The following is a 144,179-nucleotide window of genomic DNA, read 5'->3' as shown; positions in this document are numbered from 1 at the left end:
AAAAGGGACTGTAGCCTTGTCTCAGATGAGATGTTGAACTTTTTATATTTGACTTAATGCTGGAATTAGTTAAGACTTTTGGCGACTTTTGAAAAGGCATGATTGTATTTTGCTCTGTGAGAAGGCCATGTGATTCTGGGGGCTCAGAATACTATGGCTTGGCTGTGCTTCCCTACTAAAACTCATGTGAATTATAAACCTGAATATTGGAGGTGGGGCCTGGTGGGAGGTGATTTAATCATGGACGAGAAGGGATTGGGGTGCAAAAAAAGGGGTGAGGAGGGTGCGGAGGAGCCCACTGGCAGGAGGAAGTGTGAGGGTGGTGTATAGTAGCAAGGAGTAGCCTTCTGCAAAGGCAGAGGCTCATGGAAAACCTCTGCTAGGGCAGTGCACCTTTGGCTTTGCAGGCTTCAGCCCCCATGGCTGCTCTCATGGGCTGGGCTAATGTTGGGCGCCTGTAGCCTGAGGATGTCAGCTGTTGGTGGGTTTATCAATCTGGGGTCTGGAGGATGGTGTCTTCTTGTGTTGGAGCCCCAAGCCCATATTTTCCTTCTGCACTGGCACAGTAAAGGTTTTCCAAGAGGCTCTGCCTCTGCAGGAGGCTTCTGTCTGGAAACAGTGGGCGGTAGTGTGGGTGGCGGATCCTTCACCAATGGTTAATCTTCTTGATGCTGATCTCTTGACAATGAGTTCTCATGAGATCTGTTGAATAACAGCCAGTGGCTCCTGTTTCTCTCTGTCTTGCTCCCACTCCTGCCACATAAAACATCTCATTGCCACTTCGCCTACTGGTTTGGTTAGGAGGCTTCCTGACTCCTCCGGGAAGCAGAAGCCATTACACTTCCTTTACAGCCTGCAGAAGCATGAGCCAATTAAACTGCTTTTAGAATAATATTACAGAAAATTGATACTGTAGAGTGGAGCTCTAAAATGCCCTCAAGGGTTTTTTTTACTAATTTCTTGGCTATTAGCAACTGGCTTCTTCTATATGCAAGTATCTGAAGCCTTCTTGAATGTTCCCCCTGAAAGTGGATTTTTCAGTTTTTTTCATCACATTGCGGGGCTGGGACAAAGATAGCTGAAAATGTAGAAGCAGGTTCAGAAGTGGGTAAGGGCCACAGGTCAGAGAGTTTAAAGGGCTTAGAAGACAGTCAAATGAAGGAAAGTCTGGACCATTGTAAACATGGTAAATAGTTGTGATTGACAGACTGAAGAATGTACAGTGAAGGACAGGCTTAGAAGGTCTCGGATGAAAATGAAGAACTTCCTGGGAAAGATTACTTTTGTTTTGCCCTGACAAAGAACATGGCTGCACGGTGCATCTGCCATGGAGATTTGTGAAACTTTGAACTTGAGGGTGATGATTCCGGTAGTATGTGGTAAAGCAAGCTTCTAAGCAGCAAAGCTCAAGAGGCATTTTACCCGCGTTGAACAGCCTGTACTCTTGTGTGTGACCAAAGAAATCACGTCAAGTTGAAACATATTTAAATGATAAGTGGAGCTCCAAAGTTTGGAAAATTTGCAGCCTGGCTGGCCCAGTGCTCCAAAAGAAAAGCTGATTTTCAGGAGGAAAATTCAAGAAGTCTTCAGAAATTTGCATAAAATGGAACCCAGTGCTAATAGCCCGACAAAAAGGGTAAGACCTTCAAGCCATTTCAGAGAACTTTGCAGCAGCCCTTGATGTCATTGGCCCTGGGACCTAGGAGAGAAGAATGATTTCCTGGGCCACCCCATGGCCTCACTGCTGTGTGCAGCCTCTGGTCACTGCTGTGTACAGGTACAACTTGGTTCACTGCTTCAGAGTGTGTAATTTTGGGGGGCAGGAACAGAAAAATATAATCTGTGTGTTTTCCTACTAAAACAGATGTCAATTGTAATATTTCATGTTGGTGGTTGGGCCTGGAGGCAGGTGATTTAATCATAGATGCCTAGGTTTGAGAGGTGAAAGGTGGGGGCAGTGTTCAGAGTTTGTAGCGGGGACATTCCTGGTTTATTTGGAGAGAGGGGTATTGTCTATTTTGAGGGGGTAGGGGTGGGAGACAGGTCATTCATGAATGCTTAGTACTATCTCCTTGATGCTGTTCTCATGATATTGAGTTCTCATTGAGATCTAGTTTTCCACAACGTGTGGCCCCCCCTTTCCTCTCTCTGTCTTGCTCTTACTTTGGCCATATGAGACATCTCTTTGCTCTTTGATATGATTGGGAGGCTTTCCGAGTCCTCAGAGATAGAACTCACTCTGCCTCCTTTACAGCCTGCAGAACTGTAAACCAATTAAACCTCTTTTCTTTTTTTTTTTTTTTTGGTTTTAGTTCATTGTTTGTTTTATTTTCACCTGAGTTAAAAATAAATATGAGCAACAGTGATGTCACAAAGGACAATATGGTCAACTATGCATGTCAGTTTACATTACATCTTGCAGGGCTACTTAGGTCTCATTCAAGCCACCCTGCTGGCATTAACCCTTTGCTTTCTACATTGATCAATGATTGCCTTTCTGTTACTTCTTTTTTTTTTAATTGTTTAAATTTATTTTTTAATTGCATTTTAGGTTTTGGGGTACATGTGCAGAACATGCAAGACAGTTGCATAGGTACACACATGGCAGTGTGTTTTGCTGCCTTCCTCCCTTTCACCCACATTTGACATTTCTTCGCAGGTTATCCTTCCCCAGCTCCACCCCGGCTGTCCCTCCCCTATTCCCTCCAATAGACCCCAGCGTTTAGTACTCCCCTCCCTGTGTCCATGTGTTCTCATTTTTCATCACCCGCCTATGAGTGAGAATACGTGGTATTTCATTTTCTGTTCTCGTGTCAGTTTGCTGAGAATGATGTTCTCCAGATTCATCCATGTCCCTACAAAGGACACGAATTCATCATTTTTTATTGCTGCATAATATTCCATGCTGTATATGTGCCACATTTTCCCAGTCCAGTCTATCATCGATGGGCATTTGGGTTGGTTCCAGGTCTTTGCTATTGTAAACAGTGCTGCAATGAACATTCGTGTACATGAGTCCTTATAGTAGAACGATTTATGGTCCTTTGGATATATACCCAGTAATGGGATTGCTGGGTCAAATGGAATTTCTATTTCTAAGACCTTGAGGAATCGCCACACCGTCTTCCACAATGGTTGAACTAATTTGCACTCCCACCAACAGTGTAAAAGTATTCCTATTTCTCCACATCCTCTCCAGCATCTGTTGTCTCCAGATTTTTTAATGATCACCATTCTAACTGGTGTGAGATGGTATCTCAATGTGGTTTTGATTTGCATCTCTCTGATGACCAGTGATGATGAACATTTTTTCATATGTTTGTTGGCCTCATGTATGTCTTCTTTTGTAAAGTGTCTGTTCATATCCTTTGCCCATTGTTGAATGGGCTTGTTTGTTTTTTTCCCGTAAATCTGTTTGAGTTCTTTGTAAATGCTAGATATCAGCCCGTTGTCAGAGGGGTAAACTGCAAAAATTCCTTCCCATTCTCTTGGTTGCTGATTCACTCTAGTGACTGTTTCTTTTACTGTGCAGAAGCTGTGGAGTGTGATTAGGTCCCATTTGTCTATTTTGGCTTTTGTTGCCAATGCTTTTGGTGTTTTGGTCATGAAGTCCTTGCCTACTCCTATGTCCTGAATGGTTTTGCCTAGATTTCCTTCTAGGGTTTTTATGGTGCCAGGTCTTATGTTTAAGTCTTTAATCCATCTGGAGTTAATTTTAGTGTAAGGTGTCAGGAAGGGGTCCAGTTTCTGCTTTCTGCACATGGCTAGCCAGTTTTCCCAACACCATTTATTAAATAGGGAATCCTTTCCCCATGGCTTGTTTTTGTCAGGTTTATCAAAGATTGTATGGTAGTAGGTAGGTTGTGTTGCCTCCAATGCCTCTGTTCTGTTCCGTTGGTCTATATCTCTGTTTTGGTACCAGTACCATGCTGTTTTGATTACTGTAGCCTTGTAGTTTAGTTTGAAGTCCGGTAGTGTGATGCCTCCCGCTGTGTTCTTTTTGCTTAGAATTGACTTGGCTATGTGGGCTCTCTTTTGGTTCCCATATGAAGTTCATGGTGTTTTTTTCCAGTTCTGTGAAGAAAGTCAATGGTAGGGGATAGTGTTGATTCTGTAAATTACTTTGGGCAGTATAGCCATTTTCACGATATTGATTCTTCCTCACCATGAACATGGAATGTTTCTCCATCTGTTTGTGTCCTCTCTGATTTCGTTGAGCAGTGGTTTGTAGTTTTCCTTGAAGAGGTCCCTTACGTTACTTGTAAGTTGTATTCCTAGGTATTTTATTCTTTTTGTAGCAATTGTGAATGGCAGTTCATTCTTGATTTGGCTCTCTTTAAGTCTGTTATTGGTGTATAGGAATGCTTGTGATTTTTGCACATTGATTTTATATTCTGAGACTTTTCTGAAGTTGCTTATCAGTTTCAGGATTTTTTGAGCTGAGGTAGTGGGGTCTTCTAGGTATACTATCATGTCGTCTGCAAATAGAGACAATTTGGCTTCCACCTTTCCTATTGGAATACGCTTTATTTCTTTTCCTTGCCTGATTTCTCTGGCTAGAACTTCCAGTACTATACTGAATAGGAGTGGTGAGAGAGGGCATCCTTGTCTAGTGCCAGATTTCAAAGGGAATGCTTCCAGTTTTTGCCCATTCAGTATGATATTGGCTGTTGGTTTGTTGTAATTAGCTTTTATTATTTTGAGATACGTTCCATCAATACCGAGTTTATTGAGGGTTTTTAGCATGAAGGGCTGTTGAATTTTGTCAAATGCCTTCTCTGCGTCAATTGAGATAATCATGTGGTTTTTGTTTTTGGTTCTGTTTATGTGGTGAATTACGTTTATAGACTTGTGTATGTTGAACCAGCCTTGCATCCCCGGGATGAATCCTACTTGATCATGATGGTTAAGTTTTTTTATGTGCTTTTGCAATCGGCTTGCCAGTATTTTATTGAAGATTTTTGCATCTATGTTCATCATGGGTATTGGCCTGAAGTTTTCTTTTCTTGTTGAGTCTTTCCCAGGTTTTGGTATCAGGATGATGTTGGTCTCATAAAATGATTTGGGAAGGATTTCCTCTTTTTGGATTATTTGGAATAGTTTCAGAAGGAATGGTACCAGCTCCTCTTCATGTGTCTGGTAGAATTCGGTTGTGAACCCATCTGGACCTGGGCTTTTATGTGTGGTAGGCTCTTAATTGCTGCCTTGACTTCAGACCTTGTTATTGGTCTATTCATAGTTTTGGCTTCCTCCTGGTTTAGGCTTGGGAGGACACAGGTGTCCAGGAATTTATCCATTTCTTCCAGGTTTACTAGTTTATGTGCATAGAGTTGTTTGTAATATTCTCTGATGATGGTTTGAATTTCTGTGGAATCTGTGGTGATTTCCCCTTTATCGTTTTTTATTGCATCTATTTGGTTGTTCTCTCTTTTCTTCTTTATCAGTCTGGCTAGTGGTCTATTTTGTTGATCTTTTCAAAAAACCAGCTCTTGGATTTATCGATTTTGTGAAGGGTTTTTCGTGTCTCTATCTCCTTCAGTTCTGCTCTGATCTTAGTTATTTCTTGTCTTCTGCTAGGTTTTGAGTCATTTTTGATCTTGCTCCTCTAGCTCTTTCCATTTTGACGATATGGTGTTGATTTTGGATCTCTCCACTCTTCTCATATGGGCACCTATTGCTGTATATTTTCCTCTGGAGACTGCTTTAAATGTGTCCCAGAGATTCTGGTATGTCGTGTCTTCGTTCTCATTGGTGTCAAAGAACTTCTTGATTTCTGCCTTCATTTCATTGTTTATCCAGTCAACATTCAAGAGCCAGTTGTTCAGTTTCCATGAAGCTGTGCGGTTCTGAGTTAGTTTCTGAATTCTGAGTTCTAACTTGATTGCACTATGGTCTGAGAGACTGTTTGTTTTGATTTCAGTTGTTTTGCATCTGCTGAGGAGTGCTTTACTTCCAATTATGTGGTCAATTTTAGAGTAGGTGTGATGTGGTGCTGAGAAGAATGTATATTCTGTGTATTTGGGGTGGAGAGTTCTGTAAATGTCTATCAGGTTTGCTTGCTCCAGGTCTGAGTTCAAGCCCTGGATATCCTTGTTGATTTTCTGTCTGGTTGATCTGTCCAATATTGACAGTGGAGTGTTAAAGTCTCCCACTATTATTGTGTGGGAGTCTAAGTCTCTTTGTAAGTCATTAAGAACTTGCCTTATGTATCTGGGTGCTCCTGTATTGGGTCCATATATATTTAGGATCATTAGCTCTTTTTGTTGTATCGATCCTTTTACCATTATGTAATGACCTTCTTTGTCTCTTTTGATCTTTGTTGCTTTAAAGTCTATTTTGTCAGAGATGAGAATTGCAACTCCTGCTTTTTTTTGCTCTCCATTTGCTTGGTAAATCTTCCTCCATCCCTTTATTTTGAGCCTTTGTGTATCCTTGCATGTGAGATGGGTTTCCTGGATACAGCACACCGATTGGTTTTGGTATTTTATCCAATTTGCCAGTCTGTGTCTTTTGATTGGTGCATTTAACCCATTTACATTTAGGGTTAATATTGCTATGTGTGAATTTGATAGTGCCATTTTGATGCTAGCTGGCTGTTTTGCCCATTAGTTGATGCGGATTCTTCATTTTGTTGATGCTCTTTAGCATTTGGTATGTTTTTGGAATGGCTGGTACTTGTTGTTCCTTTCTATGTATAGTGCCTCTTTCAGGAGCTCTTGTAAAGCAGGCCTGGTGGTGACAAAATCTCTGAGTACTTGCTTGTTTGCAAAGGATTTTATTTTTCCTTCACTTATGAAGCTCAGTTTGGCTGGATATGAAATTCTGGGTTGAAAGTTCTTTTCTTTAAGGATGTTGAATATTGGCCCCTACTCTCTTCTGGCTTGTAGAGTTTCTGCTGAGAGATCTGCTGTGAGTGTGATGGGCTTCCCTTTGTGGGTGACCCGACCTTTGTCTCTGGCTGCCCTTAGTATTTTCTCCTTCATTTCAACCCTGGTGAATCTGACGATTATGTGCCTTGGGGTTGCTCTTCTTGCAGAATGTCTTTGGGGTGTTCTCTGTATTTCCTGGACTTGAATATTGGCCTGGCTTGCTAGGTTGGGAAAATTTTCCTGAATAATATCCTGAAGAGTATTTTCCAGCTTGGATTCATTCTCTTCGTCACATTCTGGTACACCCATCAAACGTAGGTTAGGTCTCTTCACATAGTCCCACATTTCTTGGAGACTTTGTTCATTCCTTTTTGTGCTTTTTTCTCTAATCTTGGTTTCTCATTTTATTTCATTGAGTTGGTCTTCAACTTCTGATATTCTTTCTTCTGCTTGGTCAATTTGGCTGTTGAAACTTGTGCATGATTCACGAAGTTCTCGTGTTGTGTTTTTCAGCTCCTTCAATTCATTCATATTCCTCTCTAAGTTGTGCATTCTTGTTATCATTTCCTCGAATCCTTTTTCAAATCTTATTTCAAGGTTCTCAGTTTCTTTGCATTGATTTAGAACATGTTCTTTTAGCTCACAGAAGTTTCTCATTACCCACCTTCTGAAGTCTGCTTCCATCATTTCATCACACTGATTCTCCGTCCAGCTTTGTTCCCTTGCTGGTGAGGAGTTTTGGTCCTTTGTAGGGGGCGAGGTTCTTTGGTTTCAGGTGTTTTTCTCTTTTTTGTGCTGGTTTCTTCCCATCTTTGTGGATTTATCCACCTGTCGTCTGAGTAGTTGCTGACTTTCCGATTGGGTCTCTGAGTGGACGCCCAGATTGTTGATGATGAAGTATTTCTGTTACTTAGTTTTTCTTCTAACAGTCTAGCCCCTCTGCTGTATGACTGCTGAGGTCCACTCCAGGCCCTGCTTGTCTAGGGTACACCTGTAGCAGCTGCGGAACAGTGAGGGATGCTACCAGTTTCTTTTTCTGCTACCTTTGTCCCAGAATGATGCCCGCCAAATGTCAGTCTGATCAGTCCTTTTTGAGTTGATTTTTTGGTATACAGGGGTCAGGGATCTGCTTGAGGAGACAGTCTGTACTTTATAGGAGCTCAAGTGCTGAGCTGTGAGCTCTGTTGTTCATTCAGGGCTGTCAGGCAGGTACGTTTAAGTCTGCTGCTGCAGAACTCATAAAACCCCTTTTTTCCCTCAGATGCTCTGTCTCAGGGAGTTAGGGCTTTCTTTATGAGTATCTGTTGCACTGTCCTGCCCAGCTAGGAGGCAGTCTAGTCTCCTAGACTATTTGCCTTCCGAGGCTCTGCCCTGCTGCTGTGGGCTCCACCCTGCTGCCATGGGCTCCGCCCTGTTGCTGTGATTTTTGCCCTGCTGCTGAGTGTAATTCCCTGTAGTCCTGTTTATATGGGTGTAGTTAAACCTGCTGTTGTGATGGTGGCTTGCCTTGGTATTGGTGGAGTCTCTCTGTTATGGCGAGTTGCCTCAGCAACAGCAGGCTGCGTCAGCAATGGGAGTGTATCTCAGTAGGGGCGGAATGCCCTGGTAATGGCAGACGCCCCTCCCCCACCGACTGGCACCGTCCCGGGTTCAGCTGTGCCCGCAATGAAACTCTCAACCCCAAGCATTTCAAATCGCCATTTTGTTTGTCCCTGTGGGGGTGGGACCCGCCGAGACTGATCACCTGGCTCCCTGCCTCAGAGCCCTTTTTTTTTTTTAAGTTGAATAGTTGACTCTCTCCCAGGTGTTTCAGTTACCTGCTGATAGGGCACCAGGATCTGTGTGATTTCCCATGCAGCGACCCACTGCACCGGCTCAAAAGTCACTTCCTGGGAATCTCCTGGTCTTGCTCACTGTCCAAGTCCTGTTTAATCAGATGGATATGCTAATCTGCCCTCCCAAATCTCAGATTGCTGGTTTAACAGGGCACCCAGACTAGTGTGTTTTGTGCGGAGTGCCACTGCACTGCGGCACCAGCCAAAATGGCCGTGCCAGCCAAAACAGCTGTGCTGGCTTCCCGTGTCTCTCCTACACCTGGGAATTTCCCTGTTCTGTGGGCAACAAAGATTCATCAGGAAATGCGGCTCGCACTCACCCTCTGCACCTTGACTGAGAGCTGCAATCCTGAGTTGCTTCTACCATGCCATCTTCCTGGAATTCCCCCCTAAACCTCTTTTCTTTTTGATCATACAGAAAATTGGTACTGGGGAGTAGAGCTCTAAAATGCCTTCAAAGCCCTTTTTCCATTGTCTTGGATATTAGCACTCAGGTTTTGTTTTGTGCATATATTTGTAGCCTTCTTGAATCTTCCCCCGAATATGGACATTTTTCTTTTACCACATTGCCTGGCTTTGACAAAGATACCTTAAAATGTAGAATCAGGTTCAGAAGTGGGTGATGAAGTCAGAGTGTTTGGAAGGCTTAAAAGAAGACAGAAAGATAAAAGAGAGTTTTGACAATTGCAAAGACTCGTAAAATAGTTGTGATCAAAAGGCTTACAGAAGGATGAACAAGGAAGGCCAGGCTGAGGAGGTCTCAGATGGAAATCAGGAACTTACTGGGAACAGGAGCCAAGGTTACTTTTGCTTGGTTTTAGCAAACAAAGTGGCTGCATGGTGGCCCTGCCCTGCAGATCTGTGAACCTTTGAACCTGAGGGTGATGATTTAGGGTATGTCTGGTGGAATGAGCTTCTAAGCAGTGAAACTGAAGAGGTGTCCTGGCCGCGTCAAACAACCTGTGCTCTTATAGGTGACCAAAAAATGATTTGAAGTGGGAACTTATATTTAAATGAGAAGCAGAGCTTAAAAGTTTTGTAAATTTGCAGACTTTTTTCTCAAATTATGCATTTTGAGAAGCACCAAGGTTTAGGGGGACTGGGGCAGAATCATATGGTTTGGCTTCATGTCCCTGCCAAAACTGATGTCAAATTTTCATTTTTAATGATCAAGTGTGGACAGGTAGGTGTTGCTTGGGTCATGTGGATATGTTATTAATAAACTGTTTAGCAACGTCTCCTTGGTGTGTCTTTCCTGGAAGTGAGTAAATTTTTATGAGATCTGGTTGTTTATAAGTGCGTTGTGCCTTTCTTTTTTTGCTTTGCTTCTGTGTTTGGTATATGAGATGTCTCAGTCTTTTATTGCCCTCTTTTATGAGTTGAAGTTTTGTGAGGCCTCTCAGAGGCAAAACCTACTATTCTTTTTGTAGAGTCTACATAATTGTGAGGCAGTTAACACTTTTTTTCATAGGATAACAGTGTACATTGGTGCTGAGAAATGGAGCATTTGGCTAAAGACATCTGACAATGTGGGAACAGGTTTGGGTCTGGGCAATGGGCAGAGGCTAGAGTTTGGCATGCTCAGTAGGAGATGGGAATTTAAGGGGAAGTTGGACACATATTTGAAATTGTTTAAGTGGTTGTGACCAAAATGTTGACAGAAATACTGACAGTGAAGGCCAGGTTAAGTGGCCTCAAAGGGAATGAGGAAGTTAGTGGGAACTGAAACAAAGGTCACTTTGGGTTTGCCTTAGCCAAAAATGTGGCTGCTTGGTGCCCATTTTCTAGGGATCTTTAAACCTTTGAACCTAAGTGTGATGATTCAGGGCATCTAGCATCATCAATGTATAAGCAGTGAAGCATTAAAGAGGTGGTGTGTCTGCTTCTAATTGCCTGTCTTCATATGAGTGAGCATAAAAATGACCTAAAGTTTGAACTTAGATTTAAAGGGGAAACAGAGATGAAAAGTTTGGAATATATGTAGTCTGGCCATGTGGTGGAACAGAAAGCTCATTTTTAGGGGAGTAATTTTGGAAGACTGCAGAAACTGGCTTAAGTATAAAGGAACCAAGTGGTAGTAGCCAAGACAATGTGGGGAAAGGCCTCTAAGGCATTTCAGGGAGCTTTGAAGCATCTCCATTCATCACAGGCTCTGAGGCCTAGGAGGAAAGAATGGTTTCATGGGCCAGACCCAGGCCATCATATCCCTGCACAGCCTCAGGAGACTGCTTCTTGCATTTCGTCTGCTTTCTCTCCAGCTGTAGATATGTCTGAAAGGGGTCTAGGTGCAGCTCAGCTTACATCTTCAGAGGTATAAAGCCAGAAGCCTTAGTGCTCCCTATGTAGTTTTAAGCCTTCAGGTGTACCCAGTACAGGAGTGGAGGCTTGGAGTCTCCACCTAGTGCCTCTACCTAGATTTCAGAGGATGTATGCAAAAGACTGAGTGTGCAGGGGAGAGCCTGCTGCAGGGGTGGGCTGTCATGGTGAATTTCTGCTGGGGCCATGCAGAAGGAACATGTGGGGTTGAACCTCCCACTCAGAATTTCCACTGGGACACACCTAGTGATTCTGTGAGAAGGGGGCCACCATCCTCCAGATCCCAGAATGGTAGCTCCATGACAACCTGCACCCTGAAAGTGGAAAAGCCACTGGCACTTAATGCCTCTCAGCCTGTTAGAGTGGATGTGGTGGTGGAACCCTGCAAAGCCACAGGAGCAGAGCCCTTGGGAGCCCACTGCTCACAACAGTGTGCCCTCAGTTTGAGAGATGGAGTCAGATTACTTTGGAGCTTCAGCATTTTATGACTGCCCTGCTATGATTCAGCCTTCATGGGGCCTGTAGTCCTGGGTTTGTGTGTGTGTGTGTTTGTGTGTGTGTGTGCACATGATTTCAGGAAATTTTTTCCTTTTGGATTGGGAATGCTTAACCATGGCCTGTACCCTCACTATATCTTGGAAGTAACTAACTTATTTTTTATTTTACAGTCTCATAGCTGAATGGAGGTCTAGCCTGGTCTCATATGAGACTTTGAACTTTGGACCTTTGTGTTAATGCTGGAATGAGTTAAGACTTTGGGAGACTATTGGGAAGGCATGATTGTATTTTGTAATGTGAGAAGAATATGAGATTGAGGGGTCGGGGCAGAATAATATGGTTCGGCTGTTGCCTGAGCAGCAAGGTTCTGGTAAGTGGCAACCTGGTCAGTGGGAGCCTGGTCACTGGGGACCTGGTTAATGAAAACCTGGGCCAGTGGGCTGAAGAGTGAGATCCTGTGGAGCAGGGACCTAGTTGGTGAAAGCCTACTCAGCAGGGTTAGTCACTTGAGACATGGTCAGTGGGTACCTGGTCACTTTGGCCTTGCCAGTGAGGGCTTGGTCACAGGGGCCTGATCAGTGTGGGCCTTCTCAGCGGACCTAGCCAGTTGGTACTTGGTCAGTGAGGCCTATTTAATGGGGGTGTGGTCAGCAGAGGTGTGCTTTGAGAGGGTATCATTAGGGGGATCTAGTAGTGAAGGTCTGGGTGAGTGGGGACCTAGTGACAGCCAGTCATTTGGTGTCTGGTCAGTGGAAACCTGGGCTGCAGGGGCTTGGTCAGTGAAGACCTGGTCATATGGAGCATAGTGGTGGCCTTGTTAGCACAGGCTGGGTCACTAGTGACCAGGTCGAAAGGTGCTCTTCATTGGAGGCCTGGTCACAAGGTACCTAGTCAGCAGAGCCTGGTGGGCATGTCCTCATCAGTGAGGCCCTTGTCAGTGGAAACCCGATCAGGGCAGCCTGGGCAGTGGAATCTAATTAGTGGGGGCATGATTCCTGTCAGAATCTCTGAGCAAGATCTCCCAGGTCCATCCAAATGCCTGCTTTGTCCACTTTTGACTGGGCCATCCCAGCTGTCCACAGGGCACTCCATAATGTGCATTGCACCTGGCATCTCCCAGCATGCTCAGCAGCCCCCACTGACCAGGTCCCTGCTGACCAGGCCTCACTGAGCAGGTCCTTACTGATAAGGCCTCACTGATCAGGTTCCACCAGTCATGACCCTATTGCCTGATCAGGGAGGACTTGGTCAGTGGTGGCTTTTGAATCACTGGTCTAATCGGTGGTGACCTGGTCAGTGGGGATCTGAGCAGTGGGTGCCTGTTTAGTGGGGCCTGTTCCCTAGGGTCCAGGTCAGGGGCATCTGGTCACCTCCGGCCTGGTCAGCAGGAGCCTCGTCAGTAGCAGCCTGTTCCCTGGAGGCCTGGTCAGTGGGGCCTCATCTGTGGGGCCAGATAACAAGGCCTTGATTGCTGGAACCTGATCAGTGAGGCCTTATCAGTAAGGACCTGGTTAGTGAGGACTGGTCAGGAAGGTCCTGCTCAGTGAGGCCTGGTCAGCAGGGACCTGGTCAGTGGGGGCTGCTGAGCATGCTGGGAGATGCCAGGTGCAGTGTGCATTATGGAGGGCCCTGTGCACAGCTGGGATGGCCCAGTGGTGTCCAATAGCCCAGTCAAAAGTGGACAAAGCAGGCATTTGGATGGACCTGGGAGATCTTGCTCAAAGATTCTGACAGGACAGAGGTGAAGGAAGAGCCAGAGTGGCCAGAGAGATGGTCACAGTCTATGGGCTGGACAGAATGGAGGAAGTCAGGGAACAAGCAGGGTGGGCAGCTGGGGTGCAGAGAGAGGCAGGTGCATGCTGGGAGGTCAGACCCTGTGAGGGCTCTTGGGGTGCCAGGTGGGATGGGCTCCAGGTGCACCCTCATTACACTGGGCAGGTCTCAGCCCAGGCTTCCTAGACCCTGGCTGGGTGATGTGGTCACTCCCTGGGGGACTGCTGTCAGGCCTCGGCCACCCACCCTGGGCAGCACTGTCCCATCTCAGGACTGGACTTTCTCACAGCCTGCAGAGAGCACAGCCTCCAGCCCAGGAGGGGCAGCTGTATGCTGCAGCTCAACCTCTCCATGGACCTGGAGCATCCCCTGCCAGCCCTGTGCTTCCTCTTCTCCCAGGTCTTACTTTTCCAGTGTCAGTCAGCAGGGAGGCCCCATTTTCCCTTCCCTATGTCTCCTGGGCTGAAACTTGGGGTGGATTTGGACAGGGATGGTGCTTCCCTCAGGCCCACTTAGGGAGGGGACTGGCTCCCAGTCTGGCATAGGTCCTCAGCTCTGCCTTGGTTGCCTTAGAGTGAGATGGATTAGTCAGCACCCTGAAGGTGAAGGTCAGTGTCTCTGCTGTGTGGGAGGCTGGTCTAGGGATGGGGGACTTGGCAGGTTCTCCCAGGCTGTCAGGCCTGGGCAACACTGTTGTGTCTCAGGACTCAGAAAGTCCAGTCCTGAGATGGGATGGTGCTGCCCAGGATGGGTGACTGGGGCCTGACAGCAGTCCCCCAGAAAGTGATCACATCACCCAGCTGGGGTCCAGGGAGCCTGAGACCTCCCCAGTGCACTGAGGGTGCACCTGGAGCCCACTCCACCTGACACCCCCACAGCCCTCGCAGGGTCTAACCTCCCAGCATGCACCTGCCTCTCCCTGCACCCCAGCTGCCCACCCTGCCTATTCCCTGACTTCCTCCATTTTGTCCAGCAGGATGAGCTGAACAGGGGGACAGCCTGTGTGCACATTTGGTGGCAAGTAGGAGTGACACACCATCCCTGGGAGGCCCCTTGGTTTCTGCCAAACCCAATCCCAGAACTCTGTCCTAGAGGGGGTTTTCCACACCAAACCCAAGAACTGCAATTGTGGCTCAGGGTGTCCTGCTAGTGCCAGAACACTACTGGGAGGCTGGGACCTGACCAAAGCCCATGGTGCCTGTGGCCTGAGGATGGTGTGTCTTGGAGCCATAAGGCCAAGCCACGCTGACCATTGGCCAGAGGGGCTCAGCCCGTGTTTGTCCTTCCCTGGCTCCTTCTGGCTCAGCCTCATCAGGGCCCTGGAGCCCAAGACCCAGCATCCAAGGTCCCCTCCAGGAATCCTGGTGACTCAGCTTTATTGTGTTTCATCTGAGAGCAAAAATGTCAGATTGGATGCACAGAAAAATGGCTCCAAGAGCTTAATGACTAGAAGAAATCTAGGAGCAGCAAGAAGGTAATGTGTAGAGGGTGGGACTTCCATGACTAGTGTCTCCAGAGCCAAGGATACAGGCACCCAGTGCTATGGCCTGACACCACCTGCCTCTCAGATGGTAGGTGGCATACTGTCCTTACCCAGAGGACAGCAGGTCTGGTCACCACCTTTTCTACCTTTCCCTGAAAGCATCACATTGCTAGAAGAAAATCTCTTGCCAGGGCCTGGACCACATCTAGCTCAGGGGTTGAGGTTGTCTCTTGGTGACCTAAATTAAAAAATAGGTCCAGATCAGAGTTCCTGACACTGATCTCTCATCTGCTCTTTGAATCATGGGAGGAGAGGCCTGGTAGTAGGTAAAACTAACCTCTTTGAGGAACCACAGAGCCCAAGGCTGAAAACCTCCAGAATCCTCTGACACTGATTCTCCCCGGGGACCCCTTTGGCCTGTGTCACTGAGCACTCTTCCATCTGCAGATGTCTCAGCTGCTCTACAAGGGAGTCCCCTTTCAGATTTGGGGCTCGGCATGGTCACTCCTGCTGGATGTCTAAAATGTGGAAACCAAGGACCTAAGGAAATACCAGGTACAGCCTTTCCGTGCTCATCCAGAGCAGGACAAACAGGCCAGGCGGTGTCAGGAGTCCAGGCCTCCAGCTGGAGGGAACTTCAATCCTAGGCACAGATGGTAGGCACCACAGGTACGCTGGGCTTGGTACCACCCTCCCCCCAGTTTCAGAAAGAAGCCAAACAAGGAGCTTTCTGCAGAATAAAATCTACTTTCCTTCCGGAAGCACTGCTGACTATTTGGTGGTTGCAGTTTGTGGCAGTGAATCTTTTGTCTTTTCTGACGTTGTGTGTGCTGGGTTTTTCTTTTGGCCCTGCCCTACAGACCATAAAAGAGAACAGCAAGAGGTGCCCAGCAAACACCCACAGATGACCCTAGACATAAGCCACATTCTGAGAAACATGTCATCGTCTGGGAGGACTAAGGCATCAAGTTAGGCCATGGGGCTGGCAGATCCCAGGGCAGGTGGGGCAATCCATAGCCATGAGGGCTTCCCATGGGAATTGGAAGGTCCCAAGGCAGAGGGAGGGCTTCTACAGCAGGAGTCACAGAGCCACCAAGGGCTCTCCTGGCCCAGGGAGCAGTCAACAGTATGGACTAAACAACTGCAGGGCTCCAGGCTCTGGGCCAGGCTGGGGCATGTAAGGCTGGGAGCCAGCTCAGAGTGGGGGCAAAGAGATAATTGTGCTCAGAGGGCACCCGTTTCTGGCTGTAATGTGGTCCTGAGGTTCTGGCTGGGAAGTGCTGTCAGGGTTTCTTATGTGTTATGGAGCTGCTTCCACTCCCTGCAGGAATCCCAGTGAATATATTGCTGCCACCTTGGAGGTCAGTGCCCTCATAGTGTGACAACACCAGCAGATCTGCCTGTGTATGGACTTCCTCTACTACCTCACTCCTGGGGGCGAGGCTTCTGCAGGGCCTATGACTTGGAGCACAACTTTAGATATCATCCTGGAGCAGCACTGCACCCTCACTAGCCAGGCTGTTGATGACTTCCTCAAGGCCAAGGCCATGTTCAAGCTTTCGTACTTCATTGATGCATTTATGCTGAGCAAAGCATGCTTCTCTAGGCAGTTAATTCAGGAGGTAGAATGGAGCCTGAGATCAAGTGTCTTATCAAGGAACTTGAACTTGATCTGGAGGGCTCTAGGGAGCCATGGAAGGTTCTGGATAAAGGAGGGACATTCAGACACATTTTAGAGATGACTGTAGAAGGCTGCCTGGAAGGAGCGAACAAGGGCCAGGAGACCTGGGGGGATCTTATAGGGCAGGTCTGGAGATGGCAAGGGAGGGATCCTGCTTGGGAGAAAGGTCTTCAGGGACTGTCTCAGGTTACACTCAGGTGCCATCAAAGCTTGTGTGTTCAGAGGTCTTGCTTCCAGGATGAAAATGGGAAGAAGTTGTCAGATGAGGACATATAAATGGAGGCTGGCATCTTCATGAGTGTCGGTGGTGGTCTCGGTGTGGGACTACTGTGGGAACAGGGGTCTCTCCATCCAGGGACATGGTGGATGGACCCTACATCACTCCATTCTGCCCTTTCTTTCCCTGCTCCCATTCTTTCCAGGACCTCCGTGCATGGGCGCTGTTCATCCTCTGGTGCTGAAGCAGCTGAGAGACCCAAACTTGTCTGGCTGCCTCAGGATATGACAGCACAGCCAGTGACCTCTACTGGGCCCTGTACAACCTCACAAGACACCCAGACACTGGAAGTGCTGCCAGCATGTGGTGCAAGAGCCCCGAGGACCCACAATCCGGAAGACATTGAGTGGTGGGTGCAGGGCCTCATGGCCTGTTCCCCAGCCCCTCTCATTGGCTCTCCTCCAGTTAATGAAGGTGGAAAACGTTTTTGTCAATTCCGCCATTACTGCCTAGCAGGAAAAGGAGCAGAGCCCAGAAGCACGATCTGGTAACCAGCCTACCTAACAAGAAAGAATTTTTAGGCTCTGTGGACAGAAAGATCTGGGAGTCCATATCTATCATCCATGAACTTGCTGAGACATTAGTAAAATCAGGTTTTTTTTTCTGAACTGCATTTCTGCCATCTGTAAATTGAGGGGGAATTTATTCTATCCCATGAGGCTGCTTGGACAATTGGTGACAGTGTATGTAGAGTAGGTGCCACCCAGCAGGCATTTGGTGTCCAGAACACTTCTCTTCCCCCTTGATTTTCTGCCTAAATTTGCATTTTGTTCCCAAGACCTTCCTTCACTCCCCTTAATTTTTTTATTTCCCTGATTCCCACAGTGTAATCAAGGAAATTTTCTTGCCTTCTTTTTCCTAAGATGTTTCTTACTCCCAGTTGCATGAAAATGTACATTACAAGAAAAGAAAAATTAACACACATAGAGGTAAATATAATGTATACCATACTGACATCAGCTTTCAGAGAAAGACGTATTTTATTTAAAAAAATCAAAAAAAATAATAAGAAGAAAAAAGGGCTGGGCACAGTGGGTCACACCTATATCCCAGCATTTTGGGATGCTGAGGTGCACAGATCACTTGATTTCAGGAGTTTGAGACCAGACTGAGCAAGATGGCAAAACCGCATTTTACCAAAAACACAAAAAAATTAGCAAGGTGGTCCAAGGTATTCAGGAGGCTGAGGTGAGAGGATCCCTTGAGCCCTGAAGGGTTAGGTTGCAGCAAGCTGTGGTCATATTGCTGCACTCCAGCCTGGGTAACAGAATGAGACCTGATCTCAGAAAAAGACAGAGAGAGAGAGAGAAGATAAAATGGCTTGGCACAGTGGCTCACACCTATAACCTAGCATTTTTTTTGTGGCCTGGGTGGGTAGATCACTTGAGTTCAGGAGTTCGAAACTAGAATGAGAAACATGGTCAAGCCTCATCTCTATCAAAAATACAAAAACTTAGCCAGGCGTGGTGGTGTCCACCTTGGTCTCAGCTACTCAAGAGGCTCTGTGGGTGGGTCGTGTGAGCCCAGGAAGTTGACACTGCATCAAGCCATGAGCACACCACTCCACTCCAGCCTTGGTGACAGAGAGAGACCTGATCTCAGGGGAAAAAAAGAAAGAAAGGCAAGAAAAATGGGCTGGGCACAGTGGCTCACGCTTGTAACCCAGCACTTTGGGAGGCTGAGGTGGGCAGATCATTTGAGTTCACAAGTTTGAGACCAGACTTGGAAACATGGCAAACCCTGATCTCTACCAAAAATACAAAAAAAATCAGCCAGGTGTGGTGGTGTGCCCCTGTGGTCTCAGCTGTTCAAGAGGCCGAGGTGGGAGGATCGCTTGAGCCTAGGAGGTTGCGCCACAGCACTCCAGCCTGGGTAACAGAGTAGGACCTAATCTCAAACAAAACAAAAGAAACAAAAAGAAAAATGGACTGGGCACAGTGGCTCACACTTGTAACCCAGCATTCATGTATTTTTGGTAAAGATGAGGGTTTCCTTTTCCCTTTTTCCTTTCCTCTCTTTCCTCTTTCCTCTTTCCTTTCCTTTCCTCTTTCCTTTCCTTTGCTTTCCTTTCCTCTTTCTTTCTTTGTTTCTTTGTTTCTTCTTTCATTCCTTTCTCTCTTTCTTTCTCTTTATCTCTCTCTTTTTATTTCTCTCTCTCTCTTTTTTTTTAGATTAGGTTTCATTCTGTTACTTTCTGGAATGCAGTGGGGGGAACATGGCTTGCTGCAGCCTCAAACTCCTGGACTTAAGCTTTCCTCCACCTCAGCCTCTTAATTAGCTGGGACCCCATATGCACAATAACATGCCTGGATCATATTTTGTATTTTTGGGAGTGATGGGGTTTTGTCATGTTGCTCAGTATGGCCTTGAACTCCTGAATTCAAGTGGTCTGCCCACCTCTGCCTTTCAAAGTACTATGTTACAGGTGTGAGCCATCGTGCCCAGACATTTTTTTTCTGTTTCCTTTTATTTGTTTGTTTTGTTTTGACAGTAGGTCTCACTCTGTTACCCAGGCTGGAGTGCAGTGGCATGGCCACAGCTCCCAGTATCCCCAACCTCCTGGGCCCAAGCCATCCTCCCACCACAGCCTCTGGAATAGCTGAAACACAGCTGCACGTTTTTACCATTTCTGGTAGTGATGGGGTTTTGCCATGTTTCCCTGTCTGGTCTTGAACTTTCAAATCCAAGAATTCAAGTGATCTGCCCACTTTGGCCATCCGTCCTGCTGTGTTACAGGCAGGAGCCACTGTGCCCAGCTGTTTTTCCTTTTTCTTTTTCTTCCCTTTTTTTTTTTTAGGAGTATGTCTTACTCTCCTACCCAGGCTAGAGTTCAGTAGTGTGATCATGACTTGCTGCAGCCTCAACTTCCTGGGTTCTAGAATTTTCCCCCAGGCTGTTCTCATGATAGTGAGTTCTCAAAAGATCTGATGGTTTTATGATCGGCAGTATTTTTCTTCTCTCCCACTCTCCTGCTGCCTAGTGAAGAAGGGACTTGTTTCTCCGGTGCCCTGCACATAATTGTATGTTTTCTGAGACCTCCCCAGTCATGAGAATTGTGAGTAAATTAAACCTCATTTCTGTATAAATTACTCATTCTCTGGCAGTATCTTTGTAGTAGTGTGAAACAGACTAATACAGAAAATTAATACTGGGGGTTCGGGACACAGCTATGAACATAATTGAAAATGTGGAAGTGACTTTGGAACTGGGTAATAGGCAGACATTGAAGCAGTTTAGAGAGCTCGCAAAAGATAGAAAGATGTGGGAAAGTTTGGAACTTCCTAGAGACTTGTTGAATGCTTTTGACCAAAATGCTAATAGTAGTATGGATGATGAAGTCCAGGCTGAGGTGATCTCAGATGGAGATGAGAAACTTGTGTTTAAAATGGCAGCAGAACATAAAAGTTTGAAAAATTTGCAGCCTGATCATGAGGTAGAAAGTAAAACCCGTTTTTGGAAATAAATTGAAGTAACTGAAGAAATTTGCAAAAATAAAGAGGAGCTAAATGTCAATAGCCAAGACAATGGGGAAAGTGTCTTCAGGTCATGTCAAAGATCTGAGGAAGGTCTTTCCATTATCCTTTGCTTTGTGCCTTTTTATGTTTATCATGAAGATGTATCCAGCACAGTCCTTCCCCTTTTTTCTGTATTATGGCTACAGTTTTCTCACTGTTCTCTCTGTGCCATGTCATTTCACACAATACTTTGTAGGTTCTGATGAGACGTTTGGAATTTTTCAATATTAAAGAACTGTGTTCAACGTGGAAGCATGAGTTTGTTTACAGCTATGTACTTCCATATCAGTTTATTGAGATAAAAGGCACAGTGTCCTTCTTAGAGTGGACACTTCTCACAGTGTCCACAGGTAAGAAGATTAAATCAGGTAGCACTGTTTGGCTTGATTAAAAAAATGTTTTATTAGATTCTAAGACAAAGTGTAGCATAAACAAAATTTGTTAGAAAATATATCATAGAAATTAAATTTATAGGAGAGTTAATATTAAGGGATATTATTAAATGTAATTTTATGATATATTTATAGCACAACTTATGTTTTCTTTCAGAATCTTGTACTTTTGAGTGTGAATGTTGAATATTGCAAATAAAATGAGCTCTGTGAATTTAAAATTTGAAAGAATATTTCTATTTTATATTAATGCTACAATATTGACAGATTTTTCTATTATTGTATAAATATTTTTAGTGGGAGAGGTTCACAGTCTACAGTTGCCATTCCTAGTCACCTAACTGTAGCCAACCTTTTGGTCATTTCCTCTGAGAAAATTTTAGAGATTATGGCAGCTTTTGGAGTAAAATATTTGCTCAGTTATTTTTTTCATGTGAAGATGTTTATTGTGTTCACAGAGTGTCCAATCATGTGACAGGTAGCAACACTCGATTCTTAGTGTCTTACATTACATTGCCATCAGCAGCGGAAAATAAAGGTCCCCAAGCTGAAAGTCAAATTGTTAAAATATATTGGCTCCTCCCATGCTTTGCTGAACCCAGAATATGCTGGTAAATACCAGAGTTTTTACTGCTATTATTGACAAGTTAAATAACAAAAACAGCACAGAAAAATTGAGAAAAATGCATTGACACATTTTTTAGCTCTTTGTAATTTATAGATCTTTATAGTTTCTACATTATTATAAGTTAAAACAATTTGAACAGGCATATATATATATTCTATCTAGATGGTATTACTATCGTAATCACTTATAATTTTGAGCAACAATTTTCCATTTGGTTATTGCAAACTAATTATTTCTCTTCTAAATGTAAGTAGCAAATAGGGTTTCTATGACCATAAGCATACATTAAGCTGATCACTGAAATTACAATAAAATTCACAGGCTTTTACTAACATAAATTTTAATTTTTTCTAGCAGAAGTGAAGAAGCAAGTTGTTAAAATAACTTCAAAGAAACTACATATGTGGTCATTAAATATGATTTAAAACCACATTGTAAGTGATTGATTAGTGATTTGAATTTGTTCCACTTTGGTTGCTAAGAAAACAGTATCCTTTAATCATTCTATATGGAAAAGTACATTTTTTGGAGATAGAGTCTTGCTCTGTTGCCCAGGCTGGAGTGTAGTTGTGCAATATCAGCCTACTGCAACTTCTGCCTCCTGGGTTCAAGCATTCTCCTGCCTCAGCCTCCTGAGTATCTGAGATTACAGGCACATGCCACCACGCTCAGCTAGTTTTTGTATTTTTAGAAGAGACGGGGTTTCACAATGTTGGTCAAACTGTTCTCCAACTCCTGACCTCATGATCCACATGCCCTGGCCTCCAAAAGTGTTGGGATTACAGGTCTTGTGCACAATGAGCCATTGTGCCTGGCTGAAAAAGCCATCCTATATTACTGTTTTCAAAACTTTCAGAAACTTTAAACCAGTCAATGAATAATGCTGTAAATTCAGATCACAAATTTTAAATAAAATAATAGGCTTTTCTAGCTTATTTAGGACAGAGCTTAGCTTTGTTTCCCAGGACGGAGTGCAATGGTGTGACATCGGCTCACTGCAATCTCCACCTCCCAGGTTCAAGTATTGTCCTGCATCAGTTTCCCAAGTAGCTGGGATTACAGTCACCCACTACCACATCTGGACAATTTTTTTGTTTTTAGTAGAGATGGAGTTTCACTATGTTGGCCAACCAGGTCTTGAACTCCTGACCTCAAGTAATCCACCTGCCTGGGCCTCCCAAAGTGCTAGAATTATAGGTTTGAGCCACTGCACCCAGCCTCATTCTAGCTTTTAATATAAATTATATTTTTCCAAAGTACCATTAGTGACTCTTTTAAGTAATGAGAGGAATAAGGTTATTAGAAACCATTTACCAACCAAAGTATTTGTTTTAGGCTTTATTATGAGTACTTTGAACCAAAAATAAAGTTTTACATATTATCTAAGTGTCAAAAAAGTTGTTTTCAAATTCTGCTTTATTTCTACTAAATTAGAAAATTCAAAGCAAAAATGTTAAATAAAAAAATAAAAATAATTGCCTGAGGGTGACTGGGCTTAATGATCAATGTTAAAACTCGGTATCTGGTGGCCCCTGATTGCATCCTGGTTCTGCCTCTTATGGGCTGTGTGACCTGGAGACAGTTTCTTGACATCTTTGTCCTTGACTCTTCAGCTGTACAGTAAGCATGTTACTGCCTGAATCCTAGGGTTTTGGTAAAATTAAAGCAATTAACTCAACTAAAGGTATGAGAAGAGTGCCCAGCATATAGAGAAAGTACAGAAAATTATTAGTTCTGGTTATTTGTAAAGTGTTTTAGATCAGGACCAATAGTAAACCTGGGAACAACAAGGTGTCCACACCAGGGGGTTGTAATTTGTGTTCATTTTGATTGTCAGTTTGGGACTATAATATTCGATGGATATTTGTAATACTATCTTTGGCAGATTCGCATATATTCTCACATGGCATGAATATAAATACTAACGGAAGTTCCCTCATCTTGTACTGCTCTTTACCACTCTAGTACCACCAGATAATAAACACTTAAATGCTGAGTTTTTCTGTTTTAAAATTAGAGAAAGAGGCAAAGTGTTTTCTGATCTACTTGTTTAATAAATTAGTTTTGCCAACTAATTTTTTATGTTCACTTGATAAACTTAAAGGTAGTTTAAAGTATATGTTTATATAACTTTTATCTCTAAGTGAAAAAAGTCATTTATCTTGAGAGAATTTAAACAGTTGCTTTAGAGTCTGTCTTTTAAAGTATTACCTTTTCAAATAAAGCCGGGTGTGGCAGCTCATGCCCGTAATCCCAGCACCTTAGAAGGCTGAGGCAGGCAGATCAACTGAGGTCTGGAGTTCAAGACTAACCTGACCAACATGGAGAAACCCCATCTCTACAAAACATACAAAATTAGTCGGGCATGGTGGTGCATGCCTGTAATTCCAGCTACTTAGGAGGCTGAGACAGGTGAAACACTTGAACCCAGGAAGCGGGGGTAGCAGTGAGCCAAGATTGCACCATTGCACTCCAGCCTGGGCAACAAGAGTAAAACTTCTTCTCAAAAAAAAAAAAAAAAAAAAAAAAAGAAAAGAAAGAAGGAAAGAAAGTGAAAGAAATGAAATTATATTATTCTGAACAATAATAATTACCATATTTTATTACTGAGTGCTAGGTTCAAACTACTCATGATATCAAAGTTCACTTACCTACATCCCTAAGTAAGACAGCTGTGTGTAATAAAAATATATGTGCATTTTTCCTGAAATTATAATATATGAAGAAACATTTATTTCTCTTTCCCAATTTGTTAAATTTTCTTAGAAAAACATGTACTACTAGTATATTTGGTTGACAAATCAAAATTGTATACATTTGTGGGGTACAGTGTAATGTTTGGATATATGTATAAAGTATGGAATAATTAAGTCAAGTTAACTAACATATCACCTTACTTACCTACAATTGTTTTGCGGTGAGACATTAAAACTTACTGTTAGTTATTTTGAGATGTACAATACATTGTCACTGACTGTAGTCACCCTACTGTGCAATAGATCTCAAAATGTATTAATCCTGTCTGTAAAACTTTGCATTCTTTTATCAACAACAGTCTTTGGTAACCAATTATTCCACATTGTACTTTGTTATTTCAACTTTATTAGATTCCACATAAAAGTGGAATCATGCAGTAGTTTTCTTTGTGTATCTGGCTTATTTTACTTAGTAAGATATCTTCTAAATTTACACATATTTTTTCAATTGACATTGTCTTCCCCTTTTTAAGGCTGTATGGTATGTATTCTACTGTGTATGCTATTATTCTAAATGCATATACCAAATTTAGAATAAAATTATAATTTAAATACATATTCATCTATTGGTTGGAAAACGTGTAATGGAAAAATATTTGTGTGGCAACATGTATTAACATAATTCAGCATATAAATGTCTCATTAATAATAGCTAATTTGTACTGAGCACTAACCATAATACTATAGATGTGTTAATAAATTTTGTTTTCACGGTGATATGGTCTGGCTGTGTCCACACCCACATCTCATTATGAATTGTAGTTCCCATGATCTCTATGTGTCATGGGAGACACCTAATGGGAGGTAATTGTATCATGTGAGCAGTTACCCTCATTCTGTTCTCATGATACTGAGTGAGTTCACATAAGACCTGATGGGGTTTTTTGGTTTGTTTGTTCGTTTGTTTGTTTGTTTTGATGGAGTCTTGCCCTGTCACCCAGGCAGGAGTGCAATGGTGCAATCTTGGTGCAACTGCAACCTCCACCCTCTGCGTTCAAGTGGTTCTCCTGCCTCAACCTCCCGAATAGCTAAGACTATAGGTATGCCACCATTTCTGGCTACCTTTTTGTATCTTTAGTTGATACAAAAGGTTTCACCATGTTGGCCAGGCTGGTGTTGAATTCCCGATCTCCTGATCCACCCACCCTGGCCTCCCAAAGCGATGGGATTATAGGTGTGAGCCAGCATGCACAAAGGATGGGATGGTTTTATAAGAGGCTTCCCCCCTTTTGCTAAGCACCGTTTCTCTTCCTGCCACCATATAAAAAAGGACTTGTTTGTTCCTTCAATTTTGTTATGATTGTAAGTCTTCTTAGGCCTCCCAGCCATACTGAACTGTGAGTCAAATTAACCAATTTTTATTATAATTTACCTACTCTTGGGTGTGTCCTTCTGGCAGTGTGAGAATGGGCTAACACATACAGTAACATAATAACAAAGGCATTATCATTATCGTCAATTTACAAAGAAAGAAACAGAGCCAGAGAGAGAAAGAACTTGCTCACAATAGCAAAGCCAGTATTAAAACACAAACAACTTTGACTCCAGAGATAATACTCTTGAATACAACAATAAAAACACTTTGAAACAGATAACAAGTTACCTTTAATATGTTTTTTAAAATTTAACAAAAATTAAAAATGGATGCATTCATATTGTTATATATGTCTGCATGTGAATGTATAATATAAATGAGACATACTTAATATAAGCCAGAAAATGATAAAAATTATTTTGATGAACAAAATTAGAAAGCAGTTAAATTGTTATTTGCAGAAGATATCTTTGTTTACTTAGAACAAAAGCAACTGAAAGGCTATTTTTGAAATCTATTCAGCTAGGTGGACAAAATTCTAATATGACCCTCAGGATTCCCACTTCAGTGCACACTTGCTGTGTAAACCTTTTCTCTGGAGTGTGAGAGAATGTGTGACTGTGGTGGGACATTTTTTATGTAATTAGGTTATAATGTATTGGCTTCCTGTTTATCATAAGAGAGATTGTCTTGATTAGACCAAACTTAATCAGATGTGCTTTTAAGAGAAAAAGCACATCATAGAAAAACACCTCTGCTTCTCTGAAATTAATCAAACTTCTTGGTGAGTCATGTGGTAAGATGCTCATGGTGGCCACATGGCAAGGGTTATATTCGAATATTGTCTCAATTTCTTCTTTGAACATGTTGCTTTCGGTAGGGAGAATAGGAGTTTCTCATGATGAGAGAAAAAATAAGGGACCTCATTTATGCAACAAATAATCACCCCCTCATCTGGGAGAGTTTAAGAAAAAACAGAGATCAGAACATGACCACGACAATGGGAAGCAAAGGCAACTTGGTTGAAAGGGCTCCCTGGCATTATGAAGCCATGTCTACACAGCTCAAGTAAACGGTTGGCCTCTGGGATACCAATAGTCTACCAAAGAGGCTGATTTCATTCTCATCCTGATTAAATTAGCATTTCTGCAAGATTCTGGTTACTAAATTCTACATAATTGATTACAAAAATACCATGCAGACCAGTGAGTAGCCTCCTAGAATTGAACTTATCATGGAAAAAGCATCCCCAATTCTTTAAATTCCAACATTAGAAAATCTTGAAAAAATAATTTATTAATAACAATCTGACTTTCTAATTTTAGAAAATTCCACTATTCTGTAATAGGTTACTGAACTTTGAACACCTTAATATGAATATTTATTGAATGCATACATTGTTATGTAGATAACTTCTCTTTTACATTTATGCAATAAGACCAACAATTACAGAAAACATTTGAAATAAAAGTCATCAGAATCACATCTTTCAATGGATTGGTATAATTGTCCTGCTCTTTGAAATGGTCATGAAGCAAAGACAAGATTTTGGCTTTGCCCAATTTTTAAGTCTTTCACCTTTTGAAATGTAGTATTTTGGCTAAAAAAATTAGGAGGGAATATTTTTTAGGTGGTTGCCTAGAGTGTCTAAGAGAATATGTGAAGAATTTTGATCACTGGGCAAGGAAATGCATACAACATACACACATTGCACTTCTCTGATTTGCTTTAACATTGAAAGATTGGAAATTGCAAATCTAGTCCCTCAATTTAGGGTAAATTAAAAGTTTTATGTTTCAGCTTAGCAAGTTATTGCATGAAACTTATAGGCAACAGATGTGATTAGCTGAAAAAAACAAAATAGTATGACTAGATTCAGTAACTATCTAGTATGCAAATGATAGACCAATTAGATCAAGATCCTAATAACGTGTCAGTAGAAAGCATTCCTGTGCAATGTTGTGACCCTCCTCTGAACACCTTTTTCTGTCTCCTTACAGAGATACCAATTTTTCCCGAATGACCCAGCAGGAATACTGGGAAATAAGAATGTTCAGTGTTCAGGGTTGATTACCGGGAACAGAGTTCACACATTTCTTCTATATTATAAAAAATGTTATGAATCTTACTCTGTCTCAGAAAGACTTCTAGTAAAAAGGTTGTTTATGTATTTGTATTCATGAAAATTTTCAATCTGTTATTTAACTCAGAGACACTAAAATGTCAACCAAATTTCATAAAACATATTTGAATAGATCAAGTCTTTCTTAACTAAGAATTTTATTTCATCAGTAAATTTAGAGAAAAATAAGAAATGTGTGTACTGGGCATATTCCAGTGTTTGCCACATGGGAACAATTCAGACAAGTGCTCTTTGTCATCACTCTTAAAGTAGCAATAGCACCACATCCATTTCCTGGCAGCACCTGGCCTGTTTTTCACTGACATGAAGTGCAGAAGGCATTGAAGCAGTGAAGAAGGCTGCTATGAATGGAATACATATATGAAGTACAATTGATAATGAAAAGCATCATTTGATATTCTACAACTATAGATAAGACTATTAGTAGGTGATGAAAATATTTTTACTTAAATTGACAGAAAAACTTTATTCACAATATTTCTATTTCAAATAATTTTTTGCTCTTTATCTGCTGGCTTTTTATCCAATATTACTTGAGCTCAATAGGAATCAACAAAATGCATTTTAATTTTACTGCAAGAATTTTATTCATGCATATGTTTAATTTACTGAAAATATGTTGATATTCCATAAAAGATTTATACTTTCTTTTTATGGAGTCTTGCTTTGTTGCTAGGCTGGAGTGCAGTGGCACAATCTTGGCTCCCTGCAACCTCCACCTCCCTGGGTTCAACTGACTCTCCTGCCTCAGCCTCCCAAGTAGCTGGGACTACAGGCATGTGCCACCACGCCCAGCTACTTTTTGTATTTTTTAGTTGAGACCAGTTTCAAAATGTTGGCCAAGATGGTCTTGATTTCTTCATATTGTGATTTGCCCCCCTCGGCCTCCTAAAGTGCTGGGATTACAGACAGGGGCCACTGCACCCAGCTAAAGAGTTATACTTCTAGCCAGGTAGAAGTTTTCTTAACCACAAATAAACCAAAGGAAATAGTAGTGTAAGCAGAACATGTACTATTTTGCTATCATTAAAAAATCTGGAGACAACAGATGTTGGAGAGGATGTGGAGAAATAGGAAAACATTTACATTGTTGGTGGGAGTGTAAATTTGTTCAACCATCGTGGAAGACTGTGTGGAGATTCCTCAAGGACCTAGAAATAGAAATACCATTTGAGCCAGCAATCCCATTACTGGGTATATACCCAAAGAATTATACATTGTTCTATTATAAAGACACATGCACAAGTATGTTCATTGTGGTACTCTTTACAATATCAAAGACCTGGAACCAACCCAAATGTCCATCATCGACAGACTGGACTAGAAAAATGTGGCACACATACACCAGAGAATACTACACAGACATAAAAAATGATGAGTTCATGTCCTTCATAGGGACAAGGATGAATCTAGAAACCATCATTCTCTGCAAACTGACACAAGAGCAGAAAACAAAACACCGTATGTTATCACTTACAGGCAGATGTTGAATGATTAGAATATGTGGACACAGGGAGGGGAGCATCACACACTGCAGTCAGTGGTGGGGGGGGCTCGGGGAGAGACAGCGGGGGTGGGGAGGGTAAGGAGGGATAATGAGGGGAAAAATACCAGATATAGGTGATGTGGGGATGAAAGCAGCAAACCACCTTGCCTTGTATGTACCTATGCAACAATCCTGCACGATCCGCCCAGGTACCCCAGAACCTAAATTACAATTTAAAAAAAGTTGCATCTAGACCAAAAAACAAAAAAGAAAAGAAACCATGTAAGAGTGGGCATATTTATATCAGACAAAATATACTTCTAGAAAAAAAAATCTGTCCCAAGAGACAAAGAGGATCACTCTGTAATAATAAGAGGATAATTTGTCAAAAGGATATAACGATTAAAAATATATGCATCCAACTTTGGAGCACATCAATGTATCAACGTATGTAAAGAGAACTTTAGAAAAAACAGACAAATATGAAAATAGTAGAGGATTTTCTTACAATAGATTATTCAGACAGAAAGCTAAAAAGAAAATGATATGTTTGCATAGTGCTATAGAACAATTGCACCTACCAGATATATATATAGAATATTTCATGTAACAGTATGAGAATACACATTCTGGCTGGGCGTGGTGGCTCACGCCTGTAATCCAAGCACTTTGGAGGCCAAGGCGGGCGGATCACCTGAGGTCGGGAGTTCAAGACCAGCCTGACCAACACAGTGAAAACCCCTCTTAAAAAAAAAAAAAGAGAGAGAATACACATTCTTATCAAGCACAGATGGAACATTATCCATAATAGATCATATGTTGGGCCAAAATAAAACAAAGTCTTTTCCGATTTAAAAATATTAAAATTATATCCACTTTTTTTGTTTTTGTTTTGAGATGGAGTCTCACTCTATCACCCAGGCTGGAGTGCAAGGGCGAGATCTCAGCTCACTTCAACCTCCACCTCCCGGGTTCAAGCAATTCTCCTGCCTCTGCTTCCCAAGTAGCTAAAATTGTAGGCACACACCACCACACCAAGTTAATTTTGTACTTTTAGTAAAGACAAGGTTTCAACATGTTGGTTAGGCTTGTCTAAAACTCCTGACCTCAGGTAATCCACTTGCCTCATCCTCCCAAAGTGCTGGGATTACAGGCATGAGCTACCATGTCCCAGTGTTTCACCTTTTAAAATTACAATTTAATAAAACTACAAATCAATAGCCAAAGAGAAATTTGAAGCTCACAAATATGCGGACAGTAAACATGTTCCTGGACATCCAACAAGTCAAAGAGAAAAAGCAAAGGGAAATCAGAAAGCGTATTGAGAGAAAAGAAAATAGAAACACAGCATACAGTAACTCCTGGGATTCAAAAAAACCCCACAAAACAGTTCTAAAACAAGTTTATAGTGCCATATTTCTATATTAAAAAAAGAAAAAGATGTTAAATAAAAAAAGTAACTTTAATGCACAAAATATTTCAAAAAGGAAAACTAAATAATCTCAATGTTTGCATAATAAAGAAAATAATAGGCTGGGCACAGTGGCTCACACCTGTAATCTCAGCACTTTGGGAGTCCAAGGTGGGCAGATCACCTGAGGTTAGGATTTTGAGAACAGCCTGGCCAACTGGGTTTCACCATGTTTCACCCAGTCTACTAAAAATACAATAATTAGCCGGGTGTGGTGGCAGGTGCCTGTAATTTTAGCTACTGGGGAGACTGAGGCATAAGCTGCGATTACAGGCGAGAGACAGAGAGAGAGAGAGAGAGAAAGAGAGAGAGAGAGAGAAAAGAAAAAAAAGAAAGGAAGAAAGACAGAAATTTTTGCTTATCCAAATCCTCAAAAAATTTTCTCCTGGTTTTTCTTTAAAAGTTTTATGTCTTTAACATTTACATTTAGGTCTACCATCCATTCTGAGTTAATCTGTGTGTATAGAGTAAATGAAGTATCAAAGTTCACTTATTTCCACATGAAATTCCAGTTATTCCACCACAATTGGATGAAAAGACTATCCTTGTTGAATTAATGAATTTGAGTTAATTTGGCACTTTTGTGAAAAAACTGTTTGGTCACAAAGATGTGTGTCTATTCCTAATCAGTTCTGGTTTTTTGCTCTATATATCCATCCTGTGCCAAGACCACACTCTCTTGATTAGCTTTATAGTTAAGTCTTGAAATCAGCTGAAAATAAAGTCTTGCCGGGCGCGGTGGCTCACGCCTATAATCCCAGCACTTTGGGAGGCCGAGGTGGGTGGATCACGAGGTCAAGGGATCGAGACCATCCTGGTCAACAAGGTGAAACCCTGTCTCTACTAAAAATACAAAAACTAGCTGGGCATGGTGGCGCGCGTGCCTGTAATCCCAGCTACTTGGAAGGCTGAGGCAGGAAAATTGCTTGAACCCAGAAGGCAGAGGTTGGGGTGAGCCGAGATTGTGCCATTGCACTCCAGTCTGGGTAATAACAGCGAAACTCCATCTCAAAAAAAGAAAAGAAAAGAAAAGAAATTCTTTCTAACTTTCTCCTGTGAAAAAAATGTTCTGGCTGTTCCATGTCCTTTGAATGTATATATATAAATTTTTTTAACTGCTTGTCAAATTTTGCAAAAAAGCTTGTTAGGATATTGATTGGGATGATAAACCTGTAGTTCAATTTGTGCAGAATTCACATCTTAAAATTTTAAACTTCTAAATTATTAACATGGTATATTAACCTCAATTTATTTTTGGTCTTCTTTAATCTCTCTCAGCAGTGTTTTGAGGTTCTTAGGATACAGAACTTAAACTTATTTTGTTAAACTTATCCCTAATATTTTATGTTTTTGATATTATTGTGAATGGGACTTTTTTTTAGATAGAGTCTCACTCTGTTGCCCAGGCTGGAGTGCAGTGGCATGATCTCGGTTTACTGGGTTCAAGCAATTCTCCTGCCTCAGCCTCCCCAGTAGCTAGTATCACAGAAAACCACCACCACACCTGGATATTTTTGGTATTTTTAGTAGAGGTGGGGTTTCACCATGTTGGCCAGGCTGGTCTCAGACTCCTGACGTCATGATCCACTCACCTCAGCCTCCCAAAGTTCTGGGATCATAGGCATGAACCACCACACCAAGTCTGAACGGTACTGTTTTAAAAATTTTATTTTTCAGTTGTTCATTTTTGGCATTGTCGTTGTATTCTGTGACCTTTTTAAGGTCACTTGTTCATTCAAATACCTGCCACCGTGCCCAGCTAATTTTTGTATTTTTAGTAGAGACAGGGTTTCACCACGTTTGGCAGGCTGGTCTTGAACTCCTAACTTCAGGTGATTAACCCACTTGGCTTCCCAAAATGCTGCGATTACAGGCAAGAGCCACTTTGCCCAGTCATCACCTTTAAATTTAGAGAAAATGTTTCTGATTAGAAAATTCTTGGTATTTCTTTTCACTATTTTTTTCAACTTTTACTTTTGTTTCAGGAGTACATGTGCAGGTTTACTATCCAGGTAAGTTGAGTCTTGAGGGGTTTACTGTACGAATTGTTTCACCAACCAATTAATGAGCATAGTATCTGATACCTAGTTTTTTGATCCTCAAACTCCTCCCACACTCTACCCTCAAGTAGGCCCTGGTGTCTGTTGCTCTCTTCTTTCTGTCCATGTATACTCAGTGTTTAGCTCCCACTTATAAGCGAGAACACGCAGCATTTGATTTTCTGTTCTGCATTAGATTGCTTAGGATAATGGCCTCCAGCTCTATCCATGTTGCTGCAAAAGACAAGATCTCATTATTTTTAATGCAGTCTACCATTGCTGGTACTTAGGTTGATTCCATGTCTTTACTATTGTGAATAATGCTGTGATGGACATATGTATGTACAGGACTTTATGGTAGAAAGGTTCATATTCCTTTGGAAATACACCCACTGGATTGTTGGGTAAAATGCTAGTTCTGTTCTAAGTTCTTTGAGTAATCTCCAAATTGCTTTTCACAGTCAAAGGATTTCCTTTTCAATAAATATTGCTGGGATATCTGGCTATCCAATGCAGAAGATTGAAACTGGACCCTTTCTTTTACTGTATGCAAAAATCAACTTAAGATGGATTGAAGGCTTAAACCTAAAACCTAAGGGTTGATGGGGCTATAGAAACCCTTGAAGGAAACCTAGAAGATACCATTGTGGACATTGGTCCTGCAAACATTTCATGACAAAGATGCCAAAAGCAATGATAACAGAGACAAATATTGACAAATGGGACCTAATTAAACTGAAGAGCATCTACAAAGTGAAAGAAATTAAGAAAGTAAACAGACAACGTACAGAATTGGAGAAAATATTTGCAAACCATGCACCCATCAAAGGGCTAACATCTAGAATCTGTCAGGAACATAGGTCAAGTCTTACAATAGCTGTTATTCTAGAGCTAGTCTTTTTCCTGCTGCCAGGAAGGTGTCATCCATCTGTGGGCTCTCTTGTACCCCCCAAGTGTTCAATGAGTTTTCTCACTCAGGATCATCAGAACTTGCCCATTTTCCAGTTCTTTCTTACATCTAGAAATTGCTCGACTTAACACCTCTCCACTAACTGCTCTCCTCCTAGCTGAATGGGATTTTAGTCTTTTTATGCGCATCTTAACTGTCAGCTAGAAACTTAAATCTTTATGAAAAATTGCTACCTTTTTATCTGTGTAGCCTTCTCCTTTCCAGTTCTCTGCCCCCCCAAAATCTAGCTACCTAAGCCTCCATGAGCTCTGATCCCGCAATCTAGTGAGGCCACTGTGTTCTGTTTGGCTTCCTTTTCCTCTACAGTGATACTGAAAATATCTCCAGGTAGGAAGCTGGGCAGTCACAGGACACCTGTAATTTGTATCCTTCTCACATGGATCACAGCCCTGTGCTGTCTGTTGTCCAATTACAGAAAACGCTTAGTTTGCACATTTGTTTAGGTTCCATTTGTTAATAGTGGGAGGGAAAGTAACTTATTATGTTGGTTGGTGCAAACATAATTGACGTTTTTGCAATTACCTTTTTTTTCTTTTTTAAGGCAGAATCTTGCTCTGTTGCCAGGCTGCAGTGATCTCAGGTCACAGCAACTTCCACTTCCTGGGTTCAAGCAAATATCCTTCCTCAGCCTACCAAGTAGCTGGGATTATCTGCCATCACGTCGGGATAATTTTTGCATTTTTAATAAAGACAGGGTCTCAGCATGTTGGCCAGGCCGGTCTCAAACTCCTGACCTCTCAAGTGATCCACCTGTTTCGGCCTCCCAAAGTGCCGAGATTACAGGCATGAGCCACTGTGCCCTACCGCCATTACTTTCAATGGCAAAAACTGCAATTACTTTTGCACCAACCTAGTAACATAGAAGTAAAAATGGCTCCGTTTTCTTTTTAGTGGGCATGGTCCCTGTGTTCGGAATTTAGTGGGTATCTATTTTCTTTTAGTGCACCAAAGATGACACCAATGATTGTAAGTTGCACTAGCTTTTAAAATTTTTGTTGACAAGCTGTCTGTTAGGCAAATTGTTTCTTTCACAGGTGTATGTGTGTGTGAAGGAGAGGGAGCCCGGCTGCTTTGAATATTGTGTCTTTGGGTTTTAGAAATGTAATGATGACTGCTTTCATGTGGATTTTATTGCACATATCCTGCTTGGAGTTTAGAGAACTTCCTGAATCTGTAGCTTCATGTCTTTACTGGTTTTGAAAAATTCTCAGTCAGTATTACATCCACCCCACCCTTTCTCCCCTTTCCTTCTCAGACTTCAGTTACATGTTGGACTATTCACTGTGCTCTATTGCTCTCTTACTGTTTTTTCTCTATTACCACCTTTTCTTCTCCTCACACATTAGCAGGATATTTTTTTACTGACCTAGTTAATGTTCACGAATTTCTGCTGTGTCCAATTTGCTTTAAGCATATCTCTTGAGTGCATTGTATTTATTTACTTTTTGGTTTGTTCTAGAATCACTATTTTATTCAGTGTTAAAAATAAACAAATTTTGGCCAGGTGCTGTGGCTCACAACTGTAATCTCAAACTTTGAGAGGCCAAGGCAGGTGAATCATTTGAGGCCAGGAGTTTGAGACCACCTGGCCAACATGGTAAAACCCTGCCTCTACTAAAAATACAAAAAATTGGCTGGGCATGGTGGTGGGTGCTTGTAATCCCAGCTACTCAGGAGGCTGAGGCAGCAGAATCACTTGAACCTGGGAGGCCCCAGTTGCAGTGAGCAGAGATTGAGCCATTGCACTGCAGCCTGGGTGCTGTAGCACGATCTCAGTTCAAGCAATTCTCCTGCCTCAGCCTCCCGAGTAGCTGGGATTACAGGCACGCGCCACTATGCGCAGCTAATTTTTTGTATATTTAGTAGGGACGGCGTTTCACCATGTTGACCAGGATGGTCTAGATTCCTTGACCTCGTGATCCACCTGCCTCGGCCTCCCAAAGTGCTGGCATTACAGGCATGAGCCACCGCGCCCGGCTTATTATTATTATTATTATTTTTTGAGATGGAGTTTCACTCTAGTTTACCCATGCTGGAGGCCCAATCTGGGCTCACCGAAACCTCTGCCTCCTGGGTTCAGACAATTCTCCTGCCTCAGCCTCCTGAGCAGCTGGGAGTACAGGCATGCGCCACTATGCCCAGCTAATTTTTTTGATTTTTAGTAGAGACGAGGTTTTAGCATGTTGATCAGGATGATGTCGATCTCTTGACCTCGTGATCCACCCGCCTCGGCCTCCCAAAGTGGTGGGATTACAGGCCTGAGCCACCGCGCCCGGCTTTTTTTTTTTTCAGAGACCGAGTTTCACTCTTGTTTACCCAGGCCGGAATGCAATGGCCGGATCTCGGCTCACCGCAACCTCTGCCTCCTGAGTTCAGGAATTCTCCTGCCACAGCTTCTTGAGTAGCTAGGATTAAAGCTACGCATCACCATGCCCAGGTAATTTTTTGTATTTTTAATGCCCAGGTAATTTTTTGTATTTTTAGTAGAGATGGGGTTTCACCATGTTGACCAAGATGGTCTCAATCTCTTGACCTCGTGATCCACCCGCCTCGGCCTCCCAAAGTGCTGGGATTACAGGCTTGAGCCACTGCCCCCGGCCGGAAAATCCTGTTTGAAATCTGCGACTAGTGTGGGTGTTGTAAAATGACACATCACTGGACACAATCTTGCAGTTATGCTAAGGCTTCTCTCACGGACACCAGTGTTAAAACTTTGCAGCATCGGCCAGGCATGGTGGTTCACACCTGTACTCCCAGCTTTTTGGGAAGCCGAGGTGGGTGGATCACCTGAGGTCAGGAGTTTGAGACAAGCCTGGCCAACATGGCCAAACCCAGTCTCTACTAAAAACACAAAAAACTCATAGGGCGTGGTGGCCGGCACCTGTAATTGCAGTTACTTGGGAGGCTGAGGCACAAGAATTGCTTGAACCCGGGAGGTGGACGTTGCAATGAGGGAGATTGCACCATTGCACCTCAGACTGGGCAGGAATAGCGAAACCCCATTTCAATATTTTTAATATTTTGTCTTTGGGTTTTAGAAATGTAATGATGACTGCAATACATCATTACATTTCTAAATCATGTGGATTTTATTGCACATATCCTGCTTGGAGTTTAGAGAACTTCCTGAATATGTGGCTTCATGTCTTTATTGGTTTTGAAAAATTCTCAGCCAGTATTACATCCACCCCACCCTTTCTCCCCTTTCCTTCTCAGACTTCAGTTACATGTTGGACTATTCACTGTGCTCTATTGCTCTCTTACTGTTTTTTCTCTATTACCACCTTTTCTTCTCCTCACACATTAGCAGGATATTTTTTTACTGACCTAGTTAATGTTCACGAATTTCTGCTGTATCCAATTTGCTTTAAGCATATCTCTTGAGTGCATTTTACTTATTTACTTTTTAGTTGGTTCCAGAACCACTATTTTATTCTGTGTTAAAAATAAACAAATTTTGGCTGGACACTATGGATCACAAGTGTAATTTCATGTTTGGAAGGCTGAGGCAGGTGGATCATATGAGGCCAGCAGTTTGAGACCAGCCTGGCCATCATGATAAAACCCCTTACCTACTAAAAATACAAAAAAAAAAGGTTGGTCATGGTGGTGGGTGCCTGTAATCCCACCTATTTGGGAGGCTGAGGCTGGGGTATCACTTGTACTTGGGAGACAGCGGTTGCAGTCAGCCAAAATCGTGCCACTGCACTCCAGCCTGGGTGACAGGGTGAAACTCCATCTCAAAAATAAATAAAGTAAAATAAATCAAATAAAATATAAATAAACAAATTTTAACTGAATAGAGATCAAAGTAAAAATCATATATGAGACAATCAAAACAGAATGTATGTGTGTGAATTGGAGAAATAAGAGCAGTATATCTTCACCTTTCAGTTAAATGTTTTAATCAGAAAAGAAAACCAATATTTTTTAAAAAATCACTTATTTAGAAATATGGATGTAAATATGCCAAGAGGTAACTAACTAGCTGAATGGTGTAATCGTTGGGAAAAGGAACAGAGGAGGAGTAAACAGAGAACTCTGTTTTGCACAAGTGACCTTTTAGAACTGTTTGATGTTTATTTTTTAATTCTAATTCTGAGTGACAAATTGCATTTGACTTTTAACAATTATGGATCACTTTGATAAAAAAGTTAAATTATTTAATAAAAAAGAAATTAATTATGAACAAATAGACTAGTTATTCACTGGTGAATTTCTTTATCCAATTATTCATTTTCTTGAACATCTATTACAATTGTTTTAATGTCTATTTTTTATAACTCCAATATCTGGATTTCATGTATTTTATTGTCTGTTGTTTCTCTTTATTTTTACTTAATTTGGTTCCTTTTCCAGACATGCCTGTGGATTTTTGGTTAAATTCCACGTTATATTTTTAAAAATGATAGTGTTTATACATTTGTTCTCTCTTCTCAGAAAGGTTTAACTTTTCATCCAGCAGGCATTTGGGGTACATAAAGATCATTTTTGGCTAATCAGTTATTGAGATAATTTAAGACTGAACTTGATTCTCCAAAGGCTTTTGGTTTGCCCTTAATTTTTTTTTTTTTTTTGAGACTGAGTTTCGCTGTTGTTACCCAGACTAGAGTTCAATGGCACGATCTCGGCTCACTGCAACCTCTGCCTCCTGGGTTCAAGCAATTCTCCTGCCTCAGCCTCCCAAGCAGCTGGGACTACAGGCGCGCACCACCATGCCCAGCTAATTTTTGTATTTTTAGTAGAGACAGGGTTTCACCTTGTTGACCAGGATGACCTCGTGATCCACCTGCCTCGGCCTCCCAAAGTGCTGGGGTTATAGGCGTGAGCGACTGCGCCCGGCCTGGTTTTCTCTTAATCTTAATGCACATAATGTTTCAAGATTTTCAATGGAAACTCTGGGGTGTATATCAGTGCCCCTCCCCTAGAGAGGTTATAAAATCCAATTTCCCAAGAATTCTCCTTCACTTCTTAGCCTCCTACCTGCTACTTGGTTAGTTCCTTTCTTCCTTTTCCTTCCTTTCTTTCCCTCCTTCCCATCCTTCTTTCTTTCATTCTTACTTTCCTCTTCCTTCCTTCCTTTCTTTCTTTGTTCTTTCTTTCTTCCTATGTCTTTTTCCTTTCTTTCCTTTATTTTTTTCTTTTTCTTTTGTCTCTTTTTTTCTTTTCCTTCCTTCCATCCATCGTTTTCTTCTTTTATTTTGCTCCTTCTTTTCTCATTCTTCTTTCTCTTTCTTTTTTTTCTCTCTCTGTCTACCTCTCTCACACACACACACAAACACACACACCTTTTACCATATGCAGTTTCAAGACAAGTGAATGAATACTTTTGAAGGGAAAATGGAGAAGAACGGTGCCTCCATTTTTCCAAGGTTTCCTTTTTCTTCTATGCCTGTGATACTCTGAAGATCTCTAAGATGTTACTTCCTTTTGGCATGGTGGTCTAATGCTACTTGGAAATTAGCTAACATTTAAGCAGAAAGCTGGCAGAGAAAGTGTCATTTACTAAAATGCCTTTCCCTTCTTTAGTTTTCTGAGCCTATTCTTGAAGTCATAACTTTGATTCCAGTTGTTCGGCTGGATAATACATGTTTTTGAGAAAATTTTTTCAGACAAACAAAACAACCATTTACATTCTGACCTACTGCAGTAGGAAAGTAGCTTTCTTTTACTTTTATACAGAATATCCTAACTGAATATGTAATCCCTGGCTCAATGAGACCATTTTACCCTCTAAGAGTATTGGTTTCTTTTGTGTGTACATGATGTAGTGGTTTTGAAGCCAGGCTTGTTTTTTTTTCCCCCTTTGTTAATATGTTGGGTTTTTGTCTGGTCTGAATTTTAGATATTTAAAAAGACTATCAGCATATGTGTGAATATAATCTTTTTATTAAAACCCCTGTAACAGAATAAATCCTTAGCTGATTTCTTAAGGCAGTGACTGTGTTACTCTTTTTATGAGCCTATATCACACAGTTATAACTTTGAAACAAAGTTAATGCAGAAATTTTTTTCATTAAAAAAGAAGCTGATCTTAAAAATTCTTGTTATAGAACATTCATACTATATGCTTATATAGTATAATATATTGTAATTATATGTAAATATAAATATATAATTATTATAGTATTCTAGTTATAGAAATGCCATATATTCCTACAACATATCATATGTGCATAATACAAAAATTTAATATAGATTATATAAACTTGTTACAGAAATATGACATATAAATAGCATATATATAACATATAAATTATGTTTATATATAATTTATAAATTTATAGACATAAATTGTGCCATATATAATTTATATATGACTATGTTTATAAATTATATATTACATAAAACATATATTATTCATATTTATTTATATATAAATATTTATATAAATAATATATTATATAACATATGACATATATATCACATGTTATATAATATATATTATATGTACTATTATATTCATATATATTATATATTATATATAATAATGTATTATACATATTATACTACATAGTATATTTGTATTATGTACAATTGTGTAATATATATTACATAATACATACATAACATAGTATTATATAATGTGGTATAAATATATATTTATGTAAACTATATACTTATATATTTTATATTTTTATATATAAATATTTAATTTGGTTTCATTTTTTGGCTAATTTACATTTTTTAAAATTTTCTTTCAAACAAGTAAAAAGCCATTTATACTTCCTGTATGAAAGCCATTTATAAAAGACATTTATATAAATATTTGCATGCAGAAATAAAAATATATATTTATACACATAAATAAAACCATATATATTTATATACATAAATAAAAATATATAAGTATATAAAATATAAATACATAAGTTTATATATAATATTTATATGAAAATATTTGTAAAATACAAATATATAAGTATATAAATTTATATATAATGTATACTTATTCATAAAATACATAAATATAAAATATACATTTATATATAAATACAATATATAAAGAAATATATATCTATCTCCTCAATACTTATTCTCCAGAGTTAGTTAACAGAAAGCATTGGAATTATAGTCTGTGCAAACATGCTATGTGTACATGCATTCCATATACAAAGGTTTCTTTCTCAAAACTGGCACCATACATGTTATTTTGCCATTAAATTTTTTCACTTTACAACATATTTTTTGACATTTTCTAAGTCAGTAAATTAATTTTTTCTGGTTATTTATTGCTGCAAAACAAAGATTCATCCCAAAATGAAGTTAGTTAACACAATCATTTATGACTGCCTCTTGTAGTTCTGTGGACTGGGAGTTCAGATTTTGCACAGTGTGGTTGGCTGGTCTCTGCCCCACAGAATCTGTGGCCTCCTCTGGGAAGACTCTCACAGCAGGACTGGAATAGCTGTGGACAGGTCCCTCAAAGCCTGTCTTCCTCTTCCTGTCTCTCTTTTTCTCTTCGAAATCACACCTCTGCACTCCATCCGGGACAACAGAGTGGGACTCTGTCTCTAAATAAGTAAATAAATAAATGAAATTAAAAAATTTAAAAAGTAGATATTTCTTTATAGGCTCCTGAGAAGCTGCTGAGCGAGGCACAGCATCTTTAAATATGTAGAAGCTGGCCAGGCATGGTGGCTCACACCTGTAATCCCAGCACTATGGGAGGCCAAGGCAGGCAGATCACCTGAGATCAGGAATTTGAGACCAGCATGGCTAACATGGTGAAACCCCATTTCTACTAAAAATACAAAAAGTTAGCCAGGCGTGGTTGTAAATACCAGTAATCCCAGCTACTCCGGAGGCTGAGACAGGAGAATCCCTTGAACCCAGGAGGCGGAGGTTGTAGTGAGCCAAGATCGTGCAACTGCACTCCATCTTGGGCAACAGGAGTGAAACTTCATCTCAAAAAAAAAAGATATGCAGAAGTTCTCTTGGGTATGTCCTTAAATATGTCTGAGGCATCAACAAAGGATTGTACAGCCCCATTCTTGAGTTCAGCTTTCCCAGAGACCAGATTTTACTGCCATAGATTTGAAAGATTTTCCCTGGAGACACCACAGTGAGAAACAACAGTCCTTTCTCATCCAGCAAATTCTGGTTCCTTGCTATTCCACCTCAATTCTACTAAAAAACCGGAATAGCTGCTTCTTTAATTAATGTCTCTCTGCTTATCTTTGCTTATAGTCATCTTGAAAAATCCAGCTGGCCTTTTCTATTTCCCACTCGGAAATCGCTCTAGTCAGATCCATGAGGTCATTAGGTATCCTTACCATTGGTCATATTGATTTGTTGTTTTTTGAAATGGAATCTCACTCTGTCACCCATGCTGGAGTGGCTCACTGCAACCCCGGGTCTCCTGGGTTCAAGCGAGTCTCCTGCCTCAGCCTCCTGAGTAGCTGAGATTTAAGCATCTGCCACCAAGCTCAGGTAAGGTTTTGTAATGTTAGAGACATGGTTTTGCCATGTTGCCCAGGCTAGTCCCAAACTGCAGACCTCAAGTGATCTGCTCGTATTGGCCTCTCAAAGAGCTGGAATTCCAGGAATGAGCCAAGGAGCCCAGCCCACCATTGGTCATATTGTTACAGGCAGCAATTTTGCATACTGTTCTGCTGGGACCTGACTCAGGTGTCAGTCTTTCCGCCACCAAAAAGGGACAAGAAACTGGGGACCCAGGAAGGAGGGTGCTGTAAGGAAAGACTAGCGTGCTTCTGCCAGGTTTTTTTTGTCTTCTTTATTGGCACACCTTTGGGATTAGCAGAGAGGGACTGGCAAGCTCTAATCTGTCTATGGGACAGCCTGAGACCCACCCTGCTGCTCTGATTCTTTCTCATTTTTTTGCCAAGACAATCTTTGGTTGCACTGTGTGTATCATCAGCTCCCAGGAGGCAGACAGGTGGGGACTAGGAAAGGTGACTGCTCACTCCAAGCAAATATGTTCTCCTTGAAACCCGGGGCAGGGGAGACAAGGGATCTGTCTGTGTGTAGACTCAGCAGAGGTCCGCACATGGGCAGGCTGTGCACAGTCTGTGAATTTGTAGCTCACACCTGTGCCCAACCACCCTCTCCCTCACATCGGATCAATCTTATGACCTTGGAAGAAGTGGGGGTCACGCCACGTGTTCTCAGGCCCTGGAGGAGAGAGATCCGTGGTGGATGGGTGATGCCCCGAGGCTCCCCTGCCTCCCTGGATGTCGCAGGTGCGGTCACGCCGAATCCTCCCCCACTCCACTTTTTCACCATTGGCTGTTCACCTTGCTGCCCTGCCTTCCCTCTGGACTTATGTGTGATCATGGCCCTGGGGTGTGGGCACCTGGGATGAAGTAGCGAAGGCAGCAGGAGCTAGGGTGAGTTGTCCTGTGCCAAGGAGCATCAGTTTGCTGGAGTTAACATGGGCAGCTTCCTTGGGAAGGGAAGGAAGGAGCACCATCTGCCAAGCTCCCGCCCGCCCCCTCGCGTGTCTGCCTGTATGTGCCGTGCATGTGCGTGTAGGCGCGCGCGAGTGTGAGTGCGTGTGCACCGAGGCGCTCCTCAGGTTGCGCAGCTGGAAACCGAGGAGTAATAGGAGACGCGAAGGGTGGTGGTGGGTCCTCCCTGACCCTCGGAGGAGCCAGGGCGCAGGCGGCCGAGGTGAGCCCAGAAGCCCTGCTCCCGAACTGGGGCGTGGGCAGAGCGGAGATGGGGCTGCGGACGTCTGCAAGGGCCCCCTCGGAGAGGAGCTGAGAAGGAGGCGGGAGATGAAGGGAGTTTCTAGAGCCCGAAACTCCGTTCCGCCTAGGCCACCGGGCTCCTGGGCGGGACGAGGCAGTCGCGCCGGGGACTGATCTCGCAAAGCCGGCGAGAGAGGGAGGGGTAGAGGAGGGCGTGGTGCAGGGGGTGAGGGGCACGCCTCCCCAGAGGAGAGTAGAGGACAAGGTCAGGGAGCACGCACCCAGATAGCGCTTGGAGTCGACGAGGGGGCTCTAGCCGGCCTGCTCTCTCCCTGCGGGCCTCGTAGATAGCATCCCGCGCGATGCAGAAGCGACTTGGCTGCGACCCGGACACAGCTCGAAGTGAGTGCCACCGCCCGGTCATCCGCGTGCTCTCTCTGCTCCTCTTCAATCAGTCCTTGCTCTTCTCCAGGGTGCCCAACCCCCCTGGCTGTCTCAGGTCCCCGTGTTCGGAGTGGGCGGGTGATCAGCAGGCAGTGCCTCCCGTACCTGCAGGCTCCAGCACCGGACACCCATCCGGCGGGCTGGGGGCCGCCCTGGCCAACTTGCCCTCCGTGGAGCAGCAAAACACATGAAACAATGCTCAACATCACTAGTCGTTAGAGAAATGCAAATCAAAACTATATTGAGATACCATCTCATGCCAGTTAGAATGGGAATCATTAAAAAAGCTGGGGACAACAGATGCTGGAGACGATGTGAAGAAACAGGAACACTTTTACACTGTTGGTGGGAGTGTAAATTAGTTCAACCATTGTGGAAGACAGTGTGGCGATTCCTCAGGGATCTAGAAATAGAAATACCATTTGACCCAGCAACTCCATTACTGGGTATATAACCAAAGGATTATAAATCATTCTGTTATCAAGACACATGCATATGTATGTTCATTGTGGCACTGTTTACAATTGCAAAGACCTGGAACCAACGCAAATGCCCATCAATGAGAGACTGGATAAAGAAAATGCAGCACATATAAACCATGGAATACTATGCAGCCATAAAGAATGATGAGTTCATATCCTTCATAGGGACATGGATGAATCTGGAAACCATCATTCTCAGCAAACTGACATAAGAACAGAAAACCAAACACTGCATATTCTCACTCATAGGTGGGCCATGAGAACACATGGCCACATGGAGGGGAACATCACACACTGGAGTCTGTGGGGGGTGGGGGGGGACGAGAGGGATGGCAGGTGGTGGGGAGTTTGGGGAGGGATAACATTAGAAGAAATGCCTGAGTAGGTGATGGGAAGACGGAGGCAGCAAACCACCATGGCCTGTGTGTACCTATGCAACAATCCTGCAAGATCTGCACATGTACCCCAGAACTTAAAGTACAGTTAAAAAAAATGCTAATACTAGGTTCTATTCCTGGAGATTCCAACTTCATTGGTGTGATGTGGGACTCTCCAACAAATTTATAGTGTGAAGTCAAGGCTAAGAACTACTGTTGTGACTCTCCAACTTTAGAATGCATGCAAATTATGTGCAGCTCCTGTTAAGACAAACATCTTGGCTCTGGGGTGGGGTCTGCGATACCCCGTTTCTAGCACACATCTGCATGATGCCTGTGCGACTTGCTAGTCTGAGGAACCTGGTTTGAGCAGCAAGATTTTATAGCATAAACTTCTATTAGCAGCAAGATATTAGTCGTAAACTCATCGCAGCTGCTATTGTCCAAGTTGTGGCAATGCCAGTCAGGTCTAAGGACTCACTAGTGAGCCTACGTTGCCAGTGTTACCCCAAGCTGCAAGAAAGAGAAGTCACTTCTAACACTTCTGATACCAAATGCCTGGGTGGTTTTGGTTTTCACACCAAGCAATTCTCCAATTCTTTGTGGACACTCACCAGTGTTCTACAATTTAACTCAATTTTCACGCTAACCACTCAGAGGTAGCATAGACTCCACAGGTTAAATGCTCAGCCCCACAAGACTGCCTTCTACGTTAGACACCAATTACAAGTAGTAGGTCCCTGGGTTACCCACAGCTCCTGTCCAACTTGGCTGCAAGTTGGAGCCTCTCCTCAATTGGAATCATTTGCTATAATGGCTCACAGAACCAAGGAGGACACTTTGCTTGCGATTACTCGTTTATGATAAAGGATATAAGTGAACACCCAGTGAAGAGGTAAACAACCTGAGGTTCAGAAGAGTCCCAAGCATAGGAGCTTCTGTCTCGATGTAGTTGGGATGCACCACCCTCCTGGTACACAGATGCTTTCACCAACCCAGAAACCCTCCAAACCTCGTTGTTTAGGGGTTTTATGGAGGTTCCATTATGTGGATGTGATTGATTAAGTCACTGGCTATTGGCTATCAGTTCAATCTCCAGCCTCCTCTCCTCCCTCGAGGAAAGGGATACTGAAAGTTCCAGTTTTCTAATCATGCCTTAGTCTTTCTAGTGACTATCCTCCATCTTCAAGTTATCTAGAGACCCTCAGCCTCCAGTCTTCTCATTAGCATAAACTCAGGTGTGTTTGAAAGGAGCTTATTGTGAATAACAAAATATGTTCCCCTCACCCCAACACTCGTCAAATTACAGGAAACAGGACTAAGACCAAATATGTATGCCTTATTCTATCATATCACATAAATCCTTTCCCCTCTACAGTTTATCTGGTCTAGTGGTACTTGAAATCCCTGGACCAGCCGCATCAATGTCTCCTAGAAACTAATGAGAAATGCAGCTTCTTGGACCTTACCCCAGACCTAATAAATTAGACACTCTGGAGGTAGGGCACGGCAATCTGTTTTAATATCCAGGGGAAGCTGATACATGCTCAAATTTGAAAACCAGTGACCCAGTCTGTCTATTTGGGGTTCTGTCTTGCTCCCCTTTTCATCCATCTTGCCAACTATTCTAAATCAGTGATTCTACTTGATTGCCTATTTGACTTTCATAGGGAACCTTTATAACATGCTGTGCCCCTCCCAGAAGCTCTGGGAGTTGGGCCTCATTATGAAAACACTGTTGCAAAAGCTCCCCCAGGTGATTCTATTGTTCAATCGATGCTGAGAATTTTTTTCCAAATGATCCCCAGAAGATTCTTTGATATGGAATCTTTTCCTTTGGCCAATCTGTTTCTGAAATCTATCCACAAACACACTTTGCAAATTATCCAATGCCTCCCTCATCCCATATTGTTGACTGACTTCTAAATCCCCTTTTGCAGTGCTTTGGGTGAATATTACAGCTCAATTCCTTCCACCTTATTTGCTTAATCTAAGATTAGTATATCTTAGTAAGTAGAGTTTTCATATACAAATGTCTTGGCTGATTTCATGAAGGCCACATCCCATTAGATTTTACTTTGCATTCTCTATGAAGCCTCTTCTGTTCCCTCCTAATGCATACATCTTCCAAAAGCCCCACTGAGCCATCTTCCTCCATTTGCCATCACATTGCACAGCTTAATATTTTTTATTTATTTAAATGTTTGTCTTTCCTTTCTAGACTATAAGCCATTAGGGTGAAGGTAGACGTATTTCCTAGATCCAGGTTTTCAGCTTATCTAGAACATTGTGAATACTGTACCTTCCAAAGTTTTGTGGAACAGAAGATCAATATCCAGCGCTAACTGTCCCCACAATTATCATCAAATTGCTAGCCTCCAGGCACAGTGCCTTAATTTCTGCACTGGTCTTCTTGAGTTGTCTTATCTAGTATGTTTCTCCAGCCTATTCCCTTGGTCCAGAGAATGAGCTTCAATTTTCTTCCTGTCTCCTTCTCCAAGATCTCTCTGCATCCTCAAAACACCATGGTTGAGTTAGAATGAGTACCCTTGAGAAGAGACTAATTCTGGGGGTACATTCAGCAGTTATACTACTTTGTTAAACATTTCATGTGCACATACTGTTTTCAATCAACAAGCAGATAAGTCTTTAACTCTAGGTTTTTAAAATTAAAAAAATCATAGTTACTGTATTTTCTCTCTCCTTCCCCAAAAGAGTTCATTATGTATATTTCCACTACTATGATCTATACTCATCAATCAGGTTGTTAGATCTGAGAACTTAGGAGAGTATTTCTGTTTATTTTGACATGTAGAAATTCTGTTGAATCTGACCTGAAGAATTTTTCAAATATATCCTATTTTATTTAACTGATCATCTGCTTCTCAAAATATTATTTCTTGCAATTATGCCATTGGTCAGAAGAGGGCTATCTTTCTAGTTACTGAGATAGGACTAGAATCAGTTCCTTTTTCTCTAAGTAACGTGGTCTTTGCACAGCCTAGTAACCCGTGGGTAAAACAGACAAGACTTAAGGTCACCACTGGTCAGACCTCCCAGTGGTGCCTACAGGCTCCCAGTGAAATAGATTCTACCTTGAACAGCCAGGGGAAGCACTGAGGGTCTCGGTAAGTACAAAGGTGTTAAGACAAGCCTCTCTGAAACAGCTAGACTTGGTCCCACACCACAGTGAAGGTAGCCAGGTATTCAGAAACTGGACTAACCAGGCACAAAGAAAAAAACAAAAACAAAAACAAACAAAAAATTAACTTTTCCAAATCAGCAGCCAAAAGTCAATCTCTTTATTTTATTTCAAGTATAGCATTGTCTAAACTCAAATTGCTCTGCTAAATTGTGTCAACTAGCTTTCTAAGACCTGCAGTCTTTAATTACCTTAAGGAGAAAGTCTGGTGTCCAAGGAAAGTCTCATGACAAACTGGGTTTTGCTTTGGGGTGGGAGAAGGCCCAGGAATGAGACTGTCTTGGAGATCCCCTGCCAAGTCAAATATCTCTTCATTCTTCATGATGTTGGGACTGGTGATCCACATAATTAATATAAACTCACACAGAAGTGAACATGAAATGATTAAACAGGAAGCCTTTAACCAGGCAGCAGGCAGTGGGGAGGTGGGGGAGAAATTAATGGATAACAGAGTCTTAGAAACATAGGTGAGTAGTACATGGTATTTTTAAATGAACCTTTGTTTCTGATCTAAAATCAAATGGATTTTAAAACTTTTCTCTCCACAGCAGCCTGAACAAGGTGGTTTGGAGCAAGTGTTATGCCCGGAATATTTATACTCTGGCAGTTACAGCATAGTATATGTGATAACTATATTCCGTATATGAAATAGCAAATTCAAAAAGAACTGATAAGAAAAATAGTTGTTGAATAATTTGTACTTCTTAAAGACTAAATTTGGAGGAACAGCAATAGCTTGAGAGCCCACTATGTTTGGCCTTTAAACAGTAGATCTGTTGTGGTGGGCAGAGGGAGTGAAGGTGGGGTCTTTATTTATGAGTTGAATAGGGACCAGGCACCATGTGAACTGCTGGGAATATGTCATCTCATTTAACGCTAAATACATCTTATTTGAACTCTCTGATATCATACATTTTTTTTTCTTGCAGAACACACAGGGTTAACATATGGGCCCTATTCAGCAAGTGAAGTTCAAGATATGCACGTCCCATTTCCAACAGAGAAATGGCACAAAGAGAGGAGAAAACACACTAACTGCAGAATCTCTTGATGAAAGCCTCCTTGTACAGAGATGTTAAGATGAGGCTTGCTTGCTTTCTTAATGCTTTAAGTAGGGAATTAAGCTGAAAGAAAAAATAAAAATCTGCCCTGCAGTTTTCTGCATCAGGAAAATAAGTTGTGATAGGATGTCACTTTTGGCCCTTTCTCAAATGATCTGAGTTATAGGTGAATGCTACCGGGGACCACAGTTTGGGTTTCATTAGCAGTAAGTCTAGAACATCAAAGTTGAGGACCTCCCTATAGAGTTTGACTGTGGGCAGTGGGTGAACACCTAGGGACTACCATCACCAGCATAACAGCCAGCTCAGAAGTCTTTTCCTGCCCCAGAAAGGAAGAATCACACCTTTGGCAGAGGCTTGAAGGCAAGATGACTAATACTGTATTTATAGGAACCCCAAAAGAAACACCCCAAACCCTTTGGCTGTTGCCTGTTCATTGTCTGCTGAAATGCCTATTGCATCATTTTTTTTTTTTTTAAGTCAAGCAAGACCCAGCATATGGAGAGGAGACAGCTGGTAGTTTTGTGACTGTTATAAAACACAGCCTTTGATGGAAGGATTGATTGGTATCCCCACTTGTACAGGTAAGGAAAGAAGAATTAGAGGAGGTTGACTTTCTTCCTTGTCTATTACCACATTGAGTAAGTAGCAGAATCAGTTGAACTCAGTTTATTGTCAGGTATATGTTCTCTGCTCTTCCCTACCTTGTCATGAGGGTAGTATCAGTCATACAATTTGAGCTGCCCTCCACCAGAAATACAGAAACATACCACAACCAATGGAAAATCAGAAAGATGAAGAAAAAGGGACTAGTGATTCCCAGCTAACATCGTAAACATGGTAACAGTGTAAATACTGCATTTAGAGGGATACAGAACTTGTACTTCATTTTTTTCTCAAAATTTCAATCTTTTCCAGTGAATCTGAATTTTTAAAATTAAATATTAGTAAGGATGTATCCTGGAGCCCATTGAACTAAATTAATGTTTTCCTTCAAGATTCTAATGCATTTGCTGCAAATACTGATGATGAACCCATAAGTGGGGACTGAACAGAGCCTGAACCCCTTGGACTTAATGCTGATGAGAGGCCTGATGTTCCTTACTCTGCTTTCTTGGAGTAACACTGATAAAGGAAAGAGCCTAAGGGGAAATCCTACCAACATAACTCCAATTTTTTTATTTTTGCTTTCATGAAGACTTTCAACTCAGGACGTTAGATCTATTTTCCACAAACAAGTGCTTGTGTTTTCACATTCTCATTATATGGGAAAAGTGAAAAAAGAAACAGAAAATTACCACGATAAAATAAGAAAAGCAAAGTGTAAATTTTGAAAACTCTATGGAATATTTTTGGATGGATTGCATTTTGAAAGCTTATTATTTAAGCTCCAAAATTAAGTAAATTTTTTGTGGACTAAATATAATTTTATAACCATAGAAACAGTTTTAGAACTGTTTGAAAGGCTTGACAAGTTTGACCAAACTTCTTAAAACCATTCTGTCACCCAAAGGGCAGTGCAAAAGAATAGAGGGAAAAAGTGTGCTTCAAATGTTTCATTAAATAAGTGCAGGGGAGATTTCCAAGATGGCGCGGTAGGAACAATGCAGGATTGCAGCTCTCAGTGAAGGTGCAGAGGGTGAGTCCTAGCCGCATTTCCAGATGGATCTTTGTTGCCCACAGAATGGGGAAATTCCCAGGTGTAGGAGAGACACGGGACACCAGCACAGCCCTCTTGGCTTGCGTGGCCGTTTCAGCTGGCGCCACAGCACAGCGGCATACCGCACAAAATGCGCTGGTCTGGGTGCCCTGTTAAACTGGCAATCTGAGATTTGGGAGGGCAGATTAGCATATCCATCTGATTAAACGGGACTTGGACAGAGAGCCAGACCAGGAGATTCCCAGGAAGCGACATTTGAGCTGGTGCAGTGGGTCACTGCACGGGAAATCACACAGATCCTGGTGCCCTATCAGCAGGCGACTAAAACACCTGGGAGAGAGTCAACCGTTCAACTTAAAAAAAAAAAGAGAGAGAGAGAAAGGGCTCTGAGGCAGGGAGCCAGGTGATCAGGCTCGGCAGGTCCCACCCCCACAGGGACAAACAAAACAGCGATTCGAAACGCTTGGGGTTGAGAGTTTCACTGCGGACACAGCTGAATCCAGGACGGTGCATCCGCCACTAACAAGGCATTCTGCACCTACTGAGGTACACTCCCATTGCTGACACAGCCTGCCATTGCCAAGGCAACCCACCATAACAGAGAGACTCCGCCAACAGGGTAAAGCCCATGACAGTAGGGCAGAGCCCACAGCAACAGGGCAGAACCCACAGCAGCAGGGTGGAGCCCATGGCAGCAGGGCAAAGCCCACAGCAACAGGGCAGACCCCATGGTAACAGGGCGGAGCATCGGCAGGCAAATAGTGACTAGACTGCCTCCTAGCTGGACAGCACAGTGCAACGGATACTCATAGAGAAAGCCCTAACTCCCTGACAGAGCATCTGAGGGAAAATAAAAGGGGGATTTATAAGGTCTGCTGCAGCAGACCTAAATGCACCTGCCTAACAGCCCTGAATAAACAAGAGTTCACAGCTCAGCACTTGAGCTCCTATAAAGTACAGTCCGTCTCCTCAAGCAGCTCCCTGACCCTGTATATCCAAAGAGTCACCTCAAAAAAGACTGATCAGACTGACATTTAGCGGGCATCATTCTGGGACAAAGATAACAGAAGAAGAAACTGGTAGCATCCCTCACTGTTCCACAGCTGCTACAGGTGTATTCCAGAAGAGCAGGGCCTGGAGTGGACCTCAGCAGTCCTACAGCAGAGGGGCTAGACTGTTAGAAGGAAAACTAAGAAACAGAAATACTTCATCATCAACAATCTGGGCATCCACTCAGAGACCCATTCGAACAGTCAGCAACTTCTCAGACAACAGGTGGATAAATCCACAAAGATGGGAAGAAACCAGCACAAAAAGGAGGAAAACACCGGAAACCAAAACACCTCGCCTCCTACAAAAAAAACAAAACTCCTCACCAGCAAGGGAACAAAGCTGGATGGAGAATGAGTGTGATGAAATGACAGAATCAGACTTCAAAAGGTGGATAATGAGAAACTTCTGTGAGCTAAAAGAACATGTTCTAAATCAATGCAAAGAAACTAAGAACCTTGAAAAAAGATTGGAAAAAAGATTCGAGGAAATGATAACAAGAATGGATAACTTAGAGAGGAATTTGAATGAATTGAAAGAACTGAAAAACACAACCCAAGAACTTAGCAAAGCATGCACAAGTTTCAACAGCAGAATTGACCAAGCAGAAGAAAGAATATCAGAAGTCGAAGATCAACTCAATGAAATAAAATGATAAACCAAGATTAGAGAAAAAAGCACAAAAAGAAATGAATAAAGTCTCCAAGAAATGTGGGACTATGTGAAGAGACCTAACCTACATTTGATAGGTGTACCAGAATGTAATGAAGAGAATGAATCCAAGCTGAAAAATACTCTTCAGGATATTATTCAGGAAAATTTCCCAAACCTAGCAAGACAAGCCAACACTCAATTGCAGGAAATACAGAGAACACCCCAAAGATATTCTGCAAGAAGAGCAACCCCAAGGCACATAATTATCAGATTCACCAGGGTTGAAATGAAGGAGAAAATACTAACGGCAGCCAGAGAGAAAGGTAGGGTCACCCACAAAGGGAAGCCCATCAGACTCACAGAAGATCTCTTGGCAGAAACTCTACAAGCCAGAAGAGAGTGGGGGCCAATATTCAACATCCTTAAAGAAAAAACTTTCAACCTAGAATTTCATATCCAGCCAAACTGAGCTTCATAAGTGAAGAAAAAATAAAATCCTTTGTAAACAAGCAAGTACTCAGAGATTTTGTCACCACCAGGTCTGCTTTACAAGAGCTCCTGAAAGAGGCACTATAAATAGAAAGGAACAACCAGTACCAGCCATTCTAAAAACATAACAAATGCTAAAGAGCATCAACAAAATGAAGAATCCACATTAACTAATGGGCAAAACAGCCAGCTAGCATCAAAATGGCAGTATCAAATTCACACATAACAATATTAACCCTAAATGTAAATGGGCTAAATGCACCAATCAAAAGACACAGACTGGCAAATTGGATAAAAAAACAAAACCCATCGGTGTGCTGTATCCAGGAAACCCATCTCACATGCAAGGATACACAAAGGCTCAAAATAAAGGGATGGAGGAAGATTTACTGAGCAAATGGAGAGCAAAAAAAAGCAGGAGTTGCAATTCTCATCTCTGATAAAATAGACTTTAAAGCAACAAAGATCAAAAGAGACAAAGAAGGTCACTACATAATGGTAAAAAGATTGATACAACAAGAAGAGCTAATGATCCTAAATATATATGGACCCAATACAGGAGCACCCAGATACATAAGGCAAGTTCTTAATGACTTACAAAGAGACTTAGACTCCCACACAATAATAGTGGGAGACTTTAACACTCCACTGTCAATATTAGACAGATCAACCAGACAGAAAATCAACAAGGATATTTAGGGCTTGAACTCAGACCTGGAGCAAGCAAACCTGATAGACATTTACAGAACTCTCCACCCCAAATCCACAGAATATACATTCTTCTCAGCCCCATATCACACCTACTCTAAAATTGACCACATAATTGGAAGTAAAGCACTCCTCAGCAAATGCAAAACAACTGAAATCATAACAAACAGTCTCTCAGACCATAATGCAATCAAGTTAGAACTCAGAATTCAGAAACTATCTCAGAACCGCACAGCTTCATGGAAACTGAACAACTGGCTCTTGAATGTTGACTGGATAAACAATGAAATGAAGGCAGAAATAAAGAAGTTCTTTGACACCAATGAGAACGAAGACATGACATACCAGAATCTCTGGGACACATTTAAAGCAGTCTCCAGAGGAAAATATATAGTAATAAGTGCCCACATGAGAAGAGTAGAGAGATCCAAAATTGACACCCTATTTTGAAAATTGAAAAAGCTAGAGGAGAAAGATCAAAAAAACTCAAAACCTAGCAGAAGACAAGAAATAACTAAAATCAGAGCAGAAATGAAGGAGATAGAGACATGAAAAACCCTTCAAAAAATCAATAAATCCAAGAGCTGGTTTTTTGAAAGGATCAACAAAATAGACAGACCACTAGCCAGACTGATAAAAAAGAAAAGAGAGAACAACCAAATAGATGCAATAAAAAACGATAAAGGGGAAATCACCACAAATTCCACAGAAATTCAAACCATCATCAGAGAATACTACAAAGAACTGTATCCACATAAACTAGTAAAGCTGGAAAAAATGGATACATTTCTGGACACCCGTGTCCTCCCAAGCCTAAACCAGGAGGAAGCTGAAACTATGAATAGACCAATAACAAGGTCTGAAGTCGAGGCAGCAATTAAGAGCCTATCACACAAAAAAAGCCCAGGTCCAGATGGGTTCACAACCGAATTCTACCAGACACACAAAGAGGAGCTGGTACCATTCTTTCTGAAACTATTCCAAATAATCCAAAAAGAGGGAATACTTCCCAAATTATTTTATGAGACCAACATCATCTTGATACCAAAACCCAGCAGAGACTCAACAAGAAAAGAAAACTTCAGGCCAATATTCATGATGAACATAGATGCAAAAATCTTCAATAAAATACTGGCAAGCCAATTGCAACAGCACATCAAAAAACTTATCCGTCATGATCAAGTAGGATTCATCCCGGGGATGCAAGGCTGGTTCAACATACGCAAGTCTATAAACGTAATTCACCACATAAACAGAACCAAAAACAAAAACCACATGATTATCTCAATTGATGCAGAGAAGGCATTTGACAAAATTCAACAGCCCTTTATGCAAAAAACCCTCAATAAACTCGGTATCGATGGAACGTATCTCAAAGTAATAAAAGCTATTTATGACAAACCAACAGCCAATATCATACTGAATGGGCAAAAACTGGAAGCATTCCCTTTGAAATCTGGCATTAGACAAGGATGCCCTCTCTCACCACTCGTATTCAATATAGTACTGGAATTTCTAGCCAGAACAATCAGGCAAGAAAAAGAAATAAAGCATATTCAAATAGGAAAGGTGGAAGCCAAATTGTCTCTATTTGCAGATGACATGATAGTATACCTAGAAGACCCCATCGCCTCAGCCCAAAAACTCCTGAAACTGATAAGCAACTTCAGCAAAGTCTCAGGATATAAAATCAATGTGCAAAAATCACAAGCATTCCTATACACCAATAACAGACTTAAAGAAAGCCAAATCAAGAAGGAACTGCCATTCATAATTGCTGCAAAAAGAATAAAATACCTAGAAATACAACTTACAAGAAATGTAAGGGATCTCTTCAAGGAGAACTACAAACCACTGCTCAACAAAATAAGATAGGACACAAACAGATGGAGAAACATTCCATGTTCATGGTTAGGAAGAATCAATGTCGTGAAAATGGCTATACTGCCCAAAGTAATTTACAGAATCAATGCTATCCCCAAGAAGCTACCATTGACTTTCTTCACAGAACTAGAAAAAGCCACCATAAACTTCATATGGATCCAAAAGAGAGCCCGCATAGCCAAGTCAATTCTAAGCAAAAAGAACACAGTGGGAGGCATCACACTACCGGATTTCAAACTATACTACAAGGCTACAGTAATCAAAACAGCATGGTACTGGTACCAAAACAGAGATATAGACCAATGGAACAGAACAGAGGCCTTGGAGGCAACCCAACATATCTACAACCAAACAATCTTTGATAAACCTGAAAAAAGCAAGCAATGGGGAAAGGATTCCCTGTTTAATAAATGGTGTTGGGAAAACTGGCTAGCCATGTGCAGAAAGCAGAAACTGGACCCCTTCCTGATGCCTTACACTAAAATTAACTCCAGATGGATTAAAGACTTAAACATAAGACCTGGCACCATAAAAACCCTAGAAGAAAATCTGGGCAAAACCATTCAGGACATAGGAGTAGGCAAGGACTTCATGACCAAAACACCAAAAGCATTGGCAACAAAAGCCAAAATAGACAAATGGGACCTAATCACACTCCACAGCTTCTGCATGGCAAAAGAAACAGTCACTAGAGTGAATCGGCAACCAACAGAATGGGAAAAAATTTTTGCAGTTTACCCATCTGACAAAGGGCTGATATCCAGAATTTACAAAGAACTTAAACAGATTTATAGGAGAAAAACAAACAAGCCCATTCAAAAATGGGCAAAGGATATGAACAGACACTTTACAAAAGAAGACATACATGAGGCCAACAAACATATGAAAAAATGCTCATCATCACTGGTCATTAGAGAGATGCAAATCAAAACCACATTGAGATACCATCTCTCGCCAGTTAGAATGGTGATCATTAAAAAATCTGGAGACAACAGATGCTGGAGAATATGTGGAGAAAAAGGAACACTTTTACACTGTTGGTGGGAGTGTAAATTAGTGCAACCATTGTGGAAAACAGTGTGGCGATTCCTCAAGGCCTTAGAAATAGAAATTCCATTTGACCCAGCAATCCCATTACTGGGTATATATCCAAAGGACTATAAATCGGTCTACTATATGGACGCATGCACACGAATGTTCATTGCAGCACTGTTTACAATAGCAAAGACCTGGAACCAACCCAAATGCCCATCGATGATAGACTGGACTGGGAAAATGTGGCACATATACAGCATGGAATATTATGCAGCAATCAAAAATGATGAGTTCGTGTCGTTTGTAGGGACATGCATGAATCTGGAGAACATCATTCTCAGCAAACTGACACAAGAACAGAAAATGAAATACCACATATTGTCACTCATAGGTTGGTGAGGAAAAATGAGAACACATGGACACAGGGAAGGGGGTATTACACACTGAGGTCTATTTGGGGGAATAGGGGAGGGACAGTAGGGGATGGGGGAGCTGGGGAGGGATAGCCTGGGGAGAAATGCCAAATGTCGGTGAAGGGGAGGAAGGCAGCAAAACACACTGCCATGTGTGTACCTATGCAACTATCTTGCATGTTCTGCACATGTACCCCAAAACCTAAAATGCAATAAAAAAATAATAAAATAAAAATAAATAAATAACTGCAATTGGCAAAACCTTTAATCCACCTCACAATGCTAGGCACACCCTCCAAACATAGATGTTAAATAGGAAAAATATGGTGAGGCTTTGGTCATGCAACACATCTCTTTGCTTAGTTGGGTCATGTTTTAGATTTGGGCATAACAAGATTTGATTGTCTTTATGTACAGTGACAGCAATGTAATGAATGTTGTTTGAACTCTGAATTGTATAAATACGTAGACACATTGATTTGCGAAGAGAAAACAAAGCATGTGAAAATTGGCAAAATACCCATTTCGAGAATTACAGATACTCTTCTTAAAAAAAGAAAGAAAGAAAGAAAGAAAGAAAAAACTAGCACACAAATGGCAGACCACCCACAAAGTGCAACTAAAATCTGAACATGAACAAAATAAAATGTTCTCCAGTCAGTACAATTCCTAAATGTATTAACTTTAAAAAGCTCTTCATTTAATCCAATGACTTTAAAATATTTCATTGAAATACAGACTCCTTTTGTGTAATCAGTGGAAGCCCTCTCACATATATGAAATAAATTGAGATCATTAGAAAAGGCCAATAATACTGATAGTTGCTAGTATTTATGGGGCGCTTTCTATGGGTCAAACAGAAGTATTATACACGTTATCTTATGTCATCCTGTCATCAAACCTATAAAATAAATATTAAATGAAACATACACATTTATCAAATAAAGAAAGGCTAAGACACTAAATACATTGCATAAAGTCACAGAGCAAGATTCAAACCCAGGCCCATCCTAGTCTAAGACATGTGGCCTTTCACTACAATATGCGGACATTTAATAACTTTTTTTTCCTACAGTAGGTATGATTAGTTACTAACAACAAAAGAGAAACACATAACCTCAAAATAAGGACTCAATTTCTAGAAGAAAAGAATTCGATGACAAAATCTTCCCAGGAAACAAATAAGCAACTAAATTGGGCAAATGGGCACTCAATTTGAAAGAAACACAAAAAGGAAAATGTCCAATAATAATTCAAAATAAATCTGTCTTAAGCAATGAAGAAGTCATGAATAGAGTAATCTGAGTGTTTTTTCTCTGTAGAAGTAAAATGTCTATGTGGCACCAAAAAGCCTAATTAAATATGGGGAATGTTCTTTGCCCCCATTTTTCTCTGATGATCCTGGTTACCAATAATTATTCTTTTACACTTTGCTTTTCTACTTCACTTAATACCTGAATGACTTGTAGGCCACTTCGCTTTGTTTTGTTAGCTTCCTTTTATATGTTTAGGTATCTACAATGAGATTTAAGCTTCTCAAAGAAGGCAAGAATAAGTTATGTTTTTGTATGTTTATATGCCCTGCACATAATGTGCTCAACCAATTGTTGGTTTAATTCAGGCTGAGACTTCTGCCACTAAGATTACCTAGACACCAAATTTGACTAAATGGTAGCATAATGGCTACAGTTACCTTGGCAACCTTTGACAGCTTTTGCAATGCAATCTGTATTTTCAATGACAAGCATCCAATTCCTTGCAACAGACATCATCCTTTTGCCCTTTAGTAGGCAGACCACTGTATTTGCAAGCAACTGGTGCAGGGTGAAGCTTGTGATATATTTGAGGTATGTTTCTCAAAAGTTCTATTTCACTTTAATATCTGCCATGTAAGAATTCATCAAAGAACCTCTAAGCAGCACAACAGATTACATGATCTACTGCAAAATAGGAAAGACCATGACTAGAAAGAAGGGAATGGAGAAGAGCTTGAAAAACAATGCCATAAAGAGTAAATCGGATACACTAGAAAAAAGGACACAAACAGAGGAAGGATAAGGCAGAGTGAACCAAGCCTTTAAGATGTGTAAGTGCAAGTTAAGATTTAAGATGTTCTATAAATGTTTATTGAGTGACTGAAGGAACAAATGCATAATATCAGAGTTCCTACACTTCACTGCATTTGAGAGTAGATACATAATGACAGAATAGTAAAAGGGGATTGAAGGTTAGAGTTAAGAGGCCCTTAAGGGATACATTTAAGCTGAAACAACCAAGAATTCTTTGAGAGTGGTGCAGAAAACCTGAACATTGTGTTGTATTGCTGTTGAAAACTCCCAAGAAGTTTTGGCCAATGCTGGCAACCATGCAATGTATTAAAGAGTGATAGCCACATTGTGCCTCTCGGAATCATCCAGGTGGCTGGATTAAAAGGGGTTGTACCATTTAGTAAACTCTTTCACCAGCTGTCTCTATGTGTGAATTTTGAAGCTGCCAAACCAGACACAAATGGCACATTGGCCTCTATAGTCGCACAAGCCCAGTAAGCCACTATCGCAGATGTGCTATGTCCGAAAAATATTCACAGTGGCTAGAGGGCAGCTGACTTCCTCAGAGGACGCTGGGTACACCAGCTACTGGTGACAGCAATAGAATCAGATAGGGTCTGCCCTGCAGTTTTTAAATGCTGCCTGCTTTAAAAAGCAGAGCCTCCAAAGAATGCAGGAGCTAAAAAGTTTGCAAAGGAAATGCACTTGCAATATGCAAACCAGAGCAGCTGAGTATCCAACTGTGTAAAGAAACACAGAGGGCTCTTCTATTCCCTCAAACTGATATTACTCACCCGGGTTTTATAGAGTCAAAAGCATATGCTTAAATATAATTACTCAACAATTCAGACCAATTTCCACATCACAGCCACATAAATGGGATATTTCATTCCACCTAGGTGGTGACAATGTGACTTTTTTGCCTGGGTATTTCTGATGAGTCTTATAAAACAGTGGCTCAAGAGGCAACATTATGAAATTAATTTGAAAAACAAGCTACTTCATACATACACAATATATGTAACTCTCTGTATAAGTACATAAAACAAATCACCATCTAGAAAGAACATCACCAGTACAACTCAAATCTCTCCCCTATGGCTTCATGTTGGTAAACCCCAGGACAAGCTGCATAATTTGAGGGACCCAGTACAAAATGCAAGGTCCCTTGTTCAAAATTATTAAGGATTTCTAGACAGTGACAACACAACATGGAACCACACCCAGGGTCCTTCTAAACTCAGGGCTCTGTGTCACAGGTCACATTCCCATGAAATTGGTCTGGTAGTTTCCCCACTCAGTACTCAAACAGGGAGAATTACTCTGGATTTTCTAGATATAAATGCAATAGTTTTTGTCAGCTTTGCTCAATATATATTAATTAAATATCATGTGTTTGAAATTTATAAACACGCCATATGTCTGAAATCATGTTTTTGAGATTCATCCATGTTGCTCTATAAAGTTGTCATTAATATATTTTTATTGCTTATGTTATACCAATTAATGTACTATATGTTTAAACATTTTCCTACTGAAGAACATTCAGGTTGTATCCAGTTTTCATGTTTGTTTCTACAAGAAACAATGCCTTCAGGAAGATGTTTTCAAATGTCTACTGGGAGTCCATGTTTAGAGTTTCATATGTTGTAGGTATGTTTCTCCTAAACAGCAGAGAACTCTACTGGGTTTTCATCAAGTCTGACAGTCTGACTTGTTACTAGTGAAAATGGTTCATTTACATTTATGTGGTTATTGGTATATTTTGATTCATTTCCATCACCTTACTCTATGCTTTATATTTGTCCTCCTCTTTTTTTCTCCTATCTTAACTTTTCATTTCATTTTTTCTCTACTGCTTTAGTTGAATTCTTTCTTATTCTGTCCTTGGAATTTTAGCATATCTAAATATCAATGTCTCAGGGTAATCATCATATCTTAATTCTCTAATCAAATAATGCTGAAACTATAGAATGTTTTAACTTATGTCACCTTCCTACAAATTCATAAGCTAATGTCATTCAGTATTTTAGTTCTGTCTTATTATTTAGTCCTATAAAATAGACATTGATAATATTATTTTATACTGTCAGTAATTATTTAGCTTTATCTATATGTTTATCCATTTCTTGGCTCACATTTCTTCTTACATATCAGACATTCCTTCTAGAGTCATTTTTATTTCATCCAAACTATAGCTTTTAGAAGTTCCTTTAGTTAGCATCTTATGATAGTAAAATTGCAGTTTTGTTTAAAGACCTATTTGGTTCTGTTTCCCAAAATACAGTTTTACTGGCTAAACAACTTAAGATTTACAGATACTCCATCTCAACATAGCATTCAAGCTGTGGCATGGTGTTGCTATTAATCTAATTTTTTTTTCTTTCTAGAAAAGAGAATAATTTTTAAATTGTCTTTTTGTCTTTGGTATACCCCCTGTGCCACCACAATGTATATAGGTGTAGATTTCTTTTTATTATTTTGTTTGGAATAAATTTTGCCCACATCTCTGCTGATTCAAATCTATCATCAGTTCTGAAAACATCTCAGCCACTATACATCCAAATGTTGCCTCCTTATTCTCTCTGTTGTCTCAAATTTAAAATGTTAGATCTTCTCATTATAAGCCCTGTGTCTCTTACATTAATTTTCCATTGCCAGTCTCCTTTTTCTCTAAGCCTTATTCTGGTTTATTTCTTCACATTTATCTCCTTTTATTAGTTCTCTCTTTAGCCATGTCTACTTACTGTTAAATTATTCATGATTTTATTACAATAAATGCATTTTTTATTTTAAGGGTGTTATTGTCTTTTTAGAAGCCAAATGAGTCCAAAACTAAAAACTAAGAGTGATATATATCTATTTTTCCAATTTCAGCAGTTGACTATTGGCTCTTGTCTAAAAGGAAGCTTTCCAGGCCTGACTTGCTGAGGAATGGGACCAAGAGGCTAGTCTTTTTATTCTCATTTTAACCAATTAGCCAGGACCGTGTTAATTATCTCATGTTGATGACAGGTCTATTGCCTCAGACTATATCAATAAACGGCATAGAAAAGGAAAGCCCTTTGCATGTTGTTAGTGTGGTCCATGGTACTTTTGTTTCTGCTTTCACTTTGGGGCAGGTAACAAACTACTTAAAATTTAGCCAGTACTTAAATGAAAAGGGAGCAGATCCTCAGTGAAGTCTAGGCAAATACAAATGGGTGCTTGAAGATGTCAATGCAGATTAGAGGGCAATATAGAAATAATATAGCAAAGAAGTGAGGAGGAGGAAAAAGAAAAAAACTAAGGTAGGAATACAGATGGACTTCTTACTCAGTTCTAGTGGCCTGATGTCAGTGAATTTGTGATGGAGCTGTTAAAACCACCAACCACCAGCATAGACTTTTTTTTTCCCTGAGATGAAATCTCGTTCTGTCACCCAGGCTGGGTACAGTGGTGTGAACTTTGTTCAGTCTAACCTACTCCTCCCAGGTTCAAGCAATTCTCTTGCCTCAGCTTCCCAATTAGCTCAGACTACAGGTGCCCACAACCATGCCTGGCTTATTTTTGTATTTATAGTAGAGATGGAATTTCACCATGTTGACCAGGGTGGTCTTGAATTCCTGGCCTCAAGCAATCTGCCAACTTTCTTCAAAAACTTTCTATCCTCTTAGACTGTATGTCTGTGTGCAAGGGTCTCTCTCTCTCTCTCTCTGTGTATCCTATAATTTATTTTATACATATAGCATACATATTTTAAACCTAAACTATAGGACATAGTTGAGTATCATACTTGATATTTAATAATACTATAGGCTGTGAATGTGGTAGAGACACAGCTTGCCAATTACATTTTTAGCAGTCATACCAAAGAATGAATATTTCATCAGAAACCTAAAGGGATTACTTTTTGATTCTTTCATTGGAGAAAGAAGACTATCATCTGAAGAGGCAGCTTAAGGGGACGGTTTAGATGTAAAAATAATAAAATCAAGTTTATTATTTGTGATATAAATGAAAATTTTCTAAGTAGACTATGTTCTGACATAAAGAATTCCAGTTAAGACAGCAGATTGCAAGGCAAATACACAAACAGCTGCTGCAGCTTTGAAACTATTCTTAGTGCTCACTTGTTCACAAAAATGTTTAGATCAACTTTATTACTTTCAAACTTTCTGCAGACAAGAGGCGTGGATGTATTACAGGCCTGGGGAATGGCTTTAGAAACAATCAAAGGCTAACACAAAGCCAAGAAATTTTCAGGTGGTACAAGCCTCCACCTCATCAATGAAGTGTGCACTATAAACACTGTGATATTATTGAAGAACACATGGGCAACTAACCCATGAAACAAAATGAAAAACTTAAACCATAATAAAATCACTGCTCTCATACTGAAGCAGTCCCCAGAGAATCAATAAACAGTTTGGTTTCCAGAGGATATGAATCCTACTTGCCAAAGAGAATCTGAGGTACCAATTCTTCCTCAACGCTATTCTTTCTACTCCAGTTTCTGCCTGTCCAGAGTCCTTCCATCCTTCAATCCTGGATCAGCATCTAGCTCTCCAGAAAGCACTACTTCATTAGCTCCTTCCATTCCTCTAACACATAGGATGTATTGATCTTCATTTATGTTTTTACCTTTGAATTCTGTAGCATGTAATTTACATCACTATTTATACTTGTCATAAGATGATGCCATTTAGAAAATTTCATAGCAATCACAAGGCTTGCTGACTACCACATCATATTTGTGGTTTAACAATTCAATGATGCCAGTGAGAAAAATATTATTACTGTTACCTTATTATATGCTTGGCACATAGAAGACAGTTGGTAAATATGAGTTGACTAGGTGTCAATTTTTGACAAAGAAACAAAACCTCAAAGTTACTTTCAAGTTTACACAGTTAAGAAACAGCAAAACCATGTCTTAGCATACACCTTGATCTGGTTCCCAATCAAAGGTGCTTTCCATTACCAGGACTGCCTCTCACATTCTGCTTTGTTTTTACATGCTCACATATTCTCTTGCACATAGAAGCATAACACACTCAGATACATGCTCACACTCTCACAGTTACTCTTAGACACTTTCAAACACAGGCATATATATACACACACAGCACATGTGCACCCATACATTCACTTTCTCACATACTAACATACACACTCACACAAGTACACATTCACTCATTCACACATTCTCTCACATTCACACCGACAAGCACATACAGTCTCACACATTCTCACACTCTTACACACACAAGCACACACAGAGCTACCTACTAGATTGGAATATCTTACCTACCACATTGCGTTCCGCTGTGAACGACTAGCAAAAATTGGTTTTTAGTGCACCCACAGTGAAGCCTGCAAATAAATTGTTTATTGAATTTAAACAAAAGAAATATCTATTCAATAATAAATAAACATGCTTCACTATCCTGAGAAGTAATTTAAATAAATTACAATAAAGAAAAGTTTTTTCATTCTTTCTTAAAGCTCTCTTGTGCTCTACTGAGAAGGGGACTGATTGACTGAAATAAAAAAACAATAATTCAGAAAGAACTGGAAATAAAGATGTACATGAAGTAGAGGATTCTTCAACTGGAAATGCAGATGTACAGGAAATTTGATGATTTTTTTCTACACATTGTCTCCTATGCCCATCCGGGAGAATTCTAACCTCCTCCTCAGCCTAGTGCTCATACCTGCAGTCTGAACAGTTGGGGACAACCAAGGAAAGTGTCTTTACTTCCAAGAGGAGCAGACAAGTTGAGGAGGCAGCAGGGAGCTAACAGGACTGGAATGAGCTTCACGAACTCACAAATCTCTCAAGTCTCCAGCCTTCACACCCACAGCAAACCACCATCCCTGGGGTATTCCTGGGGCCACTTTGTGAGGTGTTACCTCTGCCTTCAGTGCCAATTGAGAGAGCAGGCGTCTGCATCTCCAGATATTAATAGCTTGAATGTTTGGTGACACATATTATATCTATATAAAAACACACCCATTGTAGCAGATCATGTTGGTTGTTTAATTTCTCCAGTTTCTATGACCATGTGCAATGAATATTGAACATTTTAGAAGTATAATTTGAAGGTCATCAGTTAAATCATTTAGCTTGAGTTATCACCATTCGTGAATTAGCTGGGGTGGGAGAGTGGAGATGGGTCATGAGTAGAACCGGGCGAAAAGGTGATGCCAAAGGAGCATTACCACCCTTGTCCAGAATCAGGGTTTTGATTAGTTGCCCTGGGTGAAAACCAACTGCTACCATGTGATTACATTTTCTAGGGCAAAATAAATCAATTAAAAATGTCTACAGAGGAGCCAAGTATTACAGTCTTTTCATCTGTTTCTACCAATTATTTCATCACTAGTGCTAGTGATTTTAGGAATATATAAACGAAAAGAATCCCAATACAATGTGTGTTATGTGCATGATGGATACACTAAAAGCCCAAACTTCACCACTGAACAATCTCTCCATGCAACAAAATTGCATTTGGACCCCTTAAATGTATATAAACATTTTTTTAAACTCTCAAGTTTTTATTATAATGTTTAATAAATATAGAATTCCTCTGTTAACATAAAAAACACTTTATGAATGATGGGAATGTACTGACAACAATTAACATCTTTCTGGACTGGCGCGGTGGCTCACGTCTGTTATCCCAGAACTTTGGGAGGCCAAGATGGGCGGATCACGAGGTCAGGAGATGAGGACCATCCTGGCCAACATGGTGAAATCCCATCTCTACTAAAAATACATCCACCTCAAAAAAAAAAAAAACCTTCAGAATTACAGGAAGAACATAAAAGTTGCTAAGATTGCAAGTTGATAGTAAACATGTTTCATATATGAAAGTTAAGCACTACTAATAAATATTATTGTTCCTAAAGTACTGTGGCTAATGCTTTATCTCAATTGGTCTTTACAACAGCTCATGAAATTATTCCCATTTTAAAGCTCATTTTTTTTGTATTTAAATTTTTAAAATTTCTAATTATCCCCATTTGAAGCTCAGGAAATTTGAGAGGCTTTCCTGAGGACATACAAGCTAGTATGTAACAGAAAACAGTCTAGATGCAAACCAGATCTTCTCATTTTAATTCAGGTGCCTCTGGGATCTGTTGGAGGCATGAATGGAGTCCATGTGTTTTGACCCAAGTCTGCTAGTCTTCACACAGTGACACAGACAACAAATTAAAAATATGAGCCCCAGGTCACTGGTGAAAATAATGACCAAGTTGGTTTTTCATGCACAACAGCCATTTAGTTAAAAAGAAATCACAAACCTACCTTATTTTAATCTCTTAAGTGTTAGAGAAAGTGAAAGTATAGGAATACTTTCTGGGCTAGATTTGAATTTAAGTATTTGTATACTTAAAGCAGAGTCTCACAATGGCAAAACTATTGAAATTTGGGGGCAGCTATTTCTCATAGGTGGGGGCGACAGAGACTGTCCTATGCATCTTGGGCTATTTTTTAACATCCTTGGCCTCTACTCACAAGATGGCAGTAGTGACAACCAAAAATGTGTCATTTTTGACAGACATTGTCTCCCTAAGAAGCAAAATTCACCCTTCCCCTTGTTGACAACCGTAGACTTAGAAGTATTATTTATTTTTTTCTGTACCTGAATGGAGTTCTGTTTAATCTTAATTACAAAATGTAACTAAGAAATGTTCCACACTTCCTTCAGATGAAGAAGAAATCCCCAGACTATTTGCCCACCAAGTGTGAGAGAATTGCCTGACCACATATTACCAAGAGCAACTATCCTGTAGTTGACAGTGACTTCTCTGACCTTCAGTTTTCTGCCACAGATGGGACATTCACCATAGATTGTATCCTGATAGCACAAAAGCATGCTGTGAGCAGTAACATACTGGGAAGAGGTTAAGGATTAGGGGGAATTTTGTCATTCCAATATTTTTAGGTAAGATATGACAGGTGTATAAAATGTGGTGCTAGAACCCAAGGGGCTTTGTGCCAGTGTGCAATCAGTAAGAAAGAAAACCAAAACCAGAAGAAAAAAAAAGTGGTGAACTCATATGATCAACTGATTTCCAACAAAAGTTCCAAAGTAATTCAATGGAGATATAAAAGTTTTCTTAACAGTGATGCTAGATCAACTGAATGTCCACATGAAAAGAAAATTACATTAAACATTAACTTTCACCATACAACTTTTACAAAAGTTAACCTGAAATGACCACAGATCTAAATGTGTAACCTAAAACTACAGAAGTTCTTAGAAGGACTTACAGGTGAAAATCTTCACAACTTTGGGGTAAGCAAAGATAGAAATATATATATATGAGATATTGGACTTCATCAAAATGTAAAATATTTTCTCTTTGGAAAGTACCATTAATTAAGTAAAAGGCAAGACATGCTGGGGATGCAATATATCTGGCATACGAGAATTTGTACCCAGAATACATAAAGAACTCTCACAACTAAAGAAGACAAACAACCCAATTTTTTAAATGAGTAAAAACAGTGAATGAACATTTCACAAAAGGAAAGATATATAAATGGTCAGTAAGCACATGAAAAGATGCTTCCCATCACCGGTCATCAAGAAAATGCAAACTAAAGCCACAGAGGGATAACACTGCACAGGCGTTAGGTCCGCTAACATGTAAAGTGTTGACCATACCAAGGATGAAGGTTGGCAAGGATGAAGAGGAATGAACACTCACACAGTGTCAATGGGATATGAAATGGGATAAACACTTTGGAAAATGGTTCAATCATTGCTGAAAATGATAAAATATACCTACCATATAATCCAGCCACTATGGCACAAACAAATGTGCCCATATTTGAATATGAAAATATTCATAGCAGCTTTTTTCATAACCAAATACTTTGGAAAACTCAAAATTAACATATATACATACAGTGGAATACTACTCAACAATAAAAAGAAAGGAACTATTAATATATGTAATAATATGGGTGAATCTAAAAATTATTATGTTAAGTAGAAGAGACCAGTCAAAAAAGAAAATATACTATATGATCCATTTGCATAAATTCTATAACACCAAAACCAGTTTGCAGTGATGGAAAACAGGTTAGTGTTTCCTGGGGTTGATGTGGAAGGAGACATGAATTTCAAAGAAGCGTGAGGAAATTTATACAATGACAGAGACGTTTACTAACTTAATTGTGATGACGACCTTAAGGGTGTGTGTCTATGTCAAAACTGTTTGAAATTTTACACCTTAAATATATGTGGTTTATTGTACTTCAATTATACCTCAACAAAATAAAAAGAAACAAGTTGTAGGAAAAGGAAAAGTTTTATGTACCTAATAGAAATTGTGGGTTGGGCCCTGGGTTTGGGGGTGTCCTGGTAACCACACAAGGAGGAACCGGTGCCATGCCTGGGGTCAGCCACAGTTTCCAGAGCTCAAGTCTCTTCCTGCCACAGCAGCCCTTGGAGGATCCTACAATGCACCCCGAGGAAATATCGCTGCTTCCTGGGGAACTGCGCTGTCTTCCCTGGAGGAGGACCCATGCCTCTTGCATCTGAGACAGAAAATCCAAGTCAGGCCCAAGGCTGCAGACAAGTTCTCATGCCTCAGTGCCCATTGGCTGAGAGCCTCACCTGGTCTGGCCAGTGGGCGAAAGGGGCCACGGGGTAACCAACGGCGTGGAGGTTTCGGTGCTGGTAGAAACGGTGGGGTCAGAGGCAAGGCCCACAGTGCGCCGCCAGCCGGAGCTTCCACGTGAGCAGGCACAGGAGGTTGAAGACCATGCTGAGCCTCAGTGCTGCCCAGCCCTGGCACCTGCTTCACATGGACCCTTCTCTGACCCCCAAAACCTCATGCTCCCCACTTGCCCTTGTTAGCCCGCTCTCCCAAGAATAGCCCCCTTGTCCCCTCCCCAGCCCCCTTCCATTTCTCATGGGGCCATCTGGGCCTCACCATTCCCACACGTGCCGATGTCAGGTTCACTGAAATACCTCAGATTTGTAATTGTTGATGTTTGAGTGTTCAGGAAGTATTTGCATCTCTGAAATCTTTTTTATATGTGTTTTGCTGACTTTTGTTTTTTTTATTTTAAAATTTTTGTTCTCTGAAATCTTTTTTATATGTGTTTTGCTGACTTTTGTTTTTTTTATTTTAAAATTTTTGTTGTAGCACCAAAGAAATGAAAACAGATCACCTCAAAGCCAAGCAAATGATTGGGTACTCCGGCCCCGACTCTTCTCTCAAGCCCAGTGAGGAGGCCAGGCGGAGGCAGGCAGGGAAGACGACTCAGGGATCGCGGGGCGGGGAGGTGGAGTCAAGAGGCCTGCTCTCACGCCGGTTGGGCCCTGGAACCGCACCAATTCTGGACAGTCCATTTTCTGCCACACCCCCAGCTGACAAGGGAGGCAGCAGAACACCTCCCCAACACTCAGCATTCCCAGCTTAGGGCACCAGCAGGCTGGGGTCCTCGCTGGCCTTACTGGAGGTTAAGCCGCCCCAGCTATGAGGAGATGCCCAGAACTCCACTGCTCCTCCTGGACCCTGGGTGGGAGCAGGTGGCTCTTCCTACCCGGAGGATGCAGGGCAGTACGCTGCGTTTTTCTGATCATCGGATCCTCTCCCTTTCCCCCCGACCACTTGCCTGGCTGCACCCTCAGAGCGAAACCTCACTGCCCTCAAAGACAGCATCAGGGTCTCAGCCAGAGCCCGATAAGGGGGTGCCAGCAGGTGCCCCCAGGAGTGGAGCCTTGGCCCAAGCAGAGCTTTCCCTGAAGGTGCCATCAGCCAGGGCATCTGTGTTCCCTCCCGGCTCCCCATCTTATGTGTATTTTTTTTTTTTTGAGGCGGAGTTTCGCGCTTGTTACCCAGGCTGGAGTGCAATGGCGCGATCTCGGCTCACCGCAACCTCCGCCTCCTGGGTTCGGGCAATTCTTCTGCCTCAGCCTCCTGAGTAGCTGGGATTACAGGCATGCGCCACCGTGCCCAGCTAATTTTTTTGTATTTTTAGTAGAGACGGGGTTTCACCGTGTTGACCAGGATGGTCTCGATCTCTTGACCCCGTGATCCACCCGCCTCGGCCTCCCAAAGTGTCTTATGTTTATTTTAACCAGGAAAAGTGTGATAGCACATGGGTAGCCTAGGCAGTGAATAAATACCTCAGATCTCCTCCTGCAACAAGTGTCTGTATATGTTGTGGTTATTTTTATCTTACATGTTCTTGAATGTTTGTTTTAATAAACCTCTACCTCTTCGCGCGCGCGCGCACACACACACACACACACACCTGTACTTAACTGTCAATAAGAAAAAAATTGTAAAGAAGTGTTGATTTGTATAGTTCTTGTATTAAGTGGGATTCATTGTAATGCCTCTGCATTTATTCTATTGCCTCAACTGTTACTTGAAGATGGCATAATATATAATTTATCCTGTGGTATCAGTGATAAAAATGATACCTTTCTGTAGGAGGGGTTTATCATAATATCCTGCTCCTTGAAGGCTTGCACTTCCAAAATTGTTTCCTTCTGCTGTGCCATCCATATATATATATTCCTATATATATACATAAAGGAAACTCGGTGTGACTCAAGGAAAACTCAGTGTGACTGTGGCTGTTCTCCATCTATTTTCCCTGCCTCTCTCCTGGCTATTCTGGTTGGTTTGATATTCTGGGTCTCACCAATTTCTCTTGATTTTTATGAGCATTTGGCTTTGTTTCCTGTTTTTAAATCCTATTTTATTGAAATTCTTTTTCTGTATACATTTTAAAAGGAATAGAACACTGTATTTTTAAATAAAGGTTTTTTTTCAGGCTTTTTCTCTTTTTATTTTTTAATGACCATTAAAAGACCACTTTTTTTTTGCTTTTTGTCTTTATTTTTAAAATCCTTGCCATCTACAAGGGATGCTCCTTTGTAGGGAAAAAAATACGAATCACAGAATTTTTTTCTTTTATGCCTAAAGAGTTATTGTTCCTGCTTAAAAAAAAATAACACTTCCATGAGAACCAAGGGCTTTTTTACATAGGACACGTACCGAAAAATCAGAAAACAGTAGCTAAGCCAAAAGAAGAACCTTCTGGGGATGAGGTGCCTTCCTTGTCTCCACAACAGCAGCCAGACTGGACCTCTGGACAACACAGTAAGTGTGACAATCACACTTCCTAGATCAGAACCAAGGGTAGGAGGCCAGCAGGCTCAGCCTACAAGCCCTAAGTAATCATCCACCAGGGAACCAAGAGCAAAAATGTCATTCTTGTCCACACGGGTCCCCACAATCTTTAAGTGGCTCTCATCGTTCTGCTGAATCACAATATCCTGGGGAGAGGAGGAACAGTATACAGATGCTCCTCAGTTTATGACAGGTTACATCACAATGACTCCACTGTAAGTCCAGGGGCATACTGAATGCACAGCCCTCACCCAGTTTTTTTTCTAATCATAATCACTTTATCATGGAGTAGCATACAGAAGCAAAACCAATTTTTAAGTAATGTACCACAGTTCTATAGATGGAAGTCATTTTTCTGGTCTGGTAGATGAAGCTTTGCAGGTCTTCATTTAATTTGCTTTAAGACTCGCCCTTTGGTCTCAATCGGGAGAGTAAATGCAGAAATGGCACATATAACACAGACAGATGAGAAAAGACCCAGGACCCCCAATATTGATGCACTCATAAGAACCTGGGATATAAACGGGGCCACCATTGCACCAGTGCGACACGGGGGGCCGCTGGTTCCCATCCCCAAAGTGCACATCATGGTGGGGTAGACCTCAGCTGTGTGAATGTGGATGGTGTTGAAGTTTGCAGACACCAGAGCCCTCAGCACAAAGGGGAAGCCAATCAGGCCGGCACTTGATGTGCAAATGTTAAGGAGAAGGAAGAATAAAGCCGTGCATCCCATGGTAATGGAAAGGCTCAGCTGTCTTTTCAGGAAATTGATGCCCGGGATATTTAAAGGATTCAGAGCAATTTCATTAACAATGCTGATGATTATGGTCTGATAGTCAGTGGGTGCAAACATGTGGCAGTGGCAGGGGCTCTGGCTCTCCTCTGAGTTCCCCTGAGTCACGACCACCTCAGAGTCTGACTTTGAACCGCAGACCAGGTCCTGCTCCAGCAGCTCAGCACTGCCCAAGATAACCCTGCAGTAGGCAAAGGAGATTCCAAGCCATATGACCCAGATCTGTAATGTGGTCCGTAAATATTTAGCATCCAAAAGGTCTGCAAACGTTCCTCTTTTTTTCCAGGACAGGCTCCACCAGCTTCCCCTCCGGCATGACCACGTGGTTCATCTTGGCGATGCACTCCAGAGTGGCCAGGGCAGCCAGAGTGTTCCCAGTGGAGACATTAAACTGGGCAGATTCAGGAATAAACTTGAAGGCCATGATGAGGATGATGCCTGGGATGGAGGCGACATGGATGAGCCAGCGCCACCCGATGGTGGGGATGATTACAGAGGCCAGGCCAATGATGAGCAGAGAGCCCATGAGCCAGAACATCTGAGACAAGGGTAATATATAGCCTTGGTATTTTGTGGGCAAAAATCGTCTTTATGATTAACCCTTGTGAGTGGCCGGACATGCCACAACCCAGCATCGTCTGCAGGAAGACAAACCAGATGTATGAAGAAGCAAATGAGGTCAGCATGGAGACACAGGAATGAGATGAGCAGAATCTTCCAGCAGCTGTATCTGTCAGCCAGGAGGCCAAAGAGGATACTGAAGACCATGTAGTCAAAAAACACCACCGTGGTTACTAATGCCACCTGCCAATTCTCCAGTTGCCACTCACAGCGGATGATGGGAGACACAATAGCTATCAACATGATCTCCATGGCCTCAACCACCTTAGTTTTCAAAGGAGGAAGCAGGAGTAGTGGTGTGGTCTCACAGACATTACCACTGCTGTGAAAACCTCTGGGTGAAGCTGTCATTATTCTGTCCTCAAAATTGCATATACACATGTCTTCGTCCATTTGTGCTGCTATCACAATATGCCCGATACCAGGCATTTTATGTGGAATCTAAATTTATTTTCTCACAGTTCTGCAGGCTGGGAGCTGAGATCAAAGTGCCAGGAGGTTCCGCTGCCCAGAGAGGGATGTTCCCTCCGCAACAGAGGAGCGACTGTGGTCACAGGAGAGAAACACAAAGAAGCTGTTTTTTCTTTGTTTTCTGAAAGAAAAATATATAAACAGATCTTCTACATTTATATTTTTAATTTTCCATTCAATCCACTTTTCGATATTGCCTTGCCTTTGAGCTCTTGCTACAGTCACCTTTGCTACTGCTTTAAGAGAGAATTTCCAGGTATTGACAAAGAATAGGACTGTTTTATTAAAAGCTTTATTTAACTTGAAAGTGGCTGTGGAAATTCTGTTAATACCACTTATCTGAGGAGTGCTGATACCTTGCTGACTCATGCCACTGGGCCCCACCACAGGCCTGGAGGGCAAAAGCTTGAAGGTCTCACCTCAGCTCACTGTACCCCAGAACTTCTGCTGCCCAGCCCCATTTCTATTTTATTCCATTTCTAAAGGGTAGTCAAAGCTGGCTTTAGTCCCCTGCACTGCTTCCAGAGTTCACCGGAGCTCTCCTGCATGGAGGTAATCACCATGACAGGCAATAGATCTCTACAACTTATTCCTCGCATCTAACTGGAATTTTGTGTTCTTTAACTAGCATCTCTCCAATCCTCTAACCCCCAGTCTCTTTTTCTACTCTCTTTTTCTATTTGTTCAACTTTTTGAGATTGTGTGGTATTTGTCTTTCTGTGCCTGACTTATTTTACTTAACGTTATGTCCTCCAGGTTCATCTGTGTTGTCTAAAGTGACCAGAATGATCTTTTTTAATAGTAGCCATCCTTACAGTTGTGAGGTAATATCTTTTTAATCAACAATAATGTATTGTACACCTAAAACTGTTAAGAGGACAGATATCATGTTAAGTGTTCTTACCACAACAAAAACGGAAAATAGAGGATGGGTCTGATGTTAAGTGCCCTTACCACAAATATATATATATATTTCGGAGAAAAATGACATGTAAATGAGCCCTTGCATGGAATTCTAAGCATCTTCAGGTGTTTTCTCTGCATTCTTTGCAGTGCTAAGAGAGTGCCTTTCACATACAGATGCTCAGTAGGCATTGGCTTCCACCCCTTTCTTTCCTTTTTTTTTTTTTTTTTGATGTTTAACACCTTTTCTTTTTTATTGCATTTTAGGTTTGGGGGTACATAAGCCCTCCATGTGAATTACTCATGCCTGCTGGAGGCTGCAGTTAAGCACAAATCTCCATCTAAAGAAACATTCAGGGAGAAAGAGTGGGTATATTAGAAAGAACAAGGGTTCAAGTCACATGGATCTTGATGAAAATCTTGACTTTGTCATACACCTGCTAGGTGACCTTGGCAAATAACCTCTCGGAGCCTCATCTTTTTTAAAAATTCAGGAAAATTGAGAATTGTTGTAAAGATTAGAGGAGATAACATATGTGAAGCCTCTTATATTAAATCAGTGTCCTGTCTGCTTCCTTCTTTTTGGTCTGGGGATGATAAAGTGATTTAGGTCTTCATGGTGCCACTTCCTGTGTCTCTAGATTGGGCACAATATCATTCAGTGTTCTGTGAATATCATCCAGATTGCACGTGCCTTTGCACAAGGTTTGCAGGGAGCTGATAACTAATTCCAAGGACAAACTAAAAGGGACCAAGGAATATTTGGTGATATGTTCCATGCCATTAATTCCTGCCTTTGCAATTTCAGCAGATCGGGTGACAGCTTCATACTAGTGAAAAATCCCACTGCTATAATATACCTGCAAATTTGTCATCAATTTTTTTTGAGATGGAGTTTTGCTGTTGTTGCTCAGGCTGGAGTGCAATGGCAGGATCTTGGCTCATTGCAACCTCCACCTCCCGGGTTCAAGCAATTCTCCTACCTCAGCCTCCATGTCATCAGATTCAATCCTTGTGTCCAGTACCTAAATGCCCATGAAATATGTAAACCAAAACAGCCCAGACAGCTACAACCGGGGAGGATATTAGTACAGTATAAAAACTAAGCAAATAATGAGTGATGGTGGATAATAAGCTACCTACACATTGCTCTGTCTCCTGCTCATGTTCCAGTTTGGTAGGGAAAAAAGTACTTAACCTATGCAGTAGGTGTCACTAGTTAATTGAAGTGTCTCCACTCACTGAGGTATAATCATGTTTTTTTTCCCCCTATGAAATCCTCCAGACTATACTTTTGAAATCCCTTTCTCCCCAATGAGTTTCAGACACGCTTAACAGCACTGAGGGAAGTAGAAAACTCCCTGTTTAAAGTTTCCTTTCTTGTTAGAGAATAAGTGTTAATAACTTTATTAAGCCTTATCCTGTGTAGCTGTTAGACATACCATGCTTACAGGCATGTGGTACGTTCTATGTTCTTGTACTTTAACCAGGATATCTGTGCTGGATGTACTCACAGGCATGTCCAGGCTCCCCATTGCTTTTACCTGAATAGAAAAGTTTTAAGTTGTGAACCAATCAGGTTTTAGTTTGGATTGTGAGGTCTGGCTCCAGCCAACAGAGATCAAACACAGCAGTAAGAACAACCCCAAATGCATAAGGACAAATATGTCTCCTTTCCTTTGTTCCTTGTACTCTTGTGGCAAAATGGCTAGTGAGAGCAGCCCAGAAAGTAAAACTTCCTTTGCTAAAAGATCTTTTGCCTCAGTGCTAATTTTTCTTTGCGGCACTTAGCATTTATTTTCAACAGCATCTTAACCCAAATTCCATAACTTTGTACTCACTTGCAGTTTTTAAGTCTCCTTTAGCTTCTTAAGGCATTTGTAAAATACCCCTCTTAAGTGCTCTCTAAATCCTGTCTTTCCCCTGCCCAAAGCTCAGACAGAGGCTGGGATTCTCTTGGAGACAGCGAAAGGAAGGACATCTGGTTAGTTTTCAGCCTGCCCTCTGCTTCCAGCTTCCCCAGACCATGTGACCAAGGGATGGGAAGGGACAGAGAGGAGGCTGGAAGTCTGTGGAACCTGATCCTTTTTTCATGGTTCCTACTGCTTCCCTAAGCAGGCTGACCTTTGGTTTCTTTTAAGGGCTATAGCACTTAAAGCAGGCACCGTTTTAGCTGTGTAGTTTGAAAAAGTTGTGTGCACTACAAAGAAAACCTACTTTTGTTGTTACTTTTGGACCCAGGAGAAATGGGAGTCCTTTTCAGAGAGCATGGGAGATACATGAGTCCTTTGCAGTCCTCTTGTCTGCCTCTGAGTGTGAAATGAGAGTGTGAAGCACTCTGGGAGGTGGCCAGGCACACAGCTAGGCACAGTGCAGAGCAGAGCTGCTGTCCTGGTGGTGTGGCCCCACTAGGGGCCATGTCTGAAAGAATTAATCACATTTCATATGCAAGCCTGCTTCCTGTTTGACTGTGCTGTTGTTTTTAATGAGAGCATCACCAACAATGCTTTAACCTGATAGCCCTGCCTAATTGTGTTCTATGTAATAATGCGTGGGCTCGAGGAGGAGGCAGGGTTGGGGGAGAAGGAGGGGAAATGGATGTGTGAATTAGGGAAAGGTGTCTCTTCCTTTGGAGCATGGATGGGTTCAAAGCCCTCCTCATACTACTATTTGGCTGGACACTACCAGTTATGCATCTAAATTGTGTGTGTGTGTGTGTGTGTGTGTGTGTCACCAGGGCTGAGCTGCACCTCCTTCTTTCTGTGGTAGCATGTTACTCAGAACCTTGGATAACCCCAGCACTCCTAAAAACACAATACACGTATATTATAAGAAACTTATCCTGATGATTGGTGAGAGGGTGATGATTTAAACCATCTCATTTCCCATTAACCACTGAGTCCAGCTCACCTTTGCTGAAGAGGGTTCTTGACTCTTGCTTTGTAGCAGGAACTCCTAAGTTCATCAAGCCTTTCAAGAGTTTCAGGCTGAAAGTCAAGATTTCTCAGGTTAGACCCAATGTTAAAATTTTAACTGGGCAAATTCTCATTAGAGACAAGGGGGCAAAGACTCTGCCAATGGAATCTAATGTCTTTTAATGTTGACTTCAATCCAGTAAAGCCCTTGTTAAGCCATTGAACTATAAACTTGGGCCTCAGGGAGGCAGTGCACACTCTGAAATTAGAGGTCAGGAGATTTAGATTTGATTTCCAGCCCTCTGCCAGTCAGTCAGCCACTCACATTCAAGTGGCAAGCCTTAGGTGAGTCACTTTCTGTCTCTGTTTCTCGATTTTTGCACAGGAATTTCTGTGGGCCTTAAGGCCCACTGGGAAATGATCCCTTTTTCAGCTCAGTGACTGGTTTGTTGAGTATACTTGTCAATCTGGACTTTAATACACCTATGATTTTGGATTACCTCTATTACCTCTGCTAGAAATTAACACAGAAAATTCACAGTTGATTGACAAGAATGAGAATCAGTTCTAAAGAATGAAAATGTAACCGAATCCTTTATTTTTTTTATTTTTATTTTTATTTTTTTTTTTGAGACGGAGTTTCGCTCTTGTTACCCAGGCTGGAGTGCAATGGCGCGATCTCGGCTCACCGCAACCTCTGTCCCCTGGGTTCAGGCAATTCTCCTGCCTCAGCCTCCTGAGTAGCTGGGATTACAGGCACACGCCACCATGCCCAGCTAATTTTTTGTAGTTTTTAGTAGAGACGGGGTTTTACCGTGTTGACCAGGATGGTCTCGATCTGCCGACCTCGTGATCCACCCGCCTCGGCCTCCCAAAGTGCTGGGACTACAGGCTTGAGCCACCGCACCCGGCCACCGAATCCTTTATTACTAAAAGAATGCTCAACTCAAGTGGACACCGATCACTCATTCTAACTTCATCAGCTATAGCACCTAGAGACAACTTTTTCAAAATAAGTTGAGAAATCCTGCTCTAAAACACAATTGTTCTCATTTTATGAAAAGTCAGTGTCAGGGGTGGGGTGGAAGGGAAATATTCTAGAACAGAGATGTCCAGGATAACTTTCCATAAAAATAAAAATGTTCTATATCTGTGCTGTCCAATATAGTAGCCATGAGTTACATGTGGCTACTAAGTACTTGAAATGTAGGTAGTGTGACTGAGGAACTCTAGATTCTTAATTTCAATTTAATTTTAAATAGCCACATGGGCTAGTGGCTACCACACTGTATAGTGCAGTTCTAGAATAAAGCTAACTAAAGAGAAATGATAACTAAATGCAATGTATGAAACTTGATTGCAACCAGGATGGAAAAAATAGCCATAAACGAAACCTTAAGAACAACAAGGACTAGGAAGTAAATAATATAGAGTATTTCTTCTAATTGTTCTGGTGTTTATTATCCTTATTTTTGGGAAATACTAAACTAGTAAAGGCGAAAACCTCATGTTCAGTGAGTGGAAATTGAAGGCGACTAAAGAAAACCTGACAACTAAATTCAACATGGAATTCTGAGTTGGATTCTGAAATAGGCTTTATTCAGATTTCATCAGGTTCTCAACAACATCCTTTGCTAATTTCTCAGATTTAATAATTATACTATGATTATGTAAGATGGTAGCTGTAGAGGAAGCTGGGTGAAGGGTATACAGGAATTCTCTCTACTATTTTTGCAGCTCTTCTGTGAGTCTAAAAATTATTTCAAAGCTGAAAGATAAAAAAAAAAAAACTTCCTTTAACTTTTAAGATAATTAACAGGAAAAGCCCAAAATTATTTCTATGCTGCCTATAATCTGTGCTCCACCTACCTCTGAGGCATGTTTTCTCCTCCTATTCTTACTCTCTGGTCTTGCAGGATTCCTTTTACTTGCCACAGGCCCTTTGCACATGACGAGCACCCCTACTTCTGTAGGCAATCACTTTACTCCCAGCTTTCAAGCTCAAAGCTCTCTCGCCGTAAATCCCATTGCACTCTTGACTCTTTCATTGCCTACGTCACTTTTTGTTACATACATTTACTCAGCTGATGACTGTGTCTTCCTTAAAAGATGATAAGCAAGCTCCCTGGGGGGAAGGCCACTGTACAAAAGTGAAGGCACACATCTCCACACCTGAATAAGCTTAGGGAAAAAACGCAAAAGTTGGTAGATATAGTCATATGACATAGTTTCTGACTCAGGCATTCAATATTAATGGAAGCAGCAGGATACAGTGGTTAACCAAAGAGACACATTCCCCGCTAGACATGCTGGGAAAATGAGTCATTCAATGAAAAGCAGCAACAATGGTGATGCCCATCAGAGATTATCATCCAGTGTGGGAGAGGAAGCCCCGATGGATTCCTGCTTGCTATTTTTATCTCTTGAAGCAGGAGTTCCTCATAGTCTTTTTCCTTCAAAAACTGACTGTCAAAGGCCAAGGGAACTCTTTCCACAAAGCTCCTCTTTCCAGCCTTTTGCAGATCAGACCTACAGATACCATCAGAGCAGAACAAGTGGTTCCCAGTCTCAAGGGGGAAACTTGCATTCCTGATTGAAGAAAGCCTGACCTTTTTGTTTTGGAGACAGAGTCTCACTTTGCCGCCCAGGCTGGAGTATATAGCATGATCTTGGCTCACTGCAACCTCCACCTCCAGGGTTCAAGGAATTCTGTCGCAGCCTCCCAAGTAGCTGGGATTTCAGGTGCCTGCCACCATGCCTGGCTAATTTTTTGTATTTTTAGTAGAGATGGGGTTTCAACATACTGGCCAGACTGGTCTCAAACTCCTGACGTCAGGTGATCTGCCCACCTCAGCCTCCCAAAGTGCTGAGATTCCAGGCAGAAACCACCATGTCTGGCCCAGGAAAACCTGATCTTCTAGGCCTCAGTTGGCCCAGGAATGATCCACTCAGATCACTGCCTCAAATCTCTCACAGAAGTTTGGCTATCTCCTTGCTAAGCCAGTCCTTTACTCAACAAATATTTTTCAAGGACCAACTACATGCCAGACATCTTCTAGAAGCTGGAACTAAAGAAATAGAGCAGACAATACATCTGCCCTCACAGAACTTACCATCTGTGTGTTGAACACATATTAGTAAAATATGAGAGTATTTTAGAAAAAGTGTGCCAAGAACAAAAAATAAGAATGAACTAAGAAAATATTGTACAAGAAAATAAAGAAAAAAACATAAGGATAGGTAATTATAAAGTGTACATGGGATTGTTTGTGGCCAGCAGTGTGGCAAGGCATGCATTTTTGATAGGGCAGCAAGGGAAGACCTCGTGACTTTGGAGTGAAAATGTGAAAGAAGCAAAGGAATTAGCCATGGGGGTGTCAGCAGGGAGGGCATTTGTGCGACAGAAAATGACAAACGCAAATGCCTGTGTCAGAATTGAGTCTGGCATTTTCAAGGGGCAGGAAAAGGCCACGTGGCTAGAGCTGATGCCCAACAGGGAGAAAACTAGGAGGCTGGTCCTGGTCTCATTCCTGATTGGTCACACATCCTTATCAGTCATGATGGCCTACTCATGAAAAAGAGGGCTTCTGTGAAGCTTTTTTTTTTCTTCATTCCCAGGATGGAGTCTCACTCTGTAGCCCAGGGTGGAGTGTAGTGGCACAATCTCAGTTCACTGCAACCTCCGCCTCCCAGGTTCAAGCAATTCTCCTGCCTCAGCCTCCTGAGTAGCTGGGATTACAGGCACACACCACTACACCTGCTTAGTTTTGTATATTTAATAGAGACGGGGTTTCACCACGTTGGTCAGGCTGGTTTTCAACTCCTGACCTCGTGATCTGCCTGCCTGCCTCAGCCTCCCAAAGTGTTGGGAACACAGGGATGAGCCACCATGTCCTGCCTGTGATGCTCTTAAAACAACTTCTCATCAAAGGCACAAAAGTAATGCACTGCCCTACTTCACTATTCTGGATTTTGTCATCACATAATAAGCAGGTGATCCATTATCCATACTTACTAGGCTCTACTGGAGTTCCACAGCCGGCACAGAAAAAATTCTGGGCTGTCACCACAAGGTCCCTCCTGAATACAAAAAAATGAAACTAGTCACGTTTCAGAGAAGGCTGATGGAACATTTTTTCACTAATTGGAAAAGAAACTGCCATTGTGATATTTTTCTCAACTAAGGGCGTTAATTTTGTCACTTTTCATTTGGGAAAGAAATAGATTTATTCAATACAATTTTCTAGTTGAAATCTCTGGGTCTTTTAAAGCTGTGACTAACTTTTTTTTCCCTGAGATAGGGTCTTGCTCTGTCACACAAGCTGCAGTGCACTGTTATGATCTTAGCTCACTACTGCCTCCAACTCCTTGGCTCGGCTCAAGCAATCCTCAGTCTCCTGTGTAGGTAGCTAGGACTACATGTGCACATCACCATACCCAGCTTTTTAGGCTTTTTTTCTTGCTCTGTTGCCCAGGTTGGAGTGCAGTGGCGCAATTTCAGCTCACCACAACCTCTGCCTCCCGGATTCAAGTGATTCTCCTATCTCAGCCTCCCAAGTAGCTGGGACTACAGACGTGTGCCACCATGTCTGGCTAATTTTTTTTCTTTTTTGTATTTTTTGTAGAGATGGGGTTTCCCTATATTAGCCAGGCTGGTTTTGAACTCCTGACCTTGTGATCCGCCCGCCTCAGCCTCCCAAAATGCTGGGATTACAGATGTGAGCCACTGTGCCTGGCTTTTTTTTTTTTTTTTTTTTTTTTGTAGAGACAGGGTCTGTCTATGTTGCTCACAATGGTCTCAAACTCCTGGCCTCAAGTCATCCTTGTAGCTCGGCCTCTCAAAGTGCTAGAATTAAAGTCATGAGTCACTGTGTTCAGTCTTAAAGTTAGAACTCTTTAAAAGCTTCTGCTAAAACCAAAACAGAAGTCAGTGTCACTAATAACTCCAAGAGGTTTTGTGATGTCTCAATGCCCATGCACAGGATTCCAGCTCCAGAGAGAACTAGAGACATGTTATATAAGGAAGACAGTTCAGAAAGGCTGTACACCAAAAGGTGATGCATTTGGGAAATTCACAAATGGATTTAAAGAAATTTAGATGAATAAGAGGTACTGTAAGACAAAGAAATCAAATCAAATATTTCTGGTAAGAGATATTCCATTCTATCGAGGAATTTTCTTTCTTTTTTTTGAGATGGAGTCTCACTCTGTCGCCCAGGCTGGAGTGCAGTAGTGCAATCTCAGCTCACTGCAACCTTTACCTCCCGGCTTCTAGCGGTTCTCCTGCCTCAGCCTCCCGAGTAGCTGGGACCACAGGCATGCACCAACATGCCCGACTAAGTTTTTTATTTGTAGTAAAGATGGGGTTCCGCCATGTTAGCCAGGCTGGTCTTGAACTCCTGACCTCAGGTATCTACCACATTGACCTCCCAAAGTGTTGGAATTGCAGGCATCGGCCACTGTGCCCAGGCTGAGGGATTTTTCTATTGAACTGTTTATGCCATAGTTTTACATATGACTTGGAAATACCAAGAAAGTTATAAAATTTGATTACAATTCAGGATTGGCAAAGACGGCCAAGGTAAAAATATGCCAAATCTCTGCTCAGGACCTAGGAAAACCCTAAAGAAAAGATACCCTAGGCTACGGAAAGTGACCCCTCACAATGCCTAGAGTGGGAGTTCTGACCAAGCAGCCCCAGAGACTTTCTTGGCAGTCTCTCAAAAGAAAAAAAAAAAGATATAATCTATAATGCATCTCCATGGGCACAGCCACCCTCTCTCCCTCCCTTGGGCACAGTCAACAACCCTCACCGGTCCTTTTGTAAGGCTTGGCGGTTTGCACGCCAAACTGAATACAAACCAAGAGGGATGGAAAAACTATACTTGGTTAAAATGTTTTGTGTATAATCTCTGCCTATAATCTGTCCTATACTCTCAGAACAAACTACACTTAAACTATTACTTTAAATATATAGGTTTATTTCCTTTCTTGTGTAATCTTAGTTGTTTAGTCTTTTAGAACTTTTGTTACTTCTTAGAGAACAAACATTTTAATTTACATTGTTACATTTCTTTTGTTTATTTTGAGATCTCAGTTTACTCTGTCTCCCAGGCTGGAGTGCAGTGGCATAATCTCAGCTCACTGCAACCTCTGCCTCCTGGGTTAAAGAGATTCTTGCACCTCAGCCTCCCTAGTAGCTGGGACATATAGGCCTGCACCACCATGCCTGGCTAATTTTTATATTTTTAGTAGAGAGGGGGTTCCACCATGTTGCCCAGGCTGACCTCAAACTCTTGACCTCAGGTGATCCCTGCCTCCCCAGCCTAGGCCTCCAAAAGTGCTGGGATTACAGGCATGAGCCATTGTGCCTGGCCTCTCTTACATTTTTTAACTGGAAGTGCTTTCCCTAAGACTAAATTTTCCATTTTTAGACATTTGTTCATTCATTTTATTTTTACACTGACTGTTCTGGAAGGTAAAGTGGTCCAGTCTTTTAAAATTATTGCAGGCTGGGCAAGGTGGTTTACACCTGTAATCCCAGCACTTTGGGAGGCCAAGGCAGGTGGATCACAAAGTCAGGAGTTCCAGACCAGCCTGGCCAACATGGTGAAATCCTGTCTGTACTAAAAATATAAAAATCAGCTGGGCATGGTGGCGTGTGCCTGTAATCCCAGCTACCCAGGAGGCTGAGGCAGGAGAATCACTTGAACCCAGAAGGCAGAGGTTGTGGTGAGCCAAGACCATGCCATTGCACTCCAGCCTGGGCAACAGGGAAAGAATATATCTCTAAATAAAGAAATAAAATAAAACAAAATTATTGTATATAATTTTTAAGTTTTGATATTAGCCACCTTAAAAAAGTCCGCTTTAAGTCCATTTAATATTGACTTGCTGCGTAATATTCACAATTAGCAATGCCTAGTTAAATTCTCAACTTGTCAAAACTTAGAGTCCCCAAAAGTCCATGGTAAACAAGAGGCCAAAAAAAAAAAAAAAAAAAAAAAAAAAAAAAAAAAGCTAAGCCAGAAAATACAGCCAACTTTCCTTCTCCTAAATCTAGTTTTCCTGTCTTCTTCAGCATCTATGTTATTTTCACCTACCGCCATACAGCAGGTGGGATCTGTCCCAATGTATTTCAAATGGATTAGAGGTCCCAGCAGCAGCCCATACTTACTTGAGTGGTAGATGAATATTAAATATGATTTGAAATCTAGGAGGAGCATAGTCTTCAGTCCCTCTGATCCTAGACTTAAATTTAAATTCCTGTACTATATTCATACTGGATTCAAAGTCTTTTCAGACACACTCTTCATTTATGACCTGCATAATACATAAAATGATTTAGAACAACTTAAACAAGCATATTTCAAAGAATTTAAATTAAAAGAACATCTAAATGTATTTCCAACATTAAAATTTACCATGAAAAATTAATAGTGTTTTCAACCAAACTGAAGGACACATCAAGAGCCCTCTACCTCTCTAAAGCCGTCTGCAAGAGAATTGCTTTAAACACCACCCAGATGAGGTCTTCTTAGTATTTTTAGTGCATTTATTTCCAGACTTAAGATTTACTGTAAGTAGGTCATTCTGACCTGGAGTGCATTTATGAATAGCAGAAGCCTCACTCCTCTTAGCCAACAGACTGACAGATACTATCATTATCAGTCTTCCCCAGAAACAGTGCTATGAAGATCATTCCCCTTGCTTATAAATTTTCAGTGCTTCCCCTCTCAACCACTGCATTTTCCTATTATTTAAAATCCAAACTTCTCGGTTGGGTGCAGTGGCTCACATCTGTAATCCCAGCACTTTGGAGGCCAAGGTGGGAGGATCCCTTGAAGTCAGGAGTTGGAGACCAGCCTGGCTAACATGGTGAAACCCCGTCTTACTAAAAATACAGAAGTTAGCCAGAAATTGCTTGAACCCAGGAGGCAAAGGTTACAGTAAGCCAAGCTCATGCCACTGCACTCCAGCCTGGGCAACAGAGTGAGACTCTGTCTCTATAAATAAATAAAATAAAATAAAATCCAAACTTCTTAAATTAGCTTTCTACATCCTCCACAATTTGGCCACTGTCATTCAAACCTTATTTCCATAAAGAACAACCTCTCACGCACAAACACTCACAAACAGGTATTACCCAACCACACCGAATCACTCTGCTCCAGAGCATAGCATGCCCCTCCACGTTTGCTGCAGCTACCCTTTGCCAAGAACACCCTCCCCCAACCTTTCTACCTGCCATAGTTCTGGCCAGTCCAATACTTAACTCAAGTTCTGCAATCGCCTTCCTAAGTTTCCCTGCTATTAAACACTCCCTCCTCTGCATGGTGAGGGCGTTTTCCCTACCCCGACTTTAGCCTTTGTCACAATGCTCTCTACCCCAGTGGGCTGTCACTCTGAGGGCATTGTGTTCCATGAGGGAACCAACATGTACTTTCCAATGAGGCAGCCTGGGCATGACTCCCGCTTCACGGCTTACCAGCCTTGCTGAAGGGCTGGGTCCACCACTTAAAAATAAAAATAAGGACAGCCTCTACCTAATAGGATACTTATGAGGACTAAAATGTGGACTGCTGACTGGGCACGGTGGCTCAGGCCTGTAATCCTAGCACTTTGGGAGGCCGAGGTGGGCAGATCACTTGAGGGTAAGAGTTGGAAACCAGTCTGGCAGGCATGGTAAAACCCTGTCTCTACTAAAAATATGAAAATATTAGCTGGGCATGGTGGCGGGTGCCTATAGTCCCAGCTACTCGGGAGGCTGAGGCAGAAGAATCACTTGAACCCAGGAGGCGAAGGTTGCAGTGAGCTGAGATTGTGCCACTACACTCCAGCCTTGAGTGACAGAGTGGACTCCATCTCAAAATAAAAAAAAAATCTGGACTGCTGAGCACAGTCTCTGGTACACTACAAGCATTCAATACATGCCAGTTTCCTCATTCATTTTGAGTCTCCCCTAATATCCAGTTACCATACAAGGAAACACAAATGTTTAAAGTGAACAGGGCAGGTAAAATGAGGATTTAGGAACTTTTGATTCCAGGTCAATTTCTTGTGATACTTACTATTGGGCCAGCTGCAGTCAGGGAACCTGCCAGCTGAGAATTAACTACTGACAGTATCCAGCACTTCTGGAACATGCGGTATAACTCTTTGGCTAATAGTTCAGGAGAATTGAAGTCTGGCTCATAAGTGACACTGAAAACGTAAGAGATGCAAAAACTGAAAAACTATATTCATGAGGAGTATGTTCAGAGTCTTCCTGAGGTTTTCAACTGTTCTTCTCATCCCCACAAATGCAGAAGAGGCCATGATATGAGATGATGCATCAATTACTCACCAGGTATCTTACTCAACATAGCTCTTCCATGTTCAATAAATAAAGCATCTTTTATTTATTGAGGGCACTAAGACTTGGATATGTGGTGACAGAGCACTGGCTTTAGGGTCAGAAGACCTGCATTCACGCCCTGCTTACACCCACAGCCTTCATGTCCTGAAGCACATTCTATATGAGTGTCACTTTTTATGTCTACAAAATGAGGTTTAAAAATACATAAATATATAGTCAAGCATGGTGGCTCATACCAATAATCCCAGCATTTTGAGAGGCCAAGGCAGGTGGATCACCTGAGGTCAAGAGTTCGAGACCAGCCTGGCCAACATGGTGACTAAAAATACAAAAATTAGCCCGGTGTGGTGGCAGGCACCTGTAATCCCAGCTATTGGGAAGGCTGAGGCAGGAGAATCGCTTGAACCTGGGAGGCAGAGGTTGCAGTGAGCTGAGATCAGGCCATTGCACTTCAACCTGGTTGACAAGAGCAAAACTCTGTCTCAAAAACAAAAGTTGATATATACACACATGCATATATATGATTTGCCCAGTCTAGTCTACTGAAATGAGGATTAAATGAAAATGCATATAAAAGACTTTTATATATTGTGAAACACCATAGAAACTTTGGGGGCGATTATTTCATTTCTAGGTGTAATCTCCTAGATTCATGGGAACAAATCATTGGAACTAGTTGAAGTGGGCCCAGAATGTCAGAGGCCGTGTTCACACTGCCTCAGAGGTGACAGCCCAAGAGTGTATGTGTGCCGTGCACAGAAGACAGATACCTCTTAGAGAAGCTGCAGGAACAGCTACAGGTTTCTGTGATGTCATTAAACTCTCCAAGCTCTGTGGGAAAATAAAAGAAAGAGTGGTAAGGTCTTTTAGTCTGTTTCATTTAATCGCAGTCCATTTTATAAAAAGAACACTAAAATCACTCCCTGCATCTCAGGAAGAGCCAATTATTCACCATCTCCATGCTTCAGGTTCTAAGAAATGAACAGAACAGATAATAAGAGTACAGGTAATAATGAAAGATGGGATTTCATTTGGAATTTCACTAAGATATAACCAAGAGGCCAAAGAGATATCTGACCATAATGAATATCTGCTGTTTCATTCAACTCTACAAGTGAGATGAGAGATTAGCTATCAAGACATCTGAAATAAGAACATCTTTATATCTATCTATCTATCTAAAGATGTTCTTTAGATATAGATAGATAGATAGATAGATAGATAGATAGACAGATAGATAGGTATCAGGGACATACCTGATTTTAGAAGTTTCTTTGAATGCCACTGTAATGTAGTATTGTATGTGATGCATGTCAGTATATATATATACAGACGGGACTAGGGAAGCAGCCAGTTATATTCAAATAGTTTCCAAATCTTACCTAAAATAACAAATTCATCAATGCCGCATTTGCAAATCTCTTTTGCCACATCATGGTAAGTAAATGTTTCTGTCACTGGGCTGACCTGTAACACAGCACAACCTAGACAAAGAAGAAAAGGAGGTTTTTACCAACGAGAAGAAAAAGAAAAACTGTACAACCTGCAACACCCAACTAAATAGAAACTGGGAAAGGAAGAGGGTAAACGTTTAAGTTAATTCAACATTTCAACATAAAGAATTAAAAACTTAGGGAACTAATTTTGTGTTCTTTTTGCATTCCCTATGATTAAGTGAAACAGACTGATAGTTTATGGGGGGGCTTATCATGGTATCAGCCTACCTTTAGGTATGTTTGAAAATTTCCATGATACAAAGTTTAAAAAGATGAAAGGAGGGGAAGCCATCTCAGCTTCACAGGGTGGTGAAGAGTATAGGAGACATAAACACTGTCCTGGATTAAACTACGTCCTCCCAAGACTCATGTCCACCCAGAACCTGTGGATGTGATCTTGTTTAGAAATAGAGCCTTGACAGAAGGCTCAAGGTGAGATGAAGCAATACTGGATTATTGTAAGCCATAAACCCAATAAGAACAGTGTCATAAAGAGGGAAATGTGGCTACAGAGACACAGGTACACAGAGAGAATGCCATGGGAAGACAGACTGGAGTGATGTGTCTACCAGCCAAGGAATGCTAATGATCACCAGCAACCACCAGAAGCTGGGAAAGAGGAATAGAGCAGATTCTCCCCGTCAGCCTCCAGAAGAAACCAACCCTTCCAATGACTTTGTTTCTAACTTTTGGACTCTACAACTGTGAAAAGATAAATTTCTGTTGTTTTTAAGCCACCCAGTTAGTAGGATTTCATGACGGCAGCCCTAGGAAACTAATACTAACATGTGTTTCAATCCCTAATACCATTTCTGGGGAGTTATCCTAAGCATATCATTAGAAAGAAAGAAGAAAGAAGAAGGAAGGCTTTCATCACAAAGGAGCTATTTGCAGCTCATTTAAAATATTAAAATATTGAAAGCATCTAAACGTTTAGTAATAGGAAATTGATTTTGCAAATCACATGATTAAATACTATCATTTAAAAATGTAAATCTGCCAGGGGCAGTGGCAGGCTCCTGTAGTCTCAGCTACTCAGGAGGCTGAGGTAGGAGAATCACTTGAGCCCAGGAGTTCAAGGCCAGCCTGGGCAACACAGCAAAACCTCATCTATACAAAAAATACAAAAACATTATTAGCCCAGCGTGGTGTCCCATGTCTGTAGTCTTAGCTGCTTGAAAGGCTGAGATGGGAGGATCACTTGAGCCTGGGAGGTGGAGGTTGCAGTGAGCTGAGATCACACCACTGCACTCCCACCTGGGTAACAGAGTGAGACCCTGTCTCAAAAAAAAAAAAAAGTGAAAACTGCAGCAACATGATTATTAATATTATTAGTACAATTAGTATTAATAATACTATTAACGCTGATAATAGTGTTAATAATCATACGATTAATTATATTATTTATATAATTTTTATATATAAATTTGTAAAACTGTCATTTGAATAAACATAGGAGAGAAACACAGAAAAATGAATATAGTTGTTTAGGGAAATAGTCTAGTGCATAGTTTACATAGAAGTTATGTGGGCTGGGCATAGTGGCTCATGCCTGTAATCCCAGTGCTTTGGGAGGCTGAGGCAGGCGAATCACGAGGTCAGGAGTTCAAGATCAGCCTTGTCAACATGGTGAAACCCCATCTCTACTAAAAATACAAAAAAAAATTAGCTGGGCATATTGGCAGGGGCACCTGTAATCCCAGGTACTTGGGAGGCTGAGGCAGGACAATCGCTTGAGTCCAGGAGGCGGAGGTTGCAGTGAGCCGAGACCGCACCATTGCACTCCAGCCTGGGTGACAGAGCAAGACTCCGTCTCAAAAAAAAAAGAGAAAAGTTATGTGAAAGTCTTTGCAGTAGACTGGCCTGATTTTAAGATAGAATCCATTCTAGCGGGGTCACCATGGACAATCACAACTTCCAGCTTCAGTTTCCTCATGGGTAGAATAGGGGTAATAGTGCCCATCTCTGTGTTTCTTTTGCCCATGATCAGTAACATACAATTTACATTGTGACTAAGTATAGACACAATAATATGTTTAACTGATTAAAAAAAAAAAAACTTCAGAAAGCATTGCTCACCCTCAGTGAGATGCATTCTGCTACTTTCTATCCTTGTTTTTTTTAATGTTCTCAGGACCAACCTGCAGTTTGAATAATACCAACCTATCTCATGGAAGAACATCTATTGCCACAAATGTCACAAGAGAAATACTTAATAAAAGATAAATATTTATATTTGGAGGATAGAAATATAAATTTTCATTTAACATATTCATATTTATTCATGTTTTCTTAAAGTTTCAGCTACCATCAATTTCCACCCAACCACTAAACAAATGTTTATTAAAATACCTATTTCAGACAAGGTATTATACTAAACACAAATATAAACAAGATAATCTCTCATCCATCTAAGAGATTAAAATCTTATGAAGGGCTGGGTGTGGTGGCTTGCCCCTGTTAATCCCAGCACTTTGGGAGGCTGTGGCAAGTGGATCACCTGAGGTTGGGAGTTCAAGACCAGCCTGACCAACATGGAGAAATCCCATCTCAACTAAAACTACAAAAATTAGCCAGACATGGTGGTGCATGCCTGTAATCCCAGCTACTTGGGAGGCTGAGGCAGGAGAATCGCTTGAACCTGGGAAAAGGAAGTTGCAGTGAGCTGAGATGGTGCCATTGCACTTCAATCTGAGCAACAAGAGTTAAACTCCATCTCAGCAACAACAACAACAAAAAGAAAAGTAGGATGAAGTCTAAGATTTAGAAAAAAAATAGAATTGGACAACTGAATAGAGCATAATCAATTTCGACTCAGATGGCAGAAATGGTGAGGATTACATAGATTACTCAAGACGTTTTTAGACAAAGGATTTAAAGACATAAATTAGTCCTCCTTTGTCTGCAGTTTCACTTTCCATGGTTTTAGTTACTTGCAGTTAAGTGGTCCAAAAATATTCAATGAGAAGTTCCAGAAATAAATAATTCTTAAGTTTTAAATTGTGCACCGTCCTGAGTAGGATGATGAAATCCCACACTATCTTGCCATGTCCCCTTTAGGACATGAATCACCATGTGTCCAGCATACCACACTGTACTAAATGCACTAAAATGCCCACTGGTCATTTAGTAACCCTTTTGGTTTGGTTACAGGAACAACAAAAAATGTGTAGTGTATTTAGGGTTTGGTATTATCTGAAGTTTCAGGCTTCTACTGGGAGTCTTGGATAAAGGGGATATTATAGAGGAGATATATGTGAAATACATAACATACAGCTTTCTCATATTTGCCCAACTTGCCTTCATAGCCACTGTATGAAAAAATGGAAGACCCAGATTCTTGCTTTATGTTGGTATCAAAAGTCACTTCAGAGTCAGGCTGATCACTCCCAAGTAACCCAAGGGCTGCTTCTTTACTCCAGCTCTCTGCTGTTGACTCAGAATGTTACACTTCATTTTCTCCATTGTTGATATAATCATATCTGCAACATAAAAGTGGGAATTTTCCTGCAGAAAAAGAAATCAATTAATATACAAGCATAATCAACTTTTTTCATGGAGGGCGTATTAGATTTGAAAAATCAAGAAGCTCTATTTAAGTGGAATTAAATTCATTTAACTGAGTTTTCATAGGTCACTTTATGACTTATAGCATACATTGTCCAGAAACATAGATTTGGCTTACTATAATCAACAGACAACTCAAGTTGGATTCTTTTTTTTTTCCAGAGATGGGGTTTCACCATGTTGGCCAGGATGGTCTTGATCTCCTGACCTCGTGATCTGTCCACCTCGGCCTCCCAAAGTGCTGGGATTACAGGCATGAGCCACCATGCCTGGCCCTCAAATTGGATTTCTTGTACAAAGCCCTAGGTTGGGGAAAGCCCAGTGGCAGACATCATTCATCAATCACAGAAAACTTTCCAGCTGAGCACAGGCACTGCCTTGGAACCCTTTATCTTAGTTTTTTTGGCAGTCTCTACCAATCAAATGCTGAAAGGAAACATATGTGATGTTTCATCAAATTGAAGTTTCCAGATTTAAATCAGAACAACACTATCTAAAGAATTAAGACTCTATGATTAAAAAGAAAGAAGACAGCATTCACCTTTTCTACATCAACAGGCAGCACAAATACCTCTGGTGAGAAGGAATTACAAGAAATTGGTTCTTCTACTGACTTGAACAGCACCTGCCAATAAAGCAAGTTATTAAAACTGGAGAAAAGGGAATTTAAAGATTATCTAAGAAAATAAAACAATTCTAGTGGCTTTTGAATAATGTAAAAAAATAAGCACAATTCTAGAATAAATTAAGATGACAAGAAAAGAAAGATCTTTCTGATGGCAGGCAGGTCTTGCAGACTGCTTTAGTGATGGTCATTTCTAGGAGAGGCTGTTGGAGTAACTGGGAGGTATCCTCAGAGAAGGCATGGGAGAACAACCAGAGTGGAGATGAATGAGGAAAAGAAGGTAGAAAGAGAACAGAGTCCTGGGAAATCCCAAGAGAGGCTGGGGAAGGGTGAGAAGCCACAGTCCAGAAGCAGGGCCCTAAGGATTATAAGATCACTTCTCTAACTCATTGTGATTGACCTTAAACTCCCTTTTTTTCCCCCCTTCTTTTGAGACAATATCTTGCTCTGTCACCCAGGCTAGAGTGTGGTGGTGTGATCACAGTTCACTGTGGCTTCAACCGCCGGGGCTCAAGCAATTCTTCCACCTCAGCATCCCTAGCAGCTGAGATACCTGTGCCACCATGCTGAGCTAATTTTCTAAATTTTTTTTTTTTGCAAAGATGGGGGTCTCATTAGGCTGGTCTCAAATTACTAGGTTAAAGCGATCCTTCTGCCTCAGCCTCCCAAAGTGCTAGGATTACAGGCATGAACCACTGCACTCAGGCCTAAACCTCCTGCCTAGAGAAACAAAATTCATCCAAAAAAGGTCGGCATTGCTTCTCCAAGATAGTATTCTTCCAGTCAAAACCAACAAACTGCAGAAGGTACATTCTGCTGACACATCCATTCCTGCACCCTTAGCCACTCCATTATTGGCAATGACCACCATCAAAACAAGCATTTTTTCTGTCATGTGATTCTTTCTGCAGCATTTAAAGCAAACATTTCTGGGTAAAGAGCTGAGTTGTCTCAACCTGCTAAATTAAAACAAAATGCTGCACATGGTGGTGGCACAGCTTTCAGCGTGACAGAGTTGCAAGCAGGGTCATTCAAATCCCTTGCTTCATGTTCAAGAAAGTAGCTGTTGCATGGAAAAACTTGGACTTCTTAGCTTCAAAAGCTAGGGGTTGGCAAGCTTTTTCTGTAAAGGGCTAGGTAGTATATATTGAAGGATCTGAGGGCCATGCAATATCTGCTGCAACCACTCTATTCTGCTACTGTATTGAGAAAGCATCTAAAACAAAAGGGAAATTCATTCATAAAAATAGGAAGCTGGCAGGATTTGGTACACAGGTCATAGTTTGCAGACCCTGAGTATAGAGGAAAGAGCACAGAGTTAGCCGGGCATCGTGGCAGGTGCCTGTAATCCCAAGTACTCAGGAGACTGAGACAGGAGAATCATTTCAACCGGGGCGGCAGAGGTTGCAGTGAGCCGAGATCACACCACTGCATTCCAGCCTGGGTGATTTAGAGTGAAACTCCAACTCAAAAAAAAAAAAAAAAAATAGAAAAGAAAGAAAGAAAAGAGAAAGAAAAAGAGCACAAAGAAGAATAGAACAGAGCGGATTCCCGTTCCAGCTGTCCATTCACCAGCTATGCTCTTGCATCAAAATTGTCTCAACCCTTAAATTGGGATAATTATGTATCAGGACATTAAGAAGATAAAGGAAGGTGAAAGTGCTTGTAAAAAACATGTAGTTCCCACAAAAGAAACTCTGGAATCCCTTCCTATAGCCTCAAGAAATGCTTACAGACACAGATAATCTTTCCTAAAGTATTTTCTGAAAAAAGAAAACCCTTTTGCTACCATCTGAGATGCAGCATTCATAGGAATATCCATGTCTTAGTGGCTGATGCCTGTTTTCCCTATTGCTGCCCCCACACTAGAGAAAGAACCAGATCACTCAGGGCTTCTTTTTCTTAATCTTAGAGAATGAATCCCCTTAACAAGTTTAAGAGATATTCTCAAAACATTTTGTGAGTGGTTTATAAAGGCACTGACAGGAACTCCTGGGAGTCCTTGTCTTTGAACAAAAGGGGTTGGGGTACCTGTTTTCTTTCTGAGAACATGACAAAGCTAAAGATAATTTTTAACTCTAGAACTACTTCCTATACCGTGATAGAACCAAAGTGGCTTCAGGTAGGTTTTGCTGGTCCCCAAAAATCATCTTCAGTTTATTATAACTTGTCACTATGATGGTGCTCTGTTGGGGAGAGGGCTTTCCTCTATGAGACAATCTATTAAGACTAATCTCTCACTTAGCCACTACTAAATTTGCAAGTTACTGTTAATTCTTAGAACTATCCAAGCAAGTGAGCAAAAAACTAGGAAAAAAAAAAAGAATGGCCACGCACGGTGGTTCACACCTGTAATGCCAGTACTTTGGGAGGCTAAGGCAGGTGGATCACAAGGTCAGGAGTTCAAGACTAGCCTAGCCAACATGGTGAAGCCCCGTCTCTACTAAAAATACAAAAATCAGCCTGGTGTGGTGGCGGGCACCTGTAGTCCCAGCTACTCAGGAGGCTGAGGCAGGAGAATTGCTTGAACCCGGGAGGCAGAGCTTGCAGTGAGCCGAGATTGCAGCACTGCACTCCAGTCCTGGTGACAAAGACTCCATCATTTAAAAACAAAAAAAAAAAAGCCTGTAATCCGTCTTGTCATTTTACTCAAACTTGGTCCTTTTCTGAAATTAACCATTGAAAGATTGTCTGAAATTTGTTCTTCTTAAGCTATGAATAAATGTGTTGAAGACTGTCATCATCTTTGATTGCTCACACATTTCCAAAAGAACAAATAAACCCCATATTTTAGGTAAGGGGGAAGATGAGCTCCTGCTAGTGAGAAAAAAATAGGCAGGCAGCAGGCAGACTGGTGGCTTTTTAAATTGATTTGAAAGAAAAAGCTTCATTGCCTATTTGTACTAGGGTTCTAATAGAAATGTAAATTAGTAATGACAAGTGTGACTGTAACATAAATATTTAAAAATGAAATAAACGTGCCACAGATTGTAACAATAATAGCTAACTTATTGACTCTTGAGTAGCACTTTGCATGGATTATCCAATTTTTAGGAATTTTAGGGTCTTAGGAATACGTACATTACTCCATAGCAGTGAGGGCCCTTATTTTAATAAGAAGAGATTTTGTATAGTCTTCGAGGGGAAGTGTAGTTATTGTTTTAAAATCTTACTATTTTCCCATCAGACACTGCAAAGGTAAATGTAACAAGTGAAGCGAGTTCATCACCTACTAGGTACTGGTGTGAAATGGAGCCCCGGTGACTGTCTAGAAACACCTCCAACCCACACGCTGACTTGAGAGTGCTTCCGATGCCCTCCCTTGTAGACAAGCAAATGAGCTCTAAGTTCCTGAAGGCAGACACCAGCTTAAAGATGGCACCTGACATTGATTATCAACTACGTTAAGCTAAAAAGATGAAAATTCCCTGCAGTCAAAGGAGAAAGCCAATACTTAATTTCACCTGTTATGACCACCCAGGTGGCTGGGCTGATGACAATCTTAAATGAGGTAATGCACTGGTGTCTGGTCAAAGTGGAAACAATGAACTTTTCTCCCATAGGGAAGACAATAAGGCAGGGTTTAGAGCAAGGCAAAGCAAGTGTGTGAAAAAAGAGGACTGAGGGAAGTCATCTACTAAAATTACCTTCATCAGCAGAAGATGTCAAGTGGGAAGGCTCAAAAAGATCACTGTCAATCTCAGGATATGAGGAGGTGTCCAAAATCCTAGGGCTCATAAGCAGAGACACCTGATCAGAGCATCCTGGGGGGACCACTTGTCCTTCTGTTGAGGACAGAAAGAAGTTGCTCCTCTTTTCACTCGAGCCATGGGGAGAGATGCTGCCAGTGGAGTCCGTAGTATCCTCTGACAATGTCGTCTCTGCCAGGGAGTCCCCAAGGAACAAAGGTGAAAGGCCTGAGGGAGAGGCAGCGTCCATCACAAAGTGGGTCCCACTGTTCCCCACTGCTGGCACCTGAGGTTGCAAGTCCTGCAGCTGTTTCTGCACATCTGGGGACTGATCCAGGAAGCTCTGTGCCTCATGAGCCTGACATCTAATTGGCAAGGAGGATGGTCAGTGTTCAGGAGTCTGGGCGAACCATCAGTAATGCCAGAGTGATCGCTGATCCCTTCCCAGGGGTCCACAGGAGAATCCTGCCCGACTGTAGACTGTGACACCATCTTTCCAGGTGTGGGGCTGGTGTGAATCCATTCAAAACAGATAGAGGGAGTTCCCCAATTGCTGTTGTACTACTTGATTTGGGCCCTGAACTCACCACATGGCCAGCTGGGGGTCTGGAGAGCTATTCTGCAATGAGCAAAGAATCATTCAAAATAAGTAAGAATTCTATTGTATCTTGGCTACAAATTATTTTGAGATGGCAAAACCCAAAACATTTAGAAGTCTATACTTGGCTCTACCCAAAATAGTAAAGTCCACTTGGATTTACAAGTCAAAAAATAAATAAATTAGCTATAAAACTGCAGCAAATCTAGAGAGGCTTGACATTGGGAGAGGATACATTTTTCAAAGCATAAAATTAAGAAATCACAAAGGAGATTTCTTACTGATAAATTACATAAAAATGTAAAACATCCATGCATCAGAATTATTTTAATACAATTAAATGTCAAATCCAAGATGGAAGTAAAAACACATTTGCATATTTTTACTCTATCACCTAGGCTGGAGTGCAGTGGTGCAATCTTGGCTCACTGCAACTTCCGCCTCCCGGGTTCAAGCTATTTTTGTGCCTCAACCTTCTGAGTAGCTGGAATTACAGGCACCCACCACCACACCTGGCTGATTTCTGTATTTTTAGTAGGGACAGGGTTTCCCTTTTTGGTCAGGCTGGTCTTGAACTCCTGACCTCAGGTGATCCACCTGCCTCAGCCTCCCAAAGTGCTGGGGTTACAGTTGTGAGCCACCATGCCCAGGCATTTCCATATGCTTTTATTTTCATTTAGTTGGTCTTTGTGTTTCAGTGAAGTAGGCAAAGTGGTACCTAAAACAGAGGAATGATCCATAGCACTAAAGATTTGGCTCATAACTTTTACCTTGCATACTTACAATATCAATATCAATGTATTCTCAGTTCACAATATTTCAATAATACAGTATGAACCTAGAATCCAAATGACCCACTCACTTCTAAGCTCAATTTTTAGCTTTACTGAAGAGGTAATGATTAAAATGTTGAGAGCTACACAAATAAGAAGCACTCTTGTCACTGTAATTACAGGCTAGAGAAATGTTTTGTTTTTCCTTTCTCCCACTGCCCTTTGCATTGTGAAGCTAAAAGCAACTTTCAACAGCAAAAGCAAGAGCCGGGGAAGGCCTAGAGATAGAAGGGTAGCCTATGCCACATTCACCCTGCACAGTAGTGAACATGAGACTCTGGAGTCAATTATAGGGCTGTAAATACCATCACTGTGTATGTAGACAATTCCCACATGTATCTCTCTATTTCTGATCTCCCAGCTAGCATGTCTTACTGCCTATTTGACATTTGTCCAGTGGGCATTGCAACCTGATACATCCAAAACAGTCATTCATTTCTCCCCAACCCTGCTCCTTCCCTGCTTTTCCCCCCAACATCCCACCCCAGTCACCCAAGCCTGAAACTTAGGAGTCATTTCTGATCCTGTCTTTCCTTAGCTCTCCACCTTCATTCAATCAGCAAGTTTATAGTGATAGCTGCCATCTTAGTCTGAGTAAACATCTTCTCACACCGGGACATGCAGCCAGAGCTTCCCAATGGGTTTCCCTGCTGTTACTCTTGCCCATTTATTTTATTTTATTCTGCTTTTTTGAGATGGAGTCTTGCTCTGTCACCCAGGCTAGAGTGCAGTGGTGCAACCTAGGCTCACTGCAACCTCCGCCTCCTGGGTTCAAGCAATTCGCTGCCTCAGCCTCCAGAGTAGCTGGGATTACAGGTGGTCGCCACCACACCCGGCAAATTTTTGTATTTTTAGTAGAGATGGGGTTCCACCATCTTAGCCAGAATGGTCTTAAACTCCTGACCTCGTGATCTGCCTACCTCAGCCTCCCAAAGTCCTGGGATTACAGGCGTGAGCCACCACACCAGGCCTGTAACACCATGTTTTAACCCCCAGAGGGGTGCACCATTCCTGGAGGTACTGCAATACCAGGTGAATGTGTGGAGTAGACGGAGCAAGCTCCTATTCCATATCCCTGCTCCAAAAATTCATTTAATATATTGTCCTCAGATAGAGGACATATCAGATATCAAACTGATAAGAATGGATACTACACTCGATCTTAGCCAAAAGGCCGAGAAGCCATTACTCTTGCCCATTTATAACCAACAGGTATTCAGACATATCTTTTATAAACCTAAATCAGATCATGTAGTTGCCCTAATCGAAATTCCCCAAAGGCTTCCCATCAAATCTGGAATAAAATCCAGACTCCTTACCTTGTCCTCAAGTCCTGACATGAGGCTGTCCCTGTGAACCTCTCTCACTTATGTTCATCCAGCCTCCATAAGCCCCAACCACTCTGAAAGCTCTTGAGCCCTGTAGGCTCCTTCTAACCCTAGGAGCGCTGTTCTATGTTTCCTCTTTCTGAAATGCTCCTCCCCTGGATGATCACACATCTGGCTCTTTCCTGTAGTGAATGCCTTGAGTTATAAATTACTTCCTCAAAGATATCTTTCCTAATCACCTTTCTTAATGTAGTTCCTCATCATTACCTCTCACATTGCCCAAAATATTTAGTTTTCATCACAAAGGTGCTTACTTCCTGCTATTTTTTAGTTCATCACTGCCATTCTTCTCCCACCCCCACCTAACTATAAGCTCCATGACAGAAGGGGCCTTGTCTGTTCCCTGCTGGGTAGCATGCCCCATACCTAGAGTTGCATACAGGGGTTCAGTACATGTTTATAGACTGAAAGAACAAATCCAACAAAATGGAGACAAAGCTAAAAGCTAGAGAAAAGGCTGGGTGCAGTGGCTCACTCCTCTAATCCCAGCACTTTGGGAGGCTGAGTAAGGTGGGTAACCTGAGGTCAGGAGTTCAGGACCAACGTGGCGAAACCCCGTCTCTCCTAAAAATACAAAAATTAGCTGGGTGTGGTGGCAGGTGCCTGTAATCCTAGCTACTCAGGAGGCTGAGGCAGGAGAATTGCTTGAACCCAGGAGGTGGAGGTTGCAGTGAGCCGAGATCATGGCATTGCACTCTAGCTGGGGTGACAGTAAGACTCAGTCTCAAAAAAAAAAAAAAAAGGAAGAAAGACTTAGAGAAAAGACTTCTGTGGCAGATACAACTGTTCTATTAAAAGAATTCACCTCTATTCTTGTGTGAGTTCAGAATTACTTATTATTCATACAAGAATAGAAGTGAATCCATGTTTCCTAAAACCATGAAATTGTTCTCACCCAATAATAAGATAAAAGTTCAGTAGACCAAAATAAGGTACATATGAAAACTGTTCTTGAGACTTTGAGTCTCAAGAGTTTTTGAGACTTCTCGATTTGTGGGCCCTATATTCTAGTTCATACCTTTTGGAGTAATGATTTATATGCACACACACACACACAAATATACACACACACAGTTGACCCTTGAACAGCATGGATTTGAAGTTCATGGGTCCACTAATACATGGATTTTCTTCCCCATCTGTCACCCTGAGACAGCAAAACTAACGCCTCTTTTCCTCCTCCTCTTTAGTCTACTCAACATGAGAGGATGAGAATGAAGACCTTTACAATGATCTATTTCCATCTAATGAACAATAAATATATTCTCTCTTCCTTATGGCTTTTTTTTTTTTTGAGACGGAGTTTCGCTCTTGTTACCCAGGCTGAGTACAATGGCGCAATCTCGGCTCACCGCAACCTCCGCCTCCTGGGTTCAGGCAATTCTCCTGCCTCAGCCTCCTGAGTAGCTGGGATTACAGGCACGCGCCACCATGCCCAGCTAATTTTTTGTATGTTTAGTAGAGACAGGGTTTCACCATATTGACCAGGATGGTCTCGATCTCTTGACCTCGTGATCCACCTGCCTCGGCCTCCCAAAGTGCTGGGATTACTGGTGTGAGCCACCGCGCCCGGCTGGCTTTCTTAATACATTTTCTTTTCTCTACTTTATTGTAAAAATGCAGTATATAGTATTCTACACTAACATACAACATATGTGTTAATCAACTGTTTATGCTATCGGTAAGGCTGTGGTTAACAGTAGGTTATAAGTCATGTTAAGTTTTGGGGAGTCAAAAGTTATGCACAGATTTTCAACTGTGCAGGGAGTTAGCGTCCCTAACCCCTGCATTGTTGAAGGGTCAATTGTATGTGTGTATATATCTTTTGTATATAACATATAATTGTTTCTGGATACATATATATATTTCTTTTGTATACAACACATATTAGTATATAAATGTACCTTTTGTATGTAACATACGTATATACACATATACATGCATCTTGAAAACACACAAAAAGCCACAAATCACCATTCATAAAATATCACAGAAGGCCAACTACAGTGGTTCATGCCTGTAATCCCAACACTTTGGGAGGCTGAGGTGGGTGGATCACCTGAGGTCAGGAGTTCAAGACCAACCTGACCAACATGGTGAAACCCTGTCTCTACCAAAAATACAAAATTAACTAGACGTGGTGGTGCATCCCTGTAATCCCAGGTACTTGGGAGGCTGAGGCAGAAGAATTGCTTAAACCTGGGAGGTGGAGGTTGTAGTGAGCCGAGATCATGCCATTACACTCCAGTCTGGATAACAAGAGTGAAGCTCCGTCTCCAAAAAAAAAAAAAAATATATATATATATATATCTATCTCACAGAGTACAGCTGGCTGTGTTAACTGCCAGAACTCACTAGCCCAAAATGCCTATCTTTCTTCTCCCGACCTCAAATCTCACCTTGTACACCAATTTCTCTTTGTCACACATCTTTTCTTCTCACTAATTCTGAATTTTATAATTACAAAAGGAAACCATGACTAGGTCTTTATAAACTGCCCAAACACAGAAGCCTAGAGTAAAGAGCAAACAGCTCTCATCACCGTAAGCCCCACAACCCTACTTTATTCTCAGAAATAACATGTTAACCATTCTATTCTTTCTAGACCTTTACCTATGAATTAGTGTACAGATTTCAGATACAAAGATACGTTTTCTTTTTTATATACATCCATGGGATCATACCGAAGATATTCTACAACTTACCTTCTTTTCCACTCAACAGTATGTCTTGAAGGTGTATCTGATTCTCCTAAACAGTCTTAGTATAAATACATCACATTTTACTTAGCCAGGCCCTCCTGATAGCAATTTATCTTTAGCTTTTTGCAAGTATAAAGTATCCAACAATGAATATCCTTGTTCATGTCATTTTCTGGTTGAATTTCTTTTTTAGGTCATTTCTCTTACTAGTTCCACTCAGTCTGAGTCCATAGTTCATGACAACCTCATTATTTCCAAGAGAATAAAACTATATAAGTAAGTTATGGTTTACTCTCTATTTTCTACACATATCCTTTGTGTGTTTGGTGGGGGAAGATGATTATAGATGTGAAACCATGTGAAAAATATGCAATATGGAATCTCAAATGGTAAAGTAGTAGTGATGCCAGTGGTTTTGTTGTTTAGAGATGGAGTCTCGCTCTGTCACCCAGGCTGGAGTGCAACGGCATGATCCCAGCTCACTGCAACCTCCGCTTCCTGGATTCAAGGGATTCTCAAGCCTCAGTCTCCCTAGCAGCTGGGATTACAGGTGGGAGCCACCACACCCAGTTAATTTTGGATTTTTAGTAGAGATGGGGTTTACCACGTTGACCAGGCTGGTCTCGAACTCCTGACATCAAGTAATCCACCCACTTCAGCCTCCTAAAGTGCTGGAATTACAGGCATAAGCCACCATGCCCGCCAGATCCCAGTGTTTTTTATAAACAGATTAAATTCAACAGTTCAAAGAGAATGATCTTATTTGCTGGCCTCCCATACACGGACTGACCTAAGTGCATTGAGCAAAAACCAAATTCCTCATAAAATGCAACTGTCAGAAGCAGATATTCACTTCATTTCCTTCTAAAAAAGTGTTGCTGCAGGCCGAGTGCAGTGGTTCACGCCTATAATCCCAGCACTTTGGGATGCCAAGGTGGGTGGATCACGAGGTCAAGAGATCGAGACCATCCTGATCAACAAGGTGAAACCCCATCTCTACTAAAAATACAAAAATTAGCTGGGCATGGTGGTGGGCGCCTGTAGTCCCAGCTACTTGGGAGGCTGAGGCAGGAGAATTGCTTGAACCCAGGAGGCGGAGGTTGCGGTGAGCCGAGATCGTGCCATTGGACTCCAGTCTGGGTAACAACAGTGAGACTCTGTCTCAAAATAAAAAAAAAAAGAAAAGTGTTGTTGCTTCACAAAAATAATCAACAGGTGCTGCTGCTTTGCCAGGTTACAAAATCAGAGCATTAAGAGCTAGAATAGGCCCATAATAGATTCTCAACCATGTCTAAGGTCACAGCTAGGCAGTGGCAGAGAGAGGACAAAAGGCCAGGTCGGACACTCACCAGGAATATGAGTTTCTCGAAGAGGCAGATTGACACAGAGGAAAGAGTAATGACTGGAAGCCATCAAAGTCCATGCAGTAGTGGCAGAAGGAGGTCACTATCCCCATTTTTATTTTATCTTTAAGGCAACAAATAATTTGTCAAGTGCTATGATGCCACTGCCAGGTATGTTACTTGTTGCCATATTGCTTGTTGTGTGTTAGTTTTTCAGTTAAGAAATATTCACTGAGCAACTACTACAAGTCTGGCATTGTTTTTGTTTTGGTAGCACTGGGGTAACAAAACAGCAGGGACTAAAATAAGCTTCCTGCCCTACAGCTTATGTTCTGGTGGAAGGGAGATAGTGTATAGACATACCACATATTCAGACATACATACATTCAAGTAGTGATAAGCAGAAGTAATACAATACTAAGCAATACTTAGCATCTTTTCAACATACTTTCCAACTGTCAAAAGGGGGTCCTTTGAATCAGAGATACTTAGGTACAAAAAATAAAATCAATTTCCAAAAACATTTAAAGGAAGAGAGATCAATCTCAAAGCTTACCATCATTCTTACTGAGATCTTCCAGCTAGGATTAAAGGATAAGCACAGGCCAGACTACTAGTTTACATAGAAGCTGTGGCAAAGGCCCTGGACAAACAAGACTTCAGGACTCCTCCAGCCAAGTCATTCTGACATCAGTCAGTGGCCCCATCGAGAATGATTGCATCACTAGAGCCACTGCAGAGACACAGTATTAACAGCAAAGATGTAACTTCTACCGGAGGGACAGATGCCTCAGTTGGGCATGAGCCACCGTGATGCCTACAGTGACCTCACAAAAATCTTTCACATCATAAGCAGCCAGCACCTTAAGAGCAAAGCAGCTTTAGCTCCCACTACGTGTAACGGTCTTCACGTTATTTCACAAATAGGTAAAAGTACGTCGGATTTAGCATTTAGGGTTTTCTGTTGCTCCAACATGAACTGCCTATTGAATATATAACTAGGGGCATCAGAGTAATGACACATCTTAAATCTTACCTTGTCAGTGAGGCCTCCCTGGTACGCTATAAAAACCAGTAATTGCCCCTCCCCCTCCCAAACAGTTCCTATCCCCCTTTTTAGCTCTATTTTTCTCTTTAGCACAAATCTCATTGTATTTAACATCAATGACTAGCACCGACCAGAATGTTAAATCTATGAAGGTACTTTTTTTTTTGAGACAGTTTCCATCTTGTTGCCCAGGCTGGAGTGCATGGTGCAATCTCGGGTCACTGAGACCTCTTCTTTCCAGGTTCAAGAGATTCTCCTGCCTCAGCCTCCCCAGTAGCAGGGATTATAGGTCCCTGCCACCACGCCTGGCTAATTTTTTATATTTTTAGTAGAGACTAAAGGGGTTTCACCATGTTCGCCAGGCTGGTCTTGAACTCCTGACCTCAGGTGATCCACCCGCCTCATCCTCCTGAAGTGCTAGCATTACAGGTGGGAGCCACCATGCCTGGCGGAGGGCAGTTTTTAAAAGAATGTATTTTGGACACTGCTTTATCCCCAGAACTCAGAACAGTGGTAATAATAGGTGCTCAATAAATATATTGTTTGTACTTATGAATGAAATCATGAACAAATTATCAAACAATACCTAGGTATGGTTACGTTGGTTATTTCTGTTACCCAAGAAAGGAATTCAGGAATAGAGTCACCTTTTAGGAGAAACTGGAAATCATGACGTAAAATGTTCATCAACCATTTCCTCAGAATAAAGGATATTATAGGATAGAAATTACAAATAAGAATCTAGAGCGAAAGGTAAAATTCATTTTTATCAATTTTATGGTAGGTTACTAAGCACACCGAGTAATAAACAAATGCTGAGTAGAGCATAAATAAATCTTTAACTGTAGCATGTAAGCTGTTTGGTTAACATAGTTCCCCAGAACTTCTTCCCTTCTTTTTCAGTACCCACTTTTCCTCATGCTATGACGTTAGGCATTATTCCCAAGGAGAATAATGGAGTCTAAAACTGTCACATAAAATAGAAACTATTAAGATGCTCAATAATTTGACTTAAAAGCTTCCAAAATAGCATCCAGGAATTGCAGTAGACTGCAATTCTCCTATTTCACCTATATGCTATGTTGTAATGAGAGCAGCAGAAAGGAAACAGTGCTATACTGCAATATGGCTGGGTGGTGTCACAAAGACTCCACTCCAGCTGATTTAGTCTTTGGCAATGACCATTAATTTAGTAGGTTTGTTGTCAGAAGAACACAAAGGAAGGACAGAAAGCAATCAAGAGAAATGGGTAAGAAGGGGAAGGCAAAATTCAAGGAAAATTGGATATTTTACCTAAAAGTTGCCCAAAATACCCAAATGACTAACTCCCTGTGGTCACTGCATACGACGCCCTTCCCAGTTTCATTTGGCAAAATAATAACTTGCAAAATTTCAGGTGTTATTATGCCAGTTTGAGAACTGAAATGGAGACCACGAGGGGACTTACCCAAAGTCTCACCATTAGTAATTAGCAGAAGTAGGACAAAAACAAAAGTCTGAACCTGATCCAAAGCTGTTTCCACTGGTATTCACATGTTCCATGTGGGCTGAAAGTAGCAGGATATTTTCAATTTCATTTGCAAAGTGATTTTAAGAACTTTCCCATCAGATATATCATAAAATACAGGATTAAGAACCACATAGGTATATTTTATTTCATGCCTCTGGAACAATTGTTCACAAATTTTATGATTACTCCTTCCTATTTATATTAAAAATTTGCACTATACATATCTAATATAAAAATATTAATTTATAAACATTACACATATACAGCTATTCTAATATACCAGGATACATACAGCATATGTAAAAATAGAATTTTGTTCTTTCCAATGAGTCATCTTACACTTAAAGGTAAATACCCTCCACTTTGGGGACCACTGATAAAGTAACATTCTACTTAAAAACCTTACACACAAAAAAATATAAAAACATAATTATACTCAACATAATTTGATAACTAAGACTGTGAAAAAATATTAATACAGAAATTTATTCAAAGTAAGGGTAGGTAGCTGCACTTGAATAATGGCTAGATTTCCATGTTTGGGCAAATAAAATGGAGAACCATATTGGAAAATGTTCTGATAGTTCCTCAAATAGTTAAATATACTAATTGATCTAATAATTCTACTCCCAGATATACACCCAAGAGAAATAAGAACACATATTCACTCAAAAACTTGTGCCAAATATTTCTAGCAGCACTATTCATAATAGCCAAAAAGTAGAAACAAAATGACCATCAACTGATGAATTAACAAAGTGTGCTATATCTGTACAATGAAATGTTATTCAGCCATAATTAGAAATGAAGTGCTAATTCATGCTATGACATGGGATGAGCACTGAAATCATTATGCTAAGTGAAAGAAGCCAGACACAAAAGACATTTCATACACACACACACACACACACACACACACACACACACAAAATGTCCAGAATAGGCAAATCCATCGAGAGAGAAAGTAGATTTGTGGTAGCTTAGGGTGGTGGGAAGGGAACAACTAAAGGGTACCAGGTTTGTTTTCAAGGTGATGAAAATGTTATAAAATCAACTGTGGTAATGATGGCATATATTTGTGAATACACTGAAAATCATTGACTTGTACACTTTCTTTCTCTCTTTTTTTTTTTTTGAGACATAGTTTTGCTCTTGTTGACCAGGCTGGAGTGCAATGGCATGATCTTGGTTCACCGTAACCCCTGCCTCCCGGGTTCAATAGATTCTCCTGCCTCAGCCCTCCGAGTAGCTGTGATTACAAGCATGTGCCACCATGCCTGGCTAATTTTGTATTTTTAGTAGAGATGGGATTTCTCCATGTTGGTCAGGCTAGTCTCAAACTCCTGACCTCAGGTGATCTGCCCACCTTCGCCTCTGTTGCTCAGGCTGGAGTGCAGTGGCATGATCACGGCTTACTGCAAGCTTGACCTCCTGGGCTCCAGTGATCCTACTGTCTCAGCCTTCACAGCAACTGGGACCACAGGTGTGCCACCACATCTGGGCAAATTTTTATTTTTGTAGAGGCGAGGCCTCACTATGTTGTTCAGTTTGGCCTCAAACTCCTGGTCTCAAGCAATCCTCCCAGTTCAGCCTCGAAAAGTGCTGGGATTATAGGCATGAGCCCCATGCCTGGCAAGACTTGTACACTTTAAATCAGTGAAGTGTTTGGCATGTAAATTCTATCTCACTCTCAGTAACAGTATTTTTTTTTAAATAAGAAATAGAAAATGCATGTCTCCCTTCAAAAAGATCTAGAACTAAAGGGAGCTATATTTCATGGGCTACAGGAATCAAAGGAGCACAAGCTACACATCAGGCTGTGAACAAAAATAGTAAAATGATAGGAGAAAGCTAAAAGGAGAAGTAGAGAGTATATAAAGGAAATACTGAATAAATGTGTCAAAAGTAGGTATGGATGCCAGGTGCGGTGGCTCAAGCCTGTAATCCCAGCACTTTGGGAGGCCGAGGCGGGTGGATCACGAGGTCAAGAGATCGAGACCATCCTGGTCAATATGGTGAAACCCCGTCTCTAAAAATACAAAAAATTAGCTGGGCATGGTGGTGAGCACCTGTAGTCCCAGCTACTCAGGAGGCTGAGGCAGGAGAATTGCTTGAACCCAGGAGGCAGAGGTTGCAGTGAGCCGAGATCACACCATTGCACTCCAGCCTGGGTAACAAGAGCGAAACTCACACACACACACACACACACACACACACACACACACACAAAGGTATGGAGAAGAAAGAGGAAGTAAAAGTGTAATTGTCATAGTAGAACTATCCAGAAAAGGAAAAGGAAAAAAAATCAAGGGCTGGTAAAGACAACAGATGACCACCAGCAATCGAACACCTACTGTCAGACCCTAGGCTGAGGAATCCAGACATCCACACCTATTTTTAAACCAGTGCGGCAAGAAGGTTCTAAGGTCGAGATTCACAGATAATAAACAAGGTCAAAAAAGTTAAATATTGGCTGGGTGCAGTGGCTCACACCTGGTATTCCAGCACTTTGGGAGGCCGAGGCAGGTGGATCACGAGGTCAAGAGATTGAGACTGTCCTTGCCAACATGGTGAAACCCCATCTATACTAAAAATACAAAAATTAGCTGGGCGTGGTGGCACATGCCTGGAGTCCCAGCTACTAGGGAGGCTGAGGCAGAAGAATCGCTTGAACCTGGGAGGCAGAGGTTGCAGGGAGCCGAGATCATACCACTGCACTTCAGCCTGGACAACAGAGTGAGACTGTCTCAAAAATTTAAAAAAAAGTTATGTATTGTGGTTATGTTTTAAGTGCCTATTTTTTAGAAATATATACTGAAGTATTTAGAAATAACTGTTAGAATGCCAATGGGGACAATAAATAGAAATAACAGGTAGAATTTCTTAAATCTGCTTTAAAATAATGCCAGTGGGCAACATGGATAAAGCACAACTGGCCATGCTGAATACTGCTGAAGCTGGGAGAAGGAGGTTATTCATTGTACTATTCTCTCCATGTCTAAGGTTGAAATTTTCCATTAAAAAATTCCTGTAAGTTTTCTAAAAGCCTTCAATTTGCTACACCTGTCCATGAGTCCCTTGGTGCCTATCTGACCTCTTTATCTGCTACCTGAACACCTCTACCCATACCCTCTAGTGGATCTTTATTCAAATGAAGACCTTTCCCATGACCTCCAAACTGAGACTCTGCCATCACCTTAGACAAAACCACGTCTCTACAGGTAACCGCTCTCCCCATGTACTGCCTATAGCCTTCTCTACAGCATTCATCTTCTGACATCTTCCTCTTCATCAATTCTTAACTAACGCTTATATTTTATATGACATTTACTTTGTGCCTGGCACAGTTGCAAATTTTCTACACACACATCATTTCCTTATGCCTTGATTAGCTCAGAATTCTTCAAGGTGTTTCAGATTATTACCAACCTAGCCCAGCCCCCAACAAAAATGAACTCTCTTGGTGTCTACATAGCCACATCCAACGGGCAGCTGGAGGATGGGGTGGGGTGAAGGCTATTAAAGGTATCTTGAATAAGAAACAGTCAATATATGAGCAAAACCCACAAGTCCAAGTGGCATTGTTTGGAAAAACAGAAAGCAAGAAAATTATCATCTTTATTTTTATTTTTTATTTTTTTAGAGACAGGGTCTCGTTATGTTGCCCAGGCTGGAGAGCAGTGGCTATTCAGAAGCACAATCCCACTACTGATCAGCATGGGAGTTTTGACCTGTTCCACTTCCGACCTGGTCCAGTTCACCTCACTTAGGCAAGTTGGTGGTCCCCTGCTCCTGGGAGGCCACCATATTGATGCCGAACTTAGTATGGACACCTGATCAGCATAGCACACTACAGCCCAGAACTCCGGGGCTCAAGTGATCCTCCCACCTCAGCATCAGGCGTAGCTGAGACTATAGGCACGTGCCACAGTGCCCAGTGAAAACGATCATCTTTAATTTCACAGTATAATAGAAGATACATGAAGTAAACAATGAATTGTTTCTGCCATACTAGACAAACAGCCAGCCTACCTGAGCCATTTTCAAATGACCAAGACCCAGGAGGCCCAGGCTAAACTAATCTAGCTCTAATTCTACAAGCACAGGAGTGAAGAGAAGATCTTTAAATCCTGTGGACTCAAGTATCTCTTCAGAATATTAATATTCACCCAGCATGGAGCAGATTGCCTCTACCTTGGCAATGCTACGTTAACATGTCTACCTCCCTGAGCCCAGATCACAATAAAATCAAGTCTAAACCAAGAGTGAGCTAACAAAAAGCCTCCAGATATTTATATAAAAGTCACGGGACAAATAAAATGATTTAACAATTTTATTAAATACTTTATTAAATATTTTTTTAAATACTTGTAAAATATGCATGTAGATAAGTGCAAGTCTCTTCACTTAACAAAGTGACTGTGCCAAAAACATCTAAGAATCATTTCCAAGTAAATACAGAGAGAATAGGGAAGTGTCATACAATTATTTTTGGAATTCAGCTCCTTTCTGATCAACTGTAGCTTGCGGGATTAAAAGAATGTAAAAGAGTGCCCGGAGGACTCAAGATGGTGCTGTGAGAACAACCCAGGATTGGAGCTCTCGTTGAATCCGCAAAGAGGTGAGTCGGAGTTGCATTTCCAGACTGATCTTTGTTGCCCACAGAACGGGGAAACTCCCAAGTATAAAAAAGACACGGGACGCCAGGCAGACTTACTGCCTGGCGAAGCCAGCAGCCAGGGCGGCGGCGGCCGGCCCTACCCAGCAATCCCCACAGGGCGCGCTTGTCTGGGTGCCCTGTTGAACCGGCAACCTGAGACTTGAGAGGGCTGGACTTGAGACTTAACGAGACTTGGACAGTAGGCCAGCCCAGGGGATTGCAGGGACAGAGCGTTTGGGGTACCCAGTGGGATGAAAAAAATCGCGATTTCAAACTATCCCGAGCAGATGGTCCAAGACGCTCTGTGGGGGAGGGGCGTCCACCACTACCGAGGCAACCCGCACCAACTGAGATACACGCCCACTGCTGACGCAGCCTGCCGTTGCCGAGGCAACACGCTACAACGAAGAGACTCCACCGCAGGGCGTGGCGGAGACCACAGCAGAGCCTGCAGGAACAGGGCGAATCACACAACAGCAGGGCGGAGACTCAGCAGGCAAACAGTGGCTAGTCTGCCTCCTAGCTGGGCAGGACACCTCAATGGACATCGAAAAATAAAGCCCGAACCCACCAACACAGAGCATTTGAGAAAAAAAGGGTTTTTTTAATGAGCTCTGTTGCAGCAGAATCAAACATAGCAGCCTAACAGCCCTGAATGAACAACAGAGCTCACAGCTCAGAAATTGAGCTCCTAAAAAGAACACACTGTCTCCTCAAGCGGCTCCCTGACCCCTCTATATCCAAAAGACTGACATTTGGCAGGCATCATCCTGGGACAAAGATAGCAGAAAAAGAAACGGGTAGCATCCCTCACTGTGCCACAGCTGCTAGAGGTGCACCCCAGACAAGCAGGGCCTGGAGTGGACCTCAGCAGTCGTACAGGGAAGGGGCTAGATTGGTAGAAGGAAAACCAAGTAACAGAAATACTTCATCATCAACAATCTGGGTGTCCACTCAGAGACCCAATCGAAAAGTCAGCAACTACGCAGACGACAAGTGGATAAACCCACAAAGATGGGAAGAAACCAGCAAAAAAAGGAGGAAAACACCTGAAACCAGAACACCTCGCCTCCTAGAAAGGACCAAAACTCCTCACCAGCAAGGGAACAAAGCTGGACGGAGAATAACTGTGACGAAATGACGGAATTAGACTTCAGAAGGTGGATAATTAGAAACTTTTGTGAGCTAAAAGAACATGTATTAAATCAATGCAAAGAAACTAAGGAACTTAAAAAAAGATACGAGGCAATGATAACAAGAATGGATAACTTAGAGAGGAATATGAATGAATTAAAGGAGCTGAAAAACACAATACGAGAACTTCGCAAAGCATGCACAAGTTTCAATAGCCGAATTGACCAAGCAGAAGAAAGAATATCTGAAGTCGAAGACCAACTCAATGAAATTAAACGAGAAACCAAGATTAGAGAAAAAAGCGCAAAAAGGAATGAACAAAGTCTCCAAGAAATGTGGGACTATGTGAAAAGACCTAATCTACGTTTGATAGGTGTACCAGAAGGGGACGAAGAGAATGAATCCAAGCTGGAAAATACTCTTCAGGACATCATCCAGGAAAACTTCCCCCACCTAGCAAGACAGGCCAACACTCAAATGCAGGAAATACAGAGAACACCACAAAGATATTCTGCAAGAAGAGCAACCCCAAGGCACATAATCGTCAGATTCAACAAGGTTGAAATAAAGGAGAAAATACTACGGGCAGCCAGAGAGAAAGGTCGAGTTACCCACAAAGGGAAGCCCATCAGACTCACAGCAGATCTCTCGGCAGAAACACTACAAGCCAGAAGAGAGTGGGGGCCAATATTCAACATTCTTAAAGAAAAGAACTTTCAACCCAGAATTTCATATCCAGCCAAACTGAGCTTCAGAAGTGAAGGAAAAATAAAATCCTTTGCGAACAAGCAAGTACTCAGAGATTTTGTCACCACCAGGCCTGCTTTACAAGAGCTCCTAAAAAAGGCACTACACATAGAAAGGAAGAACCAGTACCAGCCATTCCAAAATCACACTAATTGCTAAAGAGCATCAACATAATGAAGAATCTACAACAACTAACGGGCAAAACAGCCAGCTAGCATCAAAATGGCAGTAACAAATTCACACATAACAATATTAACCCTAAATGTAAATGGACTAAATGCACCAATCAAAAGACACAGACTGGCAAATTGGATAAAAATCCAAAACCCATCAGTGTGCTGTATCCAGGAAACCCATCTCACATGCAAGGATACACAAAGGCTCAAAATAAAGGGATGGAGGAAGATTTACCAAGCAAATGGAGAGCAAAAAAAAGCAGGAGTTGCAATTCTCATCTCTGATAAAATAGACTTTAAAGCAACAAAGATCAAAAGAGACAAAGAAGGCCATTACATACTGGTAAAAGGATCGATAAAACAAGAAGAGCTAACGATCCTAAACATATATGGACCCAATGCAGGAGCACCCAGATACATAAGGCAAGTTCTTAATGACTTACAAAGAGACTTAGACTCCCACACAATAATAGTGGGAGACGTTAACACTCCACTGTCAATATTAGACAGATCAACCAGACAGAAAATCAACAAGGATATCCAGGGCTTGAACTCAGACCTGGAGCAAGCAAACCTGATAGACATTTACAGAACTCTCCACTCCAAATCCACAGAATATACATTCTTCTCAGCACCACATCACACCTACTCAAAAACTGACCACATAATTGGAAGTAAAGCACTGCTCAACAAATGCAAAACAACTGAAATCATAACAAACAGCCTCTCAGACCATAGTGCAATCAAGTTAGAACTCAGAATACAGAAACCAACCCAGAACCGCACAGCTTCATGGAAACTGAACAACTGGCTCTTGAATGTTGACTGGGTAAACAATGAAATCAAGGCAGAAATAAAGAAGTTCTTCGAAACCAATGAGAACGAAGACACAACATGCCAGAACCTCTGGGACACATTTAAAGCAGTCTCTAGAGGAAAGTATATAGCAATAAGTGCCCATATGAGGAGAATGGAGAGATCCAAAATTGACACCCTATCGTCAAAATTGAAAGAGCTAGAGGAGCAAGATCAAAAAAACTCAAAACCCAGCAGAAGACAAGAAATAACTAAGATCAGAGCTGAACTGAAGGAGATTGAGACACGAAAAACCCTCCAAAAAATCAATAAATCCAAGAGCTGGTTTTTTGAAAAGATCAACAAAATAGACAGACCACTAGCCAGATTGATTAAAAAGAAAAGAGAGAACAACCAAATAGATGCAATAAAAAATGATAAAGGGGAAATCACCACAGACTCCACAGAAATTCAAACCATCATCAGAGAATATTACAAACAACTCTATGCACATAAACTAGTAAACCTGGAAGAAATGGATAAATTCCTGGACTCCTGTATCCTCCCAAGCCTAAACCAGGAGGAAGCTGAAACTATGAATAGACCAATAACAAGGTCAGAAGTCAAGGCAGCAATTAAGAGCCTACCACACACAAAACAGCCCAGGTCCAGACGGGTTCCCAGCCGAATTCTACCAGACACACAAAGAGGAGCTGGTACCATTCCTTCTAAAACTATTTCAAACAATCCAAAAAGAGGGAATACTTCCCAAATCATTTTACGAGACCAACATCATTCTGATACCAAAACCCGGCAGAGACCCAACAAGAAAAGAAAACTTCAGGCCAATATCCATGATGAACATAGATGCAAAAATCTTCAATAAAATATTGGCAAGCCGAATGCAACAGCAAATCAAAAAACTTATTCACCATGATCAAGTAGGATTCATCCCGGGGATGCAAGGCTGGTTCAACATACACAAGTCTATCAACGTAATTCACCACATAAACAGAACCAAAACCAAAGACCACATGATTATCTCAATTGACACAGAGAAGGCATTTGACAAAATTCAACAGCCCTTTATGCTAAAAATCCTCAATAAACTCGGTATCGATGAAACGTATCTCAAAGTAATAAAAGCTATTTATGACAAACCAACAGCCAATATCATACTGAATGGGCAAAAACTGGAAGCATTCCCTTTGAAATCTGGCACTAGACAAGGATGCCCTCTTTCACCACTCCTATTCAATATAGTTCTGGAAGTTCTAGCCAGAGCAATCAGGCAAGAAAAAGAAATAAAGGGTATTCAAATAGGAAAGGTGGAAGCCAAATTGTCTCTATTTGCAGATGACATGATAGTATACCTAGAAGACCCCATCACCTCAGCCCAAAAACTCCTGAAACTGATAAGCAACTTCAGCAAAGTCTCAGGATATAAAATCAATGTGCAAAAATCACAAGCATTCATCTACACCAATAACAGACTTAAAGAAAGCCAAATCAAGAACGAACTGCCATTCACAATTGCTACAAAAAGAATAAAATACCTTGGACTACAACTCACAAGGAACGTAAGGGACCTCTTCAAGGAGAACTACAAACCACTGCTCAATGAAATCAGAGAGGACACAAACAGGTGGAGAAACATTCCATGTTCATGGTTAGGAAGAATTAACATCGTGAAAATGGCTATACTGCCCAAAGTAATTTACAGAATCAATGCTATTCCCATCAAGCTACCATTGACTTTCTTCACAGAACTGGAAAAAACCACCATGAACTTCATATGGAACCAAAAGAGAGCCCGCATAGCCAAGTCAATTCTAAGCAAAAAGAACACAGCGGGGGGCATCACACTACCGGATTTCAAACTATACTACAAGGCTACAGTAATCAAAACAGCATGGTACTGGTACCAAAACTGAGATATAGACCAATGGAACAAAACAGAGGCACTGGAGGCAACACAACATATCTACAACTATACAATCTTTGATAAACCTGACAAAAACAAGCAAGGGGAAAAGGATTCCCTGTTTAACAAATGGTGTTGGGAAAACTGGCTAGCCATGTGCAGAAAGCAGAAACTGGATCCCTTCCTGACACCTTACACTAAAATTAACTCCAGATGGATTAAAGACTTAAACATAAGACCTGGCATGATAAAAACCCTAGACGGAAATCTAGGGAAAACCATCCAGGACATAGGAGTAGGCAAGGACTTTATGAACAAAACACCAAAAGCATTGGCAACAAAAGCCAAAATAGAGAAATGGGACCTAATGAAACTCCACAGCTTCTGCATGGCAAAAGAAACAGTCACTAGAGTGGATCGGCAACCAACAGAATGGGAAAAAATTTTTGCAGTTTACCCATCTGACAAAGGGCTGATATCCAGAATTTACAAAGAACTCAAACGGATTTACAGGAAAATAACAAACAAGCCCATTCAAAAGTGGGCAAAGTATATGAACAGACACTTTACGAAAGAAGACATATATGAGGCCAACAATCATATGAAAAAATGCTCATCGTCACTGGTCATCAGAGAGATGCAAATCAAAACCACATTGAGATACCGTCTCACGCTGTTAGAATGGCGATCATTAAAAAATCTGGAGACAACAGATGCTGGAGAGGATGTGGAGAAAAAGGAACACTTTTACACTGTTGGTGGGAGTGTAAATTAGTTCAACCATTGTGGAAGACAGTGTGGCGATTCCTCAAGGCCTTAGAAATAGAAATTCCATTTCACCCAGCAATACCATTACTGGGTATATATCCAAAAGACTATAAATCGTTCTACTATAAGGACACATGCACATGAATGTTCATTGCAGCACTGTTTACAATAGCAAAGACCTGGAATCAACCAAAATGCCCATTGATAATAGACTGGATTGGAAAAATGTGGCACATATACACCATGGAATATTATGCAGCAATCAGAAATGATGAGTTTGTGTCGTTTGTAGGGACGTGGATGAATCTGGAGAATGTCATCCTCAGCAAACTGACACAAGAACAGAAAATGAAACACCGCATATTCTCACTCATAGGCGGGTGATGAAAAATGAGAACACATGGACACAGAAAGGGGCGTACTAAACACTGGGGTCTATTGGGGGGAAAAGGGGAGGGCCAGTGGGAGGGGGTGGTGGGGAGGGATAGCCTGGGGAGAAATGCCAAATGTGGGTGAAGGGGAGAAGGAAAGAAAAGCACACTGCCATGTGTGTTCCTACGCAACTGTCTTGCATGCTTTGCTCATGTACCCCAAAACCTAAAATCCAATAAAAAATTAAAAAAAAAAAAAGAATGTAAAAGAGTTACTTACTCTATGATTGTACTTACTCTACAATTTTCTACAAATGTACTTACTGTACAATTTTTATCACCTAAAATCAACCAGTTAACAGCACCTGCTGACTATAGGTGCTTTTCAATGTTACCTATTGACAAAAAACTTTCAGGTCTAATTTACATTTACTTCTTTTAATAAATATAAAGCTAAGGATCATTGGAATGAATGCATTTTTTAAAGAATAATTTTTCAACATAAGTTTTGGAAAAATCACATTAAGTGTATAGTTTATTTTAACATCTATTCATTTTTCAGCCTACAGATAGCAAAAAGGCTTGAATCTGAAACTTTTATTTTTACAGAGAAATATTTTACTTTCACAGATCATACTTTATGCTCAGTAGAAACAAAGCATTCATTCAATGTAGAGTTATTATCACCATTTTATGCGTCAGAAAAGGAAGTAAAGTGATGATCACAAAGCCACTCAGCAGTATGCTCAAGTCCAAACCCTGGAACCTTGTCCAGAGCCCCTAGTGTCACCATCCATGTCATCTCCCTGTGTGGGACAGAACACAATGCTAAGTTAAAACACACACACAGGACCCAATTAAATATAATTTTTATGCCAATCTGAGAAAAATGACTTCATAGCTGTGTGATTTTGAGCAATACACTTAACCTCCCCATGAAGGATGGTATGAGAACAAACAGATTTGTAGCACGTGTATCAGTCTGGTACACAATGTCCTATGAAGGTTAACTTTATTATCACCATCACTATTATTGCAAAAAGACTTTCAGTTCAGAATAAGACAGCACAGTTAAAAAGATCTACTTTTATTTTCCAGCTTCTTAACTGAGTCATCTTTCAGCCCCTTTTAATTAAAAAGAAAAAACAATCAGAGATCAAATGGGGTATTGGGAGGATACACAATATGACTAACAGGCACTAATATTACTACACTTACAGTCTTTGGAAGGCGGGGCATACTTATCCAAGAACTGCCTAAATTTTTACAGTAACACACCCAACATGATAATCTTCCATATTAGAAATTCCATATTTCTCTCCATACTAGAAATAATCGTTCCATATTAGAAATATGGATCTGGACTAAGTAACAAGGGAAACGATTCAAATTTGCCAGTGCTGTTGTTTGTGTGTCTTCAGATGGGTGAGGAAGAAATGTGTCAGCAAGCAATGCACCCTTTCTTTAGTTTTTTACTTACTGTGCTCTAAAGATCATTCAAATAAAAATGTTTACTCTTGGATGCTTAACCTTGGTTCTGACAGAATGTTCCCTGTATCAAAAAATAAGAACTCAGCCAACAAACTTCTTGGAGTTAAATAATTGCATAAAGACTATGTCCAGTCATAGCTAAACCCCCTCCTGAACCCGAGACTATGATTCTCAATTTTCATCAAAGTTCCTACCATCTCCCACTTTGTACAGACCCTAAAGAAGTGAATGAAAAAGCCAAAGTTCCTGTCCTTTGCTGTCACTCAGTAATGAGCAGTTTCATGTGGCAATACAGAAACTGGGGTTTAAGAAACAGATGCATACTGACACTCTGGATCGGCAATCATGAAAACCCCAGCACTGCCCGCAAAGATGCCGTGTTAACTCCGCTCCAAACAAGGTTCTGCTGGCTGCTGTCATTGTCTGAGTGGGCAGCAATGTGGAGATACCGCCATAGGATACTTTACAGGCTTCAAAACACCTCCCTCCCTCCAAGCCATTTAACCTTCTAAACCACACAGTACGGTACAGCAGGAGCACTGTCCCCCTGAGGCAAGGAAACTGAAGTTCAGGGAAGTTTCTTGACGTGCCGAGATCTCCCCGCTACTTTGGCTCTAAGAAACTCAAGCTTATGGATTCTGTGTCCTCTTCACGCTCCCACCACATCTGCAATTCAAAGATCCTTCCAAATTCCATTGTAATAATCTAGCAAGGGCAGCTCTCGAGTATACCTTTCCCTCTGAGTCTTAATTTCCACTCAAGGCGAAATAACACTTCCTCTGAAAGTTCTCCACGCTCTACAAGCAGACAGCATCAAGTTCGCAGAGGATCCCTATCAGTCTCAGCCGGTGAACTTCACACGTGGCGGGTTGGGGGAACGCTCGCCTGACCACGTCCGGGGTGGGCGGGGAGGGAGTGTGGCGGGGGCGGCGACGCTGCGTAAGGCGCTCCCACCAAATAACACGCCGCAGTTTCACACTCTAGCCTAGCTCAGTAATGTAGCAAAATGTTTGTTTTTCTGCCATCAGATATCCACGACTTTGGGTGTATTGAGGACGATAACCGATTAAAGACACTGATCCCGGAACACTGCGCCTGGGAGGACGCAGGGCGCAGGCTCTGCAGTCACTGAGAGTCGCCCTGCGTAAAAGCGCCCTGAGGTCCCGCTTCTGCGCCCTTCCCGGCTCTAGCCCAACACAGGGTTCACCTCACTTCATAAAGTCAGCGAGGTAGAAATCCGCCATCCGGGAGGAGCCCTTTCCTACGGTTTCCAAAGGGTCCCCGACACCGCCCTAACCGACCCTAGATACCTGGGTGTCTTTACTGGGCACAAACCTCTCTGGCGCCCCTTCCACGCTCCCACCTCTCTGCGGCGCTCCCTTCCTGTTCTCCAACCACCCTCTCCGCCTCGCGCTGGTCCTCTCTCGCCCGCGACCCCGCCCGCCTCACTCGGGCGGTGGAAAGCTGCGCCGGGGAAACGTCACGTGTCGGGTCCTTGCTCGCTCGGCTCCGGGCAGCGTTCAGTGGCCACGGCGCTCCCCTTAGCAGCAGAAAGGGGAGAGAGGAGAGCGACCGAGGAGGGGGCAGCGACGCCCCGACGCCCCTCCCGTCCCACACGGGGGCCACCGTAGCCCTCAAGAAGCTCCTCAGGGAAGCGAAGCGCCACTCTAGCTGCAGGCGCCTAGACGCCGCCGAGACGGGAGGAACTCCGGCCATGCGCGCCCTACACCCGGGCTGCGGCGCCCCGGCCTCGGCCGGTCCTCTTAGAAATCCCTCCCTGGCCTCCCTTCCGGGCCAGACGCAACGAAGCTTTCGGGGGTCGAAGACCTGACAGCAATGAGTTCCCAACCCCACATGCCCCAAGCAGCAGTATTTCGCGTTCATACAATTGCCTGAAATAAAGAATGAGTCTGCCCTGAAATCGACCGTGAGCTACCGTTCTCTGACCTCTGCTGGCTGCTTCACTCAGAGTCGGAGTCCGACTCATTTAGGACTTCACTGTCCGCGTTAGTTCCGCCTTCACTGTCAAGCAACTCGTCACCACGTCTTTTGCAGCGAAGGTTTGGGATCCCATCACTAGTGTGCCGTGGGTAGTCCTGAGATCGTGGTGGTGCTAGAAGAACCTGCCAACCAATATGTTGTTTTCACGAATAGAAATTTGAGCAGTGGCCGGGCGCTGTGGCTCACGCCTGTAATTCCAGCACCCACTTGGGAAGCCGAGGCGGGCGGATCTCTTGAGGTCAGGAGTTCGAGACCAGCCTGGCCAACATGGTGAAAGCCCTTATCTACTAAAAATGTAAAAATTAGCCGAGCGCGGTGGTGTGTGCCTGTAATCTCAGCTACTCAGGAGGCTGAGGCAGGAGAATCTCTGGAACCTCGGAGGTGGCGAGATTGTGCCATTGCAGCCCAAAACCAAACCCATTGCATTTTCCTGGGTTCCCTGGCTTTGTCTTTTGTCACTTCCAGCATGGAGAAAAGGCACTGGTAATTTGGGCTTTACTTGCCTGGCACCTCTGGCATAGAGTGGTAGCGCTGTGTACTAGTTGCTGCCATTTTCAGATAAAATCTTGAATGAATATGACAAAAGTCAGATGAATACTAGCTGCTGATCACCCCGCTTCCCTGCTTACCTGCAAGAACTCTGGATATTTGGTATATTTAGAATTCCAAATACAGTATCTCAGGAATTCAGGTCAGTTGAAGAACTATTGGGAAGGGGTTACCTTAAATGAAAGAAAAAGGTGAGGCTGTGTTAACAGTTTTTGAGTATCAGCTCTGTGCCAGGTATGTTTTCTTATTATTTTCGGCAAGCCTATGAGCATCCCTGAGAATAACAAATCATTGTTCCCATTTCACAAGGGGGAATCTATGACTTAGAGAGCTTAAGTAACTTCCCCAAGGTCACAGAGCTAGTAAGTAGCACAGTTAGGCTTTGAAGGCAGGTGTACCTAACAACAAACCCTATGTTCAATTCTACCATACCACCAGCAAGATAGAAGATTAATGAACTAAAGGGACCAGGCAAGAGCGTGTTTCAGGGATATTTAAAGGGAAAGTGGAGTCAAGAGGAAGTTAAAGAATCTTGAAACGAGGAAATGCCATGCCAGTAAATCAGTGAGTCAAAAACCAAAAACAACTGGACTAGTTGTCAGTTGGGACATAGTCCAAGGCAAGAAAATCATTCTTATAGGGAGATTAGGCTATTCTGGACCAAGATTGTGGGCTTTCGTCATCCCCTCTGAAGCCACTCTGAAATCACCTTTATCAAAACTGCCATAAGGCAGGCCTAGACACTGTCACATGGACCTCCTACTAAATCTGAGTATAGACGCTCAACCTCTGGTCACAGATGCAGGAGGTCCACACTCTGAAAGAGTATATCTGGGACTAAGGAGGAACATTCAAGATGGGTTTTTCAAGTTAGGAATGCTCACTGGAAATCTGCTCTGTCCCCTCTGAGATCTGGAAGTAGAATTTTCCAAGCACTAAATGCTGAGGCGTGGGCTTTCCAAGAATTGTCTCATTGGTTAATTCTGAGAATGTCACTGATCATTACAAATGGAGCACCATGCAGGAAAAGGAAAGGCTGATTTGGGTTTTTTTCATGGGGAAGGTGAACTTCCAGATCACAGTACCTTCCAAGACACAGGGCTTGAAAGCAGTGAGTATCAGGGACGACTCACCATGTTAGCTAGCCCAGCTGGGCTCAGGCCCAGCACCCACTCATCACACACAAAGCTCCATTGTGGCCAGGGCAGCCTCATAGAAGACTAGCTGCCCGCCAAAACCCAGCCAGGCTTCACAAGAAGTGATTTGTGCTGTGAGCAGAGCTTTGACCCCGATTTTGAACTCATCTGACAGCAAAGGGGAAATCAGTCTCTATACAAAACAGGAAGGAAATGAGATGAACTGCATAAAAAGCTACCAGAGGGTGCCTAATGGCATCCTCACCACACAGAAGTCCCAGGAAGAAAGACTGATGATGTTGCATGGGAGAGAAGCCCAGACAAGCACCAGGGAGGAAAAGAACAGAGGGAAGCTGCATTTGGCCTAGCTGTTTCTCTTCCTCCTTGCCTGTCTGACTTAAACAGCCACTGTCTGCAAAAGGATAAATTTGTATGTATCTACTTACATGAGGAACCTAGAATAGACAAATTCATAGAAACAGAAAGTAGAATAGAAGTTGGCAGGGCATGACAAAATGGGGAATCAGGGGTTATTGCTTAATGGACACAGAGTTTTCTGTCTGGATGATGAAAAACTTCTGGAGAGAGATTGTAGTGATAGTTGCACAATGCTGTAAATGTACTTAATGCCATTGAATTGAACACTGAAAAATGGTTATCATAATACATTTTGTTATATTTTACCACAAATATATATATATACGTATATATTATTTATATATTTCACATATATATGTGAAATATATAAATGTATTATGATGTCATTCCTCTTTGGGGTAAAAGCCCAGGTGAAAGCAATCAGCTGAGAGGGCCCCTACACCTGAAAATTCTTCTCTTGAATTTTGGGGGTTTTTTTTGTCTTTTTATTTTTATTTGTATTTATTTATTTTTGAGATATCACTCTGTCACCCAGGCTAGAGTGCAGTGGCGTGATCTCAGCTTGCTGCAACCTCCGCCTCCCAGTTCAAGCAATTCTTGTGCCTCAGCCTCCTGGGTAGCTGGGATTATAGGCATGCAACACTACACCCAGCTATTTTTGTATTTGTAGTAGAGACAGGGTTTCACCATGTTGGCCAGGCTGGTCTTGAGCTACTGACCTAAGGTGATCTGCCTGCCTTGGCCTCCCAAAGTGCTAAGATTACAGGCGTGAGCCACCACACCCAGCCTTTTTGCTTTAAGAAAATTTTTTTTTGAGGCAGTGTCTTGCTCTGTTGCCCAGAGTGGAGTACAGTGGCATGATCATAACTCACTGCAGCCTTGACCTTCCAGGTTCAGGTGATCCTCCCACCTCAGCCTCCTGAGTTACTGGGACTACATGTGAATAGCACCACACCCAGCTAAATTGTTTATTTGTAGAAATGAGTGTTTGCCTATGTTTCTCAAGCTAGTCTCGAACCCCTGAGCTCAAACGATCCTCCCACCTCAGGATCTCTTGAGGTCAGGAGTTCCAGACCAGCCTGGCCAACATGGTGAAACTCCATCTCTACTAAAATACAAAAATTAGCTGGGAGTGGTGGTGGATACCTCAGGAGGCTGAGGCAGGAGAATCGCTTGAACCCGGGAGGCAGAGGCTGCAGTGAGCTGAGATGGCACCATTGCACTCCAGCCTGGGCAACAGAGCAAGAATCTGTCTCAATCAAATAAATAAATAAGTCTTAATCTATTTTGCTTTCCATTTAGGGGTTCCAGGGCCCAGCTTTTGGGTTGTTACAACCCCTTGTTTAGAAGGAAGAGTAGTTCTGCCATTTAACTCTTTGCTCCAGCTGGTGATAAGGAGCTGGGGGTTTGTGGTGGCATACTGAGAGCTGTGCTTCTAAAAGGGACTCTACCTTTGAGGACTAAGCTCTGATTTTTTTTTCATCTTGCCCAAATTCCTTTGTAAGAAGTCTGGGGAGTCATGCCCTACAAATCAGAAATTCTCCTCAGATGGGTTTTATTTAATCCTATATATATTGTGGCTTACTTTCCAATCTGACTGTGGTATAGCATCACGAGACAAGGAAGAAAATAAAAATATTTTACCCCAAAACATATTTCTTTACCATATTTTGAAATGTCCCTGCAAAGCCGTCCTTTGCGGGGGATAATCTGCATCTGCAAAGAATCTCTTTTAAAATGGCTAGATCATTTTCTTCCAGACCCTCCCAATCCTGAAGAAATGAACTCAGATCTGAATAGGAAACATTCGTCATCTATTGTCTCTAAGACACTATTAGGCTGCAAAAAGCTTTGGTCACCACAGTTTTTATCTTAACCTGAATATTTCCTTTCTCTGAATCCCACGTTTTTAGACAAATTTAACCAATTGTCAACCAGAAAATGTTTAAATTCACCTATAACCTGGAACCCACCCCCACCTCCCATCACTGCCAGCTTTGAATTGTCCTGCCTTTCTGCACCAAACCAAGTATTTATTTTTCTTTCTTTCTTTACTTTTTTTTTTTTTAATTATACTTAAGTTCTGGGATACATGTGCAGAACGTGCAGGTTTGTTACCAGGTATACACATGCCATGGTGGTTTGCTGCACCCATCAACCTGTCATGTACATTAGATATTTGTCCTAATGCTCTTGCTCCCCTAGCCCCCCACCACCCGACAGGCCCTGTGTGTGATGGTCTTCTCCCTGTGTCCATGTGTTCTCATTGTTCAGTTCCCACTTATAAGTGAGAACATGCCGTGTTTGGTTTTCTGTTCCTGTGTTAGTTTGCTGAGAATGTTGGTTTCCAGCTTCATCCATGTCCCTGCAAAGGACATGAACTCATCCTTTTCATGGCTGCATAGTATTCCATGGTGTATATATGCCACATTTTCTTTATCCAGTCTGTTTTTGATGGGCATTTGGGTTGGTTCCAACTCTTTGCTATTGCAAACAGTGCCACAATAAACATACATGTACATGTGTCTTTATAATACAATGATTTATAATCCTTTGGGTATATACCCAGTAATGGGATTGCTGCGTCAAATGGCATTTCTAGATCTAGATCCTTGAGGAATCGCTACACTGTCTTCCACAATCATTACACTAATTTACACTCCCAACAGTGTAAAAGTGTTCCTGATTCTCCACATCCTCTCCAGCATCTGTCATTTCCTGTTTTTTTAATGATCGCCATTCTAACTGACGTGAGACGGTATCTCAGTGTGGTTTTGATTTTCATTTATCTAATAACCAGTGATGATGAGCTTTTTTTCATATGTTTGTTGGCTGCATAAATGTCTTCTTTTGCGGAGTGTCAGCTGGGTGTGGTGGCTTATGCCTATAATCCCAGCACTTTGGGAGGCTGAGGCAGGCAGATCACAAGGTCAGGAGTTTGAGACCAGCCTGGCCAATATGGTGAAACTCTGTCTTTACTAAAAAACAAAAAAATTAGCTAGGTGTGATGGCACCTGCCTGTAATCCCAGCTACTTGGGAGGCTGAGGTAGGAGAATCGCTTGAACCCAGGAGATGGAGATTATGGTGAGCCGAGATCATGCCATTGAACTTCAGCCTGGGCCACAGAGCAAGACTCTGTCTCAAAAAAAAAAAAAAAAAAAAAAAGAGAGAGAGACATGTCTGTTCATATCCTTTGATCACTTTTTGATCGGGTTTTTTTTTTTCTTGCAAATTTATTTAAGTTCTTCATAGATTCTGGGTATTAGACCTTTGTCAGATGGAGATATCGCAAAATTTTTCTCCCATTCTGTAGATTGCCTGTTCACTCTGATGATAGTTTCTTTTGCTGCGTAGAAGCTCTTTAATGTAATGAGAGCCCATTTGTCAATTTTAGCTTTTATTGCCATTGCTTTTGGTGTTTTAGTCATGAAGTCTGGAGCTAGCTGCTATGGAGGATCAGATGTCTGTGTGAAGATGCTGGCAGCCCCTATCAATCCATCTGACATAAATATGATCCAAGGAAACTACAGCCTCCTTCCCAAACTGCCTGCTGTTGGAGGGAACGAAGGTGTTGCCCAGGTAGTAGTGGTGGGCAGCAGTGTGACCAGGCTGAAGCCAGGAGACTGGGTGATTCCAGCAAATGCTGGTTTGGGTACCTGGTGGACTGAGGTTGTGTTCAGCGAGGAAGCACTGATCCAAGTCCTGAGTGACATCCCTCTTGAGAACACTGCCATCCTGGCTGTCAGTCCCTGCACAGCCTATAGGATGTTTATGGACTTTAAGCAGGGTTTTATGGTTCCAGGTCTTATGTTTAAGTCTTTAATCCATCGAGTTAATTTTTCTGTAAGTTGTGAGGAAGGGATATCGTTTCAGCTTTCTACATATGGCTAGCCAGTTTTTCCAATACCATTTATTAAGTAAGGAATCCTTTCCCCATTGTTTGTTTTTGCCATGTTGATTAGGCTGGTCTGGAACTCCTGACCTCAGGTGATCTGCCCACCTTAGCCTCCCAAAGTGCTGGGATTACAGGCATGAGCCACCACGCCTGGCCCAGGAAGCTTTATTTCTATTTAGAGGCATTCAGAAGCTCTTTAGGCAGTCTAGGAAGCTTGTGACATTCTGGTCAACACTGCTGACAACGTACCATGTCCAACACTAAACGCTGAGCCTGTCTGAAGAAGAAAAGACAAGTAGAGTGAATCAATGAACAACACTTGGTCAGCTAAGAAGGGCTCCCAAGAGACCAGTTATTGTCTGGTGCTGGAGCTACTGTCACAACGTCAAACCAAGTGTAGATAAAAAGATCCCTTGAAAAATGCCATTAGTTGGAAGTTGCTGGCTTGAGAACCCTCCTGGGAAGAGATGTGCTTCTTGTATTGAGATGAGCCACACTCACTGGGACTGGGTGGGCTTGGGGACTTTAAAGAAAAAAGTTCATTATCCCTAATTAGTGTTGTATTTCTGTGGCTTTAAAGCAGTCCTATTTGTTGAACTGATAGAAAGCGTAAGAGTTGGCAACACATGGAACAAAAAGAAAGCCTGGCCGGTTTGCGTTGCTGCTCTAAGTTGAGCTTGGCTGGACTATGAGAAAGGAGTGAGCAGCAAAGTCTGGAGATGGGAATCTAAGACCACTTTAAGGAGCTGTAGACTTAATTCCTCGGGCAGCAGGAATGACTGAAGGGCTTTGAACAGTGGGGCATGATCAGGTTGGAAGCCTATGTTTGCATTTTCCTTCCTTGATGATATAATATTCCTTAAGGCAGTGCTTTCCAAACTTTGATGTGCATGGGAATTACCTGGAATCTTGGGAAAGTGCAGATTCTGACTTATTAAGTTTCAGGGGCTCCTGACAAGTCTCAGGAGCTTGTCCCAATGCTGCAACAAGCTCCTAGGTGATGACAGGGCTGCTGAGCCCTAGACTGCTCTCTGAATAGCAAAGTCCTAGACAGAATCATTTGTGAGCATCCCCCATTGGCTTTTTCAGAGCCTGCAAGAAAATGAGGGAGTAGCTGCAAGGCATAGTTAAAGCTCCTTTTCATGCTCAAATGACTACTTGTTTTCCTGGGGTGACCTAATTGCTCAGGTAGAGAGCACTGAGGCAATATCATTAGTCGTTCATTCTGAGCGCTTTGTGTTCTGGACCGTTACTCAGACTGTTCTTTCAGCTCAGAACTCTGTGTCTCATCTTGCTCTCCATGTGCTCAGTTACTAAACGGGCTTTGAAATTCCATTTGGCCAGGTCCTGTGGCTCATGCCTGTAATCCCAGCTACTTGGGAGGCTGAGAATCACTTGAACCCAGGAGGGAGAGGCTGCAGTAAGCCAAGATCGCATCACTGCACTCCAGCCTGGGCCAACAGAGCAAGACTTTGCCTCAAAAAAAGAAAAAAAAGAAATTCCATTCTCCTGCCATCTGCAGTGGGATTGTCTTCCCCATTTCTTGAGATTGACATCAAGCCAAGAATATCAGATTCTCCAAATGTGACCACTTTCCCTTTTTTCAAATAATCCTGGAATGTGAAGGGAGGTTGCAGTTTCATAAATTTGACTGTTTCTAATAATTTTCTTTTCTTTTTAGATTAAAATGACAAGATCTGAAAGAATATTTTAAATTGATGTTGCAGAGAGAGAAACATGGGACTCCTCTAGCCTTTGCTTTGGTCAACATAGCATAGATAGATCCACACACACACTCAACACGATCACACACACACATGGTCAACATGGCGTAGGTAGATACACACACACACACACACACACTCACTCACTCACACTTTTATAGTATAAGTGAAATGACAAATGTGAAGTACTTAGCACAGTGTCTAGCACACAGGAAGCATCTGAAGAAAATTGTTTTATCCCAAAATATACTTCTTTGACATATTTTGAGACGGCTGCTCAGACAGACAGCAAACCTGTCTTGTGGGGGAGATTTTCATCTGTAGAAAATCTGCGTTGATGCAACCAGGCCTTCCCTGGTCTAGATGTGGGAAAAGTGAACTGAGAGCCTGCCACCTTCAAACATGTGAAATAAACACTTACTATCTATTTTCTCTGAGGGCTGCTACCAGCGAGGTTTTATGTATGTGAACAAGACCACGTTTACCAGCCAGGGCTCCTCTTTTCTCTTTTTTTCTCTCTCATGTAACTTACCTTGCCACTATAACCTGGTTTATTACCAGAACCTGCTTCTGGCCATGCTCTAAGCCCACATGCTTTCGGTAACATTCTGTACTCCACTGGGGGTCAGGTAATCATGCTGTGAGTCTCCCAATGTACATATTAGTAAATTTGTAAGCATTTTCTGCAATTCATCTGCCTTTTGCAAGTTGATTTTTCAATGAAAGTTCAGAGGGCAAAGGGGAAGTTTTCTCTTGGCCTCTAGACATCCAATATATGGTAAGTATTATGATCAAAATACATACTTTAAGTGTGAATGCTGTGGCTCACACCTGTAATCTCAGCACTTTGGGAGGCCAAGGCCTCTTAAAGGAGGATCACTTGTGGCCAGGAGTTCTAGACCTGCCTGGGCAACACAGTGAGACTCTGTCTTTACAAAAAATTTAAAACATTAGTCAGACATGGTGGCATGCACCTGAGCACCCAGTTGTTTGAGAGGCTAAGGTGGGAGGATTGCTTATGCCCAGAAGTTCAAGGCTGCAGTGAGCCATGATCGAGCCACTGCACTCCAGCCCAGGCAACAGAGCAAGATCCTATTTAAAACAGAGAAAAAAAAATCAGAGATGATGTGAGAGTTAAATAACCCATGTAAAGCCCTTTAGGATAGTGCCTGGCACATGGTAGCTGTTGAATACATCATAGCTTTCATGCTGGTGATGATGATGGAGATAATGATGATAACGACAAGGAGAAGGAAGAGCTGAGGAGAGGATGGGAGGAGGAGAAGAAAGAGAAGAAGAAAAAGGGGGAGGGAGAAGAGAAGAAAGGGGAAGAAGAGGATGTGGTGGTTGGTGGGGAATCGAAGGGGAGAGGAATGTAAAGTTTGACTTAAATAGGGATAACAACGGTGGTGTGCTGATAAATGTTTAACAACTGGTCTTCAGCACACCACTGTATAAGTGGCAGGATAAGATTAGTTCCCAGAGTCTCCAAGGCCAGTTTTGGTGGTGACAGCATGAATGGGAGGTATGAGGAGGTATGGCAGGAAACCATGGAGCTTTGAGAAAACTAGTAAGATCAAAATATATTTAATTGTTTAATAGTTAAACAAAAAACCCTGAGATATCCGTATGATAACCTTGTTTGGAATTAAGACAGAAACAAGAAGTCAAACCACTGTAACTTGAAGCGTTCCTCTTCAAGAACCTCTCCATCTTCTTCAGTTTCTGTTTTTTCTTTTTCCTCCAGTCCATCATCTGAATTGCCTCCTTAAGATTGCTGGTCCTGAGAGTGGTGCCCGACCAAGGGCTCTCTGTGGGCCCCGCATCTTTGCTGAGCTTGCCCTGGTGTGAGCAGGCAGTCAGGCAATGATCAATTTCTCCTGGCAGAGTTACCTTTTGCTTATCTGTGCTCTTCTAAGCCTGTGGAAATTAGAAACTTCCCCCAAGCACTTTCTCTACAGGAAGGAGACTCAAAATATTTCTTTTCCTGTGGCCCACACCTGTGTCCTCAGCACTCATACTTCTCCAGGTTATATTTCTGTTAGTTGTGTCAAGACATTTTTTTTCTGTTCTCTAGTCATTGAAGCAGGTGAATTCAGTCTGAAATCTGAAAATCTTAGATCAAATGTTGGCTCCATTTTAAGTAATGTATTAAACTCAGATGAGCTTCCCTTCTGTCTTCTGTCAATAGAATTACCTTCCTATGATAAGACTTGGTGGAGGAATTAAGGAGGGAAGGAAGGAGGGAAGGAAGGGAGGGAGAGACCTTCACCTCACACCATACACAAAAATTAATTTGAGGTGGATCACAGACCTAAATGTGAAATGTAGAACAGTAAAGCTTTTTAAATTAGCACATAGGAGAATACTATTATGATTTGGAAGTGAACAAAGACTACTTAAACAGGACACAAGAAGCACTAGCCAAAAAGAAGAGATTGGTATTTGAAATAGCTCTATTCAATAACATCTATAATTTAGCTGAATTGTTCATATTAGCTATGGTTTATAATTATTGGGGATTCACAAAGTATCATGAATCACTACACAGAAATATCCAAATGCCCCTCCCATACACACATACACACAAAACTCTTAATTTCACATTGATTTTGTGAATGCATTCCAGTCCAGATCCTTTCCCAACTAATAATTTATGAGAAAGAACAAAAACGAGTAGTTGTGCTTTTAGAATTCCCCTAAACAGACAGCACGATGTAACTGACTCTAATCCTTAATGCACAGAACTCCTAAGTTGTCTGTGATATTTTGGGTCACATGTTACTCCAAGCTACAGAAAAGAAGATTTTGTCTTTCTCAAACCTTTTCCAGCCATTAGACTTAAAGCTTAGTGGTTCCAGGGAACCCTTTAAACAAGATTCAAGACCGTTGTTTATGCAATTATACATTGGATTATTCTTTCAGAAGAGGATAAGGTAGATAATTTCTCGAAGCCCTGTTGACACCATGATTCTTATTCAACATATTACTTTAACCAGTATTTTTTTCAGCTAAAGTTTATGTAACACATTTGATTTATTGACTTCTCTTCTTTATACTTCCTTATCCATTTTGATTTCTTCTACAAATTCTTATCTTCCTCTTACTGTTGTTGATTCCCTCTTTAAATCTTTTAAAAGCTAACAGTGAGAACAAACGAAACAGGATTGTTGTATAAACCCAGTCTCTCCTCTAGCAGCAGCCGTCCCTCAGTTTAGTTTTCTAAGATGTGGGAGAGCACGGTGGTTAGTGCTGGGGCTTTGAACCCATGTCTTCCGAGCTACAGTCCACTACTGCCCTACTCATATTCCCTAAGGGTCGGCCCCCAGAGGCTTTATGTTCCACCAGACTCCTCCTCATTCCCGGCATCTTGGCTGCCCAGTGCTCCACACACTGGTGTACATCACACATTATTATGGAAACTAATGAAAAATAGGCATATTTCATAGACTCAGGTGCAAGTTTGAAGACCATGGAATTTTCTTTATTTCACCCTCTCGTGGATTATCATAAATGAAAAACATAACTTGCTAAAATTTCTCTATCTGGTATTGGGATGGATCTCTCAGGGATATGCTAAGCACTAATGGGGACTGTTTCCCCACTGGTGAAAGGGCTGTGTTGGCAAAGTGGCTCTCAAATGCCAAAGGAGCCAGAAAGCTAGAGGACAAGGCAGACAAATCAGCTTGTCGGTATAAAGTGGTTTATTAGGGTAATTGACAGGCAGAAGCATGATCTTAGGTGGCTGCAAGACAGGCAGATCTCTGCACTGTTACTCCCCAGACCTGGGGTCTATATACCATAAAGAAAGGTTATATGTTCTCTGTGCAAGAAGATTAAAGGCAACCCTCCAGAAATGTTACATGTGCTTATAATATGTGAGATAACATCAAGGTTGACATGTTCTTATACTAAGGGCAGTAAATAATGCAGGAATCAGGAGGCATTCACTGGACTGGGGCTAATCAGAAGTCAACATGGCAGATTAGTATCCAAGATGGAGTCACTTTTGTCTACACAGGACTTATTTTTGCACCGCATTAAAGACACAAAGAAATAGATAGTATAAATAATACATATTTATTCGACATTGGGCAATATATTTAAGGTCTATAAGCCTTAGTTTGCTTATCTGTAATGTGTGCATGATAAGAGTATCTATTTCAATAGGGTGATTATAAAGATTAAAATAGATGTTAGGAATATTTGGAATAGGCAATGATACATAAACAAAAACATACTATCTATCAGTAATGCTAATGATTAACTGTAACTTAATTTCTCTGTTTTTGAAAGAGGATAATAAAACCTATTTAATGCTAAGGATTAACTGTAACTTAATTTCTCTGCTTTTGAAAGAGGATAATAAAACCTATTTGTATAAGTTTTTATGAGGATTAAATGAGATAATATTTAAATTATGTGTGGTATACTCTCTGATACATGGTAACAGCTTAATAAATGTTAGGTTTTTTTTTCTTTTTTTGAGACAAAGTCTCACTCTGTCAACCAGATCTGGAGTGCAATGGTGAGATTTTAGCTCACTACGACCTCCACCTCCTGGATTCAGGCACTTCTGCTGCCTCAGTCTCCTGAGAAGCTAGGCCTACAGGCACATACCACCACGCCCAGCTAATTTTTTTTTGTATTTTTAGTAGAGACAGGGTTTCACCATGTTAGTCAGGCTGTTCTCAAACTCCTGACCTGTGATCCGCTTGCTTCAGCCTCCCAAAGTGCTAGGATTACAAGTGTAAGCCACTGTGCTCAGCCAAATGTTAGCTTTTTAAAAAAATATCTCTGGTAGTTGCCTGCTTCACTAGCCCTAAACACACACACACACAAACACACACACACCTGTGCAATTTTCCCTGGTCAGCAATGATGACAGTGAATAAGAAGAAAATCTACACATTTTTAAATGGACCTTTGCAGTGCTTGAGGTTTTATAAAAGGCACAGGTCCAATTATGTTGACTCATGCCATCAAACTTGTGCAGATTTAAATGAGTATTTTTTTGGCTAGGTGTGGTGTCTCATGCCTGTAATCCCAGCACTTTGGGAGGCTGAGGCAGGCAATTCACAAGGTCAGGAGTTCGAGATCAGCCTGGTTAACACAGTGAAACCCCGTCTCTACCAAAAATACAAAAATTAGCCGGGTATGGAAGCATGCACTTGCATACCAGCTATTCGGGAGGCTGAGGTGGGAGAATCACTTGAACCTGGGAGGTGGAGGTTGCCGTAAGCCAAAACCACACCATTGCACTCCAGCCTGGGTGTCAGAGTGAGACTCTGTCGAAAAAAAAAAAAAAATTAAAATTAAATAAAATTAGTATTTTTAAAATTGTATTTTTAAATTAACAATTATACACATTCATGGGGTGCTGGGGTACAAAGTGATGTTTCCATCTATGTGCGTATAGGGATTAGATCAGGGTAATTAGCATATTTATCATCTCAAGAGTATTCTTTTTAATGTATCCTTTCCTCAAATTGAAGGAGGAAAGGCCGCAAAACAAACCTCTTGAACACTGAACTGGGAAGGAAGTGGTGATTTATTTGGCTGGGAGCTGCCGGCATAGATGCCTAATGGCCAAGCTCCCCAACGAAGACAATCCTTGCCCTTTTCAAGGCTTACAGCTCTAGAAATGATATGTGAAAGGGATCTGATCCTTAATCGTCCCTCCTCTGGCTGACTTCTAACTTCTCCTTTTGAGATGCAATGTAGAAGGCTGAAGAGGATCAAGGGTTTTCTTCCTCAAAATGAATATTCTGCTTGCTGGGGAGGAGGAAATGAGGCAATTGCTCTTTATTCTGTGCCCACTGATGTTTTCCCTAATCTAAATGAAAATAATAAACCACATAATCTGTTTGAACCACAAATATTCTTCCTTATAGTATTGTTCTCTTCTGCCTCTGTCATTGCCATTAAAAGCTTGTTCCTTGCCATCTGAATTCTCACATAGCCCAGCTGGTCTTTGTCCTAATGCATCAGATCTCAGCTTATTTCCCTTTCAGTGAATCAGATAACATCATCCTTCTTTTACTGACTTTTGTGCTTAGATTTATGAGTAACTTGGCAATGTGGTAATGTCTACTAATGAATGTCTTTTTTTTTTTTTTTTTAACAAAGAGGCATTTGTGAAAGCAGCTAAATATAGTAATTGCGGGATATATTTTTCCCTGCTTCCACTTACTTTTAGCCAAGGAACTGCACTGTCAAGGGCACTGAGCAATAGACGGCATAATGAGATGCTTATTTGACCTTGGGCAATATATTAGAATCTCTAAACTTCAGTTTGCTAATCTGTAAAGTCTGCATAAGAGTATCCACTTCAATAGTATAATTATAAAAATTAAAATAGCTAGTATGAATATTTAGTATGGAGCTATTTTTGCTTTAAACAACTGATAATCTTTCAAAGATATCTAAATAATAAGAAAATAAGTCTTCCTATTCATCCATATAGAGCCATGTATTGCTGGTTGGGTATGGTGGCTCATGCCTGTAATTCTAGCACTTTGGGAGGCTGAGGCAGGAGGATCACTTGAGCCCAGGAGTTCGAGACCAGACTAGGCAACATAGAGAGATTCTGTCTCTCTAAAAAAGAAAAGAAAAAGAAAAATAGAACCGTCTATTTACCCATGGAGTCGCCATTTCCAGTGCTGTCATTCATAGGTGAGGATAATGCAGTTGACCCATTAAAAGACAAGGGCTTCAGTCTGGGCACAGTGGCTCACGTCTGTAATCCCAGCACTTTTGGAGGCAGAGGTAGGTGGATCACCTGAGGTCCAGAGTTCCAGACCAGCCTGGCCAACATGGTGAAGCTCCGTCTCTAGTAAAAACAAAAGAATTAGCCAGGCGTGGTGGTGGGTACCTGTAATCCCAACTACTTAGGGGGTTGAGGCAGGAGAATCGCTTGAACCTTGGAGGTACACGCTGCAGTGATCTGAGATCATGCCACTGCATTCCAGCCTGGGCAACAGTGAGACTCTGTCTCAAAATCAATCAATCAATAAATAAATAAAAGTAAAAGACAAGGTCTTCAAGCTGCTTCACCAGCAGTTATCAGTGTCTTTTGTTCTAGAGACAGCTCTGCAGAGGTGGGGTACCATGTGGCCAATGAACCAAAGTAAATAGTTCTCAAAATGATAAAATTTACCTTCCTGACATTAGCAACATCTAATTTAATGTTAATCTTTTGGTAATGTAGGTAAGACATTTTGAGAGTGATAGCAATTCTCAAACAAAAATGTGTTTTCTCCCAGCACTTTGGGAGGCCGAGGCGGATGGATCACGAGGTCAAGAGATCGAGACCCTCCCGGTCAACAAGGTGAAACCCTGTCTCTACTAAAAATACAAAAAATTAGCTGGGCACGGTGGCGCGTGCCTGTAATCCCAGCTACTCAGGAGGCTGAGGCAGGAGAATTGCCTGAACCCAGGAGGTGGAGGTTGCGGTGAGCCGAGATCGCGCCATTGCACTCCAGCCTGGGTAACAAGAGCGAAACTCCTTCTCAAAAAAAAAAAAGTGTTTTCTTTCTGATATTAAATAAAATATGTTCACTGTACAATAGTTGGAATGGAAAAATATTCTAAATGTCTAAATCATACATAATCCTAGAACTTATCATTCCTATTAATATTTTAGCATATTTTCTTTCAGTCTTTTTTGCATATATAGGTGCATACTATATATGTTACACATACACATATTAAAAATACAAATTCATCTCACATCAGATATCTAGTTTTCAAAAACAACATTATAGCATCAGCATTATACAATCATTAAATGTCTTTCGAAAAACCTGATTTTGAATGACTGTGTAATGGTCCATAATATGACTGATCCACAATTTATTTAACCAACACTCACTGCTTCAAACAGTAAAATGACCATCCCACCACATGTATTACTTTCCAGGGGTGCAGTTCACTTTTTTATACAAAAGAATAGGCCAAGCTCTATTTATATAGTTGGAGACCAAGGAATACATTAACGGTTTAGATACCAGAAGTGTCCATTGTAGGAGGACACTTTAGTTTCCATTTCTATCATGACCTTTAAACTTTGGCTTTGTGAAAAGAAAATAAATCTTGGGACCCCAACATCACCAAGCCAAAGGGAAATATCAAGCTGGGAACTGTGTCAGGCAAACCTGCCTCCCATTTTATTCCTAAGTAAGATAGCTACAGATATTTTTATGTATGGATGTATGTATTAATTGAGATGGAGTTTTGCTCTTTGTTGCCCAGGCTGGAATGCAGCGGCACAATCTCGGCTCACTGAAACATCCACCTCCTGGGTTCAAGCGATTTTCCTGTCTCAGCCTCCCAAGTACCTGGGACTACAGGCACCTGCTATCACACCCAGCTCATTTTTGTATTTTTAGTAGAGACGGAGTTTCACCATGTTGGCCAGGCTGGTCTCAAACTCCTGACCTCAAGAAATCCGCCCACCTTGGCCTCCAAGGGTGCTAAGATTACAGGCATGAGCCACTATGCCCAGCCAAAATATATATTTTTTAAAGCTACATACCTCCCTCACAATTTGCTCATCAGGAACTTCCTTGTGGGCCCCAAGATCTTTACCCTAAAACAGTTCTGTTGAATTTTACCCTGACAATATAAATGATAGCTTGTTTTCACAGGAATGGGACAAGGACAGAGCTCTAAGTCATCCCTCTGTACTCAACTGAGACAAATGCATATCTGATTGCTTCCTCTGTAAAAATGCACATTATCGCTGAGCTAGACTAAGGCTAAGTGACTACTCCTTCACCCTCTTCTCATGTGTAAATTGCCTATTTGGTGAAAGGTTGATCAAAGACTCAAAAGAATGCAACCATTTGTCTCATATCTTTCCACTCACTTTAAACATTTCTTCCTCTTACCCCAGTATCCACTCTTTCCCGTTTAAATATTAAAGCCCGCAAAATCAGCTTTGGAGAAGGGCACAGAGCTGCCTCCCAGGTGCATCTACTTAACTTTGGCCAATTTATCTCTAAATTGATTGAGACCTGTATCAGATATGTTTTGGTTCACAACTTGAAGGAGATGACTGATACGTTTGACTGTGGTGAAATGCAGTAAGTTTTACCTTGATTCCTACATTTAGTTTTTCACTCACATGTTCCCAGCAGATCCTCAAGAGGTAGCAGTCTTGTTGGTAAATGAGTTATTTGTTCATTCAATAAACTAAGTTCCCTGTGTTGCTATTCCCTTTGGCCACTCTGAGTTGTAGACAAATCAATTCTTATTAGAGATGAAATCTGTATTTAACAATTGAATAAAAGGAATTTTCAAATCAGTTTAAATGTAAACTCTTCATACAAATTCAAACATACCTAGCTCTTTTTTCATCTTCAAAAGTGAAGTGTCAAATGAGTTTCTTTCACCCAAAATGTTGCTTAAGGCCAGGCCAGGTGGGGTAATCCCAGCACTTTGGGAGGCTGAGGTGGGCAGATCACTTGAGGTTAGGAGTTTGAGACCAGCCTGGCCAACATGGTGAAACCCCCGTCTCTACCAAAAAATCCAAAAATTAGCTGGGCATGATGACGTACACCTGTAGTCCCAGCTACTCGGGAGGCTAAGGTGGGAGAATCACTTGAACCCAAGATGGGGAGGCTGCAGTGAGCTGACACCACACCACTGCACTCCAGCCTGGGCGACAGAGTGAGACCCTTTCTTACAAAAACAAAAAGTGTTGCATAGTTTTGCCCTGAGTGAGCCACACTCACTAGCCTTTCCCTTATTAACCCTCACCCCTACGGACTTGACCCCCATCGACAGCTGTCAGGTCTGCCTGGCCTTTGAGAGATGGGTTTATGAGAGACCTTCTGTTTACTGCTAGTCTCAGGATCTATATTATTCATGGAGTGCTGGTGCTATGGTTTGAATGTATGTATTTCTCCAAGATTCATGTTGAAACTTAATCCCAATGTGACAGTATTAAGAGGTGGGGCCTTTAGGAGGTGATTAGGTCATGAGGGCTCTGCTCTCACAAATGAAATTAGTGTCTTATACAAAGGCTTGAGACCCGGGTGCAGTGGCTCATGCCAGTAATCCCAGCACTTTGGGAAGCAGAGGAGGGTGGATCCCCTGAGGTCAGAAGTGGGAGACCAGACTGAACAACATGGAGAAACCCTGTCTCCACAAAAAATTCAAAATTAGCTGGATGTGGTGGCACATGCCTGTAATTCCAGCTACTTGGGAGACCAAAGCAGGAGAATTGCTTGAACCTGGGAGGCAGAAGTTGTGGTGAGCTGAGATCATGCCAATGCACTACAGCCTGGTCAACAAGAGCAAAACTCTGTTTCAAAAACAAAGGCTTGAGGGAGCCTGCTTTGTCCTTCCAACCCTTCTTGGTCATTCCATCATGTGATGAGGCAGCAACAAGGCACCATCTTTGAAGCAAGGAGCGAGCCCTCACCAGAGAGCAAATCTGCTGGCACCTTGATCTTGGACTTCCCAGCCTCCAGAATTGTGAGCAATCCATTTCTATTGTTTATACATTACTCAGTCTAAGGTATTTTTGTTATAGCAGCAGAAATGGATTAAGGCAACTTGAAGATAAAAATAATTGACCGTAAAACACTGATAACTGTAAACATTGCTGCATCCTTAGACAAAGCATCTAACATTCTGGTGGGGTGGGATGTGTATGGAATAGATTTCAATGAGAATTAATGAAATGAAGTGAAACTATTTGGGAGGAAGTTTGAGGAGGGGGCAGGAAGGGACAAGGAAGAACATCTAAATCACATAGCCTCTTGCTAGCAATTTTAGTTTTCAATATGTTGACAGTCAAGGAGAGGACAGAAGAGAACTCACTTTACAGTTCCACTTGGGGTGTGTTCCAGAGTTACACAGATAACTCCAAAAATGAACTCCTCTGCACTGATTCTTTAAAGGGTATTTTTTACAATAAATTATATTGTGTATGGCTTTGCAAAGTCCATGGGACTTTGTCTCTGGGTGGATTCCCCAAACAACTTTCAGCTGCTTTTTGTAGCCACCCAACTCCCTAAGCAAAGAGCCACTCCAAGGGCCCCCTCTCCAGGAAGGAGAGGTCCTGACACAGAGTTGGCCTGAGCCCCATAAAGTCATAAGCTGCATGCTTTATTTCCTCTTTTTAATATAGTTGACATCCTTCAGATGGTTGTGTGAAGGTTATTCTTGTATTGTCCCTTCTCCTCTGTCTAATTGGTAACAGAATATTTGGCAGTGCAAAAGGTAGAAACACAGAGGCAACTGAGGCGTGAGTGTGAGCCTGGAAGTCCTGGGCTTCAGGTGTTTACTTCTGAAAGTAATAGTGAATATTTAGGGAAGCTCCCCCTATCCAAATGTACCAGTAAGATTAGTATTTGTTGAAGACATTACTCACACCTGCAAGAGTACACACCACACCTGTTCAGATGCCAGCAGCCGGGAGCATGGATAAGAATTAGAACCTGCTGACACAGCCCTTTGCAACTGCTACACTGCACGCCAGATGGCTCTAGTGCAGAGTATGAATGAGCTCAGAACAATGGGTGGATTTATGCCATTTCTGAGAACCGCAATGGAAGCTTCTGACTTGACTGCCAAAAAGAGAAGACTTTTTTGTTGTTGTTTTTGTTTGGCTTCGTTTTTTATTCTTTGCCTCAGAATGATCATCCCCCAACATATAAATTAGTGACAAAACCCCTGACTTGGAAAGCCAACATTGGAAGAGCAGCAACGTGAGCCACCACTTTCATGAGTCACCCTGGAGAATGCACTCGGGCCTATTTACAAAACTGTGCAGCATAAATAGAACTGCCCAAATAGACTTATTGAAAGATTCAGCTTGAATCAAAAGACATATTCAGATCACTATTTTTTAATACTAGAATCAGACTATCTCAAAATTTTTAAGGGATATGATTGCACTCTAGAATTGGACTACTTTAAAATGCATTAGCTTTTGAAAACTCCAAAGCTTCTCTTTACAACAAATTAGTGGTTAGCTACTCCACATCAATTTTTTTTTTTTTAATTTGAGACAAGGTCTTGCTATGTTGCCTGGGCTGGACTCAAACTCCTGGGCTCAAGCAATCCTCCCACTTCAACCTCCTGAGTAGGTGGGACTACAGACACATGCCCTGCCTGGTCACATGAATCATTCTTATGCAAGACTGGCCAACTCTTCAACATTCTTTTTCCTGTGTCAGGGCAAAAGCCTCAGCAATTCTATTTTTCTACAGAACAAGAACTTACATCTTTACATATTAGGTTTCAATGCAAGTCATTGAGCATTTTGATCTCTATTATTAACGTGCAAATGAGGAGATAAGCATCTTGTGTTTCTTCTTTGGTGGAGGGGGTAGGTAGTAGGCAGCTAGGAGGGAGTGAGGGGCTGCCCACTGAAACTAGATTTACTATAAAGCAGTCTGGAAAACACAGTAATAAACTCTGCCTGGAAATTGCAAGTCACATTCAGAGAAAACATAGAATGAGAAAAGGATAAATTTAGCAATAATAACTTTTGCTAGATTCTGATGGTACAGGCAGAATGACAAAGAAGGAGAATGTCTTCTGAGAGGAACACTCTCATAAAAATAATGATTTTCCATCAGAGAAGTAGACATAAAAAGAAACAACATAAAAAAACAAACTCTACATACAGTTTGTTTCCAATTATATGAAGTTCAAAATAGACAATATTCAAATCTATTTTTTAGAGACAAAGAGAGATAAGTGGTAACAGCACAAAGAAAAATATCGAAATAAGCACAGAATTCAGCACTGTGGTTCCCACTAGCAGGTGGGGTGGGAGCAGGATCTGATTGAGTGGAAACACAAGGAGAGTTCTGGATTGCTGGTGAAGTGGCTATGTTGTCTGGGGTAAATACCTGGGCTCATCATTTCACACCAGGAAAATGTAGGACATGGACACACACAAGGAGTTTAGGAGCAGAGGTTTAATAGGCAAAAGAAAGAGAAAGGCAAACAGCTCTTTCTCTAGTGAGAGAGAGAGGGGACTTCTGAGAGGATAGACTGGCCATTGACGAATGCTCTGAATTGTATAGTCAGGTTTGAGGAGGTGGTGTCTGATTTACATAAGGCACACAGATTGGTTCCATCAGGTACGACATTTACATAACTCGAGGGGAAGGCTGGCCTCCTTACCCAAATCTTATTATGCAAATTAACTTCCTCCTTTGCAGCACCATCCTGTCTGCTCCTCACTATACACATGATGGACAAAGAGGAGGGAGGATGGAGCCGCTGTCTTGAACATGTCTGGAACAACTGCCAGCATCTGTGTCTGCAGCTCCATTTTGCAGGGTGCTCTTTGTTAGAAAGGAAAATAATTTGGAGCTGCTTTTCATTAAAAGGAAAACCTTACTGAGAACTTCTGTACCCTTGCTATCTGCCTAAGTAATTTCTTCTTAATTTCTGTATCATTAGTACTGTTCTATTTCTTAATCTTGGTGTTAGTTATATAAGTGTCGTATGGTCTGAATGAGACTCCAGAAATGTTGGAAATTTAATCCCAAGTGCAAAGTGTTAGGAGGTGGGACCTTTGAGAGGCATTTAGGTCATGAGGCTCCACCTTCATCAGTACACTTACAAAAGATGTTTGCAGGAATGGGTTCACTCTCTTTTACTGTTTTGGCAAATGAGGACAAATTGTTGGACTCTGCTTGCCCTCCCACCATGAGAGAATGCAGTATCTAGTCAATTATCATAGCACAGCGGTTAAGTGCAGACCCCAGAGCCAGGCTATCTGAGAGCCAGACAAGATGGCTCTCACCAGACACCAGATGCTGGCACCTTGATCTTGGACTTCCCAGTCTCTGGAACAGAGAAATGAATTCTCTGTTCTTTTTGTTTTTTGCCCAGCCAGATATTTTGTATAGCAGCACAAAAAAGGCTAAGACAGGGTATTTGTGATAGAATTATTCACTAAATAATACATATTTGATTTCTGCATTTTTTATGAGTGCATGTTTTATTTCACAATTTTTTTTTAAAAAAAAAAGGAAAAATGGCTACATTAATCATCCCTAGACAGATAAACATTCTCTCAAAGATGAGGCTTGGGCACCACTGAATATTTAGTGACTGACACACTCTGGGTTTCACTAGAGTGAGTCTCTCACTTCAGTACCCCTGGAAGCCCTTCATATTTAGGATTACAGGTGAAGGGAGCCACCAGCCTTGATGCTGCCTTCTCCATGAAAGTCCTGGCACCATTGGCAGCAAGGGCAGGAGCTGAAATATGAAGGGTGGGACAAAAATTGTGGGAACATGATTAGGAAAAAGCAGATGCAGGGCAGAGCAGGGAGACCAGAGCTCATAGTGGGAACCAAGAGCCAAGTAGGCAGAGCTACTGGCAATAAGACAAGACTAGGTGTCAAGACTAGGCAGATATGCAGAGATCTGTCCAGTTACAGAGATTCCAAGTTCTCAGAATAGAAGCTTAGAACTCCAGGGACTTGATGCTGGATCTCCTGGCATAAGCCCAGTGGAGCTGAGGAGAGGAAAGACAGGTGGGGACTAGGAATTAGACAAACCTACTGTGATGGCAGTGGCACTAGGGTCCCAGGTGAAGATGGTTAGAGAAATGACAGAGTAAAGACATAAGCCTAAGGCTTTATGCATGCATGCATTCAAATACTTCCTTGAGAGCTTACTGTGGGTCAGATACTATCCTAAGTATTGGAAATCCAGTGTAAACAAAACAGTCCCTGTCTTCCTGGAGTTTATATTCTAGGAATTAGCAAAGGAGCAGGAGATACAGATGGTAAATAAATAATTGAACAACTAAAAGGATAGTTTCACATAGTACTATCAAGAAAAATATAAGTGGCTTGGGGAGGGGGCAGTACTCAAGAATGATGAAAAGTATTTTTCTGGAAAAGGAACAAGCAGGAAGAGCATGAGATGAGATGTTACCGGCAGCCTGAACGGAGTTCCAAATGCAGAAAAGAAGCGGAGATGAGGCCTGCAATTAAGATTCAGCTGTTCAACACACCCCAGGGCCAGGACTCCAACCACCTGGGAAGACTGAAAATATCAGTGAAGCCCTGGCCCAGTGGCTGAGATATCTGACTCATTATCAAAGCAGAGTCCAGAGAGCCCACCAGAGAACATGACTGCAGTAGAGCAAACCTGGAGCTTGGTCCTAGGAACATGTCAGAAGTCAGAGTCAGGCCACAGAGCCAGAATATTCTCCACTTAAGACATCATTACATTTCCTAAGCCAATTGCTTTTTCTCCAAAGAAGCCTCAGATCTCTGGTTTAGAGCTTTCACTATGATGTACAACACTATATTTAAAACACATCAAAACATGCTCCTCGCTGGGGAATGCTACTGGGTTCTCTCATCTCAGCTTAGGATGCTGCCATATTCCAACTATCCTGAGGCTCATTTGTAGACAGAGATAGGCAAAGTGGGGAAAACTCCCCAGCCTCCATTCTAAGTCTGAAACACATTCTCTTTGTCAGCAGTCTTCTTTTTAGATTCATCCAATTACATCCTCTAGAATACTGATTATAAAAAGCTACAGAATCAAGCTCTACAAGGCTGGTGGTCTTTCACAGCCTACCTCACGACCTGCTCTCCTACATATTTTAAAGTAGCCCTTGGCTGTTCACATCTGCATTCTGGGACGGCTGTTTAGCCCAATACTGCAGCCAGTTCATCTCTTTTGTCTTCAAAAGCTAAAAGCAGTTCAGAAAAAGGGCAGAGAGGATGATTCCAGGTTAATGACCAGGGCTGCTCCATGAGACACAGGGAGAAATTCCTCCCTATTTCTCCCTCCTTGCCACCCTTCAGAGTTCCTTGATTACATCTCTAGTAAGCTCACCACTAACACAGATGGCTCAACGGTCTTCCTGGCCTACCTCACAGCTTTGTTGAGAGGTCAAAGGAGGAAGCTGTAAGCATTAAGGAAATTTAAGAACTCATTATTATTATTTTACAGTATGATATGGTCTGGCTGTGTTCCCACCCAAATTTCATCCTGAATTGTAGCTCCCACAATTTCCATGTGTCATGGGAGGAACCTGGTGGGAGGTCATTGAATCATGGGGGCAAGTCTTTCCTGTGCTGTTCTCATGACAGTGAATAAGTCTCATGAGATCTGATGATTTTATAAAGGGCAAGTTCTCCTACACATGCTCTCTTGCCTGACACCATGTAAGACGTGACTTTGCTCCTCCTTTGCCTTCCACCATGATTGTGAGGCCTCCCCAACCATGTGGAACTGTGAGTTTATTAAACCTCTTTTCTTTATAAATTACCCAGTCTCAGGTATATCTTTATTAGCAATGTGAGAACAGACCAATACACAGTAGTATCACTTTGAAACCTACTGTAGGTCCAAAAGTTCAATCGTTAGGAAAAATAAGCTGCTTAAGTTTAAAAGGACATGTAGCAGTGTGGTAGTAGATACCCTCCAGAGGAAAAAGTCCTGATATGCAGTACTTGCCAATGTCTACGATGCAAATTCTCCCACCACAATTGATGTCAAGCCATCAATGTGATATCACAGAATCGGAAAGAGATGAGCACAGTCTACCCTGGCAAGCCAGTGCATGCTGGCTCCAACATACTCATGGGCCATGCTAAAGACTGGGGGCTTAGAGGTCAATAAAACACAGCTTATGGCTTCAGACTAATGCATGGGCTAGTCAAGGAGATGGACAACGAAGTAAAGAACTATGATAATAAATTCTATAACACAATCATGTACTGATAGCAAATATGTGTCTGTTCTCCCAGTGGAATCTGGAACCCAAAAGGAAACAAAGCTTCAGACTAACAAGATGAAGCTTTAATAGTGGAATTGCAGACATCGGCTACCAGTCAAGCAGGGTTACTGGAAATTCCATCTCTAACAGATAGCTGTGAACTTGTTTATGAAGGCTGGCTCTAGATAAAACAGACACTAACAGAGAATGTTCAATGATCTCAACTAAGTTACTGATAAGCATGAGAAGAGTTGAGTCAGAGACAGGGTAATTAAAGCTCGTGCTTCCATGGGCTAGAGACCGCATCCATTCTCCTAACATCTGTCTACCTGCTCCTGCTGCTGCCATGTCCATACATTGGCTGGATAGAGCAACCGGGTCAGAAAGGGGCAGGGAAGGCATGGGAGCAGCTTAGGAACCAAGGGGAAGAAGAGGTAGATGCCATTAACATCTCCTTATCTTCCTGCTCTTTTGAAGTCCATGACATCTACTCATACCATACCCTCCTCTTAGGCAACCCTGTTGTCTGTCAAGGTTCAAGACTCAGTCACACCTTCCTTCAACATCACAGTCTTTCTCCAGTAGCTGCTCCTTCTAGATCTCAGACTATGCTGTTTCTCTCTTCATTTCTGGCTATTTCCATGCAAAGGCTTCTTCAAGGTTCAGTCATTCTTGCTTCTTTTTGTGTTCCATAGTTTCTCTTTAATATTGACATCCACTTTCTTATTTCTCTGCCCTATGCAGAGCACATCCCTGCTTATTTATCAAGATCTTACCTTTCTCCTGAGCACCAGCCTTACATTTCAATCAGTTGGTACACATATCATCCACAGAGACCTCTGGAATTAATTCAGACGGCACATTCTCTGAGACCTGGTCTTCCTCTTGAAGTTTTCATTGCTATTTATTTTTACTTTTTCTTTTTAGCAAAAAAGTATTTTTAAAACTGATTCATATCAGTTGTCCATATTTTGGGGGTATATATGATAATTTGTGATATATACCAGTATGTACAAATAATGTGTAATTATCAAATAGGATAACTGAGATATTCATCACAGGGCATGGTGGTATGAGCCTGTAGTA

At 41.7% G+C, this 144,179-nt stretch overlaps 2 protein-coding genes and 1 non-coding gene across 3 annotated transcripts; all 3 read right to left on the bottom strand.

The window, feature by feature from the left end:
* Positions 1-70,443: 70,443 nt before the first annotated feature.
* Positions 70,444-95,690, bottom strand: LOC144576392 (protein associated with UVRAG as autophagy enhancer-like). The gene is given in 14 exon segments (XM_078348131.1): positions 70,444-72,766; positions 76,459-76,535; positions 78,333-78,644; positions 80,479-80,543; positions 83,641-83,786; positions 85,535-85,667; positions 86,592-86,652; positions 87,204-87,305; positions 90,618-90,746; positions 90,749-90,824; positions 91,426-91,482; positions 91,484-91,509; positions 95,157-95,522; positions 95,525-95,690. Coding segments are annotated over 12 exon segments (1,428 nt in total). The 3' UTR covers positions 70,444-72,766; positions 76,459-76,535; positions 78,333-78,543.
* On the bottom strand, positions 70,444-118,124 carry LOC100408946 (rubicon like autophagy enhancer). The gene is given in 15 exon segments (XM_078348122.1): positions 70,444-71,832; positions 71,834-72,137; positions 72,139-72,246; positions 72,248-72,718; positions 76,459-76,535; positions 78,538-78,644; positions 80,479-80,543; positions 83,641-83,786; positions 85,535-85,667; positions 86,592-86,652; positions 87,204-87,305; positions 90,618-90,824; positions 91,426-91,509; positions 95,157-95,817; positions 117,997-118,124. Coding segments are annotated over 4 exon segments (1,455 nt in total). The 5' UTR covers positions 72,604-72,718; positions 76,459-76,535; positions 78,538-78,644; positions 80,479-80,543; positions 83,641-83,786; positions 85,535-85,667; positions 86,592-86,652; positions 87,204-87,305; positions 90,618-90,824; positions 91,426-91,509; positions 95,157-95,817; positions 117,997-118,124; the 3' UTR covers positions 70,444-71,145.
* Positions 97,625-97,815, bottom strand: LOC118147903 (U2 spliceosomal RNA). Its single transcript, XR_004734606.1, has one exon. It is a non-coding gene; the product is annotated as a U2 spliceosomal RNA (small nuclear RNA).
* Positions 118,125-144,179: the final 26,055 nt, after the last annotated feature.

Source organism: Callithrix jacchus, chromosome 1, assembly GCF_049354715.1.
Source record: "Callithrix jacchus isolate 240 chromosome 1, calJac240_pri, whole genome shotgun sequence".
Classification (NCBI taxonomy): Eukaryota; Metazoa; Chordata; class Mammalia; order Primates; family Cebidae; genus Callithrix; species Callithrix jacchus.
Note: the sequence above shows the minus strand (reverse complement) of the source record. Positions and strands in the feature narration are given on the sequence as shown.